This window comes from Psittacula echo (assembly GCF_963264785.1).
Source record: "Psittacula echo genome assembly, chromosome: 19".
In the NCBI taxonomy this organism is placed as follows: domain Eukaryota; kingdom Metazoa; phylum Chordata; class Aves; order Psittaciformes; family Psittacidae; genus Psittacula; species Psittacula echo.
Genome location: NC_137755.1, coordinates 6,494,546 through 6,638,724, shown reverse-complemented (window position 1 = coordinate 6,638,724; position 144,179 = coordinate 6,494,546).

The following is a 144,179-nucleotide window of genomic DNA, read 5'->3' as shown; positions in this document are numbered from 1 at the left end:
CACTGCCAGGGATGGAGCATTCACGACTTCCCTGGGCAACCTCTTCCAGTGCCTCACCACCCTTACAGTCAAGAACTTCTTCCTTATATCCAATCTAAACTTCCTCTGTTTATGTTTGAGCATGTTACCCCTTGTCCTATCACTACAGTCCCTAGTGAAGAGGCCCTCTCCAGCATATTAATAGGCCTCCTTTAGATACTGGAAGGCTGCTATGAGGTCTCCACGCAGCCTTCTCTTCTCCAGGCTGAACAGCCCCAACTTTCTCAGCCTGTCTTCATATGGGAGGTGCTCCAGTCCCCTGATCATCCTTGTGGCCCTCCTCTGGACTTGCTCCAACAGTTCCATGTCCTTTTGATGTTGAGGACACCAGAACTGCACACAATACCCCAAGCGACTGCACACAGCTGGCTCATGTTCATTTTCTCATCAAAAATCATTTTGTCTGTGTTCTTTATTTCCTAGTAGAACACTGCTGACATTTTTCCTTTGGCGTATAAAGTATTCTACGGATGACTGAAAATGGGAAGAGTATTGATACAGTTGGAAGTTCTCAGCTCTTTCTAGCTTAGTCCAGAGCCACTAAGAGTCCTTTCCCATTTGACCACTGCTTCCACTTGCAGTGCTTTTAAGTTGCCTTCAAACACAGATTGATCTTAATAACAACCAAGCATCCTGTGCTGAGAGCAGGGGAGCAATGATTCAAAGAGCAGATGACGGAGGTCTCATGGGGAGAAGCAAAGGACTGTGCCCAGCAGAGCATGGCCAGCAGCCACCTCCAGTGCCAGACACCAAGAGAGCTGCCTGAACGCACCCTCCCCAGGCCTGGGCTGCACTTTCCCCCCACTCCCTGCCCATGTCTCTGCCGCCTGGAGCTGTCCCTGCCAGGAGCTGCTGCTCTGGGCCCAGCTCTGCTCCCTCTCAGTGCTCCCAGAGCCCATCCCATGGGCTGTGTGCTCAGCTCTGCCCTGCACACCCCTCCCGGCAGCAGGGCTCTGCCCAGGAGCATCTCTGCCCGTGCAGGGTCTCAGGAGAAGCTCACACAAGTCCTGACAAGACTCTCGGTGCCTTCTCCAAAGCAGAGAAGGAAATTCCCGGCTCCCACTGCCCAACCTGCCCACCAAGAGTGGAAAACATCAGAGCTCAGAATCCTTCCTTTGAAGGCAAATGCTGCCTCAGTGTCTTTCAGAAGGACCCTCTGAACTCAGAGTCATGTGGAGCTCTGAGCAGCCCTGACTCACACAGCACCTTCTCCAGTGCACAAGAACGCTTTTCCTTTCCATTCCTTTCCTGCCAGGTGTTGTTCCTTCCCCCCGAGCTTCTCCCTCAGCACTGTGGGCAGCTCCCGGGCAGGCTGAGTGTGGGGGTTGGAATGCATCGAAACTGTCAGAGACCATGGGAAGGAGGAACTACAGCAGGCAATTAGGAGTGACCCGTCCCTGACTGGTACTTGGAAGATGTTGGAACTGGCAAGGAACAAGGACGTCGGAACTGGCAAGAGGATGTTGATAGACCTTTCGCCTCATGTAATTGCAAGGCAAACACAGATGTGCTTGGCAAATACCTCTGGGTCCGTGCCTTTCATCCTCATAGCTGAGTGCTGACCCTGGCAGGAGGCAGAGCTCCTGCCCCTGCACACAGCCCCTAGGCTGCAGCGACCCTGCTCGCAAGGACAGAGATGGGCACCCCTCGCTGCACACCCGCAGTCACAGCCTGCAGCCAGCCCCGGGACAAAGGCCTGCCTTACACTGGCCATCGCACAGTGCATAGTGAAGCCCTGCTCTGCAGAACATCATCCTCCTCCTTATCTACACAGAGAAACCAAGGGAGTCCCCCTGACAGATCCCATGGACTGTCCGAGGCAGCAGGCTCTGACTGGGAGGTAGAAGTTCTCCTGCCCTGACACCTTCTCAGCACCTCTGACACCAGCAGCTCCTGCACACAGAAGGCTCCTGCTTCGCCCCCAGCACCTCTGCAGGCAGAGCTCAGCTCCAAGCACAGGAACAAGCCCAGCGCCTCCTCCTCACCCAGCCCCTGCTCCTACAGCTGGGATGGCACCAGCACATCTCCTGACAGCTTCTCCTCCCTTTAGAGCACGCACCCACCATGTGTTTCAAGGCAACACTAAAACAGGATTGCAAAGTCAAAGAACATGTACCTGGATGCGCAGGGCAGCCACGGGAAATGCAGCCTCCCGAGGGAGGGGTCTCCTCTGCACTGGTTACTGCAGGGCTCTGGCTCCTTCAATACCCAACGCTCAGCGTGGGGGCCCCGTCACAATGGGTGTCTCCACAGCGACCGCCAGGCCTTTGTGATGGCTTCAGAGCATGCAACTCTGTCTGAGGACAGGTGAGCAGTCAACAGAGAGTTGATGGGTCAGGTTTAAAGGGAGAACAGCCATGGGAGACATTACTGTGGGCATCTGCTAGAGACCACCTGATCAAGAGGACTCTGTGGATGAAGCACTCTACAGACAGATAGGAAGAGCCTCACGCTCGCAGGCCCTTGTTCTCATGGGGGACTTCAACCACCCTGACATCTGTTGGAGCAATGGTACGGCCCAGCAGAAGCAATCCAGGAGGTTCCTCGATTGTGTGGAAGATAACTTCCTTCTGCAAGTAATAGAGGAGCCGACAAGGAGGGGTGCCATGCCAGACCTCATGCTCACCAACAGGGAAGGGCTCATTGGAAATGTGACACTCCAGAGCAGCCTTGGTTGCAGCCATCATGAGATGGTCGAATTTGAGATCCTCAGCAGAGTGAGAAGAGCGTGCAGCGAGCTCACTGCCCTGGACTTCAAGAGAGCAGACTTTGGCCTCTTCAGGAACCTGCTTAGTAAGGTTCCATGGGATATAGCCCTAGAGGGCAGGGGAGCCCAAGGTTGTTGGTTGCTATTCAAGGATCTCCTACTACAAGCTCAAGAGTATTGCATCGCAACTAGAAGGAAGTGCAGCAGGACGGCCAGGAGACCTGACTGGATGGATAAGGAGCTGCTGAGGAAACTCTGAAGGAAAAAAAAGGCTTATAAAAGGTGGAAGCAAGGACAGGCAGTCTGGGAAGAATACAGGGATGTTGTCTGAGAAGCTATGGACCAGGTTAGGAAAGCTAAGGCCCAGTTAGAATTAAACTTGGCTAGGGGTGTGAAAGATAACAGGAAGGGATTCTATAGTTACATTGCAAATGAAAGATAGGGTAGGGACAACGTAGGCCCCCTCCAGAAACTATCAAGAGAACTGGCTACCCTAGATTTGCAGACGGCTGAGGTTCTTAATGACTTCTTTGCCTCTGTCTTCACTGGCAAAGGCTCTGACCGCACCACCCAAGTCTTGGAATGCAGACACAGGGAACGTGAGAATAAAGACCCTAGGCCCACTGTAGGAGAGGATCTGGTTTGAGACCATCTTTAAAAACCTAAACGTACACAAGTCCATGGGACCTGGACATCCATCTGCGGGTCCTGAAGGAGCTGGCAAATGAAGTTGCTAAGACACTGGCCATCATATTTGAAAAATCATGGCACTCAGGTGAAGTTCCTGATGACTGGAGAAAGGGAAATATGACCCCATTTTTCAAGAAGGGGAAAATGGATGAGCCAGGGAATTACAGACCAGTCAGTCTCACCTTTCCTCAGTCCTCAGTCTCCTCTCAGCACCTGAGGTTCACGGACTCAATCCAAATACACCATGGGGCTCATGAAAACCTTAGGGATTTGTCAAGCCTTGCAGATTGCACAGCACATTTTAGGATTCCGAGTGCAGGAAGATTGCAAAGGGCAACGGATAAAAGTTATTTTGAATTTTTTTTCTTACTTTTCAGTTTAGAAATTTCTGTGACTTCGGGAATGCCTGGCACAGGGATCACTAGAACCTGCCAGCACCCCTCCTGCCTTCCGCAATGCCCAGTGGGCTTGCGTGGGCCTTGACTGTCCCCTTGTGCTGAGCTCCCAGTGACAGATTTACAGGAGGGTGAAAATTTCTGAAACCGTTCTAGCAGTGATTATATTTGAAAAGTTTGTAGTTTGCAAAGAAAGCCTTTGTACATATGTTAAAATTTTGTAACTTTGCTGTTCTGTATTTTAGGTACTGTTCCAGTAGGTGATTGTGTTTAGAAATCATAAATCAATAGAGAAGCTTCATACGCTGAATACTGCAGTTGTGTTAGTTTGTATCTTAGGTACTTTATAACTAAAGGCTACAATGGTGACTTTAGGAATAGAGACAAATATAACCTAACCCTAACCCTTACCCTAACCCTAACCCGTACCCTAACCCTAACCCTAACCCTAACCCTAACCCTAACCCTAACCCTTAACCTTAACCCTTAACCCTAACCCTAACCCTAACCCTAAAACACTAAAACCCTAACCCCCTAAAACCCTAAAACCCTAACCCCATAAAACCCTAACCCCATAAAACCCTAACCCTAACCCTAACCCCCTAAAACCCTAAAACCCTAACCCCATAAAACCCTAACCCCATAAAACCCTAACCCTAACCCTAACCCCCTAACCCCCTAACACCCTAACACCCTAACGCCCTAACGCCCTAACCCCCTAACGCCCTAACCCCCTAAAACCCTAACCCTAACCCTAACCCAGCAGAGAACCCTAACCAGCAGAGAAGCTGTGGCTGCCCCATCCTTCGCAGTGTTCAAGGCCAGGTTGGATGGGAGTCAGGTTTGCTCTGAAGCAGTGCTTTGTCCAGCTCTGATAATCACAAGGGATAGCAGATAAATTCCAACTTGATTGTAAAGTTCCCTATTTGTACTTCTGACTCGGATGAGTCTGGGCTGCACAAGAGAGGCTCGGCATGGCCTTAGAATTGTAGAATCATAGACTAGTTAGGGTTGAAAAGGACCTTAAGACCATCTAGTTCCAACCCCCCTGCTATGGGCAGGGCCACCTCACACTAAACCATGTCACCCAAGGCTCTATCCAAAATGACCTTGAACACTGCCAGGGATGGAGCATTCACAACTTCCCTGGGCAACCTCTTCCAGTGCCTCACCACCCTTACAGTCAAGAACTTCTTCCTTATATCCAATCTAAACTTCCTCTGTTTATGTTTGAGCATGTTACCCCTTGTCCTATCACTACAGTCCCTAGTGAAGAGGCCCTCTCCAGCATATTAATAGGCCTCCTTTAGATACTGGAAGGCTGCTATGAGGTCTCCACGCAGCCTTCTCTTCTCCAGGCTGAACAGCCCCAACTTTCTCAGCCTGTCTTCATATGGGAGGTGCTCCAGTCCCCTGATCATCCTTGTGGCCCTCCTCTGGACTTGCTCCAACAGTTCCATGTCCTTTTGATGTTGAGGACACCAGAACTGCACACAATACCCCAAGCGACTGCACACAGCTGGCTCATGTTCATTTTCTCATCAAAAATCATTTTGTCTGGGTTCTTTATTTCCTAGTATAACACTGCTGACATTTTTCCTTTGGCGTATAAAGTATTCTACGGATGACTGAAAATGGGAAGAGTATTGATACAGTTGGAAGTTCTCAGCTCTTTCTAGCTTAGTCCAGAGCCACTAAGAGTCCTTTCCCATTTGACCACTGCTTCCACTTGCAGTGCTTTTAAGTTGCCTTCAAACACAGATTGATCTTAATAACAACCAAGCATCCTGTGCTGAGAGCAGGGGAGCAATGATTCAAAGAGCAGATGACGGAGGTCTCATGGGGAGAAGCAAAGGACTGTGCCCAGCAGAGCATGGCCAGCAGGCACCTCCAGTGCCAGACACCAAGAGAGCTGCCTGAACGCACCCTCCCCAGGCCTGGGCTGCACTTTCCCCCCACTCCCTGCCCATGTCTCTGCCGCCTGGAGCTGTCCCTGCCAGGAGCTGCTGCTCTGGGCCCAGCTCTGCTCCCTCTCAGTGCTCCCAGAGCCCATCCCATGGGCTGTGTGCTCAGCTCTGCCCTGCACACCCCTCCTGGCAGCAGGGCTCTGCCCAGGAGCATCTCTGCCCGTGCAGGGTCTCAGGAGAAGCTCACACAAGTCCTGACAAGACTCTCGGTGCCTTCTCCAAAGCAGAGAAGGAAATTCCCGGCTCCCACTGCCCAACCTGCCCACCAAGAGTGGAAAACATCAGAGCTCAGAATCCTTCCTTTGAAGGCAAATGCTGCCTCAGTGTCTTTCAGAAGGACCCTCTGAACTCAGAGTCATGTGGAGCTCTGAGCAGCCCTGACTCACACAGCACCTTCTCCAGTGCACAAGAACGCTTTTCCTTTCCATTCCTTTCCTGCCAGGTGTTGTTCCTTCCCCCCGAGCTTCTCCCCCAGCACTGTGGGCAGCTCCCGGGCAGGCTGAGTGTGGGGGTTGGAATGCATCGAAACTGTCAGAGACCATGGGAAGGAGGAACTACAGCAGGCAATTAGGAGTGACCCGTCCCTGACTGGTACTTGGAAGATGTTGGAACTGGCAAGGAACAAGGACGTCGGAACTGGCAAGAGGATGTTGATAGACCTTTCGCCTAATGTAATTGCAAGGCAAACACAGATGTGCTTGGCAAATACCTCTGGGTCCGTGCCTTTCATCCTCATAGCTGAGTGCTGACCCTGGCAGGAGGCAGAGCTCCTGCCCCTGCACACAGCCCCTAGGCTGCAGCGACCCTGCTCGCAAGGACAGAGATGGGCACCCCTCGCTGCACACCCGCAGTCACAGCCTGCAGCCAGCCCCGGGACAAAGGCCTGCCTTACACTGGCCATCGCACAGTGCATAGTGAAGCCCTGCTCTGCAGAACATCATCCTCCTCCTTATCTACACAGAGAAACCAAGGGAGTCCCCCTGACAGATCCCATGGACTGTTCGAGGCAGCAGGCTCTGACTGGGAGGTAGAAGTTCTCCTGCCCTGACACCTTCTCAGCACCTCTGACACCAGCAGCTCCTGCACACAGAAGGCTCCTGCTTCGCCCCCAGCACCTCTGCAGGCAGAGCTCAGCTCCAAGCACAGGAACAAGCCCAGCGCCTCCTCCTCACCCAGCCCCTGCTCCTACAGCTGGGATGGCACCAGCACATCTCCTGACAGCTTCTCCTCCCTTTAGAGCACGCACCCACCATGTGTTTCAAGGCAACACTAAAACAGGATTGCAAAGTCAAAGAACATGTACCTGGATGCGCAGGGCAGCCACGGGAAATGCAGCCTCCCGAGGGAGGGGTCTCCTCTGCACTGGTTACTGCAGGGCTCTGGCTCCTTCAATACCCAACGCTCAGCGTGGGGGCCCCGTCACAATGGGTGTCTCCACAGCGACCGCCAGGCCTTTGTGATGGCTTCAGAGCATGCAACTCTGTCTGAGGACAGGTGAGCAGTCAACAGAGAGTTGATGGGTCAGGTTTAAAGGGAGAACAGCCATGGGAGACATTACTGTGGGCATCTGCTAGAGACCACCTGATCAAGAGGACTCTGTGGATGAAGCACTCTACAGACAGATAGGAAGAGCCTCACGCTCGCAGGCCCTTGTTCTCATGGGGGACTTCAACCACCCTGACATCTGTTGGAGCAATGGTACGGCCCAGCACAAGCAATCCAGGAGGTTCCTCGATTGTGTGGAAGATCACTTCCTTCTGCAAGTAATAGAGGAGCCGACAAGGAGGGGTGCCATGCCAGACCTCATGCTCACCAACAGGGAAGGGCTCATTGGAAATGTGACACTCCAGAGCAGCCTTGGTTGCAGCCATCATGAGATGGTCGAATTTGAGATCCTCAGCACAGTGAGAAGAGCGTGCAGCGAGCTCACTGCCCTGGACTTCAAGAGAGCAGACTTTGGCCTCTTCAGGAACCTGCTTAGTAAGGTTCCATGGGATATAGCCCTAGAGGGCAGGGGAGCCCAAGGTTGTTGGTTGCTATTCAAGGATCTCCTACTACAAGCTCAAGAGTATTGCATCGCAACTAGAAGGAAGTGCAGCAGGACGGCCAGGAGACCTGACTGGATGGATAAGGAGCTGCTGAGGAAACTCTGAAGGAAAAAAAAGGCTTATAAAAGGTGGAAGCAAGGACAGGCAGTCTGGGAAGAATACAGGGATGTTGTCTGAGAAGCTATGGACCAGGTTAGGAAAGCTAAGGCCCAGTTAGAATTAAACTTGGCTAGGGGTGTGAAAGATAACAGGAAGGGATTCTATAGTTACATTGCAAATGAAAGATAGGGTAGGGACAACGTAGGCCCCCTCCAGAAACTATCAAGAGAACTGGCTACCCTAGATTTGCAGACGGCTGAGGTTCTTAATGACTTCTTTGCCTCTGTCTTCACTGGCAAAGGCTCTGACCGCACCACCCAAGTCTTGGAATGCAGACACAGGGAACGTGAGAATAAAGACCCTAGGCCCACTGTAGGAGAGGATCTGGTTTGAGACCATCTTTAAAAACCTAAACGTACACAAGTCCATGGGACCTGGACATCCATCTGCGGGTCCTGAAGGAGCTGGCAAATGAAGTTGCTAAGACACTGGCCATCATATTTGAAAAATCATGGCACTCAGGTGAAGTTCCTGATGACTGGAGAAAGGGAAATATGACCCCATTTTTCAAGAAGGGGAAAATGGATGAGCCAGGGAATTACAGACCAGTCAGTCTCACCTTTCCTCAGTCCTCAGTCTCCTCTCAGCACCTGAGGTTCACGGACTCAATCCAAATACACCATGGGGCTCATGAAAACCTTAGGGATTTGTCAAGCCTTGCAGATTGCACAGCACATTTTAGGATTCCGAGTGCAGGACGATTGCAAAGGGCAACGGATAAAAGTTATTTTGAATTTTTTTTCTTACTTTTCAGTTTAGAAATTTCTGTGACTTCGGGAATGCCTGGCACAGGGATCACTAGAACCTGCCAGCACCCCTCCTGCCTTCCGCAATGCCCAGTGGGCTTGCGTGGGCCTTGACTGTCCCCTTGTGCTGAGCTCCCAGTGACAGATTTACAGGAGGGTGAAAATTTCTGAAACCGTTCTAGCAGTGATTATATTTGAAAAGTTTGTAGTTTGCAAAGAAAGCCTTTGTACATATGTTAAAATTTTGTAACTTTGCTGTTCTGTATTTTAGGTACTGTTCCAGTAGGTGATTGTGTTTAGAAATCATAAATCAATAGAGAAGCTTCATACGCTGAATACTGCAGATGTGTTAGTTTGTATCTTAGGTACTTTATAACTAAAGGCTACAATGGTGACTTTAGGAATAGAGACAAATATAACCTAACCCTAACCCTTACCCTAACCCTAACCCGTACCCTAACCCTAACCCTAACCCTAACCCTAACCCTAACCCTAACCCTAACCCTTAACCTTAACCCTTAACCCTAACCCTAACCCTAACCCTAAAACACTAAAACCCTAAAACCCTAAAACCCTAAAACCCTAACCCCATAAAACCCTAACCCCATAAAACCCTAACCCTAACCCTAACCCCCTAACACCCTAACACCCTAACACCCTAACGCCCTAACGCCCTAACCCCCTAACGCCCTAACCCCCTAAAACCCTAACCCTAACCCTAACCCAGCAGAGAACCCTAACCAGCAGAGAAGCTGTGGCTGCCCCATCCTTCGCAGTGTTCAAGGCCAGGTTGGATGGGAGTCAGGTTTGCTCTGAAGCAGTGCTTTGTCCAGCTCTGATAATCACAAGGGATAGCAGATAAATTCCAACTTGATTGTAAAGTTCCCTATTTGTACTTCTGACTCGGATGAGTCTGGGCTGCACAAGAGAGGCTCGGCATGGCCTTAGAATTGTAGAATCATAGACTAGTTAGGGTTGAAAAGGACCTTAAGACCATCTAGTTCCAACCCCTCTGCTATGGGCAGGGCCACCTCACACTAAACCATGTCACCCAAGGCTCTATCCAAAATGACCTTGAACACTGCCAGGGATGGAGCATTCACAACTTCCCTGGGCAACCTCTTCCAGTGCCTCACCACCCTTACAGTCAAGAACTTCTTCCTTATATCCAATCTAAACTTCCTCTGTTTATGTTTGAGCATGTTACCCCTTGTCCTATCACTACAGTCCCTAGTGAAGAGGCCCTCTCCAGCATATTAATAGGCCTCCTTTAGATACTGGAAGGCTGCTATGAGGTCTCCACGCAGCCTTCTCTTCTCCAGGCTGAACAGCCCCAACTTTCTCAGCCTGTCTTCATATGGGAGGTGCTCCAGTCCCCTGATCATCCTTGTGGCCCTCCTCTGGACTTGCTCCAACAGTTCCATGTCCTTTTGATGTTGAGGACACCAGAACTGCACACAATACCCCAAGCGACTGCACACAGCTGGCTCATGTTCATTTTCTCATCAAAAATCATTTTGTCTGGGTTCTTTATTTCCTAGTATAACACTGCTGACATTTTTCCTTTGGCGTATAAAGTATTCTACGGATGACTGAAAATGGGAAGAGTATTGATACAGTTGGAAGTTCTCAGCTCTTTCTAGCTTAGTCCAGAGCCACTAAGAGTCCTTTCCCATTTGACCACTGCTTCCACTTGCAGTGCTTTTAAGTTGCCTTCAAACACAGATTGATCTTAATAACAACCAAGCATCCTGTGCTGAGAGCAGGGGAGCAATGATTCAAAGAGCAGATGACGGAGGTCTCACGGGGAGAAGCAAAGGACTGTGCCCAGCAGAGCATGGCCAGCAGCCACCTCCAGTGCCAGACACCAAGAGAGCTGCCTGAACGCACCCTCCCCAGGCCTGGGCTGCACTTTCCCCCCACTCCCTGCCCATGTCTCTGCCGCCTGGAGCTGTCCCTGCCAGGAGCTGCTGCTCTGGGCCCAGCTCTGCTCCCTCTCAGTGCTCCCAGAGCCCATCCCATGGGCTGTGTGCTCAGCTCTGCCCTGCACACCCCTCCCGGCAGCAGGGCTCTGCCCAGGAGCATCTCTGCCTGTGCAGGGTCTCAGGAGAAGCTCACACAAGTCCTGACAAGACTCTCGGTGCCTTCTCCAAAGCAGAGAAGGAAATTCCCGGCTCCCACTGCCCAACCTGCCCACCAAGAGTGGAAAACATCAGAGCTCAGAATCCTTCCTTTGAAGGCAAATGCTGCCTCAGTGTCTTTCAGAAGGACCCTCTGAACTCAGAGTCATGTGGAGCTCTGAGCAGCCCTGACTCACACAGCACCTTCTCCAGTGCACAAGAACGCTTTTCCTTTCCATTCCTTTCCTGCCAGGTGTTGTTCCTTCCCCCCGAGCTTCTCCCCCAGCACTGTGGGCAGCTCCCGGGCAGGCTGAGTGTGGGGGTTGGAATGCATCGAAACTGTCAGAGACCATGGGAAGGAGGAACTACAGCAGGCAATTAGGAGTGACCCGTCCCTGACTGGTACTTGGAAGATGTTGGAACTGGCAAGGAACAAGGACGTCGGAACTGGCAAGAGGATGTTGATAGACCTTTCGCCTCATGTAATTGCAAGGCAAACACAGATGTGCTTGGCAAATACCTCTGGGTCCGTGCCTTTCATCCTCATAGCTGAGTGCTGACCCTGGCAGGAGGCAGAGCTCCTGCCCCTGCACACAGCCCCTAGGCTGCAGCGACCCTGCTCGCGAGGACAGAGATGGGCACCCCTCGCTGCACACCCGCAGTCACAGCCTGCAGCCAGCCCCGGGACAAAGGCCTGCCTTACACTGGCCATCGCACAGTGCATAGTGAAGCCCTGCTCTGCAGAACATCATCCTCCTCCTTATCTACACAGAGAAACCAAGGGAGTCCCCCTGACAGATCCCATGGACTGTCCGAGGCAGCAGGCTCTGACTGGGAGGTAGAAGTTCTCCTGCCCTGACACCTTCTCAGCACCTCTGACACCAGCAGCTCCTGCACACAGAAGGCTCCTGCTTCGCCCCCAGCACCTCTGCAGGCAGAGCTCAGCTCCAAGCACAGGAACAAGCCCAGCGCCTCCTCCTCACCCAGCCCCTGCTCCTACAGCTGGGATGGCACCAGCACATCTCCTGACAGCTTCTCCTCCCTTTAGAGCACGCACCCACCATGTGTTTCAAGGCAACACTAAAACAGGATTGCAAAGTCAAAGAACATGTACCTGGATGCGCAGGGCAGCCACGGGAAATGCAGCCTCCCGAGGGAGGGGTCTCCTCTGCACTGGTTACTGCAGGGCTCTGGCTCCTTCAATACCCAACGCTCAGCGTGGGGGCCCCGTCACAATGGGTGTCTCCACAGCGACCGCCAGGCCTTTGTGATGGCTTCAGAGCATGCAACTCTGTCTGAGGACAGGTGAGCAGTCAACAGAGAGTTGATGGGTCAGGTTTAAAGGGAGAACAGCCATGGGAGACATTACTGTGGGCATCTGCTAGAGACCACCTGATCAAGAGGACTCTGTGGATGAAGCACTCTACAGACAGATAGGAAGAGCCTCACGCTCGCAGGCCCTTGTTCTCATGGGGGACTTCAACCACCCTGACATCTGTTGGAGCAATGGTACGGCCCAGCACAAGCAATCCAGGAGGTTCCTCGATTGTGTGGAAGATCACTTCCTTCTGCAAGTAATAGAGGAGCCGACAAGGAGGGGTGCCATGCCAGACCTCATGCTCACCAACAGGGAAGGGCTCATTGGAAATGTGACACTCCAGAGCAGCCTTGGTTGCAGCCATCATGAGATGGTCGAATTTGAGATCCTCAGCACAGTGAGAAGAGCGTGCAGCGAGCTCACTGCCCTGGACTTCAAGAGAGCAGACTTTGGCCTCTTCAGGAACCTGCTTAGTAAGGTTCCATGGGATATAGCCCTAGAGGGCAGGGGAGCCCAAGGTTGTTGGTTGCTATTCAAGGATCTCCTACTACAAGCTCAAGAGTATTGCATCGCAACTAGAAGGAAGTGCAGCAGGACGGCCAGGAGACCTGACTGGATGGATAAGGAGCTGCTGAGGAAACTCTGAAGGAAAAAAAAGGCTTATAAAAGGTGGAAGCAAGGACAGGCAGTCTGGGAAGAATACAGGGATGTTGTCTGAGAAGCTATGGACCAGGTTAGGAAAGCTAAGGCCCAGTTAGAATTAAACTTGGCTAGGGGTGTGAAAGATAACAGGAAGGGATTCTATAGTTACATTGCAAATGAAAGATAGGGTAGGGACAACGTAGGCCCCCTCCAGAAACTATCAAGAGAACTGGCTACCCTAGATTTGCAGACGGCTGAGGTTCTTAATGACTTCTTTGCCTCTGTCTTCACTGGCAGAGGCTCTGACCGCACCACCCAAGTCTTGGAATGCAGACACAGGGAACGTGAGAATAAAGACCCTAGGCCCACTGTAGGAGAGGATCTGGTTTGAGACCATCTTTAAAAACCTAAACGTACACAAGTCCATGGGACCTGGACATCCATCTGCGGGTCCTGAAGGAGCTGGCAAATGAAGTTGCTAAGACACTGGCCATCATATTTGAAAAATCATGGCACTCAGGTGAAGTTCCTGATGACTGGAGAAAGGGAAATATGACCCCATTATTCAAGAAGGGGAAAATGGATGAGCCAGGGAATTACAGACCAGTCAGTCTCACCTTTCCTCAGTCCTCAGTCTCCTCTCAGCACCTGAGGTTCACGGACTCAATCCAAATACACCATGGGGCTCATGAAAACCTTTGGGATTTGTCAAGCCTTGCAGATTGCACAGCACATTTTAGGATTCCGAGTGCAGGAAGATTGCAAAGGGCAACGGATAAAAGTTATTTTGAATTTTTTTTTCTTACTTTTCAGTTTAGAAATTTCTGTGACTTCGGGAATGCCTGGCACAGGGATCACTAGAACCTGCCAGCACCCCTCCTGCCTTCCGCAATGCCCAGTGGGCTTGCGTGGGCCTTGACTGTCCCCTTGTGCTGAGCTCCCAGTGACAGATTTACAGGAGGGTGAAAATTTCTGAAACCGTTCTAGCAGTGATTATATTTGAAAAGTTTGTAGTTTGCAAAGAAAGCCTTTGTACATATGTTAAAATTTTGTAACTTTGCTGTTCTGTATTTTAGGTACTGTTCCAGTAGGTGATTGTGTTTAGAAATCATAAATCAATAGAGAAGCTTCATACGCTGAATACTGCAGTTGTGTTGGTTTGTATCTTAGGTACTTTATAACTAAACGCTACAATGGTGACTTTAGGAATAGAGGCAAATATAACCTAACCCTAACCCTAACCCTAACCCTAACCCTAACCCTAACCCTAACCCCTAACCCTAACCCTTAACCCTAACCCTAACCCTAACCCTAAACCTAACCCCTAACCCCTAAAACCCTAAAACCCTAAAACCCTAAAACCCTAACCCCATAAAACCCTAACCCCATAAAACCCTAACCCCCTAACCCCATAAAACCCTAACCCCATAAAACCCTAACCCTAACCCCCTAACGCCCTAACACCCTAACACCCTAACACCCTAACGCCCTAACGCCCTAACCCCCTAACGCCCTAACCCCCTAAAACCCTAACCCTAACCCTAACCCAGCAGAGAACCCTAACCAGCAGAGAAGCTGTGGCTGCCCCATCCTTCGCAGTGTTCAAGGCCAGGTTGGATGGGAGTCAGGTTTGCTCTGAAGCAGTGCTTTGTCCAGCTCTGATAATCACAAGGGATAGCAGATAAATTCCAACTTGATTGTAAAGTTCCCTATTTGTACTTCTGACTCGGATGAGTCTGGGCTGCACAAGAGAGGCTCGGCATGGCCTTAGAATTGTAGAATCATAGACTAGTTAGGGTTGAAAAGGACCTTAAGACCATCTAGTTCCAACCCCCCTGCTATGGGCAGGGCCACCTCACACTAAACCATGTCACCCAAGGCTCTATCCAAAATGACCTTGAACACTGCCAGGGATGGAGCATTCACGACTTCCCTGGGCAACCTCTTCCAGTGCCTCACCACCCTTACAGTCAAGAACTTCTTCCTTATATCCAATCTAAACTTCCTCTGTTTATGTTTGAGCATGTTACCCCTTGTCCTATCACTACAGTCCCTAGTGAAGAGGCCCTCTCCAGCATATTAATAGGCCTCCTTTAGATACTGGAAGGCTGCTATGAGGTCTCCACGCAGCCTTCTCTTCTCCAGGCTGAACAGCCCCAACTTTCTCAGCCTGTCTTCATATGGGAGGTGCTCCAGTCCCCTGATCATCCTTGTGGCCCTCCTCTGGACTTGCTCCAACAGTTCCATGTCCTTTTGATGTTGAGGACACCAGAACTGCACACAATACCCCAAGCGACTGCACACAGCTGGCTCATGTTCATTTTCTCATCAAAAATCATTTTGTCTGTGTTCTTTATTTCCTAGTAGAACACTGCTGACATTTTTCCTTTGGCGTATAAAGTATTCTACGGATGACTGAAAATGGGAAGAGTATTGATACAGTTGGAAGTTCTCAGCTCTTTCTAGCTTAGTCCAGAGCCACTAAGAGTCCTTTCCCATTTGACCACTGCTTCCACTTGCAGTGCTTTTAAGTTGCCTTCAACCACAGATTGATCTTAATAACAACCAAGCATCCTGTGCTGAGAGCAGGGGAGCAATGATTCAAAGAGCAGATGACGGAGGTCTCATGGGGAGAAGCAAAGGACTGTGCCCAGCAGAGCATGGCCAGCAGCCACCTCCAGTGCCAGACACCAAGAGAGCTGCCTGAACGCACCCTCCCCAGGCCTGGGCTGCACTTTCCCCCCACTCCCTGCCCATGTCTCTGCCGCCTGGAGCTGTCCCTGCCAGGAGCTGCTGCTCTGGGCCCAGCTCTGCTCCCTCTCAGTGCTCCCAGAGCCCATCCCATGGGCTGTGTGCTCAGCTCTGCCCTGCACACCCCTCCCGGCAGCAGGGCTCTGCCCAGGAGCATCTCTGCCTGTGCAGGGTCTCAGGAGAAGCTCACACAAGTCCTGACAAGACTCTCGGTGCCTTCTCCAAAGCAGAGAAGGAAATTCCCGGCTCCCACTGCCCAACCTGCCCACCAAGAGTGGAAAACATCAGAGCTCAGAATCCTTCCTTTGAAGGCAAATGCTGCCTCAGTGTCTTTCAGAAGGACCCTCTGAACTCAGAGTCATGTGGAGCTCTGAGCAGCCCTGACTCACACAGCACCTTCTCCAGTGCACAAGAACGCTTTTCCTTTCCTTTCCTTTCCTGCCAGGTGTTGTTCCTTCCCCCCGAGCTTCTCCCCCAGCACTGTGGGCAGCTCCCGGGCAGGCTGAGTGTGGGGGTTGGAATGCATCGAAACTGTCAGAGACCATGGGAAGGAGGAACTACAGCAGGCAATTAGGAGTGACCCGTCCCTGACTGGTACTTGGAAGATGTTGGAACTGGCAAGGAACAAGGACGTCGGAACTGGCAAGAGGATGTTGATAGACCTTTCGCCTCATGTAATTGCAAGGCAAACACAGATGTGCTTGGCAAATACCTCTGGGTCCGTGCCTTTCATCCTCATAGCTGAGTGCTGACCCTGGCAGGAGGCAGAGCTCCTGCCCCTGCACACAGCCCCTAGGCTGCAGCGACCCTGCTCGCGAGGACAGAGATGGGCACCCCTCGCTGCACACCCGCAGTCACAGCCTGCAGCCAGCCCCGGGACAAAGGCCTGCCTCACACTGGCCATCGCACAGTGCATAGTGAAGCCCTGCTCTGCAGAACATCATCCTCCTCCTTATCTACACAGAGAAACCAAGGGAGTCCCCCTGACAGATCCCATGGACTGTCCGAGGCAGCAGGCTCTGACTGGGAGGTAGAAGTTCTCCTGCCCTGACACCTTCTCAGCACCTCTGACACCAGCAGCTCCTGCACACAGAAGGCTCCTGCTTCGCCCCCAGCACCTCTGCAGGCAGAGCTCAGCTCCAAGCACAGGAACAAGCCCAGCGCCTCCTCCTCACCCAGCCCCTGCTCCTACAGCTGGGATGGCACCAGCACATCTCCTGACAGCTTCTCCTCCCTTTAGAGCACGCACCCACCATGTGTTTCAAGGCAACACTAAAACAGGATTGCAAAGTCAAAGAACATGTACCTGGATGCGCAGGGCAGCCACGGGAAATGCAGCCTCCCGAGGGAGGGGTCTCCTCTGCACTGGTTACTGCAGGGCTCTGGCTCCTTCAATACCCAACGCTCAGCGTGGGGGCCCCGTCACAATGGGTGTCTCCACAGCGACCGCCAGGCCTTTGTGATGGCTTCAGAGCATGCAACTCTGTCTGAGGACAGGTGAGCAGTCAACAGAGAGTTGATGGGTCAGGTTTAAAGGGAGAACAGCCATGGGAGACATTACTGTGGGCATCTGCTAGAGACCACCTGATCAAGAGGACTCTGTGGATGAAGCACTCTACAGACAGATAGGAAGAGCCTCACGCTCGCAGGCCCTTGTTCTCATGGGGGACTTCAACCACCCTGACATCTGTTGGAGCAATGGTACGGCCCAGCACAAGCAATCCAGGAGGTTCCTCGATTGTGTGGAAGATAACTTCCTTCTGCAAGTAATAGAGGAGCTGACAAGGAGGGGTGCCATGCCAGACCTCATGCTCACCAACAGGGAAGGGCTCATTGGAAATGTGACACTCCAGAGCAGCCTTGGTTGCAGCCATCATGAGATGGTCGAATTTGAGATCCTCAGCACAGTGAGAAGAGCGTGCAGCGAGCTCACTGCCCTGGACTTCAAGAGAGCAGACTTTGGCCTCTTCAGGAACCTGCTTAGTAAGGTTCCATGGGATATAGCCCTAGAGGGCAGGGGAGCCCAAGGTTGTTGGTTGCTATTCAAGGATCTCCTACTACAAGCTCAAGAGTATTGCATCGCAACTAGAAGGAAGTGCAGCAGGACGGCCAGGAGACCTGACTGGATGGATAAGGAGCTGCTGAGGAAACTCTGAAGGAAAAAAAAGGCTTATAAAAGGTGGAAGCAAGGACAGGCAGTCTGGGAAGAATACAGGGATGTTGTCTGAGAAGCTATGGACCAGGTTAGGAAAGCTAAGGCCCAGTTAGAATTAAACTTGGCTAGGGGTGTGAAAGATAACAGGAAGGGATTCTATAGTTACATTGCAAATGAAAGATAGGGTAGGGACAACGTAGGCCCCCTCCAGAAACTATCAAGAGAACTGGCTACCCTAGATTTGCAGACGGCTGAGGTTCTTAATGACTTCTTTGCCTCTGTCTTCACTGGCAGAGGCTCTGACCGCACCACCCAAGTCTTGGAATGCAGACACAGGGAACGTGAGAATAAAGACCCTAGGCCAACTGTAGGAGAGGATCTGGTTTGAGACCATCTTTAAAAACCTAAACGTACACAAGTCCATGGGACCTGGACATCCATCTGCGGGTCCTGAAGGAGCTGGCAAATGAAGTTGCTAAGACACTGGCCATCATATTTGAAAAATCATGGCACTCAGGTGAAGTTCCTGATGACTGGAGAAAGGGAAATATGACCCCATTTTTCAAGAAGGGGAAAATGGATGAGCCAGGGAATTACAGACCAGTCAGTCTCACCTTTCCTCAGTCCTCAGTCTCCTCTCAGCACCTGAGGTTCACGGACTCAATCCAAATACACCATGGGGCTCATGAAAACCTTTGGGATTTGTCAAGCCTTGCAGATTGCACAGCACATTTTGGGATTCCGAGTGCAGGAAGATTGCAAAGGGCAACGGATAAAAGTTATTTTGAATTTTTTTTTCTTACTTTTCAGTTTAGAAATTTCTGTGACTTCGGGAATGCCTGGCACAGGGATCACTAGAACCTGCCAGCACCCCTCCTGCCTTCCGCAATGCCCAGTGGGCTTGCGTGGGCCTTGACTGTCCCCTTGTGCTGAGCTCCCAGTGACAGATTTACAGGAGGGTGAAAATTTCTGAAACCGTTCTAGCAGTGATTATATTTGAAAAGTTTGTAGTTTGCAAAGAAAGCCTTTGTACATATGTTAAAATTTTGTAACTTTGCTGTTCTGTATTTTAGGTACTGTTCCAGTAGGTGATTGTGTTTAGAAATCATAAATCAATAGAGAAGCTTCATACGCTGAATACTGCAGTTGTGTTGGTTTGTATCTTAGGTACTTTATAACTAAACGCTACAATGGTGACTTTAGGAATAGAGGCAAATATAACCTAACCCTAACCCTAACCCTAAACCTAACCCTAACCCTAACCCCTAACCCTAACCCTTAACCCTAACCCTAACCCTAACCCTAAACCTAACCCCTAACCCCTAAAACCCTAAAACCCTAAAACCCTAAAACCCTAACCCCATAAAACCCTAACCCCATAAAACCCTAACCCCCTAACCCCATAAAACCCTAACCCCATAAAACCCTAACCCTAACCCCCTAACGCCCTAACACCCTAACACCCTAACACCCTAACGCCCTAACGCCCTAACCCCCTAACGCCCTAACCCCCTAAAACCCTAACCCTAACCCTAACCCAGCAGAGAACCCTAACCAGCAGAGAAGCTGTGGCTGCCCCATCCTTCGCAGTGTTCAAGGCCAGGTTGGATGGGAGTCAGGTTTGCTCTGAAGCAGAGCTTTGTCCAGCTCTGATAATCACAAGGGATAGCAGATAAATTCCAACTTGATTGTAAAGTTCCCTATTTGTACTTCTGACTCGGATGAGTCTGGGCTGCACAAGAGAGGCTCGGCATGGCCTTAGAATTGTAGAATCATAGACTAGTTAGGGTTGAAAAGGACCTTAAGACCATCTAGTTCCAACCCCCCTGCTATGGGCAGGGCCACCTCACACTAAACCATGTCACCCAAGGCTCTATCCAAAATGACCTTGAACACTGCCAGGGATGGAGCATTCACGACTTCCCTGGGCAACCTCTTCCAGTGCCTCACCACCCTTACAGTCAAGAACTTCTTCCTTATATCCAATCTAAACTTCCTCTGTTTATGTTTGAGCATGTTACCCCTTGTCCTATCACTACAGTCCCTAGTGAAGAGGCCCTCTCCAGCATATTAATAGGCCTCCTTTAGATACTGGAAGGCTGCTATGAGGTCTCCACGCAGCCTTCTCTTCTCCAGGCTGAACAGCCCCAACTTTCTCAGCCTGTCTTCATATGGGAGGTGCTCCAGTCCCCTGATCATCCTTGTGGCCCTCCTCTGGACTTGCTCCAACAGTTCCATGTCCTTTTGATGTTGAGGACACCAGAACTGCACACAATACCCCAAGCGACTGCACACAGCTGGCTCATGTTCATTTTCTCATCAAAAATCATTTTGTCTGGGTTCTTTATTTCCTAGTAGAACACTGCTGACATTTTTCCTTTGGCGTATAAAGTATTCTACGGATGACTGAAAATGGGAAGAGTATTGATACAGTTGGAAGTTCTCAGCTCTTTCTAGCTTAGTCCAGAGCCACTAAGAGTCCTTTCCCATTTGACCACTGCTTCCACTTGCAGTGCTTTTAAGTTGCCTTCAAACACAGATTGATCTTAATAACAACCAAGCATCCTGTGCTGAGAGCAGGGGAGCAATGATTCAAAGAGCAGATGACGGAGGTCTCATGGGGAGAAGCAAAGGACTGTGCCCAGCAGAGCATGGCCAGCAGGCACCTCCAGTGCCAGACACCAAGAGAGCTGCCTGAACGCACCCTCCCCAGGCCTGGGCTGCACTTTCCCCCCACTCCCTGCCCATGTCTCTGCCGCCTGGAGCTGTCCCTGCCAGGAGCTGCTGCTCTGGGCCCAGCTCTGCTCCCTCTCAGTGCTCCCAGAGCCCATCCCATGGGCTGTGTGCTCAGCTCTGCCCTGCACACCCCTCCCGGCAGCAGGGCTCTGCCCAGGAGCATCTCTGCCTGTGCAGGGTCTCAGGAGAAGCTCACACAAGTCCTGACAAGACTCTCGGTGCCTTCTCCAAAGCAGAGAAGGAAATTCCCGGCTCCCACTGCCCAACCTGCCCACCAAGAGTGGAAAACATCAGAGCTCAGAATCCTTCCTTTGAAGGCAAATGCTGCCTCAGTGTCTTTCAGAAGGACCCTCTGAACTCAGAGTCATGTGGAGCTCTGAGCAGCCCTGACTCACACAGCACCTTCTCCAGTGCACAAGAACGCTTTTCCTTTCCTTTCCTTTCCTGCCAGGTGTTGTTCCTTCCCCCCGAGCTTCTCCCCCAGCACTGTGGGCAGCTCCCGGGCAGGCTGAGTGTGGGGGTTGGAATGCATCGAAACTGTCAGAGACCATGGGAAGGAGGAACTACAGCAGGCAATTAGGAGTGACCCGTCCCTGACTGGTACTTGGAAGATGTTGGAACTGGCAAGGAACAAGGACGTCGGAACTGGCAAGAGGATGTTGATAGACCTTTCGCCTCATGTAATTGCAAGGCAAACACAGATGTGCTTGGCAAATACCTCTGGGTCCGTGCCTTTCATCCTCATAGCTGAGTGCTGACCCTGGCAGGAGGCAGAGCTCCTGCCCCTGCACACAGCCCCTAGGCTGCAGCGACCCTGCTCGCGAGGACAGAGATGGGCACCCCTCGCTGCACACCCGCAGTCACAGCCTGCAGCCAGCCCCGGGACAAAGGCCTGCCTCACACTGGCCATCGCACAGTGCATAGTGAAGCCCTGCTCTGCAGAACATCATCATCCTCCTTATCTACACAGAGAAACCAAGGGAGTCCCCCTGACAGATCCCATGGACTGTCCGAGGCAGCAGGCTCTGACTGGGAGGTAGAAGTTCTCCTGCCCTGACACCTTCTCAGCACCTCTGACACCAGCAGCTCCTGCACACAGAAGGCTCCTGCTTCGCCCCCAGCACCTCTGCAGGCAGAGCTCAGCTCCAAGCACAGGAACAAGCCCAGCGCCTCCTCCTCACCCAGCCCCTGCTCCTACAGCTGGGATGGCACCAGCACATCTCCTGACAGCTTCTCCTCCCTTTAGAGCACGCACCCACCATGTGTTTCAAGGCAACACTAAAACAGGATTGCAAAGTCAAAGAACATGTACCTGGATGCGCAGGGCAGCCACGGGAAATGCAGCCTCCCGAGGGAGGGGTCTCCTCTGCACTGGTTACTGCAGGGCTCTGGCTCCTTCAATACCCAACGCTCAGCGTGGGGGCCCCGTCACAATGGGTGTCTCCACAGCGACCGCCAGGCCTTTGTGATGGCTTCAGAGCATGCAACTCTGTCTGAGGACAGGTGAGCAGTCAACAGAGAGTTGATGGGTCAGGTTTAAAGGGAGAACAGCCATGGGAGACATTACTGTGGGCATCTGCTAGAGACCACCTGATCAAGAGGACTCTGTGGATGAAGCACTCTACAGACAGATAGGAAGAGCCTCACGCTCGCAGGCCCTTGTTCTCATGGGGGACTTCAACCACCCTGACATCTGTTGGAGCAATGGTACGGCCCAGCACAAGCAATCCAGGAGGTTCCTCGATTGTGTGGAAGATAACTTCCTTCTGCAAGTAATAGAGGAGCCGACAAGGAGGGGTGCCATGCCAGACCTCATGCTCACCAACAGGGAAGGGCTCATTGGAAATGTGACACTCCAGAGCAGCCTTGGTTGCAGCCATCATGAGATGGTCGAATTTGAGATCCTCAGCACAGTGAGAAGAGCGTGCAGCGAGCTCACTGCCCTGGACTTCAAGAGAGCAGACTTTGGCCTCTTCAGGAACCTGCTTAGTAAGGTTCCATGGGATATAGCCCTAGAGGGCAGGGGAGCCCAAGGTTGTTGGTTGCTATTCAAGGATCTCCTACTACAAGCTCAAGAGTATTGCATCGCAACTAGAAGGAAGTGCAGCAGGACGGCCAGGAGACCTGACTGGATGGATAAGGAGCTGCTGAGGAAACTCTGAAGGAAAAAAAAGGCTTATAAAAGGTGGAAGCAAGGACAGGCAGTCTGGGAAGAATACAGGGATGTTGTCTGAGAAGCTATGGACCAGGTTAGGAAAGCTAAGGCCCAGTTAGAATTAAACTTGGCTAGGGGTGTGAAAGATAACAGGAAGGGATTCTATAGTTACATTGCAAATGAAAGATAGGGTAGGGACAACGTAGGCCCCCTCCAGAAACTATCAAGAGAACTGGCTACCCTAGATTTGCAGACGGCTGAGGTTCTTAATGACTTCTTTGCCTCTGTCTTCACTGGCAGAGGCTCTGACCGCACCACCCAAGTCTTGGAATGCAGACACAGGGAACGTGAGAATAAAGACCCTAGGCCCACTGTAGGAGAGGATCTGGTTTGAGACCATCTTTAAAAACCTAAACGTACACAAGTCCATGGGACCTGGACATCCATCTGCGGGTCCTGAAGGAGCTGGCAAATGAAGTTGCTAAGACACTGGCCATCATATTTGAAAAATCATGGCACTCAGGTGAAGTTCCTGATGACTGGAGAAAGGGAAATATGACCCCATTTTTCAAGAAGGGGAAAATGGATGAGCCAGGGAATTACAGACCAGTCAGTCTCACCTTTCCTCAGTCCTCAGTCTCCTCTCAGCACCTGAGGTTCACGGACTCAATCCAAATACACCATGGGGCTCATGAAAACCTTTGGGATTTGTCAAGCCTTGCAGATTGCACAGCACATTTTGGGATTCCGAGTGCAGGAAGATTGCAAAGGGCAACGGATAAAAGTTATTTTGAATTTTTTTTTCTTACTTTTCAGTTTAGAAATTTCTGTGACTTCAGGAATGCCTGGCACAGGGATCACTAGAACCTGCCAGCACCCCTCCTGCCTTCCGCAATGCCCAGTGGGCTTGCGTGGGCCTTGACTGTCCCCTTGTGCTGAGCTCCCAGTGACAGATTTACAGGAGGGTGAAAATTTCTGAAACCGTTCTAGCAGTGATTAAATTTGAAAAGTTTGTAGTTTGCAAAGAAAGCCTTTGTACATATGTTAAAATTTTGTAACTTTGCTGTTCTGTATTTTAGGTACTGTTCCAGTAGGTGATTGTGTTTAGAAATCATAAATCAATAGAGAAGCTTCATACGCTGAATACTGCAGTTGTGTTGGTTTGTATCTTAGGTACTTTATAACTAAACGCTACAATGGTGACTTTAGGAATAGAGGCAAATATAACCTAACCCTAACCCTAACCCTAAACCTAACCCTAACCCTAACCCCTAACCCTAACCCTTAACCCTAACCCTAACCCTAACCCTAAACCTAACCCCTAACCCCTAAAACCCTAAAACCCTAAAACCCTAAAACCCTAACCCCATAAAACCCTAACCCCATAAAACCCTAACCCCCTAACCCCATAAAACCCTAACCCCATAAAACCCTAACCCTAACCCCCTAACGCCCTAACACCCTAACACCCTAACACCCTAACGCCCTAACGCCCTAACCCCCTAACGCCCTAACCCCCTAAAACCCTAACCCTAACCCTAACCCAGCAGAGAACCCTAACCAGCAGAGAAGCTGTGGCTGCCCCATCCTTCGCAGTGTTCAAGGCCAGGTTGGATGGGAGTCAGGTTTGCTCTGAAGCAGTGCTTTGTCCAGCTCTGATAATCACAAGGGATAGCAGATAAATTCCAACTTGATTGTAAAGTTCCCTATTTGTACTTCTGACTCGGATGAGTCTGGGCTGCACAAGAGAGGCTCGGCATGGCCTTAGAATTGTAGAATCATAGACTAGTTAGGGTTGAAAAGGACCTTAAGACCATCTAGTTCCAACCCCCCTGCTATGGGCAGGGCCACCTCACACTAAACCATGTCACCCAAGGCTCTATCCAAAATGACCTTGAACACTGCCAGGGATGGAGCATTCACGACTTCCCTGGGCAACCTCTTCCAGTGCCTCACCACCCTTACAGTCAAGAACTTCTTCCTTATATCCAATCTAAACTTCCTCTGTTTATGTTTGAGCATGTTACCCCTTGTCCTATCACTACAGTCCCTAGTGAAGAGGCCCTCTCCAGCATATTAATAGGCCTCCTTTAGATACTGGAAGGCTGCTATGAGGTCTCCACGCAGCCTTCTCTTCTCCAGGCTGAACAGCCCCAACTTTCTCAGCCTGTCTTCATATGGGAGGTGCTCCAGTCCCCTGATCATCCTTGTGGCCCTCCTCTGGACTTGCTCCAACAGTTCCATGTCCTTTTGATGTTGAGGACACCAGAACTGCACACAATACCCCAAGCGACTGCACACAGCTGGCTCATGTTCATTTTCTCATCAAAAATCATTTTGTCTGGGTTCTTTATTTCCTAGTAGAACACTGCTGACATTTTTCCTTTGGCGTATAAAGTATTCTACGGATGACTGAAAATGGGAAGAGTATTGATACAGTTGGAAGTTCTCAGCTCTTTCTAGCTTAGTCCAGAGCCACTAAGAGTCCTTTCCCATTTGACCACTGCTTCCACTTGCAGTGCTTTTAAGTTGCCTTCAAACACAGATTGATCTTAATAACAACCAAGCATCCTGTGCTGAGAGCAGGGGAGCAATGATTCAAAGAGCAGATGACGGAGGTCTCATGGGGAGAAGCAAAGGACTGTGCCCAGCAGAGCATGGCCAGCAGCCACCTCCAGTGCCAGACACCAAGAGAGCTGCCTGAACGCACCCTCCCCAGGCCTGGGCTGCACTTTCCCCCCACTCCCTGCCCATGTCTCTGCCGCCTGGAGCTGTCCCTGCCAGGAGCTGCTGCTCTGGGCCCAGCTCTGCTCCCTCTCAGTGCTCCCAGAGCCCATCCCATGGGCTGTGTGCTCAGCTCTGCCCTGCACACCCCTCCTGGCAGCAGGGCTCTGCCCAGGAGCATCTCTGCCTGTGCAGGGTCTCAGGAGAAGCTCACACAAGTCCTGACAAGACTCTCGGTGCCTTCTCCAAAGCAGAGAAGGAAATTCCCGGCTCCCACTGCCCAACCTGCCCACCAAGAGTGGAAAACATCAGAGCTCAGAATCCTTCCTTTGAAGGCAAATGCTGCCTCAGTGTCTTTCAGAAGGACCCTCTGAACTCAGAGTCATGTGGAGCTCTGAGCAGCCCTGACTCACACAGCACCTTCTCCAGTGCACAAGAACGCTTTTCCTTTCCTTTCCTTTCCTGCCAGGTGTTGTTCCTTCCCCCCGAGCTTCTCCCCCAGCACTGTGGGCAGCTCCCGGGCAGGCTGAGTGTGGGGGTTGGAATGCATCGAAACTGTCAGAGACCATGGGAAGGAGGAACTACAGCAGGCAATTAGGAGTGACCCGTCCCTGACTGGTACTTGGAAGATGTTGGAACTGGCAAGGAACAAGGACGTCGGAACTGGCAAGAGGATGTTGATAGACCTTTCGCCTCATGTAATTGCAAGGCAAACACAGATGTGCTTGGCAAATACCTCTGGGTCCGTGCCTTTCATCCTCATAGCTGAGTGCTGACCCTGGCAGGAGGCAGAGCTCCTGCCCCTGCACACAGCCCCTAGGCTGCAGCGACCCTGCTCGCGAGGACAGAGATGGGCACCCCTCGCTGCACACCCGCAGTCACAGCCTGCAGCCAGCCCCGGGACAAAGGCCTGCCTTACACTGGCCATCGCACAGTGCATAGTGAAGCCCTGCTCTGCAGAACATCATCCTCCTCCTTATCTACACAGAGAAACCAAGGGAGTCCCCCTGACAGATCCCATGGACTGTCCGAGGCAGCAGGCTCTGACTGGGAGGTAGAAGTTCTCCTGCCCTGACACCTTCTCAGCACCTCTGACACCAGCAGCTCCTGCACACAGAAGGCTCCTGCTTCGCCCCCAGCACCTCTGCAGGCAGAGCTCAGCTCCAAGCACAGGAACAAGCCCAGCGCCTCCTCCTCACCCAGCCCCTGCTCCTACAGCTGGGATGGCACCAGCACATCTCCTGACAGCTTCTCCTCCCTTTAGAGCACGCACCCACCATGTGTTTCAAGGCAACACTAAAACAGGATTGCAAAGTCAAAGAACATGTACCTGGATGCGCAGGGCAGCCACGGGAAATGCAGCCTCCCGAGGGAGGGGTCTCCTCTGCACTGGTTACTGCAGGGCTCTGGCTCCTTCAATACCCAACGCTCAGCGTGGGGGCCCCGTCACAATGGGTGTCTCCACAGCGACCGCCAGGCCTTTGTGATGGCTTCAGAGCATGCAACTCTGTCTGAGGACAGGTGAGCAGTCAACAGAGAGTTGATGGGTCAGGTTTAAAGGGAGAACAGCCATGGGAGACATTACTGTGGGCATCTGCTAGAGACCACCTGATCAAGAGGACTCTGTGGATGAAGCACTCTACAGACAGATAGGAAGAGCCTCACGCTCGCAGGCCCTTGTTCTCATGGGGGACTTCAACCACCCTGACATCTGTTGGAGCAATGGTACGGCCCAGCAGAAGCAATCCAGGAGGTTCCTCGATTGTGTGGAAGATAACTTCCTTCTGCAAGTAATAGAGGAGCCGACAAGGAGGGGTGCCATGCCAGACCTCATGCTCACCAACAGGGAAGGGCTCATTGGAAATGTGACGCTCCAGAGCAGCCTTGGTTGCAGCCATCATGAGATGGTCGAATTTGAGATCCTCAGCACAGTGAGAAGAGCGTGCAGCGAGCTCACTGCCCTGGACTTCAAGAGAGCAGACTTTGGCCTCTTCAGGAACCTGCTTAGTAAGGTTCCATGGGATATAGCCCTAGAGGGCAGGGGAGCCCAAGGTTGTTGGTTGCTATTCAAGGATCTCCTACTACAAGCTCAAGAGTATTGCATCGCAACTAGAAGGAAGTGCAGCAGGACGGCCAGGAGACCTGACTGGATGGATAAGGAGCTGCTGAGGAAACTCTGAAGGAAAAAAAAGGCTTATAAAAGGTGGAAGCAAGGACAGGCAGTCTGGGAAGAATACAGGGATGTTGTCTGAGAAGCTATGGACCAGGTTAGGAAAGCTAAGGCCCAGTTAGAATTAAACTTGGCTAGGGGTGTGAAAGATAACAGGAAGGGATTCTATAGTTACATTGCAAATGAAAGATAGGGTAGGGACAACGTAGGCCCCCTCCAGAAACTATCAAGAGAACTGGCTACCCTAGATTTGCAGACGGCTGAGGTTCTTAATGACTTCTTTGCCTCTGTCTTCACTGGCAGAGGCTCTGACCGCACCACCCAAGTCTTGGAATGCAGACACAGGGAACGTGAGAATAAAGACCCTAGGCCCACTGTAGGAGAGGATCTGGTTTGAGACCATCTTTAAAAACCTAAACGTACACAAGTCCATGGGACCTGGACATCCATCTGCGGGTCCTGAAGGAGCTGGCAAATGAAGTTGCTAAGACACTGGCCATCATATTTGAAAAATCATGGCACTCAGGTGAAGTTCCTGATGACTGGAGAAAGGGAAATATGACCCCATTTTTCAAGAAGGGGAAAATGGATGAGCCAGGGAATTACAGACCAGTCAGTCTCACCTTTCCTCAGTCCTCAGTCTCCTCTCAGCACCTGAGGTTCACGGACTCAATCCAAATACACCATGGGGCTCATGAAAACCTTTGGGATTTGTCAAGCCTTGCAGATTGCACAGCACATTTTAGGATTCCGAGTGCAGGAAGATTGCAAAGGGCAACGGATAAAAGTTATTTTGAATTTTTTTTTCTTACTTTTCAGTTTAGAAATTTCTGTGACTTCGGGAATGCCTGGCACAGGGATCACTAGAACCTGCCAGCACCCCTCCTGCCTTCCGCAATGCCCAGTGGGCTTGCGTGGGCCTTGACTGTCCCCTTGTGCTGAGCTCCCAGTGACAGATTTACAGGAGGGTGAAAATTTCTGAAACCGTTCTAGCAGTGATTATATTTGAAAAGTTTGTAGTTTGCAAAGAAAGCCTTTGTACATATGTTAAAATTTTGTAACTTTGCTGTTCTGTATTTTAGGTACTGTTCCAGTAGGTGATTGTGTTTAGAAATCATAAATCAATAGAGAAGCTTCATACGCTGAATACTGCAGTTGTGTTGGTTTGTATCTTAGGTACTTTATAACTAAACGCTACAATGGTGACTTTAGGAATAGAGGCAAATATAACCTAACCCTAACCCTAACCCTCACCCTAACCCTAACCCTAACCCCTAACCCTAACCCTTAACCCTAACCCTAACCCTAACCCTAAACCTAACCCCTAACCCCTAAAACCCTAAAACCCTAAAACCCTAACCCCATAAAACCCTAACCCCATAAAACCCTAACCCCCTAACCCCATAAAACCCTAACCCCATAAAACCCTAACCCTAACCCCCTAACGCCCTAACACCCTAACACCCTAACACCCTAACGCCCTAACGCCCTAACCCCCTAACGCCCTAACCCCCTAAAACCCTAACCCTAACCCTAACCCAGCAGAGAACCCTAACCAGCAGAGAAGCTGTGGCTGCCCCATCCTTCGCAGTGTTCAAGGCCAGGTTGGATGGGAGTCAGGTTTGCTCTGAAGCAGTGCTTTGTCCAGCTCTGATAATCACAAGGGATAGCAGATAAATTCCAACTTGATTGTAAAGTTCACTATTTGTACTTCTGACTCGGATGAGTCTGGGCTGCACAAGAGAGGCTCGGCATGGCCTTAGAATTGTAGAATCATAGACTAGTTAGGGTTGAAAAGGACCTTAAGACCATCTAGTTCCAACCCCCCTGCTATGGGCAGGGCCACCTCACACTAAACCATGTCACCCAAGGCTCTATCCAAAATGACCTTGAACACTGCCAGGGATGGAGCATTCACGACTTCCCTGGGCAACCTCTTCCAGTGCCTCACCACCCTTACAGTCAAGAACTTCTTCCTTATATCCAATCTAAACTTCCTCTGTTTATGTTTGAGCATGTTACCCCTTGTCCTATCACTACAGTCCCTAGTGAAGAGGCCCTCTCCAGCATATTAATAGGCCTCCTTTAGATACTGGAAGGCTGCTATGAGGTCTCCACGCAGCCTTCTCTTCTCCAGGCTGAACAGCCCCAACTTTCTCAGCCTGTCTTCATATGGGAGGTGCTCCAGTCCCCTGATCATCCTTGTGGCCCTCCTCTGGACTTGCTCCAACAGTTCCATGTCCTTTTGATGTTGAGGACACCAGAACTGCACACAATACCCCAAGCGACTGCACACAGCTGGCTCATGTTCATTTTCTCATCAAAAATCATTTTGTCTGTGTTCTTTATTTCCTAGTAGAACACTGCTGACATTTTTCCTTTGGCGTATAAAGTATTCTACGGATGACTGAAAATGGGAAGAGTATTGATACAGTTGGAAGTTCTCAGCTCTTTCTAGCTTAGTCCAGAGCCACTAAGAGTCCTTTCCCATTTGACCACTGCTTCCACTTGCAGTGCTTTTAAGTTGCCTTCAAACACAGATTGATCTTAATAACAACCAAGCATCCTGTGCTGAGAGCAGGGGAGCAATGATTCAAAGAGCAGATGACGGAGGTCTCATGGGGAGAAGCAAAGGACTGTGCCCAGCAGAGCATGGCCAGCAGGCACCTCCAGTGCCAGACACCAAGAGAGCTGCCTGAACGCACCCTCCCCAGGCCTGGGCTGCACTTTCCCCCCACTCCCTGCCCATGTCTCTGCCGCCTGGAGCTGTCCCTGCCAGGAGCTGCTGCTCTGGGCCCAGCTCTGCTCCCTCTCAGTGCTCCCAGAGCCCATCCCATGGGCTGTGTGCTCAGCTCTGCCCTGCACACCCCTCCCGGCAGCAGGGCTCTGCCCAGGAGCATCTCTGCCTGTGCAGGGTCTCAGGAGAAGCTCACACAAGTCCTGACAAGACTCTCGGTGCCTTCTCCAAAGCAGAGAAGGAAATTCCCGGCTCCCACTGCCCAACCTGCCCACCAAGAGTGGAAAACATCAGAGCTCAGAATCCTTCCTTTGAAGGCAAATGCTGCCTCAGTGTCTTTCAGAAGGACCCTCTGAACTCAGAGTCATGTGGAGCTCTGAGCAGCCCTGACTCACACAGCACCTTCTCCAGTGCACAAGAACGCTTTTCCTTTCCTTTCCTTTCCTGCCAGGTGTTGTTCCTTCCCCCCGAGCTTCTCCCCCAGCACTGTGGGCAGCTCCCGGGCAGGCTGAGTGTGGGGGTTGGAATGCATCGAAACTGTCAGAGACCATGGGAAGGAGGAACTACAGCAGGCAATTAGGAGTGACCCGTCCCTGACTGGTACTTGGAAGATGTTGGAACTGGCAAGGAACAAGGACGTCGGAACTGGCAAGAGGATGTTGATAGACCTTTCGCCTCATGTAATTGCAAGGCAAACACAGATGTGCTTGGCAAATACCTCTGGGTCCGTGCCTTTCATCCTCATAGCTGAGTGCTGACCCTGGCAGGAGGCAGAGCTCCTGCCCCTGCACACAGCCCCTAGGCTGCAGCGACCCTGCTCGCGAGGACAGAGATGGGCACCCCTCGCTGCACACCCGCAGTCACAGCCTGCAGCCAGCCCCGGGACAAAGGCCTGCCTTACACTGGCCATCGCACAGTGCATAGTGAAGCCCTGCTCTGCAGAACATCATCATCCTCCTTATCTACACAGAGAAACCAAGGGAGTCCCCCTGACAGATCCCATGGACTGTCCGAGGCAGCAGGCTCTGACTGGGAGGTAGAAGTTCTCCTGCCCTGACACCTTCTCAGCACCTCTGACACCAGCAGCTCCTGCACACAGAAGGCTCCTGCTTCGCCCCCAGCACCTCTGCAGGCAGAGCTCAGCTCCAAGCACAGGAACAAGCCCAGCGCCTCCTCCTCACCCAGCCCCTGCTCCTACAGCTGGGATGGCACCAGCACATCTCCTGACAGCTTCTCCTCCCTTTAGAGCACGCACCCACCATGTGTTTCAAGGCAACACTAAAACAGGATTGCAAAGTCAAAGAACATGTACCTGGATGCGCAGGGCAGCCACGGGAAATGCAGCCTCCCGAGGGAGGGGTCTCCTCTGCACTGGTTACTGCAGGGCTCTGGCTCCTTCAATACCCAACGCTCAGCGTGGGGGCCCCGTCACAATGGGTGTCTCCACAGCGACCGCCAGGCCTTTGTGATGGCTTCAGAGCATGCAACTCTGTCTGAGGACAGGTGAGCAGTCAACAGAGAGTTGATGGGTCAGGTTTAAAGGGAGAACAGCCATGGGAGACATTACTGTGGGCATCTGCTAGAGACCACCTGATCAAGAGGACTCTGTGGATGAAGCACTCTACAGACAGATAGGAAGAGCCTCACGCTCGCAGGCCCTTGTTCTCATGGGGGACTTCAACCACCCTGACATCTGTTGGAGCAATGGTACGGCCCAGCAGAAGCAATCCAGGAGGTTCCTCGATTGTGTGGAAGATAACTTCCTTCTGCAAGTAATAGAGGAGCCGACAAGGAGGGGTGCCATGCCAGACCTCATGCTCACCAACAGGGAAGGGCTCATTGGAAATGTGACACTCCAGAGCAGCCTTGGTTGCAGCCATCATGAGATGGTCGAATTTGAGATCCTCAGCACAGTGAGAAGAGCGTGCAGCGAGCTCACTGCCCTGGACTTCAAGAGAGCAGACTTTGGCCTCTTCAGGAACCTGCTTAGTAAGGTTCCATGGGATATAGCCCTAGAGGGCAGGGGAGCCCAAGGTTGTTGGTTGCTATTCAAGGATCTCCTACTACAAGCTCAAGAGTATTGCATCGCAACTAGAAGGAAGTGCAGCAGGACGGCCAGGAGACCTGACTGGATGGATAAGGAGCTGCTGAGGAAACTCTGAAGGAAAAAAAAGGCTTATAAAAGGTGGAAGCAAGGACAGGCAGTCTGGGAAGAATACAGGGATGTTGTCTGAGAAGCTATGGACCAGGTTAGGAAAGCTAAGGCCCAGTTAGAATTAAACTTGGCTAGGGGTGTGAAAGATAACAGGAAGGGATTCTATAGTTACATTGCAAATGAAAGATAGGGTAGGGACAACGTAGGCCCCCTCCAGAAACTATCAAGAGAACTGGCTACCCTAGATTTGCAGACGGCTGAGGTTCTTAATGACTTCTTTGCCTCTGTCTTCACTGGCAGAGGCTCTGACCGCACCACCCAAGTCTTGGAATGCAGACACAGGGAACGTGAGAATAAAGACCCTAGGCCCACTGTAGGAGAGGATCTGGTTTGAGCCCATCTTTAAAAACCTAAACGTACACAAGTCCATGGGACCTGGACATCCATCTGCGGGTCCTGAAGGAGCTGGCAAATGAAGTTGCTAAGACACTGGCCATCATATTTGAAAAATCATGGCACTCAGGTGAAGTTCCTGATGACTGGAGAAAGGGAAATATGACCCCATTTTTCAAGAAGGGGAAAATGGATGAGCCAGGGAATTACAGACCAGTCAGTCTCACCTTTCCTCAGTCCTCAGTCTCCTCTCAGCACCTGAGGTTCACGGACTCAATCCAAATACACCATGGGGCTCATGAAAACCTTTGGGATTTGTCAAGCCTTGCAGATTGCACAGCACATTTTAGGATTCCGAGTGCAGGAAGATTGCAAAGGGCAACGGATAAAAGTTATTTTGAATTTTTTTTTCTTACTTTTCAGTTTAGAAATTTCTGTGACTTCGGGAATGCCTGGCACAGGGATCACTAGAACCTGCCAGCACCCCTCCTGCCTTCCGCAATGCCCAGTGGGCTTGCGTGGGCCTTGACTGTCCCCTTGTGCTGAGCTCCCAGTGACAGATTTACAGGAGGGTGAAAATTTCTGAAACCGTTCTAGCAGTGATTATATTTGAAAAGTTTGTAGTTTGCAAAGAAAGCCTTTGTACATATGTTAAAATTTTGTCACTTTGCTGTTCTGTATTTTAGGTACTGTTCCAGTAGGTGATTGTGTTTAGAAATCATAAATCAATAGAGAAGCTTCATACGCTGAATACTGCAGTTGTGTTGGTTTGTATCTTAGGTACTTTATAACTAAACGCTACAATGGTGACTTTAGGAATAGAGGCAAATATAACCTAACCCTAACCCTAACCCTAACCCTAACCCTAACCCTAACCCCTAACCCTAACCCTTAACCCTAACCCTAACCCTAACCCTAAACCTAACCCCTAACCCCTAAAACCCTAAAACCCTAAAACCCTAAAACCCTAACCCCATAAAACCCTAACCCCATAAAACCCTAAAACCCTAACCCCATAAAACCCTAACCCCATAAAACCCTAACCCTAACCCCCTAACCCCCTAACACCCTAACACCCTAACACCCTAACGCCCTAACGCCCTAACCCCCTAACGCCCTAACCCCCTAAAACCCTAACCCTAACCCTAACCCAGCAGAGAACCCTAACCAGCAGAGAAGCTGTGGCTGCCCCATCCTTCGCAGTGTTCAAGGCCAGGTTGGATGGGAGTCAGGTTTGCTCTGAAGCAGTGCTTTGTCCAGCTCTGATAATCACAAGGGATAGCAGATAAATTCCAACTTGATTGTAAAGTTCCCTATTTGTACTTCTGACTCGGATGAGTCTGGGCTGCACAAGAGAGGCTCGGCATGGCCTTAGAATTGTAGAATCATAGACTAGTTAGGGTTGAAAAGGACCTTAAGACCATCTAGTTCCAACCCCCCTGCTATGGGCAGGGCCACCTCACACTAAACCATGTCACCCAAGGCTCTATCCAAAATGACCTTGAACACTGCCAGGGATGGAGCATTCACGACTTCCCTGGGCAACCTCTTCCAGTGCCTCACCACCCTTACAGTCAAGAACTTCTTCCTTATATCCAATCTAAACTTCCTCTGTTTATGTTTGAGCATGTTACCCCTTGTCCTATCACTACAGTCCCTAGTGAAGAGGCCCTCTCCAGCATATTAATAGGCCTCCTTTAGATACTGGAAGGCTGCTATGAGGTCTCCACGCAGCCTTCTCTTCTCCAGGCTGAACAGCCCCAACTTTCTCAGCCTGTCTTCATATGGGAGGTGCTCCAGTCCCCTGATCATCCTTGTGGCCCTCCTCTGGACTTGCTCCAACAGTTCCATGTCCTTTTGATGTTGAGGACACCAGAACTGCACACAATACCCCAAGCGACTGCACACAGCTGGCTCATGTTCATTTTCTCATCAAAAATCATTTTGTCTGTGTTCTTTATTTCCTAGTAGAACACTGCTGACATTTTTCCTTTGGCGTATAAAGTATTCTACGGATGACTGAAAATGGGAAGAGTATTGATACAGTTGGAAGTTCTCAGCTCTTTCTAGCTTAGTCCAGAGCCACTAAGAGTCCTTTCCCATTTGACCACTGCTTCCACTTGCAGTGCTTTTAAGTTGCCTTCAAACACAGATTGATCTTAATAACAACCAAGCATCCTGTGCTGAGAGCAGGGGAGCAATGATTCAAAGAGCAGATGACGGAGGTCTCATGGGGAGAAGCAAAGGACTGTGCCCAGCAGAGCATGGCCAGCAGGCACCTCCAGTGCCAGACACCAAGAGAGCTGCCTGAACGCACCCTCCCCAGGCCTGGGCTGCACTTTCCCCCCACTCCCTGCCCATGTCTCTGCCGCCTGGAGCTGTCCCTGCCAGGAGCTGCTGCTCTGGGCCCAGCTCTGCTCCCTCTCAGTGCTCCCAGAGCCCATCCCATGGGCTGTGTGCTCAGCTCTGCCCTGCACACCCCTCCCGGCAGCAGGGCTCTGCCCAGGAGCATCTCTGCCTGTGCAGGGTCTCAGGAGAAGCTCACACAAGTCCTGACAAGACTCTCGGTGCCTTCTCCAAAGCAGAGAAGGAAATTCCCGGCTCCCACTGCCCAACCTGCCCACCAAGAGTGGAAAACATCAGAGCTCAGAATCCTTCCTTTGAAGGCAAATGCTGCCTCAGTGTCTTTCAGAAGGACCCTCTGAACTCAGAGTCATGTGGAGCTCTGAGCAGCCCTGACTCACACAGCACCTTCTCCAGTGCACAAGAACGCTTTTCCTTTCCTTTCCTTTCCTGCCAGGTGTTGTTCCTTCCCCCCGAGCTTCTCCCCCAGCACTGTGGGCAGCTCCCGGGCAGGCTGAGTGTGGGGGTTGGAATGCATCGAAACTGTCAGAGACCATGGGAAGGAGGAACTACAGCAGGCAATTAGGAGTGACCCGTCCCTGACTGGTACTTGGAAGATGTTGGAACTGGCAAGGAACAAGGACGTCGGAACTGGCAAGAGGATGTTGATAGACCTTTCGCCTCATGTAATTGCAAGGCAAACACAGATGTGCTTGGCAAATACCTCTGGGTCCGTGCCTTTCATCCTCATAGCTGAGTGCTGACCCTGGCAGGAGGCAGAGCTCCTGCCCCTGCACACAGCCCCTAGGCTGCAGCGACCCTGCTCGCGAGGACAGAGATGGGCACCCCTCGCTGCACACCCGCAGTCACAGCCTGCAGCCAGCCCCGGGACAAAGGCCTGCCTTACACTGGCCATCGCACAGTGCATAGTGAAGCCCTGCTCTGCAGAACATCATCCTCCTCCTTATCTACACAGAGAAACCAAGGGAGTCCCCCTGACAGATCCCATGGACTGTCCGAGGCAGCAGGCTCTGACTGGGAGGTAGAAGTTCTCCTGCCCTGACACCTTCTCAGCACCTCTGACACCAGCAGCTCCTGCACACAGAAGGCTCCTGCTTCGCCCCCAGCACCTCTGCAGGCAGAGCTCAGCTCCAAGCACAGGAACAAGCCCAGCGCCTCCTCCTCACCCAGCCCCTGCTCCTACAGCTGGGATGGCACCAGCACATCTCCTGACAGCTTCTCCTCCCTTTAGAGCACGCACCCACCATGTGTTTCAAGGCAACACTAAAACAGGATTGCAAAGTCAAAGAACATGTACCTGGATGCGCAGGGCAGCCACGGGAAATGCAGCCTCCCGAGGGAGGGGTCTCCTCTGCACTGGTTACTGCAGGGCTCTGGCTCCTTCAATACCCAACGCTCAGCGTGGGGGCCCCGTCACAATGGGTGTCTCCACAGCGACCGCCAGGCCTTTGTGATGGCTTCAGAGCATGCAACTCTGTCTGAGGACAGGTGAGCAGTCAACAGAGAGTTGATGGGTCAGGTTTAAAGGGAGAACAGCCATGGGAGACATTACTGTGGGCATCTGCTAGAGACCACCTGATCAAGAGGACTCTGTGGATGAAGCACTCTACAGACAGATAGGAAGAGCCTCACGCTCGCAGGCCCTTGTTCTCATGGGGGACTTCAACCACCCTGACATCTGTTGGAGCAATGGTACGGCCCAGCAGAAGCAATCCAGGAGGTTCCTCGATTGTGTGGAAGATAACTTCCTTCTGCAAGTAATAGAGGAGCCGACAAGGAGGGGTGCCATGCCAGACCTCATGCTCACCAACAGGGAAGGGCTCATTGGAAATGTGACACTCCAGAGCAGCCTTGGTTGCAGCCATCATGAGATGGTCGAATTTGAGATCCTCAGCACAGTGAGAAGAGCGTGCAGCGAGCTCACTGCCCTGGACTTCAAGAGAGCAGACTTTGGCCTCTTCAGGAACCTGCTTAGTAAGGTTCCATGGGATATAGCCCTAGAGGGCAGGGGAGCCCAAGGTTGTTGGTTGCTATTCAAGGATCTCCTACTACAAGCTCAAGAGTATTGCATCGCAACTAGAAGGAAGTGCAGCAGGACGGCCAGGAGACCTGACTGGATGGATAAGGAGCTGCTGAGGAAACTCTGAAGGAAAAAAAAGGCTTATAAAAGGTGGAAGCAAGGACAGGCAGTCTGGGAAGAATACAGGGATGTTGTCTGAGAAGCTATGGACCAGGTTAGGAAAGCTAAGGCCCAGTTAGAATTAAACTTGGCTAGGGGTGTGAAAGATAACAGGAAGGGATTCTATAGTTACATTGCAAATGAAAGATAGGGTAGGGACAACGTAGGCCCCCTCCAGAAACTATCAAGAGAACTGGCTACCCTAGATTTGCAGACGGCTGAGGTTCTTAATGACTTCTTTGCCTCTGTCTTCACTGGCAGAGGCTCTGACCGCACCACCCAAGTCTTGGAATGCAGACACAGGGAACGTGAGAATAAAGACCCTAGGCCCACTGTAGGAGAGGATCTGGTTTGAGCCCATCTTTAAAAACCTAAACGTACACAAGTCCATGGGACCTGGACATCCATCTGCGGGTCCTGAAGGAGCTGGCAAATGAAGTTGCTAAGACACTGGCCATCATATTTGAAAAATCATGGCACTCAGGTGAAGTTCCTGATGACTGGAGAAAGGGAAATATGACCCCATTTTTCAAGAAGGGGAAAATGGATGAGCCAGGGAATTACAGACCAGTCAGTCTCACCTTTCCTCAGTCCTCAGTCTCCTCTCAGCACCTGAGGTTCACGGACTCAATCCAAATACACCATGGGGCTCATGAAAACCTTTGGGATTTGTCAAGCCTTGCAGATTGCACAGCACATTTTAGGATTCCGAGTGCAGGAAGATTGCAAAGGGCAACGGATAAAAGTTATTTTGAATTTTTTTTTCTTACTTTTCAGTTTAGAAATTTCTGTGACTTCGGGAATGCCTGGCACAGGGATCACTAGAACCTGCCAGCACCCCTCCTGCCTTCCGCAATGCCCAGTGGGCTTGCGTGGGCCTTGACTGTCCCCTTGTGCTGAGCTCCCAGTGACAGATTTACAGGAGGGTGAAAATTTCTGAAACCGTTCTAGCAGTGATTATATTTGAAAAGTTTGTAGTTTGCAAAGAAAGCCTTTGTACATATGTTAAAATTTTGTCACTTTGCTGTTCTGTATTTTAGGTACTGTTCCAGTAGGTGATTGTGTTTAGAAATCATAAATCAATAGAGAAGCTTCATACGCTGAATACTGCAGTTGTGTTGGTTTGTATCTTAGGTACTTTATAACTAAACGCTACAATGGTGACTTTAGGAATAGAGGCAAATATAACCTAACCCTAACCCTAACCCTAACCCTAACCCTAACCCTAACCCCTAACCCTAACCCTTAACCCTAACCCTACCCCTAACCCTAAACCTAACCCCTAACCCCTAAAACCCTAAAACCCTAAAACCCTAAAACCCTAACCCCATAAAACCCTAACCCCATAAAACCCTAACCCCCTAACCCCATAAAACCCTAACCCCATAAAACCCTAACCCTAACCCCCTAACGCCCTAACACCCTAACACCCTAACACCCTAACGCCCTAACGCCCTAACCCCCTAACGCCCTAACCCCCTAAAACCCTAACCCTAACCCTAACCCAGCAGAGAACCCTAACCAGCAGAGAAGCTGTGGCTGCCCCATCCTTCGCAGTGTTCAAGGCCAGGTTGGATGGGAGTCAGGTTTGCTCTGAAGCAGTGCTTTGTCCAGCTCTGATAATCACAAGGGATAGCAGATAAATTCCAACTTGATTGTAAAGTTCCCTATTTGTACTTCTGACTCGGATGAGTCTGGGCTGCACAAGAGAGGCTCGGCATGGCCTTAGAATTGTAGAATCATAGACTAGTTAGGGTTGAAAAGGACCTTAAGACCATCTAGTTCCAACCCCCCTGCTATGGGCAGGGCCACCTCACACTAAACCATGTCACCCAAGGCTCTATCCAAAATGACCTTGAACACTGCCAGGGATGGAGCATTCACGACTTCCCTGGGCAACCTCTTCCAGTGCCTCACCACCCTTACAGTCAAGAACTTCTTCCTTATATCCAATCTAAACTTCCTCTGTTTATGTTTGAGCATGTTACCCCTTGTCCTATCACTACAGTCCCTAGTGAAGAGGCCCTCTCCAGCATATTAATAGGCCTCCTTTAGATACTGGAAGGCTGCTATGAGGTCTCCACGCAGCCTTCTCTTCTCCAGGCTGAACAGCCCCAACTTTCTCAGCCTGTCTTCATATGGGAGGTGCTCCAGTCCCCTGATCATCCTTGTGGCCCTCCTCTGGACTTGCTCCAACAGTTCCATGTCCTTTTGATGTTGAGGACACCAGAACTGCACACAATACCCCAAGCGACTGCACACAGCTGGCTCATGTTCATTTTCTCATCAAAAATCATTTTGTCTGTGTTCTTTATTTCCTAGTATAACACTGCTAACATTTTTCCTTTGGCGTATAAAGTATTCTACGGATGACTGAAAATGGGAAGAGTATTGATACAGTTGGAAGTTCTCAGCTCTTTCTAGCTTAGTCCAGAGCCACTAAGAGTCCTTTCCCATTTGACCACTGCTTCCACTTGCAGTGCTTTTAAGTTGCCTTCAACCACAGATTGATCTTAATAACAACCAAGCATCCTGTGCTGAGAGCAGGGGAGCAATGATTCAAAGAGCAGATGACGGAGGTCTCATGGGGAGAAGCAAAGGACTGTGCCCAGCAGAGCATGGCCAGCAGCCACCTCCAGTGCCAGACACCAAGAGAGCTGCCTGAACGCACCCTCCCCAGGCCTGGGCTGCACTTTCCCCCCACTCCCTGCCCATGTCTCTGCCGCCTGGAGCTGTCCCTGCCAGGAGCTGCTGCTCTGGGCCCAGCTCTGCTCCCTCTCAGTGCTCCCAGAGCCCATCCCATGGGCTGTGTGCTCAGCTCTGCCCTGCACACCCCTCCCGGCAGCAGGGCTCTGCCCAGGAGCATCTCTGCCTGTGCAGGGTCTCAGGAGAAGCTCACACAAGTCCTGACAAGACTCTCGGTGCCTTCTCCAAAGCAGAGAAGGAAATTCCCAGCTCCCACTGCCCAACCTGCCCACCAAGAGTGGAAAACATCAGAGCTCAGAATCCTTCCTTTGAAGGCAAATGCTGCCTCAGTGTCTTTCAGAAGGACCCTCTGAACTCAGAGTCATGTGGAGCTCTGAGCAGCCCTGACTCACACAGCACCTTCTCCAGTGCACAAGAACGCTTTTCCTTTCCTTTCCTTTCCTTTCCTTTCCTTTCCTTTCCTTTCCTTTCCTTTCCTTTCCTTTCCTTTCCTTTCCTTTCCTTTCCTTTCCTTTCCTTTCCTTTCCTTTCCTTTCCTTTCCTTTCCTTTCCTTTCCTTTCCTTTCCTGCCAGGTGTTGTTCCTTCCCCCCGAGCTTCTCCCCCAGCACTGTGGGCAGCTCCCGGGCAGGCTGAGTGTGGGGGTTGGAATGCATCGAAACTGTCAGAGACCATGGGAAGGAGGAACTACAGCAGGCAATTAGGAGCGACCCGTCCCTGACTGGTACTTGGAAGATGTTGGAACTGGCAAGGAACAAGGACGTCGGAACTGGCAAGAGGATGTTGATAGACCTTTCGCCTCATGTAATTGCAAGGCAAACACAGATGTGCTTGGCAAATACCTCTGGGTCCGTGCCTTTCATCCTCATAGCTGAGTGCTGACCCTGGCAGGAGGCAGAGCTCCTGCCCCTGCACACAGCCCCTAGGCTGCAGCGACCCTGCTCGCGAGGACAGAGATGGGCACCCCTCGCTGCACACCCGCAGTCACAGCCTGCAGCCAGCCCCGGGACAAAGGCCTGCCTTACACTGGCCATCGCACAGTGCATAGTGAAGCCCTGCTCTGCAGAACATCATCCTCCTCCTTATCTACACAGAGAAACCAAGGGAGTCCCCCTGACAGATCCCATGGACTGTCCGAGGCAGCAGGCTCTGACTGGGAGGTAGAAGTTCTCCTGCCCTGACACCTTCTCAGCACCTCTGACACCAGCAGCTCCTGCACACAGAAGGCTCCTGCTTCGCCCCCAGCACCTCTGCAGGCAGAGCTCAGCTCCAAGCACAGGAACAAGCCCAGCGCCTCCTCCTCACCCAGCCCCTGCTCCTACAGCTGGGATGGCACCAGCACATCTCCTGACAGCTTCTCCTCCCTTTAGAGCACGCACCCACCATGTGTTTCAAGGCAACACTAAAACAGGATTGCAAAGTCAAAGAACATGTACCTGGATGCGCAGGGCAGCCACGGGAAATGCAGCCTCCCGAGGGAGGGGTCTCCTCTGCACTGGTTACTGCAGGGCTCTGGCTCCTTCAATACCCAACGCTCAGCGTGGGGGCCCCGTCACAATGGGTGTCTCCACAGCGACCGCCAGGCCTTTGTGATGGCTTCAGAGCATGCAACTCTGTCTGAGGACAGGTGAGCAGTCAACAGAGAGTTGATGGGTCAGGTTTAAAGGGAGAACAGCCATGGGAGACATTACTGTGGGCATCTGCTAGAGACCACCTGATCAAGAGGACTCTGTGGATGAAGCACTCTACAGACAGATAGGAAGAGCCTCACGCTCGCAGGCCCTTGTTCTCATGGGGGACTTCAACCACCCTGACATCTGTTGGAGCAATGGTACGGCCCAGCAGAAGCAATCCAGGAGGTTCCTCGATTGTGTGGAAGATAACTTCCTTCTGCAAGTAATAGAGGAGCCGACAAGGAGGGGTGCCATGCCAGACCTCATGCTCACCAACAGGGAAGGGCTCATTGGAAATGTGACACTCCAGAGCAGCCTTGGTTGCAGCCATCATGAGATGGTCGAATTTGAGATCCTCAGCACAGTGAGAAGAGCGTGCAGCGAGCTCACTGCCCTGGACTTCAAGAGAGCAGACTTTGGCCTCTTCAGGAACCTGCTTAGTAAGGTTCCATGGGATATAGCCCTAGAGGGCAGGGGAGCCCAAGGTTGTTGGTTGCTATTCAAGGATCTCCTACTACAAGCTCAAGAGTATTGCATCGCAACTAGAAGGAAGTGCAGCAGGACGGCCAGGAGACCTGACTGGATGGATAAGGAGCTGCTGAGGAAACTCTGAAGGAAAAAAAAGGCTTATAAAAGGTGGAAGCAAGGACAGGCAGTCTGGGAAGAATACAGGGATGTTGTCTGAGAAGCTATGGACCAGGTTAGGAAAGCTAAGGCCCAGTTAGAATTAAACTTGGCTAGGGGTGTGAAAGATAACAGGAAGGGATTCTATAGTTACATTGCAAATGAAAGATAGGGTAGGGACAACGTAGGCCCCCTCCAGAAACTATCAAGAGAACTGGCTACCCTAGATTTGCAGACGGCTGAGGTTCTTAATGACTTCTTTGCCTCTGTCTTCACTGGCAGAGGCTCTGACCGCACCACCCAAGTCTTGGAATGCAGACACAGGGAACGTGAGAATAAAGACCCTAGGCCCACTGTAGGAGAGGATCTGGTTTGAGCCCATCTTTAAAAACCTAAACGTACACAAGTCCATGGGACCTGGACATCCATCTGCGGGTCCTGAAGGAGCTGGCAAATGAAGTTGCTAAGACACTGGCCATCATATTTGAAAAATCATGGCACTCAGGTGAAGTTCCTGATGACTGGAGAAAGGGAAATATGACCCCATTTTTCAAGAAGGGGAAAATGGATGAGCCAGGGAATTACAGACCAGTCAGTCTCACCTTTCCTCAGTCCTCAGTCTCCTCTCAGCACCTGAGGTTCACGGACTCAATCTAAATACACCATGGGGCTCATGAAAACCTTTGGGATTTGTCAAGCCTTGCAGATTGCACAGCACATTTTAGGATTCCGAGTGCAGGAAGATTGCAAAGGGCAACGGATAAAAGTTATTTTGAATTTTTTTTTCTTACTTTTCAGTTTAGAAATTTCTGTGACTTCGGGAATGCCTGGCACAGGGATCACTAGAACCTGCCAGCACCCCTCCTGCCTTCCGCAATGCCCAGTGGGCTTGCGTGGGCCTTGACTGTCCCCTTGTGCTGAGCTCCCAGTGACAGATTTACAGGAGGGTGAAAATTTCTGAAACCGTTCTAGCAGTGATTATATTTGAAAAGTTTGTAGTTTGCAAAGAAAGCCTTTGTACATATGTTAAAATTTTGTAACTTTGCTGTTCTGTATTTTCGGTACTGTTCCAGTAGGTGATTGTGTTTAGAAATCATAAATCAATAGAGAAGCTTCATACGCTGAATACTGCAGTTGTGTTGGTTTGTATCTTAGGTACTTTATAACTAAACGCTACAATGGTGACTTTAGGAATAGAGGCAAATATAACCTAACCCTAACCCTAACCCTAACCCTAACCCTAACCCTAACCCCTAACCCTAACCCTTAACCCTAACCCTAACCCTAACCCTAAACCTAACCCCTAACCCCTAAAACCCTAAAACCCTAAAACCCTAAAACCCTAACCCCATAAAACCCTAACCCCATAAAACCCTAAAACCCTAACCCCATAAAACCCTAACCCCATAAAACCCTAACCCTAACCCCCTAACGCCCTAACCCCCTAACACCCTAACACCCTAACGCCCTAACGCCCTAACCCCCTAACGCCCTAACCCCCTAAAACCCTAACCCTAACCCTAACCCAGCAGAGAACCCTAACCAGCAGAGAAGCTGTGGCTGCCCCATCCTTCGCAGTGTTCAAGGCCAGGTTGGATGGGAGTCAGGTTTGCTCTGAAGCAGTGCTTTGTCCAGCTCTGATAATCACAAGGGATAGCAGATAAATTCCAACTTGATTGTAAAGTTCCCTATTTGTACTTCTGACTCGGATGAGTCTGGGCTGCACAAGAGAGGCTCGGCATGGCCTTAGAATTGTAGAATCATAGACTAGTTAGGGTTGAAAAGGACCTTAAGACCATCTAGTTCCAACCCCCCTGCTATGGGCAGGGCCACCTCACACTAAACCATGTCACCCAAGGCTCTATCCAAAATGACCTTGAACACTGCCAGGGATGGAGCATTCACGACTTCCCTGGGCAACCTCTTCCAGTGCCTCACCACCCTTACAGTCAAGAACTTCTTCCTTATATCCAATCTAAACTTCCTCTGTTTATGTTTGAGCATGTTACCCCTTGTCCTATCACTACAGTCCCTAGTGAAGAGGCCCTCTCCAGCATATTAATAGGCCTCCTTTAGATACTGGAAGGCTGCTATGAGGTCTCCACGCAGCCTTCTCTTCTCCAGGCTGAACAGCCCCAACTTTCTCAGCCTGTCTTCATATGGGAGGTGCTCCAGTCCCCTGATCATCCTTGTGGCCCTCCTCTGGACTTGCTCCAACAGTTCCATGTCCTTTTGATGTTGAGGACACCAGAACTGCACACAATACCCCAAGCGACTGCACACAGCTGGCTCATGTTCATTTTCTCATCAAAAATCATTTTGTCTGTGTTCTTTATTTCCTAGTAGAACACTGCTGACATTTTTCCTTTGGCGTATAAAGTATTCTACGGATGACTGAAAATGGGAAGAGTATTGATACAGTTGGAAGTTCTCAGCTCTTTCTAGCTTAGTCCAGAGCCACTAAGAGTCCTTTCCCATTTGACCACTGCTTCCACTTGCAGTGCTTTTAAGTTGCCTTCAAACACAGATTGATCTTAATAACAACCAAGCATCCTGTGCTGAGAGCAGGGGAGCAATGATTCAAAGAGCAGATGACGGAGGTCTCATGGGGAGAAGCAAAGGACTGTGCCCAGCAGAGCATGGCCAGCAGGCACCTCCAGTGCCAGACACCAAGAGAGCTGCCTGAACGCACCCTCCCCAGGCCTGGGCTGCACTTTCCCCCCACTCCCTGCCCATGTCTCTGCCGCCTGGAGCTGTCCCTGCCAGGAGCTGCTGCTCTGGGCCCAGCTCTGCTCCCTCTCAGTGCTCCCAGAGCCCATCCCATGGGCTGTGTGCTCAGCTCTGCCCTGCACACCCCTCCCGGCAGCAGGGCTCTGCCCAGGAGCATCTCTGCCCGTGCAGGGTCTCAGGAGAAGCTCACACAAGTCCTGACAAGACTCTCGGTGCCTTCTCCAAAGCAGAGAAGGAAATTCCCGGCTCCCACTGCCCAACCTGCCCACCAAGAGTGGAAAACATCAGAGCTCAGAATCCTTCCTTTGAAGGCAAATGCTGCCTCAGTGTCTTTCAGAAGGACCCTCTGAACTCAGAGTCATGTGGAGCTCTGAGCAGCCCTGACTCACACAGCACCTTCTCCAGTGCACAAGAACGCTTTTCCTTTCCTTTCCTTTCCTGCCAGGTGTTGTTCCTTCCCCCCGAGCTTCTCCCCCAGCACTGTGGGCAGCTCCCGGGCAGGCTGAGTGTGGGGGTTGGAATGCATCGAAACTGTCAGAGACCATGGGAAGGAGGAACTACAGCAGGCAATTAGGAGTGACCCGTCCCTGACTGGTACTTGGAAGATGTTGGAACTGGCAAGGAACAAGGACGTCGGAACTGGCAAGAGGATGTTGATAGACCTTTCGCCTCATGTAATTGCAAGGCAAACACAGATGTGCTTGGCAAATACCTCTGGGTCCGTGCCTTTCATCCTCATAGCTGAGTGCTGACCCTGGCAGGAGGCAGAGCTCCTGCCCCTGCACACAGCCCCTAGGCTGCAGCGACCCTGCTCGCGAGGACAGAGATGGGCACCCCTCGCTGCACACCCGCAGTCACAGCCTGCAGCCAGCCCCGGGACAAAGGCCTGCCTTACACTGGCCATCGCACAGTGCATAGTGAAGCCCTGCTCTGCAGAACATCATCCTCCTCCTTATCTACACAGAGAAACCAAGGGAGTCCCCCTGACAGATCCCATGGACTGTCCGAGGCAGCAGGCTCTGACTGGGAGGTAGAAGTTCTCCTGCCCTGACACCTTCTCAGCACCTCTGACACCAGCAGCTCCTGCACACAGAAGGCTCCTGCTTCGCCCCCAGCACCTCTGCAGGCAGAGCTCAGCTCCAAGCACAGGAACAAGCCCAGCGCCTCCTCCTCACCCAGCCCCTGCTCCTACAGCTGGGATGGCACCAGCACATCTCCTGACAGCTTCTCCTCCCTTTAGAGCACGCACCCACCATGTGTTTCAAGGCAACACTAAAACAGGATTGCAAAGTCAAAGAACATGTACCTGGATGCGCAGGGCAGCCACGGGAAATGCAGCCTCCCGAGGGAGGGGTCTCCTCTGCACTGGTTACTGCAGGGCTCTGGCTCCTTCAATACCCAACGCTCAGCGTGGGGGCCCCGTCACAATGGGTGTCTCCACAGCGACCGCCAGGGCTTTGTGATGGCTTCAGAGCATGCAACTCTGTCTGAGGACAGGTGAGCAGTCAACAGAGAGTTGATGGGTCAGGTTTAAAGGGAGAACAGCCATGGGAGACATTACTGTGGGCATCTGCTAGAGACCACCTGATCAAGAGGACTCTGTGGATGAAGCACTCTACAGACAGATAGGAAGAGCCTCACGCTCGCAGGCCCTTGTTCTCATGGGGGACTTCAACCACCCTGACATCTGTTGGAGCAATGGTACGGCCCAGCAGAAGCAATCCAGGAGGTTCCTCGATTGTGTGGAAGATCACTTCCTTCTGCAAGTAATAGAGGAGCCGACAAGGAGGGGTGCCATGCCAGACCTCATGCTCACCAACAGGGAAGGGCTCATTGGAAATGTGACACTCCAGAGCAGCCTTGGTTGCAGCCATCATGAGATGGTCGAATTTGAGATCCTCAGCACAGTGAGAAGAGCGTGCAGCGAGCTCACTGCCCTGGACTTCAAGAGAGCAGACTTTGGCCTCTTCAGGAACCTGCTTAGTAAGGTTCCATGGGATATAGCCCTAGAGGGCAGGGGAGCCCAAGGTTGTTGGTTGCTATTCAAGGATCTCCTACTACAAGCTCAAGAGTATTGCATCGCAACTAGAAGGAAGTGCAGCAGGACGGCCAGGAGACCTGACTGGATGGATAAGGAGCTGCTGAGGAAACTCTGAAGGAAAAAAAAGGCTTATAAAAGGTGGAAGCAAGGACAGGCAGTCTGGGAAGAATACAGGGATGTTGTCTGAGAAGCTATGGACCAGGTTAGGAAAGCTAAGGCCCAGTTAGAATTAAACTTGGCTAGGGGTGTGAAAGATAACAGGAAGGGATTCTATAGTTACATTGCAAATGAAAGATAGGGTAGGGACAACGTAGGCCCCCTCCAGAAACTATCAAGAGAACTGGCTACCCTAGATTTGCAGACGGCTGAGGTTCTTAATGACTTCTTTGCCTCTGTCTTCACTGGCAAAGGCTCTGACCGCACCACCCAAGTCTTGGAATGCAGACACGGGGAACGTGAGAATAAAGACCCTAGGCCCACTGTAGGAGAGGATCTGGTTTGAGCCCATCTTTAAAAACCTAAACGTACACAAGTCCATGGGACCTGGACATCCATCTGCGGGTCCTGAAGGAGCTAGCAAATGAAGTTGCTAAGACACTGGCCATCATATTTGAAAAATCATGGCACTCAGGTGAAGTTCCTGATGACTGGAGAAAGGGAAATATGACCCCATTTTTCAAGAAGGGGAAAATGGATGAGCCAGGGAATTACAGACCAGTCAGTCTCACCTTTCCTCAGTCCTCAGTCTCCTCTCAGCACCTGAGGTTCACGGACTCAATCCAAATACACCATGGGGCTCATGAAAACCTTTGGGATTTGTCAAGCCTTGCAGATTGCACAGCACATTTTAGGATTCCGAGTGCAGGAAGATTGCAAAGGGCAACGGATAAAAGTTATTTTGAATTTTTTTTTCTTACTTTTCAGTTTAGAAATTTCTGTGACTTCGGGAATGCCTGGCACAGGGATCACTAGAACCTGCCAGCACCCCTCCTGCCTTCTGCAATGCCCAGTGGGCTTGCGTGGGCCTTGACTGTCCCCTTGTGCTGAGCTCCCAGTGACAGATTTACAGGAGGGTGAAAATTTCTGAAACCGTTCTAGCAGTGATTATATTTGAAAAGATTGTAGTTTGCAAAGAAAGCCTTTGTACATATGTTAAAATTTTGTAACTTTGCTGTTCTGTATTTTAGGTACTGTTCCAGTAGGTGATTGTGTTTAGAAATCATAAATCAATAGAGAAGCTTCATACGCTGAATACTGCAGTTGTGTTGGTTTGTATCTTAGGTACTTTAAAACTAAAGGCTACAATGGTGACTTTAGGAATAGAGACAAATATAACCTAACACTAACCCTTACCCTAACCCTAACCCTAACCCCTAACCATAACCCTTAACCCTAACCCTAACCCTAACCCTAAAACACTAAAACCCTAAAACCCTAACCCCATAAAACCCTAACCCCATAAATCCCTAACCCTAACCCTAACCCCCTAACCCCCTAACACCCTAACACCCTAACACCCTAACGCCCTAACGCCCTAACCCCCTAACGCCCTAACCCCCTAAAACCCTAACCCTAACCCTAACCCAGCAGAGAACCCTAACCAGCAGAGAAGCTGTGGCTGCCCCATCCTTCGCAGTGTTCAAGGCCAGGTTGGATGGGAGTCAGGTTTGCTCTGAAGCAGTGCTTTGTCCAGCTCTGATAATCACAAGGGATAGCAGATAAATTCCAACTTGATTGTAAAGTTCCCTATTTGTACTTCTGACTCGGATGAGTCTGGGCTGCACAAGAGAGGCTCGGCATGGCCTTAGAATTGTAGAATCATAGACTAGTTAGGGTTGAAAAGGACCTTAAGACCATCTAGTTCCAACCCCCCTGCTATGGGCAGGGCCACCTCACACTAAACCATGTCACCCAAGGCTCTATCCAAAATGACCTTGAACACTGCCAGGGATGGAGCATTCACGACTTCCCTGGGCAACCTCTTCCAGTGCCTCACCACCCTTACAGTCAAGAACTTCTTCCTTATATCCAATCTAAACTTCCTCTGTTTATGTTTGAGCATGTTACCCCTTGTCCTATCACTACAGTCCCTAGTGAAGAGGCCCTCTCCAGCATATTAATAGGCCTCCTTTAGATACTGGAAGGCTGCTATGAGGTCTCCACGCAGCCTTCTCTTCTCCAGGCTGAACAGCCCCAACTTTCTCAGCCTGTCTTCATATGGGAGGTGCTCCAGTCCCCTGATCATCCTTGTGGCCCTCCTCTGGACTTGCTCCAACAGTTCCATGTCCTTTTGATGTTGAGGACACCAGAACTGCACACAATACCCCAAGCGACTGCACACAGCTGGCTCATGTTCATTTTCTCATCAAAAATCATTTTGTCTGTGTTCTTTATTTCCTAGTAGAACACTGCTGACATTTTTCCTTTGGCGTATAAAGTATTCTACGGATGACTGAAAATGGGAAGAGTATTGATACAGTTGGAAGTTCTCAGCTCTTTCTAGCTTAGTCCAGAGCCACTAAGAGTCCTTTCCCATTTGACCACTGCTTCCACTTGCAGTGCTTTTAAGTTGCCTTCAAACACAGATTGATCTTAATAACAACCAAGCATCCTGTGCTGAGAGCAGGGGAGCAATGATTCAAAGAGCAGATGACGGAGGTCTCATGGGGAGAAGCAAAGGACTGTGCCCAGCAGAGCATGGCCAGCAGCCACCTCCAGTGCCAGACACCAAGAGAGCTGCCTGAACGCACCCTCCCCAGGCCTTGGCTGCACTTTCCCCCCACTCCCTGCCCATGTCTCTGCCGCCTGGAGCTGTCCCTGCCAGGAGCTGCTGCTCTGGGCCCAGCTCTGCTCCCTCTCAGTGCTCCCAGAGCCCATCCCATGGGCTGTGTGCTCAGCTCTGCCCTGCACACCCCTCCCGGCAGCAGGGCTCTGCCCAGGAGCATCTCTGCCTGTGCAGGGTCTCAGGAGAAGCTCACACAAGTCCTGACAAGACTCTCGGTGCCTTCTCCAAAGCAGAGAAGGAAATTCCCAGCTCCCACTGCCCAACCTGCCCACCAAGAGTGGAAAACATCAGAGCTCAGAATCCTTCCTTTGAAGGCAAATGCTGCCTCAGTGTCTTTCAGAAGGACCCTCTGAACTCAGAGTCATGTGGAGCTCTGAGCAGCCCTGACTCACACAGCACCTTCTCCAGTGCACAAGAACGCTTTTCCTTTCCTTTCCTTTCCTTTCCTTTCCTTTCCTTTCCTTTCCTTTCCTTTCCTTTCCTTTCCTTTCCTTTCCTTTCCTTTCCTTTCCTTTCCTTTCCTTTCCTTTCCTTTCCTTTCCTTTCCTTTCCTGCCAGGTGTTGTTCCTTCCCCCCGAGCTTCTCCCCCAGCACTGTGGGCAGCTCCCGGGCAGGCTGAGTGTGGGGGTTGGAATGCATCGAAACTGTCAGAGACCATGGGAAGGAGGAACTACAGCAGGCAATTAGGAGCGACCCGTCCCTGACTGGTACTTGGAAGATGTTGGAACTGGCAAGGAACAAGGACGTCGGAACTGGCAAGAGGATGTTGATAGACCTTTCGCCTCATGTAATTGCAAGGCAAACACAGATGTGCTTGGCAAATACCTCTGGGTCCGTGCCTTTCATCCTCATAGCTGAGTGCTGACCCTGGCAGGAGGCAGAGCTCCTGCCCCTGCACACAGCCCCTAGGCTGCAGCGACCCTGCTCGCGAGGACAGAGATGGGCACCCCTCGCTGCACACCCGCAGTCACAGCCTGCAGCCAGCCCCGGGACAAAGGCCTGCCTTACACTGGCCATCGCACAGTGCATAGTGAAGCCCTGCTCTGCAGAACATCATCCTCCTCCTTATCTACACAGAGAAACCAAGGGAGTCCCCCTGACAGATCCCATGGACTGTCCGAGGCAGCAGGCTCTGACTGGGAGGTAGAAGTTCTCCTGCCCTGACACCTTCTCAGCACCTCTGACACCAGCAGCTCCTGCACACAGAAGGCTCCTGCTTCGCCCCCAGCACCTCTGCAGGCAGAGCTCAGCTCCAAGCACAGGAACAAGCCCAGCGCCTCCTCCTCACCCAGCCCCTGCTCCTACAGCTGGGATGGCACCAGCACATCTCCTGACAGCTTCTCCTCCCTTTAGAGCACGCACCCACCATGTGTTTCAAGGCAACACTAAAACAGGATTGCAAAGTCAAAGAACATGTACCTGGATGCGCAGGGCAGCCACGGGAAATGCAGCCTCCCGAGGGAGGGGTCTCCTCTGCACTGGTTACTGCAGGGCTCTGGCTCCTTCAATACCCAACGCTCAGCGTGGGGGCCCCGTCACAATGGGTGTCTCCACAGCGACCGCCAGGCCTTTGTGATGGCTTCAGAGCATGCAACTCTGTCTGAGGACAGGTGAGCAGTCAACAGAGAGTTGATGGGTCAGGTTTAAAGGGAGAACAGCCATGGGAGACATTACTGTGGGCATCTGCTAGAGACCACCTGATCAAGAGGACTCTGTGGATGAAGCACTCTACAGACAGATAGGAAGAGCCTCACGCTCGCAGGCCCTTGTTCTCATGGGGGACTTCAACCACCCTGACATCTGTTGGAGCAATGGTACGGCCCAGCAGAAGCAATCCAGGAGGTTCCTCGATTGTGTGGAAGATAACTTCCTTCTGCAAGTAATAGAGGAGCCGACAAGGAGGGGTGCCATGCCAGACCTCATGCTCACCAACAGGGAAGGGCTCATTGGAAATGTGACACTCCAGAGCAGCCTTGGTTGCAGCCATCATGAGATGGTCGAATTTGAGATCCTCAGCACAGTGAGAAGAGCGTGCAGCGAGCTCACTGCCCTGGACTTCAAGAGAGCAGACTTTGGCCTCTTCAGGAACCTGCTTAGTAAGGTTCCATGGGATATAGCCCTAGAGGGCAGGGGAGCCCAAGGTTGTTGGTTGCTATTCAAGGATCTCCTACTACAAGCTCAAGAGTATTGCATCGCAACTAGAAGGAAGTGCAGCAGGACGGCCAGGAGACCTGACTGGATGGATAAGGAGCTGCTGAGGAAACTCTGAAGGAAAAAAAAGGCTTATAAAAGGTGGAAGCAAGGACAGGCAGTCTGGGAAGAATACAGGGATGTTGTCTGAGAAGCTATGGACCAGGTTAGGAAAGCTAAGGCCCAGTTAGAATTAAACTTGGCTAGGGGTGTGAAAGATAACAGGAAGGGATTCTATAGTTACATTGCAAATGAAAGATAGGGTAGGGACAACGTAGGCCCCCTCCAGAAACTATCAAGAGAACTGGCTACCCTAGATTTGCAGACGGCTGAGGTTCTTAATGACTTCTTTGCCTCTGTCTTCACTGGCAAAGGCTCTGACCGCACCACCCAAGTCTTGGAATGCAGACACGGGGAACGTGAGAATAAAGACCCTAGGCCCACTGTAGGAGAGGATCTGGTTTGAGCCCATCTTTAAAAACCTAAACGTACACAAGTCCATGGGACCTGGACATCCATCTGCGGGTCCTGAAGGAGCTAGCAAATGAAGTTGCTAAGACACTGGCCATCATATTTGAAAAATCATGGCACTCAGGTGAAGTTCCTGATGACTGGAGAAAGGGAAATATGACCCCATTTTTCAAGAAGGTGAAAATGGATGAGCCAGGCAATTACAGACCAGTCAGTCTCACCTTTCCTCAGTCCTCAGTCTCCTCTCAGCACCTGAGGTTCACGGACTCAATCCAAATACACCATGGGGCTCATGAAAACCTTTGGGATTTGTCAAGCCTTGCAGATTGCACAGCACATTTTAGGATTCCGAGTGCAGGAAGATTGCAAAGGGCAACGGATAAAAGTTATTTTGAATTTTTTTTTCTTACTTTTCAGTTTAGAAATTTCTGTGACTTCGGGAATGCCTGGCACAGGGATCACTAGAACCTGCCAGCACCCCTCCTGCCTTCTGCAATGCCCAGTGGGCTTGCGTGGGCCTTGACTGTCCCCTTGTGCTGAGCTCCCAGTGACAGATTTACAGGAGGGTGAAAATTTCTGAAACCGTTCTAGCAGTGATTATATTTGAAAAGATTGTAGTTTGCAAAGAAAGCCTTTGTACATATGTTAAAATTTTGTAACTTTGCTGTTCTGTATTTTAGGTACTGTTCCAGTAGGTGATTGTGTTTAGAAATCATAAATCAATAGAGAAGCTTCATACGCTGAATACTGCAGTTGTGTTGGTTTGTATCTTAGGTACTTTAAAACTAAAGGCTACAATGGTGACTTTAGGAATAGAGACAAATATAACCTAACACTAACCCTTACCCTAACCCTAACCCTAACCCTAACCCTAACCCCTAACCATAACCCTTAACCCTAACCCTAACCCTAAAACACTAAAACCCTAAAACCCTAACCCCATAAAACCCTAACCCCATAAATCCCTAACCCTAACCCTAACCCCCTAACCCCCTAACACCCTAACACCCTAACACCCTAACGCCCTAACGCCCTAACCCCCTAACGCCCTAACCCCCTAAAACCCTAACCCTAACCCTAACCCAGCAGAGAACCCTAACCAGCAGAGAAGCTGTGGCTGCCCCATCCTTCGCAGTGTTCAAGGCCAGGTTGGATGGGAGTCAGGTTTGCTCTGAAGCAGTGCTTTGTCCAGCTCTGATAATCACAAGGGATAGCAGATAAATTCCAACTTGATTGTAAAGTTCCCTATTTGTACTTCTGACTCGGATGAGTCTGGGCTGCACAAGAGAGGCTCGGCATGGCCTTAGAATTGTAGAATCATAGACTAGTTAGGGTTGAAAAGGACCTTAAGACCATCTAGTTCCAACCCCCCTGCTATGGGCAGGGCCACCTCACACTAAACCATGTCACCCAAGGCTCTATCCAAAATGACCTTGAACACTGCCAGGGATGGAGCATTCACGACTTCCCTGGGCAACCTCTTCCAGTGCCTCACCACCCTTACAGTCAAGAACTTCTTCCTTATATCCAATCTAAACTTCCTCTGTTTATGTTTGAGCATGTTACCCCTTGTCCTATCACTACAGTCCCTAGTGAAGAGGCCCTCTCCAGCATATTAATAGGCCTCCTTTAGATACTGGAAGGCTGCTATGAGGTCTCCACGCAGCCTTCTCTTCTCCAGGCTGAACAGCCCCAACTTTCTCAGCCTGTCTTCATATGGGAGGTGCTCCAGTCCCCTGATCATCCTTGTGGCCCTCCTCTGGACTTGCTCCAACAGTTCCATGTCCTTTTGATGTTGAGGACACCAGAACTGCACACAATACCCCAAGCGACTGCACACAGCTGGCTCATGTTCATTTTCTCATCAAAAATCATTTTGTCTGTGTTCTTTATTTCCTAGTAGAACACTGCTGACATTTTTCCTTTGGCGTATAAAGTATTCTACGGATGACTGAAAATGGGAAGAGTATTGATACAGTTGGAAGTTCTCAGCTCTTTCTAGCTTAGTCCAGAGCCACTAAGAGTCCTTTCCCATTTGACCACTGCTTCCACTTGCAGTGCTTTTAAGTTGCCTTCAAACACAGATTGATCTTAATAACAACCAAGCATCCTGTGCTGAGAGCAGGGGAGCAATGATTCAAAGAGCAGATGACGGAGGTCTCATGGGGAGAAGCAAAGGACTGTGCCCAGCAGAGCATGGCCAGCAGCCACCTCCAGTGCCAGACACCAAGAGAGCTGCCTGAACGCACCCTCCTCAGGCCTGGGCTGCACTTTCCCCCCACTCCCTGCCCATGTCTCTGCCGCCTGGAGCTGTCCCTGCCAGGAGCTGCTGCTCTGGGCCCAGCTCTGCTCCCTCTCAGTGCTCCCAGAGCCCATCCCATGGGCTGTGTGCTCAGCTCTGCCCTGCACACCCCTCCCGGCAGCAGGGCTCTGCCCAGGAGCATCTCTGCCTGTGCAGGGTCTCAGGAGAAGCTCACACAAGTCCTGACAAGACTCTCGGTGCCTTCTCCAAAGCAGAGAAGGAAATTCCCAGCTCCCACTGCCCAACCTGCCCACCAAGAGTGGAAAACATCAGAGCTCAGAATCCTTCCTTTGAAGGCAAATGCTGCCTCAGTGTCTTTCAGAAGGACCCTCTGAACTCAGAGTCATGTGGAGCTCTGAGCAGCCCTGACTCACACAGCACCTTCTCCAGTGCACAAGAACGCTTTTCCTTTCCTTTCCTGCCAGGTGTTGTTCCTTCCCCCCGAGCTTCTCCCCCAGCACTGTGGGGAGCTCCCGGGCAGGCTGAGTGTGGGGGTTGGAATGCATCGAAACTGTCAGAGACCATGGGAAGGAGGAACTACAGCAGGCAATTAGGAGTGACCCGTCCCTGACTGGTACTTGGAAGATGTTGGAACTGGCAAGGAACAAGGACGTCGGAACTGGCAAGAGGATGTTGATAGACCTTTCGCCTCATGTAATTGCAAGGCAAACACAGATGTGCTTGGCCAATACCTCTAGGTCCGTGCCTTTCATCCTCATAGCTGAGTGCTGACCCTGGCAGGAGGCAGAGCTCCTGCCCCTGCACACAGCCCCTAGGCTGCAGCGACCCTGCTCGCAAGGACAGAGATGGGCACCCCTCGCTGCACACCCGCAGTCACAGCCTGCAGCCAGCCCCGGGACAAAGGCCTGCCTTACACTGGCCATCGCACAGTGCATAGTGAAGCCCTGCTCTGCAGAACATCATCATCCTCCTTATCTACACAGAGAAACCAAGGGAGTCCCCCTGACAGATCCCATGGACTGTCCGAGGCAGCAGGCTCTGACTGGGAGGTAGAAGTTCTCCTGCCCTGACACCTTCTCAGCACCTCTGACACCAGCAGCTCCTGCACACAGAAGGCTCCTGCTTCGCCCCCAGCACCTCTGCAGGCAGAGCTCAGCTCCAAGCACAGGAACAAGCCCAGCGCCTCCTCCTCACCCAGCCCCTGCTCCTACAGCTGGGATGGCACCAGCACATCTCCTGACAGCTTCTCCTCCCTTTAGAGCACGCACCCACCATGTGTTTCAAGGCAACACTAAAACAGGATTGCAAAGTCAAAGAACATGTACCTGGATGCGCAGGGCAGCCACGGGAAATGCAGCCTCCCGAGGGAGGGGTCTCCTCTGCACTGGTTCCTGCAGGGCTCTGGCTCCTTAAATACCCAACGCTCAGCGTGGGGGCCCCGTCACAATGGGTGTCTCCACAGCGACCGCCAGGCCTTTGTGATGGCTTCAGAGCATGCAACTCTGTCTGAGGACAGGTGAGCAGTCAACAGAGAGTTGATGGGTCAGGTTTAAAGGGAGAACAGCCATGGGAGACATTACTGTGGGCATCTGCTAGAGACCACCTGATCAAGAGGACTCTGTGGATGAAGCACTCTACAGACAGATAGGAAGAGCCTCACGCTCGCAGGCCCTTGTTCTCATGGGGGACTTCAACCACCCTGACATCTGTTGGAGCAATGGTACGGCCCAGCAGAAGCAATCCAGGAGGTTCCTCGATTGTGTGGAAGATCACTTCCTTCTGCAAGTAATAGAGGAGCCGACAAGGAGGGGTGCCATGCCAGACCTCATGCTCACCAACAGGGAAGGGCTCATTGGAAATGTGACACTCCAGAGCAGCCTTGGTTGCAGCCATCATGAGATGGTCGAATTTGAGATCCTCAGCACAGTGAGAAGAGCGTGCAGCGAGCTCACTGCCCTGGACTTCAAGAGAGCAGACTTTGGCCTCTTCAGGAACCTGCTTAGTAAGGTTCCATGGGATATAGCCCTAGAGGGCAGGGGAGCCCAAGGTTGTTGGTTGCTATTCAAGGATCTCCTACTACAAGCTCAAGAGTATTGCATCGCAACTAGAAGGAAGTGCAGCAGGACGGCCAGGAGACCTGACTGGATGGATAAGGAGCTGCTGAGGAAACTCTGAAGGAAAAAAAAGGCTTATAAAAGGTGGAAGCAAGGACAGGCAGTCTGGGAAGAATACAGGGATGTTGTCTGAGAAGCTATGGACCAGGTTAGGAAAGCTAAGGCCCAGTTAGAATTAAACTTGGCTAGGGGTGTGAAAGATAACAGGAAGGGATTCTATAGTTACATTGCAAATGAAAGATAGGGTAGGGACAACGTAGGCCCCCTCCAGAAACTATCAAGAGAACTGGCTACCCTAGATTTGCAGACGGCTGAGGTTCTTAATGACTTCTTTGCCTCTGTCTTCACTGGCAAAGGCTCTGACCGCACCACCCAAGTCTTGGAATGCAGACACAGGGAACGTGAGAATAAAGACCCTAGGCCCACTGTAGGAGAGGATCTGGTTTGAGACCATCTTTAAAAACCTAAACGTACACAAGTCCATGGGACCTGGACATCCATCTGCGGGTCCTGAAGGAGCTGGCAAATGAAGTTGCTAAGACACTGGCCATCATATTTGAAAAATCATGGCACTCAGGTGAAGTTCCTGATGACTGGAGAAAGGGAAATATGACCCCATTTTTCAAGAAGGGGAAAATGGATGAGCCAGGGAATTACAGACCAGTCAGTCTCACCTTTCCTCAGTCCTCAGTCTCCTCTCAGCACCTGAGGTTCACGGACTCAATCCAAATACACCATGGGGCTCATGAAAACCTTTGGGATTTGTCAAGCCTTGCAGATTGCACAGCACATTTTAGGATTCCGAGTGCAGGACGATTGCAAAGGGCAACGGATAAAAGTTATTTTGAATTTTTTTTCTTACTTTTCAGTTTAGAAATTTCTGTGACTTCGGGAATGCCTGGCACAGGGATCACTAGAACCTGCCAGCACCCCTCCTGCCTTCCGCAATGCCCAGTGGGCTTGCATGGGCCTTGACTGTCCCCTTGTGCTGAGCTCCCAGTGACAGATTTACAGGAGGGTGAAAATTTCTGAAACCGTTCTAGCAGTGATTATATTTGAAAAGTTTGTAGTTTGCAAAGAAAGCCTTTGTACATATGTTAAAATTTTGTCACTTTGCTGTTCTGTATTTTAGGTACTGTTCCAGTAGGTGATTGTGTTTAGAAATCATAAATCAATAGAGAAGCTTCATACGCTGAATACTGCAGTTGTGTTGGTTTGTATCTTAGGTACTTTATAACTAAAGGCTACAATGGTGACTTTAGGAATAGAGACAAATATAACCTAACCCTAACCCTTACCCTAACCCTAACCCTTACCCTAACCCTAACCCTAACCCTAACCCTAACCCTAACCCTTAACCCTAACCCTTAACCCTAACCCTAACCCTAACCCTTAAACACTAAAACCCTAAAACCCTAAAACCCTAAAACCCTAACTCCATAAAACCCTAACCCCATAAAACCCTAACCCTAACCCTAACCCCCTAACACACTAACACCCTAACACCCTAACGCCCTAACGCCCTAACACCCTAACGCCCTAACCCCCTAAAACCCTAACCCTAACCCTAACCCAGCAGAGAACCCTAACCAGCAGAGAAGCTGTGGCTGCCCCATCCTTCGCAGTGTTCAAGGCCAGGTTGGATGGGAGTCAGGTTTGCTCTGAAGCAGTGCTTTGTCCAGCTCTGATAATCACAAGGGATAGCAGATAAATTCCAACTTGATTGTAAAGTTCACTATTTGTACTTCTGACTCGGATGAGTCTGGGCTGCACAAGAGAGGCTCGGCATGGCCTTAGAATTGTAGAATCATAGACTAGTTAGGGTTGAAAAGGACCTTAAGACCATCTAGTTCCAACCCCCCTGCTATGGGCAGGGCCACCTCACACTAAACCATGTCACCCAAGGCTCTATCCAAAATGACCTTGAACACTGCCAGGGATGGAGCATTCACGACTTCCCTGGGCAACCTCTTCCAGTGCCTCACCACCCTTACAGTCAAGAACTTCTTCCTTATATCCAATCTAAACTTCCTCTGTTTATGTTTGAGCATGTTACCCCTTGTCCTATCACTACAGTCCCTAGTGAAGAGGCCCTCTCCAGCATATTAATAGGCCTCCTTTAGATACTGGAAGGCTGCTATGAGGTCTCCACGCAGCCTTCTCTTCTCCAGGCTGAACAGCCCCAACTTTCTCAGCCTGTCTTCATATGGGAGGTGCTCCAGTCCCCTGATCATCCTTGTGGCCCTCCTCTGGACTTGCTCCAACAGTTCCATGTCCTTTTGATGTTGAGGACACCAGAACTGCACACAATATCCCAAGCGACTGCACACAGCTGGCTCATGTTCATTTTCTCATCAAAAATCATTTTGTCTGTGTTCTTTATTTCCTAGTATAACACTGCTGACATTTTTCCTTTGGCGTATAAAGTATTCTACGGATGACTGAAAATGGGAAGAGTATTGATACAGTTGGAAGTTCTCAGCTCTTTCTAGCTTAGTCCAGAGCCACTAAGAGTCCTTTCCCATTTGACCACTGCTTCCACTTGCAGTGCTTTTAAGTTGCCTTCAAACACAGATTGATCTTAATAACAACCAAGCATCCTGTGCTGAGAGCAGGGGAGCAATGATTCAAAGAGCAGATGACGGAGGTCTCATGGGGAGAAGCAAAGGACTGTGCCCAGCAGAGCATGGCCAGCAGCCACCTCCAGTGCCAGACACCAAGAGAGCTGCCTGAACGCACCCTCCCCAGGCCTGGGCTGCACTTTCCCCCCACTCCCTGCCCATGTCTCTGCCGCCTGGAGCTGTCCCTGCCAGGAGCTGCTGCTCTGAGCCCAGCTCTGCTCCCTCTCAGTGCTCCCAGAGCCCATCCCATGGGCTGTGTGCTCAGCTCTGCCCTGCACACCCCTCCCGGCAGCAGGGCTCTGCCCAGGAGCATCTCTGCCTGTGCAGGGTCTCAGGAGAAGCTCACACAAGTCCTGACAAGACTCTCGGTGCCTTCTCCAAAGCAGAGAAGGAAATTCCCGGCTCCCACTGCCCAACCTGCCCACCAAGAGTGGAAAACATCAGAGCTCAGAATCCTTCCTTTGAAGGCAAATGCTGCCTCAGTGTCTTTCAGAAGGACCCTCTGAACTCAGAGTCATGTGGAGCTCTGAGCAGCCCTGACTCACACAGCACCTTCTCCAGTGCACAAGAACGCTTTTCCTTTCCATTCCTTTCCTGCCAGGTGTTGTTCCTTCCCCCCGAGCTTCTCCCCCAGCACTGTGGGCAGCTCCCGGGCAGGCTGAGTGTGGGGGTTGGAATGCATCGAAACTGTCAGAGACCATGGGAAGGAGGAACTAGAGCAGGCAATTAGGAGTGACCCGTCCCTGACTGGTACTTGGAAGATGTTGGAACTGGCAAGGAACAAGGACGTCGGAACTGGCAAGAGGATGTTGATAGACCTTTCGCCTAATGTAATTGCAAGGCAAACACAGATGTGCTTGGCCAATACCTCTGGGTCCGTGCCTTTCATCCTCATAGCTGAGTGCTGACCCTGGCAGGAGGCAGAGCTCCTGCCCCTGCACACAGCCCCTAGGCTGCAGCGACCCTGCTCGCAAGGACAGAGATGGGCACCCCTCGCTGCACACCCGCAGTCACAGCCTGCAGCCAGCCCCGGGACAAAGGCCTGCCTTACACTGGCCATCGCACAGTGCATAGTGAAGCCCTGCTCTGCAGAATATCATCCTCCTCCTTATCTACACAGAGAAACCAAGGGAGTCCCCCTGACAGATCCCATGGACTGTCCGAGGCAGCAGGCTCTGACTGGGAGGTAGAAGTTCTCCTGCCCTGACACCTTCTCAGCACCTCTGACACCAGCAGCTCCTGCACACAGAAGGCTCCTGCTTCGCCCCCAGCACCTCTGCAGGCAGAGCTCAGCTCCAAGCACAGGAACAAGCCCAGCGCCTCCTCCTCACCCAGCCCCTGCTCCTACAGCTGGGATGGCACCAGCACATCTCCTGACAGCTTCTCCTCCCTTTAGAGCACGCACCCACCATGTGTTTCAAGGCAACACTAAAACAGGATTGCAAAGTCAAAGAACATGTACCTGGATGCGCAGGGCAGCCACGGGAAATGCAGCCTCCCGAGGGAGGGGTCTCCTCTGCACTGGTTACTGCAGGGCTCTGGCTCCTTCAATACCCAACGCTCAGCGTGGGGGCCCCGTCACAATGGGTGTCTCCACAGCGACCGCCAGGCCTTTGTGATGGCTTCAGAGCATGCAACTCTGTCTGAGGACAGGTGAGCAGTCAACAGAGAGTTGATGGGTCAGGTTTAAAGGGAGAACAGCCATGGGAGACATTACTGTGGGCATCTGCTAGAGACCACCTGATCAAGAGGACTCTGTGGATGAAGCACTCTACAGACAGATAGGAAGAGCCTCACGCTCGCAGGCCCTTGTTCTCATGGGGGACTTCAACCACCCTGACATCTGTTGGAGCAATGGTACGGCCCAGCAGAAGCAATCCAGGAGGTTCCTCGATTGTGTGGAAGATCACTTCCTTCTGCAAGTAATAGAGGAGCCGACAAGGAGGGGTGCCATGCCAGACCTCATGCTCACCAACAGGGAAGGGCTCATTGGAAATGTGACACTCCAGAGCAGCCTTGGTTGCAGCCATCATGAGATGGTCGAATTTGAGATCCTCAGCACAGTGAGAAGAGCGTGCAGCGAGCTCACTGCCCTGGACTTCAAGAGAGCAGACTTTGGCCTCTTCAGGAACCTGCTTAGTAAGGTTCCATGGGATATAGCCCTAGAGGGCAGGGGAGCCCAAGGTTGTTGGTTGCTATTCAAGGATCTCCTACTACAAGCTCAAGAGTATTGCATCGCAACTAGAAGGAAGTGCAGCAGGACGGCCAGGAGACCTGACTGGATGGATAAGGAGCTGCTGAGGAAACTCTGAAGGAAAAAAAAGGCTTATAAAAGGTGGAAGCAAGGACAGGCAGTCTGGGAAGAATACAGGGATGTTGTCTGAGAAGCTATGGACCAGGTTAGGAAAGCTAAGGCCCAGTTAGAATTAAACTTGGCTAGGGGTGTGAAAGATAACAGGAAGGGATTCTATAGTTACATTGCAAATGAAAGATAGGGTAGGGACAACGTAGGCCCCCTCCAGAAACTATCAAGAGAACTGGCTACCCTAGATTTGCAGACGGCTGAGGTTCTTAATGACTTCTTTGCCTCTGTCTTCACTGGCAAAGGCTCTGACCGCACCACCCAAGTCTTGGAATGCAGACACAGGGAACGTGAGAATAAAGACCCTAGGCCCACTGTAGGAGAGGATCTGGTTTGAGACCATCTTTAAAAACCTAAACGTACACAAGTCCATGGGACCTGGACATCCATCTGCGGGTCCTGAAGGAGCTGGCAAATGAAGTTGCTAAGACACTGGCCATCATATTTGAAAAATCATGGCACTCAGGTGAAGTTCCTGATGACTGGAGAAAGGGAAATATGACCCCATTTTTCAAGAAGGGGAAAATGGATGAGCCAGGGAATTACAGACCAGTCAGTCTCACCTTTCCTCAGTCCTCAGTCTCCTCTCAGCACCTGAGGTTCACGGACTCAATCCAAATACACCATGGGGCTCATGAAAACCTTAGGGATTTGTCAAGCCTTGCAGATTGCACAGCACATTTTAGGATTCCGAGTGCAGGACGATTGCAAAGGGCAACGGATAAAAGTTATTTTGAATTTTTTTTCTTACTTTTCAGTTTAGAAATTTCTGTGACTTCGGGAATGCCTGGCACAGGGATCACTAGAACCTGCCAGCACCCCTCCTGCCTTCCGCAATGCCCAGTGGGCTTGCGTGGGCCTTGACTGTCCCCTTGTGCTGAGCTCCCAGTGACAGATTTACAGGAGGGTGAAAATTTCTGAAACCGTTCTAGCAGTGATTATATTTGAAAAGTTTGTAGTTTGCAAAGAAAGCCTTTGTACATATGTTAAAATTTTGTCACTTTGCTGTTCTGTATTTTAGGTACTGTTCCAGTAGGTGATTGTGTTTAGAAATCATAAATCAATAGAGAAGCTTCATACGCTGAATACTGCAGTTGTGTTGGATTGTATCTTAGGTACTTTATAACTAAAGGCTACAATGGTGACTTTAGGAATAGAGACAAATATAACCTAACCCTAACCCTAACCCTAACCCTAACCCTAACCCCTAACCCTAACCCTTAACCCTAACCCTAACCCTAACCCTAAAACACTAAAACCCTAAAACCCTAAAACCCTAACCCCATAAAACCCTAACCCCATAAAACCCTAACCCCCTAACCCCCTAACCCCCTAACACCCTAACACCCTAACGCCCTAACGCCCTAACCCCCTAACGCCCTAACCCCCTAAAACCCTAACCCTAACCCTAACCCAGCAGAGAACCCTAACCAGCAGAGAAGCTGTGGCTGCCCCATCCTTCGCAGTGTTCAAGGCCAGGTTGGATGGGAGTCAGGTTTGCTCTGAAGCAGTGCTTTGTCCAGCTCTGATAATCACAAGGGATAGCAGATAAATTCCAACTTGATTGTAAAGTTCCCTATTTGTACTTCTGACTCGGATGAGTCTGGGCTGCACAAGAGAGGCTCGGCATGGCCTTAGAATTGTAGAATCATAGACTAGTTAGGGTTGAAAAGGACCTTAAGACCATCTAGTTCCAACCCCCCTGCTATGGGCAGGGCCACCTCACACTAAACCATGTCACCCAAGGCTCTATCCAAAATGACCTTGAACACTGCCAGGGATGGAGCATTCACGACTTCCCTGGGCAACCTCTTCCAGTGCCTCACCACCCTTACAGTCAAGAACTTCTTCCTTATATCCAATCTAAACTTCCTCTGTTTATGTTTGAGCATGTTACCCCTTGTCCTATCACTACAGTCCCTAGTGAAGAGGCCCTCTCCAGCATATTAATAGGCCTCCTTTAGATACTGGAAGGCTGCTATGAGGTCTCCACGCAGCCTTCTCTTCTCCAGGCTGAACAGCCCCAGCTTTCTCAGCCTGTCTTCATATGGGAGGTGCTCCAGTCCCCTGATCATCCTTGTGGCCCTCCTCTGGACTTGCTCCAACAGTTCCATGTCCTTTTGATGTTGAGGACACCAGAACTGCACACAATACCCCAAGCGACTGCACACAGCTGGCTCATGTTCATTTTCTCATCAAAAATCATTTTGTCTGTGTTCTTTATTTCCTAGTAGAACACTGCTGACATTTTTCCTTTGGCGTATAAAGTATTCTACGGATGACTGAAAATGGGAAGAGTATTGATACAGTTGGAAGTTCTCAGCTCTTTCTAGCTTAGTCCAGAGCCACTAAGAGTCCTTTCCCATTTGACCACTGCTTCCACTTGCAGTGCTTTTAAGTTGCCTTCAAACACAGATTGATCTTTATAACAACCAAGCATCCTGTGCTGAGAGCAGGGGAGCAATGATTCAAAGAGCAGATGACGGAGGTCTCATGGGGAGAAGCAAAGGACTGTGCCCAGCAGAGCATGGCCAGCAGCCACCTCCAGTGCCAGACACCAAGAGAGCTGCCTGAACGCACCCTCCCCAGGCCTGGGCTGCACTTTCCCCCCACTCCCTGCCCATGTCTCTGCCGCCTGGAGCTGTCCCTGCCAGGAGCTGCTGCTCTGGGCCCAGCTCTGCTCCCTCTCAGTGCTCCCAGAGCCCATCCCATGGGCTGTGTGCTCAGCTCTGCCCTGCACACCCCTCCCGGCAGCAGGGCTCTGCCCAGGAGCATCTCTGCCTGTGCAGGGTCTCAGGAGAAGCTCACACAAGTCCTGACAAGACTCTCGGTGCCTTCTCCAAAGCAGAGAAGGAAATTCCCGGCTCCCACTGCCCAACCTGCCCACCAAGAGTGGAAAACATCAGAGCTCAGAATCCTTCCTTTGAAGGCAAATGCTGCCTCAGTGTCTTTCAGAAGGACCCTCTGAACTCAGAGTCATGTGGAGCTCTGAGCAGCCCTGACTCACACAGCACCTTCTCCAGTGCACAAGAACGCTTTTCCTTTCCTTTCCTTTCCTGCCAGGTGTTGTTCCTTCCCCCCGAGCTTCTCCCCCAGCACTGTGGGCAGCTCCCGGGCAGGCTGAGTGTGGGGGTTGGAATGCATCGAAACTGTCAGAGACCATGGGAAGGAGGAACTACAGCAGGCAATTAGGAGTGACCCGTCCCTGACTGGTACTTGGAAGATGTTGGAACTGGCAAGGAACAAGGACGTCGGAACTGGCAAGAGGATGTTGATAGACCTTTCGCCTCATGTAATTGCAAGGCAAACACAGATGTGCTTGGCAAATACCTCTGGGTCCGTGCCTTTCATCCTCATAGCTGAGTGCTGACCCTGGCAGGAGGCAGAGCTCCTGCCCCTGCACACAGCCCCTAGGCTGCAGCGACCCTGCTCGCGAGGACAGAGATGGGCACCCCTCGCTGCACACCCGCAGTCACAGCCTGCAGCCAGCCCCGGGACAAAGGCCTGCCTTACACTGGCCATCGCACAGTGCATAGTGAAGCCCTGCTCTGCAGAACATCATCCTCCTCCTTATCTACACAGAGAAACCAAGGGAGTCCCCCTGACAGATCCCATGGACTGTCCGAGGCAGCAGGCTCTGACTGGGAGGTAGAAGTTCTCCTGCCCTGACACCTTCTCAGCACCTCTGACACCAGCAGCTCCTGCACACAGAAGGCTCCTGCTTCGCCCCCAGCACCTCTGCAGGCAGAGCTCAGCTCCAAGCACAGGAACAAGCCCAGCGCCTCCTCCTCACCCAGCCCCTGCTCCTACAGCTGGGATGGCACCAGCACATCTCCTGACAGCTTCTCCTCCCTTTAGAGCACGCACCCACCATGTGTTTCAAGGCAACACTAAAACAGGATTGCAAAGTCAAAGAACATGTACCTGGATGCGCAGGGCAGCCACGGGAAATGCAGCCTCCCGAGGGAGGGGTCTCCTCTGCACTGGTTCCTGCAGGGCTCTGGCTCCTTAAATACCCAACGCTCAGCGTGGGGGCCCCGTCACAATGGGTGTCTCCACAGCGACCGCCAGGCCTTTGTGATGGCTTCAGAGCATGCAACTCTGTCTGAGGACAGGTGAGCAGTCAACAGAGAGTTGATGGGTCAGGTTTAAAGGGAGAACAGCCATGGGAGACATTACTGTGGGCATCTGCTAGAGACCACCTGATCAAGAGGACTCTGTGGATGAAGCACTCTACAGACAGATAGGAAGAGCCTCACGCTCGCAGGCCCTTGTTCTCATGGGGGACTTCAACCACCCTGACATCTGTTGGAGCAATGGTACGGCCCAGCAGAAGCAATCCAGGAGGTTCCTCGATTGTGTGGAAGATCACTTCCTTCTGCAAGTAATAGAGGAGCCGACAAGGAGGGGTGCCATGCCAGACCTCATGCTCACCAACAGGGAAGGGCTCATTGGAAATGTGACACTCCAGAGCAGCCTTGGTTGCAGCCATCATGAGATGGTCGAATTTGAGATCCTCAGCACAGTGAGAAGAGCGTGCAGCGAGCTCACTGCCCTGGACTTCAAGAGAGCAGACTTTGGCCTCTTCAGGAACCTGCTTAGTAAGGTTCCATGGGATATAGCCCTAGAGGGCAGGGGAGCCCAAGGTTGTTGGTTGCTATTCAAGGATCTCCTACTACAAGCTCAAGAGTATTGCATCGCAACTAGAAGGAAGTGCAGCAGGACGGCCAGGAGACCTGACTGGATGGATAAGGAGCTGCTGAGGAAACTCGGAAGGAAAAAAAAGGCTTATAAAAGGTGGAAGCAAGGACAGGCAGTCTGGGAAGAATACAGGGATGTTGTCTGAGAAGCTATGGACCAGGTTAGGAAAGCTAAGGCCCAGTTAGAATTAAACTTGGCTAGGGGTGTGAAAGATAACAGGAAGGGATTCTATAGTTACATTGCAAATGAAAGATAGGGTAGGGACAACGTAGGCCCCCTCCAGAAACTATCAAGAGAACTGGCTACCCTAGATTTGCAGACGGCTGAGGTTCTTAATGACTTCTTTGCCTCTGTCTTCACTGGCAAAGGCTCTGACCGCACCACCCAAGTCTTGGAATGCAGACACAGGGAACGTGAGAATAAAGACCCTAGGCCCACTGTAGGAGAGGATCTGGTTTGAGACCATCTTTAAAAACCTAAACGTACACAAGTCCATGGGACCTGGACATCCATCTGCGGGTCCTGAAGGAGCTGGCAAATGAAGTTGCTAAGACACTGGCCATCATATTTGAAAAATCATGGCACTCAGGTGAAGTTCCTGATGACTGGAGAAAGGGAAATATGACCCCATTTTTCAAGAAGGGGAAAATGGATGAGCCAGGGAATTACAGACCAGTCAGTCTCACCTTTCCTCAGTCCTCAGTCTCCTCTCAGCACCTGAGGTTCACGGACTCAATCCAAATACACCATGGGGCTCATGAAAACCTTTGGGATTTGTCAAGCCTTGCAGATTGCACAGCACATTTTAGGATTCCGAGTGCAGGAAGATTGCAAAGGGCAACGGATAAAAGTTATTTTGAATTTTTTTTTCTTACTTTTCAGTTTAGAAATTTCTGTGACTTCGGGAATGCCTGGCACAGGGATCACTAGAACCTGCCAGCACCCCTCCTGCCTTCCGCAATGCCCAGTGGGCTTGCGTGGGCCTTGACTGTCCCCTTGTGCTGAGCTCCCAGTGACAGATTTACAGGAGGGTGAAAATTTCTGAAACCGTTCTAGCAGTGATTATATTTGAAAAGTTTGTAGTTTGCAAAGAAAGCCTTTGAACATATGTTAAAATTTTGTAACTTTGCTGTTCTGTATTTTAGGTACTGTTCCAGTAGGTGATTGTGTTTAGAAATCATAAATCAATAGAGAAGCTTCATACGCTGAATACTGCAGTTGTGTTGGTTTGTATCTTAGGTACTTTATAACTAAACGCTACAATGGTGACTTTAGGAATAGAGGCAAATATAACCTAACCCTAACCCTAACCCTAACCCTAACCCTAACCCTAACCCCTAACCCTAACCCTTAACCCTAACCCTAACCCTAACCCTAAAACACTAAAACCCTAAAACCCTAAAACCCTAACCCCATAAAACCCTAACCCCATAAAACCCTAACCCCCTAACCCCCTAACACCCTAACACCCTAACGCCCTAACGCCCTAACCCCCTAACGCCCTAACCCCCTAAAACCCTAACCCTAACCCTAACCCAGCAGAGAACCCTAACCAGCAGAGAAGCTGTGGCTGCCCCATCCTTCGCAGTGTTCAAGGCCAGGTTGGATGGGAGTCAGGTTTGCTCTGAAGCAGTGCTTTGTCCAGCTCTGATAATCACAAGGGATAGCAGATAAATTCCAACTTGATTGTAAAGTTCCCTATTTGTACTTCTGACTCGGATGAGTCTGGGCTGCACAAGAGAGGCTCGGCATGGCCTTAGAATTGTAGAATCATAGACTAGTTAGGGTTGAAAAGGACCTTAAGACCATCTAGTTCCAACCCCCCTGCTATGGGCAGGGCCACCTCACACTAAACCATGTCACCCAAGGCTCTATCCAAAATGACCTTGAACACTGCCAGGGATGGAGCATTCACGACTTCCCTGGGCAACCTCTTCCAGTGCCTCACCACCCTTACAGTCAAGAACTTCTTCCTTATATCCAATCTAAACTTCCTCTGTTTATGTTTGAGCATGTTACCCCTTGTCCTATCACTACAGTCCCTAGTGAAGAGGCCCTCTCCAGCATATTAATAGGCCTCCTTTAGATACTGGAAGGCTGCTATGAGGTCTCCACGCAGCCTTCTCTTCTCCAGGCTGAACAGCCCCAACTTTCTCAGCCTGTCTTCATATGGGAGGTGCTCCAGTCCCCTGATCATCCTTGTGGCCCTCCTCTGGACTTGCTCCAACAGTTCCATGTCCTTTTGATGTTGAGGACACCAGAACTGCACACAATACCCCAAGCGACTGCACACAGCTGGCTCATGTTCATTTTCTCATCAAAAATCATTTTGTCTGGGTTCTTTATTTCCTAGTAGAACACTGCTGACATTTTTCCTTTGGCGTATAAAGTATTCTACGGATGACTGAAAATGGGAAGAGTATTGATACAGTTGGAAGTTCTCAGCTCTTTCTAGCTTAGTCCAGAGCCACTAAGAGTCCTTTCCCATTTGACCACTGCTTCCACTTGCAGTGCTTTTAAGTTGCCTTCAAACACAGATTGATCTTAATAACAACCAAGCATCCTGTGCTGAGAGCAGGGGAGCAATGATTCAAAGAGCAGATGACGGAGGTCTCATGGGGAGAAGCAAAGGACTGTGCCCAGCAGAGCATGGCCAGCAGCCACCTCCAGTGCCACACACCAAGAGAGCTGCCTGAACGCACCCTCCCCAGGCCTGGGCTGCACTTTCCCCCCACTCCCTGCCCATGTCTCTGCCGCCTGGAGCTGTCCCTGCCAGGAGCTGCTGCTCTGGGCCCAGCTCTGCTCCCTCTCAGTGCTCCCAGAGCCCATCCCATGGGCTGTGTGCTCAGCTCTGCCCTGCACACCCCTCCCGGCAGCAGGGCTCTGCCCAGGAGCATCTCTGCCTGTGCAGGGTCTCAGGAGAAGCTCACACAAGTCCTGACAAGACTCTCGGTGCCTTCTCCAAAGCAGAGAAGGAAATTCCCGGCTCCCACTGCCCAACCTGCCCACCAAGAGTGGAAAACATCAGAGCTCAGAATCCTTCCTTTGAAGGCAAATGCTGCCTCAGTGTCTTTCAGAAGGACCCTCTGAACTCAGAGTCATGTGGAGCTCTGAGCAGCCCTGACTCACACAGCACCTTCTCCAGTGCACAAGAACGCTTTTCCTTTCCTTTCCTTTCCTGCCAGGTGTTGTTCCTTCCCCCCGAGCTTCTCCCCCAGCACTGTGGGCAGCTCCCGGGCAGGCTGAGTGTGGGGGTTGGAATGCATCGAAACTGTCAGAGACCATGGGAAGGAGGAACTACAGCAGGCAATTAGGAGTGACCCGTCCCTGACTGGTACTTGGAAGATGTTGGAACTGGCAAGGAATAAGGACGTCGGAACTGGCAAGAGGATGTTGATAGACCTTTCGCCTCATGTAATTGCAAGGCAAACACAGATGTGCTTGGCAAATACCTCTGGGTCCGTGCCTTTCATCCTCATAGCTGAGTGCTGACCCTGGCAGGAGGCAGAGCTCCTGCCCCTGCACACAGCCCCTAGGCTGCAGCGACCCTGCTCGCGAGGACAGAGATGGGCACCCCTCGCTGCACACCCGCAGTCACAGCCTGCAGCCAGCCCCGGGACAAAGGCCTGCCTTACACTGGCCATCGCACAGTGCATAGTGAAGCCCTGCTCTGCAGAACATCATCCTCCTCCTTATCTACACAGAGAAACCAAGGGAGTCCCCCTGACAGATCCCATGGACTGTCCGAGGCAGCAGGCTCTGACTGGGAGGTAGAAGTTCTCCTGCCCTGACACCTTCTCAGCACCTCTGACACCAGCAGCTCCTGCACACAGAAGGCTCCTGCTTCGCCCCCAGCACCTCTGCAGGCAGAGCTCAGCTCCAAGCACAGGAACAAGCCCAGCACCTCCTCCTCACCCAGCCCCTGCTCCTACAGCTGGGATGGCACCAGCACATCTCCTGACAGCTTCTCCTCCCTTTAGAGCACGCACCCACCATGTGTTTCAAGGCAACACTAAAACAGGATTGCAAAGTCAAAGAACATGTACCTGGATGCGCAGGGCAGCCACGGGAAATGCAGCCTCCCGAGGGAGGGGTCTCCTCTGCACTGGTTACTGCAGGGCTCTGGCTCCTTCAATACCCAACGCTCAGCGTGGGGGCCCCGTCACAATGGGTGTCTCCACAGCGACCGCCAGGGCTTTGTGATGGCTTCAGAGCATGCAACTCTGTCTGAGGACAGGTGAGCAGTCAACAGAGAGTTGATGGGTCAGGTTTAAAGGGAGAACAGCCATGGGAGACATTACTGTGGGCATCTGCTAGAGACCACCTGATCAAGAGGACTCTGTGGATGAAGCACTCTACAGACAGATAGGAAGAGCCTCACGCTCGCAGGCCCTTGTTCTCATGGGGGACTTCAACCACCCTGACATCTGTTGGAGCAATGGTACGGCCCAGCAGAAGCAATCCAGGAGGTTCCTCGATTGTGTGGAAGATCACTTCCTTCTGCAAGTAATAGAGGAGCCGACAAGGAGGGGTGCCATGCCAGACCTCATGCTCACCAACAGGGAAGGGCTCATTGGAAATGTGACACTCCAGAGCAGCCTTGGTTGCAGCCATCATGAGATGGTCGAATTTGAGATCCTCAGCACAGTGAGAAGAGCGTGCAGCGAGCTCACTGCCCTGGACTTCAAGAGAGCAGACTTTGGCCTCTTCAGGAACCTGCTTAGTAAGGTTCCATGGGATATAGCCCTAGAGGGCAGGGGAGCCCAAGGTTGTTGGTTGCTATTCAAGGATCTCCTACTACAAGCTCAAGAGTATTGCATCGCAACTAGAAGGAAGTGCAGCAGGACGGCCAGGAGACCTGACTGGATGGATAAGGAGCTGCTGAGGAAACTCTGAAGGAAAAAAAAGGCTTATAAAAGGTGGAAGCAAGGACAGGCAGTCTGGGAAGAATACAGGGATGTTGTCTGAGAAGCTATGGACCAGGTTAGGAAAGCTAAGGCCCAGTTAGAATTAAACTTGGCTAGGGGTGTGAAAGATAACAGGAAGGGATTCTATAGTTACATTGCAAATGAAAGATAGGGTAGGGACAACGTAGGCCCCCTCCAGAAACTATCAAGAGAACTGGCTACCCTAGATTTGCAGACGGCTGAGGTTCTTAATGACTTCTTTGCCTCTGTCTTCACTGGCAAAGGCTCTGACCGCACCACCCAAGTCTTGGAATGCAGACACGGGGAACGTGAGAATAAAGACCCTAGGCCCACTGTAGGAGAGGATCTGGTTTGAGCCCATCTTTAAAAACCTAAACGTACACAAGTCCATGGGACCTGGACATCCATCTGCGGGTCCTGAAGGAGCTAGCAAATGAAGTTGCTAAGACACTGGCCATCATATTTGAAAAATCATGGCACTCAGGTGAAGTTCCTGATGACTGGAGAAAGGGAAATATGACCCCATTTTTCAAGAAGGGGAAAATGGATGAGCCAGGGAATTACAGACCAGTCAGTCTCACCTTTCCTCAGTCCTCAGTCTCCTCTCAGCACCTGAGGTTCACGGACTCAATCCAAATACACCATGGGGCTCATGAAAACCTTTGGGATTTGTCAAGCCTTGCAGATTGCACAGCACATTTTAGGATTCCGAGTGCAGGAAGATTGCAAAGGGCAACGGATAAAAGTTATTTTGAATTTTTTTTTCTTACTTTTCAGTTTAGAAATTTCTGTGACTTCGGGAATGCCTGGCACAGGGATCACTAGAACCTGCCAGCACCCCTCCTGCCTTCCGCAATGCCCAGTGGGCTTGCGTGGGCCTTGACTGTCCCCTTGTGCTGAGCTCCCAGTGACAGATTTACAGGAGGGTGAAAATTTCTGAAACCGTTCTAGCAGTGATTATATTTGAAAAGTTTGTAGTTTGCAAAGAAAGCCTTTGTACATATGTTAAAATTTTGTAACTTTGCTGTTCTGTATTTTAGGTACTGTTCCAGTAGGTGATTGTGTTTAGAAATCATAAATCAATAGAGAAGCTTCATACGCTGAATACTGCAGTTGTGTTGGTTTGTATCTTAGGTACTTTATAACTAAAGGCTACAATGGTGACTTTAGGAATAGAGGCAAATATAACCTAACCCTAACCCTAACCCTAAACCTAACCCTAACCCTAACCCCTAACCCTAACCCTTAACCCTAACCCTAACCCTAACCCTAAACCTAACCCCTAACCCCTAAAACCCTAAAACCCTAAAACCCTAAAACCCTAACCCCATAAAACCCTAACCCCATAAAACCCTAACCCCCTAACCCCATAAAACCCTAACCCCATAAAACCCTAACCCTAACCCCCTAACGCCCTAACACCCTAACACCCTAACACCCTAACGCCCTAACGCCCTAACCCCCTAACGCCCTAACCCCCTAAAACCCTAACCCTAACCCTAACCCAGCAGAGAACCCTAACCAGCAGAGAAGCTGTGGCTGCCCCATCCTTCGCAGTGTTCAAGGCCAGGTTGGATGGGAGTCAGGTTTGCTCTGAAGCAGAGCTTTGTCCAGCTCTGATAATCACAAGGGATAGCAGATAAATTCCAACTTGATTGTAAAGTTCCCTATTTGTACTTCTGACTCGGATGAGTCTGGGCTGCACAAGAGAGGCTCGGCATGGCCTTAGAATTGTAGAATCATAGACTAGTTAGGGTTGAAAAGGACCTTAAGACCATCTAGTTCCAACCCCCCTGCTATGGGCAGGGCCACCTCACACTAAACCATGTCACCCAAGGCTCTATCCAAAATGACCTTGAACACTGCCAGGGATGGAGCATTCACGACTTCCCTGGGCAACCTCTTCCAGTGCCTCACCACCCTTACAGTCAAGAACTTCTTCCTTATATCCAATCTAAACTTCCTCTGTTTATGTTTGAGCATGTTACCCCTTGTCCTATCACTACAGTCCCTAGTGAAGAGGCCCTCTCCAGCATATTAATAGGCCTCCTTTAGATACTGGAAGGCTGCTATGAGGTCTCCACGCAGCCTTCTCTTCTCCAGGCTGAACAGCCCCAACTTTCTCAGCCTGTCTTCATATGGGAGGTGCTCCAGTCCCCTGATCATCCTTGTGGCCCTCCTCTGGACTTGCTCCAACAGTTCCATGTCCTTTTGATGTTGAGGACACCAGAACTGCACACAATACCCCAAGCGACTGCACACAGCTGGCTCATGTTCATTTTCTCATCAAAAATCATTTTGTCTGTGTTCTTTATTTCCTAGTATAACACTGCTGACATTTTTCCTTTGGCGTATAAAGTATTCTACGGATGACTGAAAATGGGAAGAGTATTGATACAGTTGGAAGTTCTCAGCTCTTTCTAGCTTAGTCCAGAGCCACTAAGAGTCCTTTCCCATTTGACCACTGCTTCCACTTGCAGTGCTTTTAAGTTGCCTTCAAACACAGATTGATCTTAATAACAACCAAGCATCCTGTGCTGAGAGCAGGGGAGCAATGATTCAAAGAGCAGATGACGGAGGTCTCATGGGGAGAAGCAAAGGACTGTGCCCAGCAGAGCATGGCCAGCAGCCACCTCCAGTGCCACACACCAAGAGAGCTGCCTGAACGCACCCTCCCCAGGCCTGGGCTGCACTTTCCCCCCACTCCCTGCCCATGTCTCTGCCGCCTGGAGCTGTCCCTGCCAGGAGCTGCTGCTCTGGGCCCAGCTCTGCTCCCTCTCAGTGCTCCCAGAGCCCATCCCATGGGCTGTGTGCTCAGCTCTGCCCTGCACACCCCTCCCGGCAGCAGGGCTCTGCCCAGGAGCATCTCTGCCTGTGCAGGGTCTCAGGAGAAGCTCACACAAGTCCTGACAAGACTCTCGGTGCCTTCTCCAAAGCAGAGAAGGAAATTCCCGGCTCCCACTGCCCAACCTGCCCACCAAGAGTGGAAAACATCAGAGCTCAGAATCCTTCCTTTGAAGGCAAATGCTGCCTCAGTGTCTTTCAGAAGGACCCTCTGAACTCAGAGTCATGTGGAGCTCTGAGCAGCCCTGACTCACACAGCACCTTCTCCAGTGCACAAGAACGCTTTTCCTTTCCTTTCCTTTCCTTTCCTTTCCTTTCCTTTCCTTTCCTTTCCTTTCCTTTCCTTTCCTTTCCTTTCCTTTCCTTTCCTTTCCTTTCCTTTCCTTTCCTTTCCTTTCCTTTCCTTTCCTTTCCTTTCCTGCCAGGTGTTGTTCCTTCCCCCCGAGCTTCTCCCCCAGCACTGTGGGCAGCTCCCGGGCAGGCTGAGTGTGGGGGTTGGAATGCATCGAAACTGTCAGAGACCATGGGAAGGAGGAACTACAGCAGGCAATTAGGAGTGACCCGTCCCTGACTGGTACTTGGAAGATGTTGGAACTGGCAAGGAACAAGGACGTCGGAACTGGCAAGAGGATGTTGATAGACCTTTCGCCTCATGTAATTGCAAGGCAAACACAGATGTGCTTGGCCAATACCTCTGGGTCCGTGCCTTTCATCCTCATAGCTGAGTGCTGACCCTGGCAGGAGGCAGAGCTCCTGCCCCTGCACACAGCCCCTAGGCTGCAGCGACCCTGCTCGCGAGGACAGAGATGGGCACCCCTCGCTGCACACCCGCAGTCACAGCCTGCAGCCAGCCCCGGGACAAAGGCCTGCCTTACACTGGCCATCGCACAGTGCATAGTGAAGCCCTGCTCTGCAGAACATCATCCTCCTCCTTATCTACACAGAGAAACCAAGGGAGTCCCCCTGACAGATCCCATGGACTGTCCGAGGCAGCAGGCTCTGACTGGGAGGTAGAAGTTCTCCTGCCCTGACACCTTCTCAGCACCTCTGACACCAGCAGCTCCTGCACACAGAAGGCTCCTGCTTCGCCCCCAGCACCTCTGCAGGCAGAGCTCAGCTCCAAGCACAGGAACAAGCCCAGCGCCTCCTCCTCACCCAGCCCCTGCTCCTACAGCTGGGATGGCACCAGCACATCTCCTGACAGCTTCTCCTCCCTTTAGAGCACGCACCCACCATGTGTTTCAAGGCAACACTAAAACAGGATTGCAAAGTCAAAGAACATGTACCTGGATGCGCAGGGCAGCCACGGGAAATGCAGCCTCCCGAGGGAGGGGTCTCCTCTGCACTGGTTACTGCAGGGCTCTGGCTCCTTCAATACCCAACGCTCAGCGTGGGGGCCCCGTCACAATGGGTGTCTCCACAGCGACCGCCAGGCCTTTGTGATGGCTTCAGAGCATGCAACTCTGTCTGAGGACAGGTGAGCAGTCAACAGAGAGTTGATGGGTCAGGTTTAAAGGGAGAACAGCCATGGGAGACATTACTGTGGGCATCTGCTAGAGACCACCTGATCAAGAGGACTCTGTGGATGAAGCACTCTACAGACAGATAGGAAGAGCCTCACGCTCGCAGGCCCTTGTTCTCATGGGGGACTTCAACCACCCTGACATCTGTTGGAGCAATGATACGGCCCAGCACAAGCAATCCAGGAGGTTCCTCGATTGTGTGGAAGATCACTTCCTTCTGCAAGTAATAGAGGAGCCGACAAGGAGGGGTGCCATGCCAGACCTCATGCTCACCAACAGGGAAGGGCTCATTGGAAATGTGACACTCCAGAGCAGCCTTGGTTGCAGCCATCATGAGATGGTCGAATTTGAGATCCTCAGCACAGTGAGAAGAGCGTGCAGCGAGCTCACTGCCCTGGACTTCAAGAGAGCAGACTTTGGCCTCTTCAGGAACCTGCTTAGTAAGGTTCCATGGGATATAGCCCTAGAGGGCAGGGGAGCCCAAGGTTGTTGGTTGCTATTCAAGGATCTCCTACTACAAGCTCAAGAGTATTGCATCGCAACTAGAAGGAAGTGCAGCAGGACGGCCAGGAGACCTGACTGGATGGATAAGGAGCTGCTGAGGAAACTCTGAAGGAAAAAAAAGGCTTATAAAAGGTGGAAGCAAGGACAGGCAGTCTGGGAAGAATACAGGGATGTTGTCTGAGAAGCTATGGACCAGGTTAGGAAAGCTAAGGCCCAGTTAGAATTAAACTTGGCTAGGGGTGTGAAAGATAACAGGAAGGGATTCTATAGTTACATTGCAAATGAAAGATAGGGTAGGGACAACGTAGGCCCCCTCCAGAAACTATCAAGAGAACTGGCTACCCTAGATTTGCAGACGGCTGAGGTTCTTAATGACTTCTTTGCCTCTGTCTTCACTGGCAAAGGCTCTGACCGCACCACCCAAGTCTTGGAATGCAGACACAGGGAACGTGAGAATAAAGACCCTAGGCCCACTGTAGGAGAGGATCTGGTTTGAGACCATCTTTAAAAACCTAAACGTACACAAGTCCATGGGACCTGGACATCCATCTGCGGGTCCTGAAGGAGCTAGCAAATGAAGTTGCTAAGACACTGGCCATCATATTTGAAAAATCATGGCACTCAGGTGAAGTTCCTGATGACTGGAGAAAGGGAAATATGACCCCATTTTTCAAGAAGGGGAAAATGGATGAGCCAGGGAATTACAGACCAGTCAGTCTCACCTTTCCTCAGTCCTCAGTCTCCTCTCAGCACCTGAGGTTCACGGACTCAATCCAAATACACCATGGGGCTCATGAAAACCTTTGGGATTTGTCAAGCCTTGCAGATTGCACAGCACATTTTAGGATTCCGAGTGCAGGAAGATTGCAAAGGGCAACGGATAAAAGTTATTTTGAATTTTTTTTTCTTACTTTTCAGTTTAGAAATTTCTGTGACTTCGGGAATGCCTGGCACAGGGATCACTAGAACCTGCCAGCACCCCTCCTGCCTTCCGCAATGCCCAGTGGGCTTGCGTGGGCCTTGACTGTCCCCTTGTGCTGAGCTCCCAGTGACAGATTTACAGGAGGGTGAAAATTTCTGAAACCGTTCTAGCAGTGATTATATTTGAAAAGTTTGTAGTTTGCAAAGAAAGCCTTTGTACATATGTTAAAATTTTGTAACTTTGCTGTTCTGTATTTTAGGTACTGTTCCAGTAGGTGATTGTGCTTAGAAATCATAAATCAATAGAGAAGCTTCATACGCTGAATACTGCAGTTGTGTTGGTTTGTATCTTAGGTACTTTATAACTAAAGGCTACAATGGTGACTTTAGGAATAGAGACAAATATAACCTAACCCTAACCCTAACCCTAACCCTAACCCTAACCCTAACCCCTAACCCTAACCCTTAACCCTAACCCTAACCCTAACCCTAAAACACTAAAACCCTAAAACCCTAAAACCCTAACCCCATAAAACCCTAACCCCATAAAACCCTAACCCCCTAACCCCCTAACCCCCTAACACCCTAACACCCTAACGCCCTAACGCCCTAACCCCCTAACGCCCTAACCCCCTAAAACCCTAACCCTAACCCTAACCCAGCAGAGAACCCTAACCAGCAGAGAAGCTGTGGCTGCCCCATCCTTCGCAGTGTTCAAGGCCAGGTTGGATGGGAGTCAGGTTTGCTCTGAAGCAGTGCTTTGTCCAGCTCTGATAATCACAAGGGATAGCAGATAAATTCCAACTTGATTGTAAAGTTCCCTATTTGTACTTCTGACTCGGATGAGTCTGGGCTGCACAAGAGAGGCTCGGCATGGCCTTAGAATTGTAGAATCATAGACTAGTTAGGGTTGAAAAGGACCTTAAGACCATCTAGTTCCAACCCCCCTGCTATGGGCAGGGCCACCTCACACTAAACCATGTCACCCAAGGCTCTATCCAAAATGACCTTGAACACTGCCAGGGATGGAGCATTCACGACTTCCCTGGGCAACCTCTTCCAGTGCCTCACCACCCTTACAGTCAAGAACTTCTTCCTTATATCCAATCTAAACTTCCTCTGTTTATGTTTGAGCATGTTACCCCTTGTCCTATCACTACAGTCCCTAGTGAAGAGGCCCTCTCCAGCATATTAATAGGCCTCCTTTAGATACTGGAAGGCTGCTATGAGGTCTCCACGCAGCCTTCTCTTCTCCAGGCTGAACAGCCCCAACTTTCTCAGCCTGTCTTCATATGGGAGGTGCTCCAGTCCCCTGATCATCCTTGTGGCCCTCCTCTGGACTTGCTCCAACAGTTCCATGTCCTTTTGATGTTGAGGACACCAGAACTGCACACAATACCCCAAGCGACTGCACACAGCTGGCTCATGTTCATTTTCTCATCAAAAATCATTTTGTCTGTGTTCTTTATTTCCTAGTATAACACTGCTGACATTTTTCCTTTGGCGTATAAAGTATTCTACGGATGACTGAAAATGGGAAGAGTATTGATACAGTTGGAAGTTCTCAGCTCTTTCTAGCTTAGTCCAGAGCCACTAAGAGTCCTTTCCCATTTGACCACTGCTTCCACTTGCAGTGCTTTTAAGTTGCCTTCAACCACAGATTGATCTTAATAACAACCAAGCATCCTGTGCTGAGAGCAGGGGAGCAATGATTCAAAGAGCAGATGACGGAGGTCTCATGGGGAGAAGCAAAGGACTGTGCCCAGCAGAGCATGGCCAGCAGCCACCTCCAGTGCCAGACACCAAGAGAGCTGCCTGAACGCACCCTCCCCAGGCCTGGGCTGCACTTTCCCCCCACTCCCTGCCCATGTCTCTGCCGCCTGGAGCTGTCCCTGCCAGGAGCTGCTGCTCTGGGCCCAGCTCTGCTCCCTCTCAGTGCTCCCAGAGCCCATCCCATGGGCTGTGTGCTCAGCTCTGCCCTGCACACCCCTCCCGGCAGCAGGGCTCTGCCCAGGAGCATCTCTGCCTATGCAGGGTCTCAGGAGAAGCTCACACAAGTCCTGACAAGACTCTCGGTGCCTTCTCCAAAGCAGAGAAGGAAATTCCCGGCTCCCACTGCCCAACCTGCCCACCAAGAGTGGAAAACATCAGAGCTCAGGATCCTTCCTTTGAAGGCAAATGCTGCCTCAGTGTCTTTCAGAAGGACCCTCTGAACTCAGAGTCATGTGGAGCTCTGAGCAGCCCTGACTCACACAGCACCTTCTCCAGTGCACAAGAACGCTTTTCCTTTCCTTTCCTTTCCTTTCCTTTCCTGCCAGGTGTTGTTCCTTCCCCCCGAGCTTCTCCCCCAGCACTGTGGGCAGCTCCCGGGCAGGCTGAGTGTGGGGGTTGGAATGCATCGAAACTGTCAGAGACCATGGGAAGGAGGAACTACAGCAGGCAATTAGGAGTGACCCGTCCCTGACTGGTACTTGGAAGATGTTGGAACTGGCAAGGAACAAGGACGTCGGAACTGGCAAGAGGATGTTGATAGACCTTTCGCCTCATGTAATTGCAAGGCAAACACAGATGTGCTTGGCAAATACCTCTGGGTCCGTGCCTTTCATCCTCATAGCTGAGTGCTGACCCTGGCAGGAGGCAGAGCTCCTGCCCCTGCACACAGCCCCTAGGCTGCAGCGACCCTGCTCGCGAGGACAGAGATGGGCACCCCTCGCTGCACACCCGCAGTCACAGCCTGCAGCCAGCCCCGGGACAAAGGCCTGCCTTACACTGGCCATCGCACAGTGCATAGTGAAGCCCTGCTCTGCAGAACATCATCCTCCTCCTTATCTACACAGAGAAACCAAGGGAGTCCCCCTGACAGATCCCATGGACTGTCCGAGGCAGCAGGCTCTGACTGGGAGGTAGAAGTTCTCCTGCCCTGACACCTTCTCAGCACCTCTGACACCAGCAGCTCCTGCACACAGAAGGCTCCTGCTTCGCCCCCAGCACCTCTGCAGGCAGAGCTCAGCTCCAAGCACAGGAACAAGCCCAGCGCCTCCTCCTCACCCAGCCCCTGCTCCTACAGCTGGGATGGCACCAGCACATCTCCTGACAGCTTCTCCTCCCTTTAGAGCACGCACCCACCATGTGTTTCAAGGCAACACTAAAACAGGATTGCAAAGTCAAAGAACATGTACCTGGATGCGCAGGGCAGCCACGGGAAATGCAGCCTCCCGAGGGAGGGGTCTCCTCTGCACTGGTTACTGCAGGGCTCTGGCTCCTTCAATACCCAACGCTCAGCGTGGGGGCCCCGTCACAATGGGTGTCTCCACAGCGACCGCCAGGCCTTTGTGATGGCTTCAGAGCATGCAACTCTGTCTGAGGACAGGTGAGCAGTCAACAGAGAGTTGATGGGTCAGGTTTAAAGGGAGAACAGCCATGGGAGACATTACTGTGGGCATCTGCTAGAGACCACCTGATCAAGAGGACTCTGTGGATGAAGCACTCTACAGACAGATAGGAAGAGCCTCACGCTCGCAGGCCCTTGTTCTCATGGGGGACTTCAACCACCCTGACATCTGTTGGAGCAATGATACGGCCCAGCACAAGCAATCCAGGAGGTTCCTCGATTGTGTGGAAGATCACTTCCTTCTGCAAGTAATAGAGGAGCCGACAAGGAGGGGTGCCATGCCAGACCTCATGCTCACCAACAGGGAAGGGCTCATTGGAAATGTGACACTCCAGAGCAGCCTTGGTTGCAGCCATCATGAGATGGTCGAATTTGAGATCCTCAGCACAGTGAGAAGAGCGTGCAGCGAGCTCACTGCCCTGGACTTCAAGAGAGCAGACTTTGGCCTCTTCAGGAACCTGCTTAGTAAGGTTCCATGGGATATAGCCCTAGAGGGCAGGGGAGCCCAAGGTTGTTGGTTGCTATTCAAGGATCTCCTACTACAAGCTCAAGAGTATTGCATCGCAACTAGAAGGAAGTGCAGCAGGACGGCCAGGAGACCTGACTGGATGGATAAGGAGCTGCTGAGGAAACTCTGAAGGAAAAAAAAGGCTTATAAAAGGTGGAAGCAAGGACAGGCAGTCTGGGAAGAATACAGGGATGTTGTCTGAGAAGCTATGGACCAGGTTAGGAAAGCTAAGGCCCAGTTAGAATTAAACTTGGCTAGGGGTGTGAAAGATAACAGGAAGGGATTCTATAGTTACATTGCAAATGAAAGATAGGGTAGGGACAACGTAGGCCCCCTCCAGAAACTATCAAGAGAACTGGCTACCCTAGATTTGCAGACGGCTGAGGTTCTTAATGACTTCTTTGCCTCTGTCTTCACTGGCAAAGGCTCTGACCGCACCACCCAAGTCTTGGAATGCAGACACAGGGAACGTGAGAATAAAGACCCTAGGCCCACTGTAGGAGAGGATCTGGTTTGAGACCATCTTTAAAAACCTAAACGTACACAAGTCCATGGGACCTGGACATCCATCTGCGGGTCCTGAAGGAGCTAGCAAATGAAGTTGCTAAGACACTGGCCATCATATTTGAAAAATCATGGCACTCAGGTGAAGTTCCTGATGACTGGAGAAAGGGAAATATGACCCCATTTTTCAAGAAGGGGAAAATGGATGAGCCAGGGAATTACAGACCAGTCAGTCTCACCTTTCCTCAGTCCTCAGTCTCCTCTCAGCACCTGAGGTTCACGGACTCAATCCAAATACACCATGGGGCTCATGAAAACCTTTGGGATTTGTCAAGCCTTGCAGATTGCACAGCACATTTTAGGATTCCGAGTGCAGGAAGATTGCAAAGGGCAACGGATAAAAGTTATTTTGAATTTTTTTTTCTTACTTTTCAGTTTAGAAATTTCTGTGACTTCGGGAATGCCTGGCACAGGGATCACTAGAACCTGCCAGCACCCCTCCTGCCTTCCGCAATGCCCAGTGGGCTTGCGTGGGCCTTGACTGTCCCCTTGTGCTGAGCTCCCAGTGACAGATTTACAGGAGGGTGAAAATTTCTGAAACCGTTCTAGCAGTGATTATATTTGAAAAGATTGTAGTTTGCAAAGAAAGCCTTTGTACATATGTTAAAATTTTGTAACTTTGCTGTTCTGTATTTTAGGTACTGTTCCAGTAGGTGATTGTGCTTAGAAATCATTAATCAATAGAGAAGCTTCATACGCTGAATACTGCAGTTGTGTTGGTTTGTATCTTAGGTACTTTATAACTAAACGCTACAATGGTGACTTTAGGAATAGAGACAAATATAACCTAACCCTAACCCTAACCCTAACCCTAACCCTAACCCTAACCCCTAACCCTAACCCTTAACCCTAACCCTAACCCTAACCCTAAAACACTAAAACCCTAAAACCCTAAAACCCTAACCCCATAAAACCCTAACCCCATAAAACCCTAACCCCCTAACCCCCTAACACCCTAACACCCTAACACCCTAACGCCCTAACGCCCTAACCCCCTAACGCCCTAACCCCCTAAAACCCTAACCCTAACCCTAACCCAGCAGAGAACCCTAACCAGCAGAGAAGCTGTGGCTGCCCCATCCTTCGCAGTGTTCAAGGCCAGGTTGGATGGGAGTCAGGTTTGCTCTGAAGCAGTGCTTTGTCCAGCTCTGATAATCACAAGGGATAGCAGATAAATTCCAACTTGATTGTAAAGTTCCCTATTTGTACTTCTGACTCGGATGAGTCTGGGCTGCACAAGAGAGGCTCGGCATGGCCTTAGAATTGTAGAATCATAGACTAGTTAGGGTTGAAAAGGACCTTAAGACCATCTAGTTCCAACCCCCCTGCTATGGGCAGGGCCACCTCACACTAAACCATGTCACCCAAGGCTCTATCCAAAATGACCTTGAACACTGCCAGGGATGGAGCATTCACGACTTCCCTGGGCAACCTCTTCCAGTGCCTCACCACCCTTACAGTCAAGAACTTCTTCCTTATATCCAATCTAAACTTCCTCTGTTTATGTTTGAGCATGTTACCCCTTGTCCTATCACTACAGTCCCTAGTGAAGAGGCCCTCTCCAGCATATTAATAGGCCTCCTTTAGATACTGGAAGGCTGCTATGAGGTCTCCACGCAGCCTTCTCTTCTCCAGGCTGAACAGCCCCAACTTTCTCAGCCTGTCTTCATATGGGAGGTGCTCCAGTCCCCTGATCATCCTTGTGGCCCTCCTCTGGACTTGCTCCAACAGTTCCATGTCCTTTTGATGTTGAGGACACCAGAACTGCACACAATACCCCAAGCGACTGCACACAGCTGGCTCATGTTCATTTTCTCATCAAAAATCATTTTGTCTGTGTTCTTTATTTCCTAGTATAACACTGCTGACATTTTTCCTTTGGCGTATAAAGTATTCTACGGATGACTGAAAATGGGAAGAGTATTGATACAGTTGGAAGTTCTCAGCTCTTTCTAGCTTAGTCCAGAGCCACTAAGAGTCCTTTCCCATTTGACCACTGCTTCCACTTGCAGTGCTTTTAAGTTGCCTTCAAACACAGATTGATCTTAATAACAACCAAGCATCCTGTGCTGAGAGCAGGGGAGCAATGATTCAAAGAGCAGATGACGGAGGTCTCATGGGGAGAAGCAAAGGACTGTGCCCAGCAGAGCATGGCCAGCAGCCACCTCCAGTGCCAGACACCAAGAGAGCTGCCTGAACGCACCCTCCCCAGGCCTGGGCTGCACTTTCCCCCCACTCCCTGCCCATGTCTCTGCCGCCTGGAGCTGTCCCTGCCAGGAGCTGCTGCTCTGGGCCCAGCTCTGCTCCCTCTCAGTGCTCCCAGATCCCATCCCATGGGCTGTGTGCTCAGCTCTGCCCTGCACACCCCTCCCGGCAGCAGGGCTCTGCCCAGGAGCATCTCTGCCCGTGCAGGGTCTCAGGAGAAGCTCACACAAGTCCTGACAAGACTCTCGGTACCTTCTCCAAAGCAGAGAAGGAAATTCCCGGCTCCCACTGCCCAACCTGCCCACCAAGAGTGGAAAACATCAGAGCTCAGAATCCTTCCTTTGAAGGCAAATGCTGCCTCAGTGTCTTTCAGAAGGACCCTCTGAACTCAGAGTCATGTGGAGCTCTGAGCAGCCCTGACTCACACAGCACCTTCTCCAGTGCACAAGAACGCTTTTCCTTTCCTTTCCTTTCCTTTCCTTTCCTTTCCTTTCCTTTCCTTTCCTTTCCTTTCCTTTCCTTTCCTTTCCTTTCCTTTCCTTTCCTTTCCTTTCCTTTCCTGCCAGGTGTTGTTCCTTCCCCCCGAGCTTCTCCCCCAGCACTGTGGGCAGCTCCCGGGCAGGCTGAGTGTGGGGGTTGGAATGCATCGAAACTGTCAGAGACCATGGGAAGGAGGAACTACAGCAGGCAATTAGGAGTGACCCGTCCCTGACTGGTACTTGGAAGATGTTGGAACTGGCAAGGAACAAGGACGTCGGAACTGGCAAGAGGATGTTGATAGACCTTTCGCCTCATGTAATTGCAAGGCAAACACAGATGTGCTTGGCAAATACCTCTGGGTCCGTGCCTTTCATCCTCATAGCTGAGTGCTGACCCTGGCAGGAGGCAGAGCTCCTGCCCCTGCACACAGCCCCTAGGCTGCAGCGACCCTGCTCGCGAGGACAGAGATGGGCACCCCTCGCTGCACACCCGCAGTCACAGCCTGCAGCCAGCCCCGGGACAAAGGCCTGCCTTACACTGGCCATCGCACAGTGCATAGTGAAGCCCTGCTCTGCAGAACATCATCCTCCTCCTTATCTACACAGAGAAACCAAGGGAGTCCCCCTGACAGATCCCATGGACTGTCCGAGGCAGCAGGCTCTGACTGGGAGGTAGAAGTTCTCCTGCCCTGACACCTTCTCAGCACCTCTGACACCAGCAGCTCCTGCACACAGAAGGCTCCTGCTTCGCCCCCAGCACCTCTGCAGGCAGAGCTCAGCTCCAAGCACAGGAACAAGCCCAGCGCCTCCTCCTCACCCAGCCCCTGCTCCTACAGCTGGGATGGCACCAGCACATCTCCTGACAGCTTCTCCTCCCTTTAGAGCACGCACCCACCATGTGTTTCAAGGCAACACTAAAACAGGATTGCAAAGTCAAAGAACATGTACCTGGATGCGCAGGGCAGCCACGGGAAATGCAGCCTCCCGAGGGAGGGGTCTCCTCTGCACTGGTTACTGCAGGGCTCTGGCTCCTTCAATACCCAACGCTCAGCGTGGGGGCCCCGTCACAATGGGTGTCTCCACAGCGACCGCCAGGCCTTTGTGATGGCTTCAGAGCATGCAACTCTGTCTGAGGACAGGTGAGCAGTCAACAGAGAGTTGATGGGTCAGGTTTAAAGGGAGAACAGCCATGGGAGACATTACTGTGGGCATCTGCTAGAGACCACCTGATCAAGAGGACTCTGTGGATGAAGCACTCTACAGACAGATAGGAAGAGCCTCACGCTCGCAGGCCCTTGTTCTCATGGGGGACTTCAACCACCCTGACATCTGTTGGAGCAATGGTACGGCCCAGCACAAGCAATCCAGGAGGTTCCTCGATTGTGTGTGTCGTGGTTTAAGCCCAGGCCGTAAATCAGAACCACGCAGTCCACTTCCCCCCACACCTTTCTTCCCTCCGCTTCTGGAGCGACAGGGAGGAGAATCAAAAGAATGCAACTCCCACGGGTTGAGATAAGAACAGTTTAATAACTAAGGTATAACACAAATCACTGCTGCTACCACTAATAGTAATAATGATAAAGGAAATAACAAGATAGAGAATACAACCGCTCACCAACCGGTACCTCACCCCCACCCTGCCATGATCCAGCCCTTCCGGGAACTCTCAGTTCTACTTCCTGGGCATGACGTGCTATGGTCTGGAATACCTCTTTGGTTAGTTTGGGTCAGGTGTCCTGTCCCTGCTTCCTCCCAGCTTCTCCTCCTCCCTGGCAGAGCATGAGACTCATAAGTCCTTGGTCAGTCTAAACATCGCTGTTATCAGCTCTGTTCCCAGGCGGAAAATCAAAACACAGCACTGCACCAGTAGAAAAAATGACTGCTACTGCTAAACCAGGACAGTGTGGAAGATAACTTCCTTCTGCAAGTAATAGAGGAGCCGACAAGGAGGGGTGCCATGCCAGACCTCATGCTCACCAACAGGGAAGGGCTCATTGGAAATGTGACACTCCAGAGCAGCCTTGGTTGCAGCCATCATGAGATGGTCGAATTTGAGATCCTCAGCACAGTGAGAAGAGCGTGCAGCGAGCTCACTGCCCTGGACTTCAAGAGAGCAGACTTTGGCCTCTTCAGGAACCTGCTTAGTAAGGTTCCATGGGATATAGCCCTAGAGGGCAGGGGAGCCCAAGGTTGTTGGTTGCTATTCAAGGATCTCCTACTACAAGCTCAAGAGTATTGCATCGCAACTAGAAGGAAGTGCAGCAGGACGGCCAGGAGACCTGACTGGATGGATAAGGAGCTGCTGAGGAAACTCTGAAGGAAAAAAAAGGCTTATAAAAGGTGGAAGCAAGGACAGGCAGTCTGGGAAGAATACAGGGATGTTGTCTGAGAAGCTATGGACCAGGTTAGGAAAGCTAAGGCCCAGTTAGAATTAAACTTGGCTAGGGGTGTGAAAGATAACAGGAAGGGATTCTATAGTTACATTGCAAATGAAAGATAGGGTAGGGACAACGTAGGCCCCCTCCAGAAACTATCAAGAGAACTGGCTACCCTAGATTTGCAGACGGCTGAGGTTCTTAATGACTTCTTTGCCTCTGTCTTCACTGGCAAAGGCTCTGACCGCACCACCCAAGTCTTGGAATGCAGACACAGGGAACGTGAGAATAAAGACCCTAGGCCCACTGTAGGAGAGGATCTGGTTTGAGACCATCTTTAAAAACCTAAACGTACACAAGTCCATGGGACCTGGACATCCATCTGCGGGTCCTGAAGGAGCTGGCAAATGAAGTTGCTAAGACACTGGCCATCATATTTGAAAAATCATGGCACTCAGGTGAAGTTCCTGATGACTGGAGAAAGGGAAATATGACCCCATTTTTCAAGAAGGGGAAAATGGATGAGCCAGGGAATTACAGACCAGTCAGTCTCACCTTTCCTCAGTCCTCAGTCTCCTCTCAGCACCTGAGGTTCACGGACTCAATCCAAATACACCATGGGGCTCATGAAAACCTTTGGGATTTGTCAAGCCTTGCAGATTGCACAGCACATTTTAGGATTCCGAGTGCAGGAAGATTGCAAAGGGCAACGGATAAAAGTTATTTTGAATTTTTTTTTCTTACTTTTCAGTTTAGAAATTTCTGTGACTTCGGGAATGCCTGGCACAGGGATCACTAGAACCTGCCAGCACCCCTCCTGCCTTCCGCAATGCCCAGTGGGCTTGCGTGGGCCTTGACTGTCCCCTTGTGCTGAGCTCCCAGTGACAGATTTACAGGAGGGTGAAAATTTCTGAAACCGTTCTAGCAGTGATTATATTTGAAAAGTTTGTAGTTTGCAAAGAAAGCCTTTGTACATATGTTAAAATTTTGTAACTTTGCTGTTCTGTATTTTAGGTACTGTTCCAGTAGGTGATTGTGTTTAGAAATCATAAATCAATAGAGAAGCTTCATACGCCGAATACTGCAGTTGTGTTGGTTTGTATCTTAGGTACTTTATAACTAAACGCTACAATGGTGACTTTAGGAATAGAGGCAAATATAACCTAACCCTAACCCTAAACCTAACCCTAACCCTAACCCTAACATTAACCCTAACCCCTAACCCTAACCCTTAACCCTAACCCTTACCCTAAGCCTAACCCTAACCCTAACCCCTAACCCCTAAAACCCTAAAACCCTAAAACCCTAAAACCCTAACCCCATAAAACCCTAACCCCATAAAACCCTAACCCCATAAAACCCTAACCCCCTAACCCCATAAAACCCTAACCTCCTAACCCCATAAAACCCTAACCCCATAAAACCCTAACCCTAACCCTAACCCCCTAACACCCTAACACCCTAACACCCTAACGCCCTAACGCCCTAACCCCCTAACGCCCTAACCCCCTAAAACCCTAACCCTAACCCTAACCCAGCAGAGAACCCTAACCAGCAGAGAAGCTGTGGCTGCCCCATCCTTCGCAGTGTTCAAGGCCAGGTTGGATGGGAGTCAGGTTTGCTCTGAAGCAGTGCTTTGTCCAGCTCTGATAATCACAAGGGATAGCAGATAAATTCCAACTTGATTGTAAAGTTCCCTATTTGTACTTCTGACTCGGATGAGTCTGGGCTGCACAAGAGAGGCTCGGCATGGCCTTAGAATTGTAGAATCATAGACTAGTTAGGGTTGAAAAGGACCTTAAGACCATCTAGTTCCAACCCCCCTGCTATGGGCAGGGCCACCTCACACTAAACCATGTCACCCAAGGCTCTATCCAAAATGACCTTGAACACTGCCAGGGATGGAGCATTCACGACTTCCCTGGGCAACCTCTTCCAGTGCCTCACCACCCTTACAGTCAAGAACTTCTTCCTTATATCCAATCTAAACTTCCTCTGTTTATGTTTGAGCATGTTACCCCTTGTCCTATCACTACAGTCCCTAGTGAAGAGGCCCTCTCCAGCATATTAATAGGCCTCCTTTAGATACTGGAAGGCTGCTATGAGGTCTCCACGCAGCCTTCTCTTCTCCAGGCTGAACAGCCCCAACTTTCTCAGCCTGTCTTCATATGGGAGGTGCTCCAGTCCCCTGATCATCCTTGTGGCCCTCCTCTGGACTTGCTCCAACAGTTCCATGTCCTTTTGATGTTGAGGACACCAGAACTGCACACAATACCCCAAGCGACTGCACACAGCTGGCTCATGTTCATTTTCTCATCAAAAATCATTTTGTCTGTGTTCTTTATTTCCTAGTAGAACACTGCTGACATTTTTCCTTTGGTGTATAAAGTATTCTACGGATGACTGAAAATGGGAAGAGTATTGATACAGTTGGAAGTTCTCAGCTCTTTCTAGCTTAGTCCAGAGCCACTAAGAGTCCTTTCCCATTTGACCACTGCTTCCACTTGCAGTGCTTTTAAGTTGCCTTCAAACACAGATTGATCTTAATAACAACCAAGCATCCTGTGCTGAGAGCAGGGGAGCAATGATTCAAAGAGCAGATGACGGAGGTCTCATGGGGAGAAGCAAAGGACTGTGCCCAGCAGAGCATGGCCAGCAGCCACCTCCAGTGCCAAACACCAAGAGAGCTGCCTGAACGCACCCTCCCCAGGCCTGGGCTGCACTTTCCCCCCACTCCCTGCCCATGTCTCTGCCGCCTGGAGCTGTCCCTGCCAGGAGCTGCTGCTCTGGGCCCAGCTCTGCTCCCTCTCAGTGCTCCCAGAGCCCATCCCATGGGCTGTGTGCTCAGCTCTGCCCTGCACACCCCTCCCGGCAGCAGGGCTCTGCCCAGGAGCATCTCTGCCTGTGCAGGGTCTCAGGAGAAGCTCACACAAGTCCTGACAAGACTCTCGGTGCCTTCTCCAAAGCAGAGAAGGAAATTCCCAGCTCCCACTGCCCAACCTGCCCACCAAGAGTGGAAAACATCAGAGCTCAGAATCCTTCCTTTGAAGGCAAATGCTGCCTCAGTGTCTTTCAGAAGGACCCTCTGAACTCAGAGTCATGTGGAGCTCTGAGCAGCCCTGACTCACACAGCACCTTCTCCAGTGCACAAGAACGCTTTTCCTTTCCTTTCCTTTCCTGCCAGGTGTTGTTCCTTCCCCCCGAGCTTCTCTCCCAGCACTGTGGGGAGCTCCCGGGCAGGCTGAGTGTGGGGGTTGGAATGCATCGAAACTGTCAGAGACCATGGGAAGGAGGAACTACAGCAGGCAATTAGGAGCGACCCGTCCCTGACTGGTACTTGGAAGATGTTGGAACTGGCAAGGAACAAGGACGTCGGAACTGGCAAGAGGATGTTGATAGACCTTTCGCCTCATGTAATTGCAAGGCAAACACAGATGTGCTTGGCAAATACCTCTGGGTCCGTGCCTTTCATCCTCATAGCTGAGTGCTGACCCTGGCAGGAGGCAGAGCTCCTGCCCCTGCACACAGCCCCTAGGCTGCAGCGACCCTGCTCGCAAGGACAGAGATGGGCACCCCTCGCTGCACACCCACAGTCACAGCCTGCAGCCAGCCCCGGGACAAAGGCCTGCCTTACACTGGCCATCACACAGTGCATAGTGAAGCCCTGCTCTGCAGAACATCATCATCCTCCTTATCTACACAGAGAAACCAAGGGAGTCCCCCTGACAGATCCCATGGACTGTCCGAGGCAGCAGGCTCTGACTGGGAGGTAGAAGTTCTCCTGCCCTGACACCTTCTCAGCACCTCTGACACCAGCAGCTCCTGCACACAGAAGGCTCCTGCTTCGCCCCCAGCACCTCTGCAGGCAGAGCTCAGCTCCAAGCACAGGAACAAGCCCAGCGCCTCCTCCTCACCCATCCCCTGCTCCTACAGCTGGGATGGCACCAGCACATCTCCTGACAGCTTCTCCTCCCTTTAGAGCACGCACCCACCATGTGTTTCAAGGCAACACTAAAACAGGATTGCAAAGTCAAAGAACATGTACCTGGATGCGCAGGGCAGCCACGGGAAATGCAGCCTCCCGAGGGAGGGGTCTCCTCTGCACTGGTTACTGCAGGGCTCTGGCTCCTTCAATACCCAACGCTCAGCGTGGGGGCCCCGTCACAATGGGTGTCTCCACAGCGACCGCCAGGCCTTTGTGATGGCTTCAGAGCATGCAACTCTGTCTGAGGACAGGTGAGCAGTCAACAGAGAGTTGATGGGTCAGGTTTAAAGGGAGAACAGCCATGGGAGACATTACTGTGGGCATCTGCTAGAGACCACCTGATCAAGAGGACTCTGTGGATGAAGCACTCTACAGACAGATAGGAAGAGCCTCACGCTCGCAGGCCCTTGTTCTCATGGGGGACTTCAACCACCCTGACATCTGTTGGAGCAATGGTACGGCCCAGCAGAAGCAATCCAGGAGGTTCCTCGATTGTGTGGAAGATAACTTCCTTCTGCAAGTAATAGAGGAGCCGACAAGGAGGGGTGCCATGCCAGACCTCATGCTCACCAACAGGGAAGGGCTCATTGGAAATGTGACACTCCAGAGCAGCCTTGGTTGCAGCCATCATGAGATGGTCGAATTTGAGATCCTCAGCACAGTGAGAAGAGCGTGCAGCGAGCTCACTGCCCTGGACTTCAAGAGAGCAGACTTTGGCCTCTTCAGGAACCTGCTTAGTAAGGTTCCATGGGATATAGCCCTAGAGGGCAGGGGAGCCCAAGGTTGTTGGTTGCTATTCAAGGATCTCCTACTACAAGCTCAAGAGTATTGCATCGCAACTAGAAGGAAGTGCAGCAGGACGGCCAGGAGACCTGACTGGATGGATAAGGAGCTGCTGAGGAAACTCTGAAGGAAAAAAAAGGCTTATAAAAGGTGGAAGCAAGGACAGGCAGTCTGGGAAGAATACAGGGATGTTGTCTGAGAAGCTATGGACCAGGTTAGGAAAGCTAAGGCCCAGTTAGAATTAAACTTGGCTAGGGGTGTGAAAGATAACAGGAAGGGATTCTATAGTTACATTGCAAATGAAAGATAGGGTAGGGACAACGTAGGCCCCCTCCAGAAACTATCAAGAGAACTGGCTACCCTAGATTTGCAGACGGCTGAGGTTCTTAATGACTTCTTTGCCTCTGTCTTCACTGGCAAAGGCTCTGACCGCACCACCCAAGTCTTGGAATGCAGACACAGGGAACGTGAGAATAAAGACCCTAGGCCCACTGTAGGAGAGGATCTGGTTTGAGACCATCTTTAAAAACCTAAACGTACACAAGTCCATGGGACCTGGACATCCATCTGCGGGTCCTGAAGGAGCTGGCAAATGAAGTTGCTAAGACACTGGCCATCCTATTTGAAAAATCATGGCACTCAGGTGAAGTTCCTGATGACTGGAGAAAGGGAAATATGACCCCATTTTTCAAGAAGGGGAAAATGGATGAGCCAGGGAATTACAGACCAGTCAGTCTCACCTTTCCTCAGTCCTCAGTCTCCTCTCAGCACCTGAGGTTCACGGACTCAATCCAAATACACCATGGGGCTCATGAAAACCTTTGGGATTTGTCAAGCCTTGCAGATTGCACAGCACATTTTAGGATTCCGAGTGCAGGAAGATTGCAAAGGGCAACGGATAAAAGTTATTTTGAATTTTTTTTTCTTACTTTTCAGTTTAGAAATTTCTGTGACTTCGGGAATGCCTGGCACAGGGATCACTAGAACCTGCCAGCACCCCTCCTGCCTTCCGCAATGCCCAGTGGGCTTGCGTGGGCCTTGACTGTCCCCTTGTGCTGAGCTCCCAGTGACAGATTTACAGGAGGGTGAAAATTTCTGAAACCGTTCTAGCAGTGATTATATTTGAAAAGTTTGTAGTTTGCAAAGAAAGCCTTTGTACATATGTTAAAATTTTGTAACTTTGCTGTTCTGTATTTTAGGTACTGTTCCAGTAGGTGATTGTGTTTAGAAATCATAAATCAATAGAGAAGCTTCATACGCTGAATACTGCAGTTGTGTTGGTTTGTATCTTAGGTACTTTATAACTAAACGCTACAATGGTGACTTTAGGAATAGAGACAAATATAACCTAACCCAAACCCTTACCCTAACCCTAACCCTAACCCTAACCCTAACCCTAACCCTAACCCCTAACCCTAACCCTTAACCCTAACCCTAACCCTAACCCTAAAACACTAAAACCCTAAAACCCTAAAACCCTAAAACCCTAACCCCATAAAACCCTAACCCCATAAAACCCTAAAACCCTAACCCTAACCCCCTAACACCCTAACACCCTAACACCCTAACGCCCTAACGCCCTAACCCCCTAACCCCCTAACCCCCTAAAACCCTAACCCTAACCCTAACCCAGCAGAGAACCCTAACCAGCAGAGAAGCTGTGGCTGCCCCATCCTTCGCAGTGTTCAAGGCCAGGTTGGATGGGAGTCAGGTTTGCTCTGAAGCAGTGCTTTGTCCAGCTCTGATAATCACAAGGGATAGCAGATAAATTCCAACTTGATTGTAAAGTTCCCTATTTGTACTTCTGACTCGGATGAGTCTGGGCTGCACAAGAGAGGCTCGGCATGGCCTTAGAATTGTAGAATCATAGACTAGTTAGGGTTGAAAAGGACCTTAAGACCATCTAGTTCCAACCCCCCTGCTATGGGCAGGGCCACCTCACACTAAACCATGTCACCCAAGGCTCTATCCAAAATGACCTTGAACACTGCCAGGGATGGAGCATTCACGACTTCCCTGGGCAACCTCTTCCAGTGCCTCACCACCCTTACAGTCAAGAACTTCTTCCTTATATCCAATCTAAACTTCCTCTGTTTATGTTTGAGCATGTTACCCCTTGTCCTATCACTACAGTCCCTAGTGAAGAGGCCCTCTCCAGCATATTAATAGGCCTCCTTTAGATACTGGAAGGCTGCTATGAGGTCTCCACGCAGCCTTCTCTTCTCCAGGCTGAACAGCCCCAACTTTCTCAGCCTGTCTTCATATGGGAGGTGCTCCAGTCCCCTGATCATCCTTGTGGCCCTCCTCTGGACTTGCTCCAACAGTTCCATGTCCTTTTGATGTTGAGGACACCAGAACTGCACACAATACCCCAAGCGACTGCACACAGCTGGCTCATGTTCATTTTCTCATCAAAAATCATTTTGTCTGTGTTCTTTATTTCCTAGTATAACACTGCTGACATTTTTCCTTTGGCGTATAAAGTATTCTACGGATGACTGAAAATGGGAAGAGTATTGATACAGTTGGAAGTTCTCAGCTCTTTCTAGCTTAGTCCAGAGCCACTAAGAGTCCTTTCCCATTTGACCACTGCTTCCACTTGCAGTGCTTTTAAGTTGCCTTCAACCACAGATTGATCTTAATAACAACCAAGCATCCTGTGCTGAGAGCAGGGGAGCAATGATTCAAAGAGCAGATGACGGAGGTCTCATGGGGAGAAGCAAAGGACTGTGCCCAGCAGAGCATGGCCAGCAGCCACCTCCAGTGCCACACACCAAGAGAGCTGCCTGAACGCACCCTCCCCAGGCCTGGGCTGCACTTTCCCCCCACTCCCTGCCCATGTCTCTGCCGCCTGGAGCTGTCCCTGCCAGGAGCTGCTGCTCTGGGCCCAGCTCTGCTCCCTCTCAGTGCTCCCAGAGCCCATCCCATGGGCTGTGTGCTCAGCTCTGCCCTGCACACCCCTCCCGGCAGCAGGGCTCTGCCCAGGAGCATCTCTGCCTGTGCAGGGTCTCAGGAGAAGCTCACACAAGTCCTGACAAGACTCTCGGTGCCTTCTCCAAAGCAGAGAAGGAAATTCCCGGCTCCCACTGCCCAACCTGCCCACCAAGAGTGGAAAACATCAGAGCTCAGAATCCTTCCTTTGAAGGCAAATGCTGCCTCAGTGTCTTTCAGAAGGACCCTCTGAACTCAGAGTCATGTGGAGCTCTGAGCAGCCCTGACTCACACAGCACCTTCTCCAGTGCACAAGAACGCTTTTCCTTTCCTTTCCTTTCCTGCCAGGTGTTGTTCCTTCCCCCCGAGCTTCTCCCCCAGCACTGTGGGGAGCTCCCGGGCAGGCTGAGTGTGGGGGTTGGAATGCATCGAAACTGTCAGAGACCATGGGAAGGAGGAACTACAGCAGGCAATTAGGAGTGACCCGTCCCTGACTGGTACTTGGAAGATGTTGGAACTGGCAAGGAACAAGGACGTCGGAACTGGCAAGAGGATGTTGAAAGACCTTTCGCCTCATGTAATTGCAAGGCAAACACAGATGTGCTTGGCAAATACCTCTGGGTCCGTGCCTTTCATCCTCATAGCTGAGTGCTGACCCTGGCAGGAGGCAGAGCTCCTGCCCCTGCACACAGCCCCTAGGCTGCAGCGACCCTGCTCGCAAGGACAGAGATGGGCACCCCTCGCTGCACACCCGCAGTCACAGCCTGCAGCCAGCCCCGGGACAAAGGCCTGCCTTACACTGGCCATCGCACAGTGCATAGTGAAGCCCTGCTCTGCAGAACATCATCATCCTCCTTATCTACACAGAGAAACCAAGGGAGTCCCCCTGACAGATCCCATGGACTGTCCGAGGCAGCAGGCTCTGACTGGGAGGTAGAAGTTCTCCTGCCCTGACACCTTCTCAGCACCTCTGACACCAGCAGCTCCTGCACACAGAAGGCTCCTGCTTCGCCCCCAGCACCTCTGCAGGCAGAGCTCAGCTCCAAGCACAGGAACAAGCCCAGCGCCTCCTCCTCACCCAGCCCCTGCTCCTACAGCTGGGATGGCACCAGCACATCTCCTGACAGCTTCTCCTCCCTTTAGAGCACGCACCCACCATGTGTTTCAAGGCAACACTAAAACAGGATTGCAAAGTCAAAGAACATGTACCTGGATGTGCAGGGCAGCCACGGGAAATGCAGCCTCCCGAGGGAGGGGTCTCCTCTGCACTGGTTACTGCAAGGCTCTGGCTCCTTCAATACCCAACGCTCAGCGTGGGGGCCCCGTCACAATGGGTGTCTCCACAGCGACCGCCAGGCCTTTGTGATGGCTTCAGAGCATGCAACTCTGTCTGAGGACAGGTGAGCAGTCAACAGAGAGTTGATGGGTCAGGTTTAAAGGGAGAACAGCCATGGGAGACATTACTGTGGGCATCTGCTAGAGACCACCTGATCAAGAGGACTCTGTGGATGAAGCACTCTACAGACAGATAGGAAGAGCCTCACGCTCGCAGGCCCTTGTTCTCATGGGGGACTTCAACCACCCTGACATCTGTTGGAGCAATGGTACGGCCCAGCACAAGCAATCCAGGAGGTTCCTCGATTGTGTGGAAGATAACTTCCTTCTGCAAGTAATAGAGGAGCCGACAAGGAGGGGTGCCATGCCAGACCTCATGCTCACCAACAGGGAAGGGCTCATTGGAAATGTGACACTCCAGAGCAGCCTTGGTTGCAGCCATCATGAGATGGTCGAATTTGAGATCCTCAGCACAGTGAGAAGAGCGTGCAGCGAGCTCACTGCCCTGGACTTCAAGAGAGCAGACTTTGGCCTCTTCAAGAACCTGCTTAGTAAGGTTCCATGGGATATAGCCCTAGAGGGCAGGGGAGCCCAAGGTTGTTGGTTGATATTCAAGGATCTCCTACTACAAGCTCAAGAGTATTGCATCGCAACTAGAAGGAAGTGCAGCAGGACGGCCAGGAGACCTGACTGGATGGATAAGGAGCTGCTGAGGAAACTCTGAAGGAAAAAAAAGGCTTATAAAAGGTGGAAGCAAGGACAGGCAGTCTGAGAAGAATACAGGGATGTTGTCTGAGAAGCTATGGACCAGGTTAGGAAAGCTAAGGCCCAGTTAGAATTAAACTTGGCTAGGGGTGTGAAAGATAACAGGAAGGGATTCTATAGTTACATTGCAAATGAAAGATAGGGTAGGGACAACGTAGGCCCCCTCCAGAAACTATCAAGAGAACTGGCTACCCTAGATTTGCAGACGGCTGAGGTTCTTAATGACTTCTTTGCCTCTGTCTTCACTGGCAAAGGCTCTGACCGCACCACCCAAGTCTTGGAATGCAGACACAGGGAACGTGAGAATAAAGACCCTAGGCCCACTGTAGGAGAGGATCTGGTTTGAGACCATCTTTAAAAACCTAAACGTACACAAGTCCATGGGACCTGGACATCCATCTGCGGGTCCTGAAGGAGCTGGCAAATGAAGTTGCTAAGACACTGGCCATCCTATTTGAAAAATCATGGCACTCAGGTGAAGTTCCTGATGACTGGAGAAAGGGAAATATGACCCCATTTTTCAAGAAGGGGAAAATGGATGAGCCAGGGAATTACAGACCAGTCAGTCTCACCTTTCCTCAGTCCTCAGTCTCCTCTCAGCACCTGAGGTTCACGGACTCAATCCAAATACACCATGGGGCTCATGAAAACCTTTGGGATTTGTCAAGCCTTGCAGATTGCACAGCACATTTTAGGATTCCGAGTGCAGGAAGATTGCAAAGGGCAACGGATAAAAGTTATTTTGAATTTTTTTTTCTTACTTTTCAGTTTAGAAATTTCTGTGACTTCAGGAATGCCTGGCACAGGGATCACTAGAACCTGCCAGCACCCCTCCTGCCTTCCGCAATGCCCAGTGGGCTTGCGTGGGCCTTGACTGTCCCCTTGTGCTGAGCTCCCAGTGACAGATTTACAGGAGGGTGAAAATTTCTGAAACCGTTCTAGCAGTGATTATATTTGAAAAGTTTGTAGTTTGCAAAGAAAGCCTTTGTACATATGTTAAAATTTTGTAACTTTGCTGTTCTGTATTTTAGGTACTGTTCCAGTAGGTGATTGTGTTTAGAAATCATAAATCAATAGAGAAGCTTCATACGCTGAATACTGCAGTTGTGTTGGTTTGTATCTTAGGTACTTTATAACTAAAGGCTACAATGGTGACTTTAGGAATAGAGACAAATATAACCTAACACTAACCCTAAACCTAACCCTAACCCTAACCCTAACCCTAACCCTAACCCCTAACCCTAACCCCTAAAACCCTAAAACCCTAAAACCCTAAAACCCTAACCCCATAAAACCCTAACCCTAACCCTAACCCCCTAACACCCTAACACCCTAACACCCTAACGCCCTAACGCCCTAACCCCCTAACGCCCTAACCCCCTAAAACCCTAACCCTAACCCTAACCCAGCAGAGAACCCTAACCAGCAGAGAAGCTGTGGCTGCCCCATCCTTCGCAGTGTTCAAGGCCAGGTTGGATGGGAGTCAGGTTTGCTCTGAAGCAGTGCTTTGTCCAGCTCTGATAATCACAAGGGATAGCAGATAAATTCCAACTTGATTGTAAAGTTCACTATTTGTACTTCTGACTCGGATGAGTCTGGGCTGCACAAGAGAGGCTCGGCATGGCCTTAGAATTGTAGAATCATAGACTAGTTAGGGTTGAAAAGGACCTTAAGACCATCTAGTTCCAACCCCCCTGCTATGGGCAGGGCCACCTCACACTAAACCATGTCACCCAAGGCTCTATCCAAAATGACCTTGAACACTGCCAGGGATGGAGCATTCACGACTTCCCTGGGCAACCTCTTCCAGTGCCTCACCACCCTTACAGTCAAGAACTTCTTCCTTATATCCAATCTAAACTTCCTCTGTTTATGTTTGAGCATGTTACCCCTTGTCCTATCACTACAGTCCCTAGTGAAGAGGCCCTCTCCAGCATATTAATAGGCCTCCTTTAGATACTGGAAGGCTGCTATGAGGTCTCCACGCAGCCTTCTCTTCTCCAGGCTGAACAGCCCCAACTTTCTCAGCCTGTCTTCATATGGGAGGTGCTCCAGTCCCCTGATCATCCTTGTGGCCCTCCTCTGGACTTGCTCCAACAGTTCCATGTCCTTTTGATGTTGAGGACACCAGAACTGCACACAATACCCCAAGCGACTGCACACAGCTGGCTCATGTTCATTTTCTCATCAAAAATCATTTTGTCTGTGTTCTTTATTTCCTAGTATAACACTGCTGACATTTTTCCTTTGGCGTATAAAGTATTCTACGGATGACTGAAAATGGGAAGAGTATTGATACAGTTGGAAGTTCTCAGCTCTTTCTAGCTTAGTCCAGAGCCACTAAGAGTCCTTTCCCATTTGACCACTGCTTCCACTTGCAGTGCTTTTAAGTTGCCTTCAAACACAGATTGATCTTAATAACAACCAAGCATCCTGTGCTGAGAGCAGGGGAGCAATGATTCAAAGAGCAGATGACGGAGGTCTCATGGGGAGAAGCAAAGGACTGTGCCCAGCAGAGCATGGCCAGCAGCCACCTCCAGTGCCAGACACCAAGAGAGCTGCCTGAACGCACCCTCCCCAGGCCTGGGCTGCACTTTCCCCCCACTCCCTGCCCATGTCTCTGCCGCCTGGAGCTGTCCCTGCCAGGAGCTGCTGCTCTGGGCCCAGCTCTGCTCCCTCTCAGTGCTCCCAGAGCCCATCCCATGGGCTGTGTGCTCAGCTCTGCCCTGCACACCCCTCCCGGCAGCAGGGCTCTGCCCAGGAGCATCTCTGCCTGTGCAGGGTCTCAGGAGAAGCTCACACAAGTCCTGACAAGACTCTCGGTGCCTTCTCCAAAGCAGAGAAGGAAATTCCCAGCTCCCACTGCCCAACCTGCCCACCAAGAGTGGAAAACATCAGAGCTCAGAATCCTTCCTTTGAAGGCAAATGCTGCCTCAGTGTCTTTCAGAAGGACCCTCTGAACTCAGACTCATGTGGAGCTCTGAGCAGCCCTGACTCACACAGCACCTTCTCCAGTGCACAAGAACGCTTTTCCTTTCCTTTCCTTTCCTTTCCTTTCCTTTCCTTTCCTTTCCTTTCCTTTCCTTTCCTTTCCTTTCCTTTCCTTTCCTTTCCTTTCCTTTCCTTTCCTGCCAGGTGTTGTTCCTTCCCCCCGAGCTTCTCTCCCAGCACTGTGGGGAGCTCCCGGGCAGGCTGAGTGTGGGGGTTGGAATGCATCGAAACTGTCAGAGACCATGGGAAGGAGGAACTACAGCAGGCAATGAGGAGTGACCCGTCCCTGACTGGTACTTGGAAGATGTTGGAACTGGCAAGGAACAAGGACGTCGGAACTGGCAAGAGGATGTTGATAGACCTTTCGCCTCATGTAACTGCAAGGCAAACACAGATGTGCTTGGCAAATACCTCTGGGTCCGTGCCTTTCATCCTCATAGCTGAGTGCTGACCCTGGCAGGAGGCAGAGCTCCTGCCCCTGCACACAGCCCCTAGGCTGCAGCGACCCTGCTCGCAAGGACAGAGATGGGCACCCCTCGCTGCACACCCGCAGTCACAGCCTGCAGCCAGCCCCGGGACAAAGGCCTGCCTTACACTGGCCATCGCACAGTGCATAGTGAAGCCCTGCTCTGCAGAACATCATCATCCTCCTTATCTACACAGAGAAACCAATGGAGTCCCCCTGACAGATCCCATGGACTGTCCGAGGCAGCAGGCTCTGACTGGGAGGTAGAAGTTCTCCTGCCCTGACACCTTCTCAGCACCTCTGACACCAGCAGCTCCTGCACACAGAAGGCTCCTGCTTCGCCCCCAGCACCTCTGCAGGCAGAGCTCAGCTCCAAGCACAGGAACAAGCCCAGCGCCTCCTCCTCACCCATCCCCTGCTCCTACAGCTGGGATGGCACCAGCACATCTCCTGACAGCTTCTCCTCCCTTTAGAGCACGCACCCACCATGTGTTTCAAGGCAACACTAAAACAGGATTGCAAAGTCAAAGAACACGTACCTGGATGCGCAGGGCAGCCACGGGAAATGCAGCCTCCCGAGGGAGGGGTCTCCTCTGCACTGGTTCCTGCAGGGCTCTGGCTCCTTAAATACCCAACGCTCAGCGTGGGGGCCCCGTCACAATGGGTGTCTCCACAGCGACCGCCAGGCCTTTGTGATGGCTTCAGAGCATGCAACTCTGTCTGAGGACAGGTGAGCAGTCAACAGAGAGTTGATGGGTCAGGTTTAAAGGGAGAACAGCCATGGGAGACATTACTGTGGGCATCTGCTAGAGACCACCTGATCAAGAGGACTCTGTGGATGAAGCACTCTACAGACAGATAGGAAGAGCCTCACGCTCGCAGGCCCTTGTTCTCATGGGGGACTTCAACCACCCTGACATCTGTTGGAGCAATGGTACGGCCCAGCACAAGCAATCCAGGAGGTTCCTCGATTGTGTGGAAGATAACTTCCTTCTGCAAGTAATAGAGGAGCCGACAAGGAGGGGTGCCATGCCAGACCTCATGCTCACCAACAGGGAAGGGCTCATTGGAAATGTGACACTCCAGAGCAGCCTTGGTTGCAGCCATCATGAGATGGTCGAATTTGAGATCCTCAGCACAGTGAGAAGAGCGTGCAGCGAGCTCACTGCCCTGGACTTCAAGAGAGCAGACTTTGGCCTCTTCAGGAACCTGCTTAGTAAGGTTCCATGGGATATAGCCCTAGAGGGCAGGGGAGCCCAAGGTTGTTGGTTGCTATTCAAGGATCTCCTACTACAAGCTCAAGAGTATTGCATCGCAACTAGAAGGAAGTGCAGCAGGACGGCCAGGAGACCTGACTGGATGGATAAGGAGCTGCTGAGGAAACTCTGAAGGAAAAAAAAGGCTTATAAAAGGTGGAAGCAAGGACAGGCAGTCTGGGAAGAATACAGGGATGTTGTCTGAGAAGCTATGGACCAGGTTAGGAAAGCTAAGGCCCAGTTAGAATTAAACTTGGCTAGGGGTGTGAAAGATAACAGGAAGGGATTCTATAGTTACATTGCAAATGAAAGATAGGGTAGGGACAACGTAGGCCCCCTCCAGAAACTATCAAGAGAACTGGCTACCCTAGATTTGCAGACGGCTGAGGTTCTTAATGACTTCTTTGCCTCTGTCTTCACTGGCAGAGGCTCTGACCGCACCACCCAAGTCTTGGAATGCAGACACAGGGAACGTGAGAATAAAGACCCTAGGCCCACTGTAGGAGAGGATCTGGTTTGAGCCCATCTTTAAAAACCTAAACGTACACAAGTCCATGGGACCTGGACATCCATCTGCGGGTCCTGAAGGAGCTGGCAAATGAAGTTGCTAAGACACTGGCCATCCTATTTGAAAAATCATGGCACTCAGGTGAAGTTCCTGATGACTGGAGAAAGGGAAATATGACCCCATTTTTCAAGAAGGGGAAAATGGATGAGCCAGGGAATTACAGACCAGTCAGTCTCACCTTTCCTCAGTCCTCAGTCTCCTCTCAGCACCTGAGGTTCACGGACTCAATCCAAATACACCATGGGGCTCATGAAAACCTTTGGGATTTGTCAAGCCTTGCAGATTGCACAGCACATTTTAGGATTCCGAGTGCAGGAAGATTGCAAAGGGCAACGGATAAAAGTTATTTTGGATTTTTTTTTCTTACTTTTCAGTTTAGAAATTTCTGTGACTTCGGGAATGCCTGGCACAGGGATCACTAGAACCTGCCAGCACCCCTCCTGCCTTCCGCAATGCCCAGTGGGCTTGCGTGGGCCTTGACTGTCCCCTTGTGCTGAGGTCCCAGTGACAGATTTTCAGGAGGGTGAAAATTTCTGAAACCGTTCTAGCAGTGATTATATTTGAAAAGTTTGTAGTTTGCAAAGAAAGCCTTTGTACATATGTTAAAATTTTGTAACTTTGCTGTTCTGTATTTTAGGTACTGTTCCAGTAGGTGATTGTGTTTAGAAATCATAAATCAATAGAGAAGCTTCATACGCTGAATACTGCAGTTGTGTTGGTTTGTATCTTAGGTACTTTATAACTAAAGGCTACAATGGTGACTTTAGGAATAGAGACAAATATAACCTAAACCTAACCCTAACCCTAACCCTAACCCTAACCCTAACCCTAACCCCTAACCCTAACCCTTAACCCTAACCCTAACCCTAACCCTAACCCTAACCCCTAACCCCTAAAACCCTAAAACCCTAAAACCCTAACCCCATAAAACCCTAACCCCATAAAAACATAACCCCCTAACCCCATAAAACCCTAACCCCATAAAACCCTAACCCTAACCCTAACCCCCTAACGCCCTAACACCCTAACACCCTAACGCCCTAACCCCCTAACGCCCTAACCCCCTAAAACCCTAACCCTAACCCTAACCCAGCAGAGAACCCTAACCAGCAGAGAAGCTGTGGCTGCCCCATCCTTTGCAGTGTTCAAGGCCAGGTTGGATGGGAGTCAGGTTTGCTCTGAAGCAGTGCTTTGTCCAGCTCTGATAATCACAAGGGATAGCAGATAAATTCCAACTTGATTGTAAAGTTCACTATTTGTACTTCTGACTCGGATGAGTCTGGGCTGCACAAGAGAGGCTCGGCATGGCCTTAGAATTGTAGAATCATAGACTAGTTAGGGTTGAAAAGGACCTTAAGACCATCTAGTTCCAACCCCCCTGCTATGGGCAGGGCCACCTCACACTAAACCATGTCACCCAAGGCTCTATCCAAAATGACCTTGAACACTGCCAGGGATGGAGCATTCACGACTTCCCTGGGCAACCTCTTCCAGTGCCTCACCACCCTTACAGTCAAGAACTTCTTCCTTATATCCAATCTAAACTTCCTCTGTTTATGTTTGAGCATGTTACCCCTTGTCCTATCACTACAGTCCCTAGTGAAGAGGCCCTCTCCAGCATATTAATAGGCCTCCTTTAGATACTGGAAGGCTGCTATGAGGTCTCCACGCAGCCTTCTCTTCTCCAGGCTGAACAGCCCCAACTTTCTCAGCCTGTCTTCATATGGGAGGTGCTCCAGTCCCCTGATCATCCTTGTGGCCCTCCTCTGGACTTGCTCCAACAGTTCCATGTCCTTTTGATGTTGAGGACACCAGAACTGCACACAATACCCCAAGCGACTGCACACAGCTGGCTCATGTTCATTTTCTCATCAAAAATCATTTTGTCTGTGTTCTTTATTTCCTAGTAGAACACTGCTGACATTTTTCCTTTGGCGTATAAAGTATTCTACGGATGACTGAAAATGGGAAGAGTATTGATACAGTTGGAAGTTCTCAGCTCTTTCTAGCTTAGTCCAGAGCCACTAAGAGTCCTTTCCCATTTGACCACTGCTTCCACTTGCAGTGCTTTTAAGTTGCCTTCAAACACAGATTGATCTTAATAACAACCAAGCATCCTGTGCTGAGAGCAGGGGAGCAATGATTCAAAGAGCAGATGACGGAGGTCTCATGGGCAGAAGCAAAGGACTGTGCCCAGCAGAGCATGGCCAGCAGCCACCTCCAGTGCCAGACACCAAGAGAGCTGCCTGAACGCACCCTCCCCAGGCCTGGGCTGCACTTTCCCCCCACTCCCTGCCCATGTCTCTGCCGCCTGGAGCTGTCCCTGCCAGGAGCTGCTGCTCTGGGCCCAGCTCTGCTCCCTCTCAGTGCTCCCAGAGCCCATCCCATGGGCTGTGTGCTCAGCTCTGCCCTGCACACCCCTCCCGGCAGCAGGGCTCTGCCCAGGAGCATCTCTGCCTGTGCAGGGTCTCAGGAGAAGCTCACACAAGTCCTGACAAGACTCTCGGTGCCTTCTCCAAAGCAGAGAAGGAAATTCCCAGCTCCCACTGCCCAACCTGCCCACCAAGAGTGGAAAACATCAGAGCTCAGAATCCTTCCTTTGAAGGCAAATGCTGCCTCAGTGTCTTTCAGAAGGACCCTCTGAACTCAGAGTCATGTGGAGCTCTGAGCAGCCCTGACTCACACAGCACCTTCTCCAGTGCACAAGAACGCTTTTCCTTTCCTTTCCTTTCCTTTCCTTTCCTGCCAGGTGTTGTTCCTTCCCCCCGAGCTTCTCCCCCAGCACTGTGGGCAGCTCCCGGGCAGGCTGAGTGTGGGGGTTGGAATGCATCGAAACTGTCAGAGACCATGGGAAGGAGGAACTACAGCAGGCAATTAGGAGTGACCCGTCCCTGACTGGTACTTGGAAGATGTTGGAACTGGCAAGGAACAAGGACGTCGGAACTGGCAAGAGGATGTTGATAGACCTTTCGCCTCATGTAATTGCAAGGCAAACACAGATGTGCTTGGCAAATACCTCTGGGTCCGTGCCTTTCATCCTCATAGCTGAGTGCTGACCCTGGCAGGAGGCAGAGCTCCTGCCCCTGCGCACAGCCCCTAGGCTGCAGCGACCCTGCTCGCAAGGACAGAGATGGGCACCCCTCGCTGCACACCCGCAGTCACAGCCTGCAGCCAGCCCCGGGACAAAGGCCTGCCTTACACTGGCCATCGCACAGTGCATAGTGAAGCCCTGCTCTGCAGAACATCATCCTCCTCCTTATCTACACAGAGAAACCAAGGGAGTCCCCCTGACAGATCCCATGGACTGTCCGAGGCAGCAGGCTCTGACTGGGAGGTAGAAGTTCTCCTGCCCTGACACCTTCTCAGCACCTCTGACACCAGCAGCTCCTGCACACAGAAGGCTCCTGCTTCGCCCCCAGCACCTCTGCAGGCAGAGCTCAGCTCCAAGCACAGGAACAAGCCCAGCGCCTCCTCCTCACCCATCCCCTGCTCCTACAGCTGGGATGGCACCAGCACATCTCCTGACAGCTTCTCCTCCCTTTAGAGCACGCACCCACCATGTGTTTCAAGGCAACACTAAAACAGGATTGCAAAGTCAAAGAACATGTACCTGGATGCGCAGGGCAGCCACGGGAAATGCAGCCTCCCGAGGGAGGGGTCTCCTCTGCACTGGTTACTGCAGGGCTCTGGCTCCTTCAATACCCAACGCTCAGCGTGGGGGCCCCGTCACAATGGGTGTCTCCACAGCGACCGCCAGGCCTTTGTGATGGCTTCAGAGCATGCAACTCTGTCTGAGGACAGGTGAGCAGTCAACAGAGAGTTGATGGGTCAGGTTTAAAGGGAGAACAGCCATGGGAGACATTACTGTGGGCATCTGCTAGAGACCACCTGATCAAGAGGACTCTGTGGATGAAGCACTCTACAGACAGATAGGAAGAGCCTCACGCTCGCAGGCCCTTGTTCTCATGGGGGACTTCAACCACCCTGACATCTGTTGGAGCAATGGTACGGCTCAGCACAAGCAATCCAGGAGGTTCCTCGATTGTGTGGAAGATAACTTCCTTCTGCAAGTAATAGAGGAGCCGACAAGGAGGGGTGCCATGCCAGACCTCATGCTCACCAACAGGGAAGGGCTCATTGGAAATGTGACACTCCAGAGCAGCCTTGGTTGCAGCCATCATGAGATGGTCAAATCTGAGATCCTCAGCACAGTGAGAAGAGCGTGCAGCGAGCTCACTGCCCTGGACTTCAAGAGAGCAGACTTTGGCCTCTTCAGGAACCTGCTTAGTAAGGTTCCATGGGATATAGCCCTAGAGGGCAGGGGAGCCCAAGGTTGTTGGTTGATATTCAAGGATCTCCTACTACAAGCTCAAGAGTATTGCATCGCAACTAGAAGGAAGTGCAGCAGGACGGCCAGGAGACCTGACTGGATGGATAAGGAGCTGCTGAGGAAACTCGGAAGGAAAAAAAAGGCTTATAAAAGGTGGAAGCAAGGACAGGCAGTCTGGGAAGAATACAGGGATGTTGTCTGAGAAGCTATGGACCAGGTTAGGAAAGCTAAGGCCCAGTTAGAATTAAACTTGGCTAGGGGTGTGAAAGATAACAGGAAGGGATTCTATAGTTACATTGCAAATGAAAGATAGGGTAGGGACAACGTAGGCCCCCTCCAGAAACTATCAAGAGAACTGGCTACCCTAGATTTGCAGACGGCTGAGGTTCTTAATGACTTCTTTGCCTCTGTCTTCACTGGCAAAGGCTCTGACCGCACCACCCAAGTCTTGGAATGCAGACACAGGGAACGTGAGAATAAAGACCCTAGGCCCACTGTAGGAGAGGATCTGGTTTGAGACCATCTTTAAAAACCTAAACGTACACAAGTCCATGGGACCTGGACATCCATCTGCGGGTCCTGAAGGAGCTGGCAAATGAAGTTGCTAAGACACTGGCCATCCTATTTGAAAAATCATGGCACTCAGGTGAAGTTCCTGATGACTGGAGAAAGGGAAATATGACCCCATTTTTCAAGAAGGGGAAAATGGATGAGCCAGGGAATTACAGACCAGTCAGTCTCACCTTTCCTCAGTCCTCAGTCTCCTCTCAGCACCTGAGGTTCACGGACTCAATCCAAATACACCATGGGGCTCATGAAAACCTTTGGGATTTGTCAAGCCTTGCAGATTGCACAGCACATTTTAGGATTCCGAGTGCAGGAAGATTGCAAAGGGCAACGGATAAAAGTTATTTTGAATTTTTTTTTCTTACTTTTCAGTTTAGAAATTTCTGTGACTTCGGGAATGCCTGGCACAGGGATCACTAGAACCTGCCAGCACCCCTCCTGCCTTCCGCAATGCCCAGTGGGCTTGCGTGGGCCTTGACTGTCCCCTTGTGCTGAGCTCCCAGTGACAGATTTACAGGAGGGTGAAAATTTCTGAAACCGTTCTAGCAGTGATTATATTTGAAAAGTTTGTAGTTTGCAAAGAAAGCCTATGTACATATGTTAAAATTTTGTAACTTTGCTGTTCTGTATTTTAGGTAATGTTCCAGTAGGTGATTGTGTTTAGAAATCATAAATCAATAGAGAAGCTTCATACGCTGAATACTGCAGTTGTGTTGGTTTGTATCTTAGGTACTTTATAACTAAAGGCTACAATGGTGACTTTAGGAATAGAGACAAATATAACCTAACCCTAACCCTAACCCTAACCCTAACCCTAACCCCTAACCCTAACCCTTAACCCTAACCCTAACCCTAACCCTAACCCCTAAAACCCTAAAACCCTAAAACCCTAAAACCCTAACCCCATAAAACCCTAACCCCATAAAAACATAACCCCCTAACCCCATAAAACCCTAACCCCATAAAACCCTAACCCTAACCCTAACCCCTTAACCCCCTAACACCCTAACACCCTAACCCCCTAACACCCTAACCCCCTAACCCCCTAACCCCCTAAAACCCTAACCCTAACCCTAACCCAGCAGAGAACCCTAACCAGCAGAGAAGCTGTGTCTGCCCCATCCTTCGCAGTGTTCAAGGCCAGGTTGGATGGGAGTCAGGTTTGCTCTGAAGCAGTGCTTTGTCCAGCTCTGATAATCACAAGGGATAGCAGATAAATTCCAACTTGATTGTAAAGTTCCCTATTTGTACTTCTGACTCGGATGAGTCTGGGCTGCACGAGAGAGGCTCGGCATGGCCTTAGAATTGTAGAATCATAGACTAGTTAGGGTTGAAAAGGACCTTAAGACCATCTAGTTCCAACCCCCCTGCTATGGGCAGGGCCACCTCACACTAAACCATGTCACCCAAGGCTCTATCCAAAATGACCTTGAACACTGCCAGGGATGGAGCATTCACGACTTCCCTGGGCAACCTCTTCCAGTGCCTCACCACCCTTACAGTCAAGAACTTCTTCCTTATATCCAATCTAAACTTCCTCTGTTTATGTTTGAGCATGTTACCCCTTGTCCTATCACTACAGTCCCTAGTGAAGAGGCCCTCTCCAGCATATTAATAGGCCTCCTTTAGATACTGGAAGGCTGCTATGAGGTCTCCACGCAGCCTTCTCTTCTCCAGGCTGAACAGCCCCAACTTTCTCAGCCTGTCTTCATATGGGAGGTGCTCCAGCCCCCTGATCATCCTTGTGGCCCTCCTCTGGACTTGCTCCAACAGTTCCATGTCCTTTTGATGTTGAGGACACCAGAACTGCACACAATACCCCAAGCGACTGCACACAGCTGGCTCATGTTCATTTTCTCATCAAAAATCATTTTGTCTGTGTTCTTTATTTCCTAGTATAACACTGCTGACATTTTTCCTTTGGCGTATAAAGTATTCTACGGATGACTGAAAATGGGAAGAGTATTGATACAGTTGGAAGTTCTCAGCTCTTTCTAGCTTAGTCCAGAGCCACTAAGAGTCCTTTCCCATTTGACCACTGCTTCCACTTGCAGTGCTTTTAAGTTGCCTTCAACCACAGATTGATCTTAATAACAACCAAGCATCCTGTGCTGAGAGCAGGGGAGCAATGATTCAAAGAGCAGATGACGGAGGTCTCATGGGGAGAAGCAAAGGACTGTGCCCAGCAGAGCATGGCCAGCAGCCACCTCCAGTGCCAGACACCAAGAGAGCTGCCTGAACGCACCCTCCCCAGGCCTGGGCTGCACTTTCCCCCCACTCCCTGCCCATGTCTCTGCTGCCTGGAGCTGTCCCTGCCAGGAGCTGCTGCTCTGGGCCCAGCTCTGCTCCCTCTCAGTGCTCCCAGAGCCCATCCCATGGGCTGTGTGCTCAGCTCTGCCCTGCACACCCCTCCCGGCAGCAGGGCTCTGCCCAGGAGCATCTCTGCCTGTGCAGGGTCTCAGGAGAAGCTCACACAAGTCCTGACAAGACTCTCGGTGCCTTCTCCAAAGCAGAGAAGGAAATTCCCAGCTCCCACTGCCCAACCTGCCCACCAAGAGTGGAAAACATCAGAGCTCAGAATCCTTCCTTTGAAGGCAAATGCTGCCTCAGTGTCTTTCAGAAGGACCCTCTGAACTCAGAGTCATGTGGAGCTCTGAGCAGCCCTGACTCACACAGCACCTTCTCCAGTGCACAAGAACGCTTTTCCTTTCCTTTCCTTTCCTTTCCTGCCAGGTGTTGTTCCTTCCCCCCGAGCTTCTCCCCCAGCACTGTGGGCAGCTCCCGGGCAGGCTGAGTGTGGGGGTTGGAATGCATCGAAACTGTCAGAGACCATGGGAAGGAGGAACTACAGCAGGCAATTAGGAGTGACCCGTCCCTGACTGGTACTTGGAAGATGTTGGAACTGGCAAGGAACAAGGACGTCGGAACTGGCAAGAGGATGTTGATAGACCTTTCGCCTCATGTAATTGCAAGGCAAACACAGATGTGCTTGGCAAATACCTCTGGGTCCGTGCCTTTCATCCTCATAGCTGAGTGCTGACCCTGGCAGGAGGCAGAGCTCCTGCCCCTGCACACAGCCCCTAGGCTGCAGCGACCCTGCTCGCAAGGACAGAGATGGGCACCCCTCGCTGCACACCCGCAGTCACAGCCTGCAGCCAGCCCCGGGACAAAGGCCTGCCTTACACTGGCCATCGCACAGTGCATAGTGAAGCCCTGCTCTGCAGAACATCATCATCCTCCTTATCTACACAGAGAAACCAAGGGAGTCCCCCTGACAGATCCCATGGACTGTCCGAGGCAGCAGGCTCTGACTGGGAGGTAGAAGTTCTCCTGCCCTGACACCTTCTCAGCACCTCTGACACCAGCAGCTCCTGCACACAGAAGGCTCCTGCTTCGCCCCCAGCACCTCTGCAGGCAGAGCTCAGCTCCAAGCACAGGAACAAGCCCAGCGCCTCCTCCTCACCCATCCCCTGCTCCTACAGCTGGGATGGCACCAGCACATCTCCTGACAGCTTCTCCTCCCTTTAGAGCACGCACCCACCATGTGTTTCAAGGCAACACTAAAACAGGATTGCAAAGTCAAAGAACAGGTACCTGGATGCGCAGGGCAGCCACGGGAAATGCAGCCTCCCGAGGGAGGGGTCTCCTCTGCACTGGTTACTGCAGGGCTCTGGCTCCTTCAATACCCAACGCTCAGCGTGGGGGCCCCGTCACAATGGGTGTCTCCACAGCGACCGCCAGGCCTTTGTGATGGCTTCAGAGCATGCAACTCTGTCTGAGGACAGGTGAGCAGTCAACAGAGAGTTGATGGGTCAGGTTTAAAGGGAGAACAGCCATGGGAGACATTACTGTGGGCATCTGCTAGAGACCACCTGATCAAGAGGACTCTGTGGATGAAGCACTCTACAGACAGATAGGAAGAGCCTCACGCTCGCAGGCCCTTGTTCTCATGGGGGACTTCAACCACCCTGACATCTGTTGGAGCAATGGTACGGCTCAGCACAAGCAATCCAGGAGGTTCCTCGATTGTGTGGAAGATAACTTCCTTCTGCAAGTAATAGAGGAGCCGACAAGGAGGGGTGCCATGCCAGACCTCATGCTCACCAACAGGGAAGGGCTCATTGGAAATGTGACACTCCAGAGCAGCCTTGGTTGCAGCCATCATGAGATGGTCAAATCTGAGATCCTCAGCACAGTGAGAAGAGCGTGCAGCGAGCTCACTGCCCTGGACTTCAAGAGAGCAGACTTTGGCCTCTTCAGGAACCTGCTTAGTAAGGTTCCATGGGATATAGCCCTAGAGGGCAGGGGAGCCCAAGGTTGTTGGTTGCTATTCAAGGATCTCCTACTACAAGCTCAAGAGTATTGCATCGCAACTAGAAGGAAGTGCAGCAGGACGGCCAGGAGACCTGACTGGATGGATAAGGAGCTGCTGAGGAAACTCTGAAGGAAAAAAAAGGCTTATAAAAGGTGGAAGCAAGGACAGGCAGTCTGGGAAGAATACAGGGATGTTGTCTGAGAAGCTATGGACCAGGTTAGGAAAGCTAAGGCCCAGTTAGAATTAAACTTGGCTAGGGGTGTGAAAGATAACAGGAAGGGATTCTATAGTTACATTGCAAATGAAAGATAGGGTAGGGACAACGTAGGCCCCCTCCAGAAACTATCAAGAGAACTGGCTACCCTAGATTTGCAGACGGCTGAGGTTCTTAATGACTTCTTTGCCTCTGTCTTCACTGGCAAAGGCTCTGACCGCACCACCCAAGTCTTGGAATGCAGACACAGGGAACGTGAGAATAAAGACCCTAGGCCCACTGTAGGAGAGGATCTGGTTTGAGCCCATCTTTAAAAACCTAAACGTACACAAGTCCATGGGACCTGGACATCCATCTGCGGGTCCTGAAGGAGCTGGCAAATGAAGTTGCTAAGACACTGGCCATCATATTTGAAAAATCATGGCACTCAGGTGAAGTTCCTGATGACTGGAGAAAGGGAAATATGACCCCATTTTTCAAGAAGGGGAAAATGGATGAGCCAGGGAATTACAGACCAGTCAGTCTCACCTTTCCTCAGTCCTCAGTCTCCTCTCAGCACCTGAGGTTCACGGACTCAATCCAAGTACACCATGGGGCTCATGAAAACCTTTGGGATTTGTCAAGCCTTGCAGATTGCACAGCACATTTTAGGATTCCGAGTGCAGGAAGATTGCAAAGGGCAACGGATAAAAGTTATTTTGAATTTTTTTTTCTTACTTTTCAGTTTAGAAATTTCTATGACTTCGGGAATGCCTGGCACAGGGATCACTAGAACCTGCCATCACCCCTCCTGCCTTCCGCAATGCCCAGTGGGCTTGCGTGGGCCTTGACTGTCCCCTTGTGCTGAGCTCCCAGTGACAGATTTACAGGAGGGTGAAAATTTCTGAAACCGTTCTAGCAGTGATTATATTTGAAAAGTTTGTAGTTTGCAAAGAAAGCCTTTGTACATATGTTAAAATTTTGTAACTTTGCTGTTCTGTATTTTAGGTACTGTTATAGTAGGTGATTGTGTTTAGAAATCATAAATCAATAGAGAAGCTTCATACGCTGAATACTGCAGTTGTGTTGGTTTGTATCTTAGGTACTTTATAACTAAAGGCTACAATGGTGACTTTAGGAATAGAGACAAATATAACCTAACCCTAACCCTAACCCTAACCCTAACCCTAACCCCTAACCCTAACCCTAACCCTAACCCTAACCCTAACCCTAACCCCTAACCCCTAAAACCCTAAAACCCTAACCCCATAAAACCCTAACCCCATAAAACCCTAACCCCATAAAAACATAAAACCCTAACCCCATAAAACCCTAACCCCATAAAACCCTAACCCTAACCCTAACCCCCTAACACCCTAACACCCTAACACCCTAACGCCCTAACGCCCTAACCCCCTAACGCCCTAACCCCCTAAAACCCTAACCCTAACTCTAACCCAGCAGAGAACCCTAACCAGCAGAGAAGCTGTGGCTGCCCCATCCTTTGCAGTGTTCAAGGCCAGGTTGGATGGGAGTCAGGTTTGCTCTGAAGCAGTGCTTTGTCCAGCTCTGATAATCACAAGGGATAGCAGATAAATTCCAACTTGATTGTAAAGTTCACTATTTGTACTTCTGACTCGGATGAGTCTGGGCTGCACAAGAGAGGCTCGGCATGGCCTTAGAATTGTAGAATCATAGACTAGTTAGGGTTGAAAAGGACCTTAAGACCATCTAGTTCCAACCCCCCTGCTATGGGCAGGGCCACCTCACACTAAACCATGTCACCCAAGGCTCTATCCAAAATGACCTTGAACACTGCCAGGGATGGAGCATTCACGACTTCCCTGGGCAACCTCTTCCAGTGCCTCACCACCCTTACAGTCAAGAACTTCTTCCTTATATCCAATCTAAACTTCCTCTGTTTATGTTTGAGCATGTTACCCCTTGTCCTATCACTACAGTCCCTAGTGAAGAGGCCCTCTCCAGCATATTAATAGGCCTCCTTTAGATACTGGAAGGCTGCTATGAGGTCTCCACGCAGCCTTCTCTTCTCCAGGCTGAACAGCCCCAACTTTCTCAGCCTGTCTTCATATGGGAGGTGCTCCAGTCCCCTGATCATCCTTGTGGCCCTCCTCTGGACTTGCTCCAACAGTTCCATGTCCTTTTGATGTTGAGGACACCAGAACTGCACACAATACCCCAAGCGACTGCACACAGCTGGCTCATGTTCATTTTCTCATCAAAAATCATTTTGTCTGTGTTCTTTATTTCCTAGTATAACACTGCTGACATTTTTCCTTTGGCGTATAAAGTATTCTACGGATGACTGAAAATGGGAAGAGTATTGATACAGTTGGAAGTTCTCAGCTCTTTCTAGCTTAGTCCAGAGCCACTAAGAGTCCTTTCCCATTTGACCACTGCTTCCACTTGCAGTGCTTTTAAGTTGCCTTCAACCACAGATTGATCTTAATAACAACCAAGCATCCTGTGCTGAGAGCAGGGGAGCAATGATTCAAAGAGCAGATGACGGAGGTCTCATGGGGAGAAGCAAAGGACTGTGCCCAGCAGAGCATGGCCAGCAGCCACCTCCAGTGCCAGACACCAAGAGAGCTGCCTGAACGCACCCTCCCCAGGCCTGGGCTGCACTTTCCCCCCACTCCCTGCCCATGTCTGCCGCCTGGAGCTGTCCCTGCCAGGAGCTGCTGCTCTGGGCCCAGCTCTGCTCCCTCTCAGTGCTCCCAGAGCCCATCCCATGGGCTGTGTGCTCAGCTCTGCCCTGCACACCCCTCCCGGCAGCAGGGCTCTGCCCAGGAGCATCTCTGCCTGTGCAGGGTCTCAGGAGAAGCTCACACAAGTCCTGACAAGACTCTCGGTGCCTTCTCCAAAGCAGAGAAGGAAATTCCCAGCTCCCACTGCCCAACCTGCCCACCAAGAGTGGAAAACATCAGAGCTCAGAATCCTTCCTTTGAAGGCAAATGCTGCCTCAGTGTCTTTCAGAAGGACCCTCTGAACTCAGAGTCATGTGGAGCTCTGAGCAGCCCTGACTCACACAGCACCTTCTCCAGTGCACAAGAACGCTTTTCCTTTCCTTTCCTTTCCTTTCCTTTCCTGCCAGGTGTTGTTCCTTCCCCCCGAGCTTCTCCCCCAGCACTGTGGGCAGCTCCCGGGCAGGCTGAGTGTGGGGGTTGGAATGCATCGAAACTGTCAGAGACCATGGGAAGGAGGAACTACAGCAGGCAATTAGGAGTGACCCGTCCCTGACTGGTACTTGGAAGATGTTGGAACTGGCAAGGAACAAGGACGTCGGAACTGGCAAGAGGATGTTGATAGACCTTTCGCCTCATGTAATTGCAAGGCAAACACAGATGTGCTTGGCAAATACCTCTGGGTCCGTGCCTTTCATCCTCATAGCTGAGTGCTGACCCTGGCAGGAGGCAGAGCTCCTGCCCCTGCACACAGCCCCTAGGCTGCAGCGACCCTGCTCGCAAGGACAGAGATGGGCACCCCTCGCTGCACACCCGCAGTCACAGCCTGCAGCCAGCCCCGGGACAAAGGCCTGCCTTACACTGGCCATCACACAGTGCATAGTGAAGCCCTGCTCTGCAGAACATCATCATCCTCCTTATCTACACAGAGAAACCAAGGGAGTCCCCCTGACAGATCCCATGGACTGTCCGAGGCAGCAGGCTCTGACTGGGAGGTAGAAGTTCTCCTGCCCTGACACCTTCTCAGCACCTCTGACACCAGCAGCTCCTGCACACAGAAGGCTCCTGCTTCGCCCCCAGCACCTCTGCAGGCAGAGCTCAGCTCCAAGCACAGGAACAAGCCCAGCGCCTCCTCCTCACCCATCCCCTGCTCCTACAGCTGGGATGGCACCAGCACATCTCCTGACAGCTTCTCCTCCCTTTAGAGCACGCACCCACCATGTGTTTCAAGGCAACACTAAAACAGGATTGCAAAGTCAAAGAACATGTACCTGGATGCGCAGGGCAGCCACGGGAAATGCAGCCTCCCGAGGGAGGGGTCTCCTCTGCACTGGTTACTGCAGGGCTCTGGCTCCTTCAATACCCAACGCTCAGCGTGGGGGCCCCGTCACAATGGGTGTCTCCACAGCGACCGCCAGGCCTTTGTGATGGCTTCAGAGCATGCAACTCTGTCTGAGGACAGGTGAGCAGTCAACAGAGAGTTGATGGGTCAGGTTTAAAGGGAGAACAGCCATGGGAGACATTACTGTGGGCATCTGCTAGAGACCACCTGATCAAGAGGACTCTGTGGATGAAGCACTCTACAGACAGATAGGAAGAGCCTCACGCTCGCAGGCCCTTGTTCTCATGGGGGACTTCAACCACCCTGACATCTGTTGGAGCAATGGTACGGCCCAGCACAAGCAATCCAGGAGGTTCCTCGATTGTGTGGAAGATAACTTCCTTCTGCAAGTAATAGAGGAGCCGACAAGGAGGGGTGCCATGCCAGACCTCATGCTCACCAACAGGGAAGGGCTCATTGGAAATGTGACACTCCAGAGCAGCCTTGGTTGCAGCCATCATGAGATGGTCGAATTTGAGATCCTCAGCACAGTGAGAAGAGCGTGCAGCGAGCTCACTGCCCTGGACTTCAAGAGAGCAGACTTTGGCCTCTTCAGGAACCTGCTTAGTAAGGTTCCATGGGATATAGCCCTAGAGGGCAGGGGAGCCCAAGGTTGTTGGTTGCTATTCAAGGATCTCCTACTACAAGCTCAAGAGTATTGCATCGCAACTAGAAGGAAGTGCAGCAGGACGGCCAGGAGACCTGACTGGATGGATAAGGAGCTGCTGAGGAAACTCGGAAGGAAAAAAAAGGCTTATAAAAGGTGGAAGCAAGGACAGGCAGTCTGGGAAGAATACAGGGATGTTGTCTGAGAAGCTATGGACCAGGTTAGGAAAGCTAAGGCCCAGTTAGAATTAAACTTGGCTAGGGGTGTGAAAGATAACAGGAAGGGATTCTATAGTTACATTGCAAATGAAAGATAGGGTAGGGACAACGTAGGCCCCCTCCAGAAACTATCAAGAGAACTGGCTACCCTAGATTTGCAGACGGCTGAGGTTCTTAATGACTTCTTTGCCTCTGTCTTCACTGGCAAAGGCTCTGACCGCACCACCCAAGTCTTGGAATGCAGACACAGGGAACGTGAGAATAAAGACCCTAGGCCCACTGTAGGAGAGGATCTGGTTTGAGCCCATCTTTAAAAACCTAAACGTACACAAGTCCATGGGACCTGGACATCCATCTGCGGGTCCTGAAGGAGCTGGCAAATGAAGTTGCTAAGACACTGGCCATCCTATTTGAAAAATCATGGCACTCAGGTGAAGTTCCTGATGACTGGAGAAAGGGAAATATGACCCCATTTTTCAAGAAGGGGAAAATGGATGAGCCAGGGAATTACAGACCAGTCAGTCTCACCTTTCCTCAGTCCTCAGTCTCCTCTCAGCACCTGAGGTTCACGGACTCAATCCAAATACACCATGGGGCTCATGAAAACCTTTGGGATTTGTCAAGCCTTGCAGATTGCACAGCACATTTTAGGATTCCGAGTGCAGGAAGATTGCAAAGGGCAACGGATAAAAGTTATTTTGAATTTTTTTTTCTTACTTTTCAGTTTAGAAATTTCTATGACTTCGGGAATGCCTGGCACAGGGATCACTAGAACCTGCCATCACCCCTCCTGCCTTCCGCAATGCCCAGTGGGCTTGCGTGGGCCTTGACTGTCCCCTTGTGCTGAGCTCCCAGTGACAGATTTACAGGAGGGTGAAAATTTCTGAAACCGTTCTAGCAGTGATTATATTTGAAAAGTTTGTAGTTTGCAAAGAAAGCCTTTGTACATATGTTAAAATTTTGTCACTTTGCTGTTCTGTATTTTAGGTACTGTTCCAGTAGGTGATTGTGTTTAGAAATCATAAATCAATAGAGAAGCTTCATACGCTGAATACTGCAGTTGTGTTGGTTTGTATCTTAGGTACTTTATAACTAAACGCTACAATGGTGACTTTAGGAATAGAGACAAATATAACCTAACCCTAACCCTAACCCTAACCCTAACCCTAACCCTAACCCTAACCCCTAACCCTAACCCTTAACCCTAACCCTAACCCTAACCCTAACCCTAACCCTAACCCCTAACCCCTAAAACCCTAAAACCCTAACCCCATAAAACCCTAACCCCATAAAACCCTAACCCCATAAAAACATAACCCCCTAACCCCATAAAACCCTAACCCCATAAAACCCTAACCCTAACCCTAACCCCCTAACACCCTAACACCCTAACACCCTAACGCCCTAACGCCCTAACCCCCTAACGCCCTAACCCCCTAAAACCCTAACCCTAACCCTAACCCAGCAGAGAACCCTAACCAGCAGAGAAGCTGTGGCTGCCCCATCCTTTGCAGTGTTCAAGGCCAGGTTGGATGGGAGTCAGGTTTGCTCTGAAGCAGTGCTTTGTCCAGCTCTGATAATCACAAGGGATAGCAGATAAATTCCAACTTGATTGTAAAGTTCACTATTTGTACTTCTGACTCGGATGAGTCTGGGCTGCACAAGAGAGGCTCGGCATGGCCTTAGAATTGTAGAATCATAGACTAGTTAGGGTTGAAAAGGACCTTAAGACCATCTAGTTCCAACCCCCCTGCTATGGGCAGGGCCACCTCACACTAAACCATGTCACCCAAGGCTCTATCCAAAATGACCTTGAACACTGCCAGGGATGGAGCATTCACGACTTCCCTGGGCAACCTCTTCCAGTGCCTCACCACCCTTACAGTCAAGAACTTCTTCCTTATATCCAATCTAAACTTCCTCTGTTTATGTTTGAGCATGTTACCCCTTGTCCTATCACTACAGTCCCTAGTGAAGAGGCCCTCTCCAGCATATTAATAGGCCTCCTTTAGATACTGGAAGGCTGCTATGAGGTCTCCACGCAGCCTTCTCTTCTCCAGGCTGAACAGCCCCAACTTTCTCAGCCTGTCTTCATATGGGAGGTGCTCCAGTCCCCTGATCATCCTTGTGGCCCTCCTCTGGACTTGCTCCAACAGTTCCATGTCCTTTTGATGTTGAGGACACCAGAACTGCACACAATACCCCAAGCGACTGCACACAGCTGGCTCATGTTCATTTTCTCATCAAAAATCATTTTGTCTGTGTTCTTTATTTCCTAGTATAACACTGCTGACATTTTTCCTTTGGCGTATAAAGTATTCTACGGATGACTGAAAATGGGAAGAGTATTGATACAGTTGGAAGTTCTCAGCTCTTTCTAGCTTAGTCCAGAGCCACTAAGAGTCCTTTCCCATTTGACCACTGCTTCCACTTGCAGTGCTTTTAAGTTGCCTTCAACCACAGATTGATCTTAATAACAACCAAGCATCCTGTGCTGAGAGCAGGGGAGCAATGATTCAAAGAGCAGATGACGGAGGTCTCATGGGGAGAAGCAAAGGACTGTGCCCAGCAGAGCATGGCCAGCAGCCACCTCCAGTGCCAGACACCAAGAGAGCTGCCTGAACGCACCCTCCCCAGGCCTGGGCTGCACTTTCCCCCCACTCCCTGCCCATGTCTGCCGCCTGGAGCTGTCCCTGCCAGGAGCTGCTGCTCTGGGCCCAGCTCTGCTCCCTCTCAGTGCTCCCAGAGCCCATCCCATGGGCTGTGTGCTCAGCTCTGCCCTGCACACCCCTCCCGGCAGCAGGGCTCTGCCCAGGAGCATCTCTGCCCGTGCAGGGTCTCAGGAGAAGCTCACACAAGTCCTGACAAGACTCTCGGTGCCTTCTCCAAAGCAGAGAAGGAAATTCCCAGCTCCCACTGCCCAACCTGCCCACCAAGAGTGGAAAACATCAGAGCTCAGAATCCTTCCTTTGAAGGCAAATGCTGCCTCAGTGTCTTTCAGAAGGACCCTCTGAACTCAGAGTCATGTGGAGCTCTGAGCAGCCCTGACTCACACAGCACCTTCTCCAGTGCACAAGAACGCTTTTCCTTTCCTTTCCTTTCCTGCCAGGTGTTGTTCCTTCCCCCCGAGCTTCTCCCCCAGCACTGTGGGCAGCTCCCGGGCAGGCTGAGTGTGGGGGTTGGAATGCATCGAAACTGTCAGAGACCATGGGAAGGAGGAACTACAGCAGGCAATTAGGAGTGACCCGTCCCTGACTGGTACTTGGAAGATGTTGGAACTGGCAAGGAACAAGGACGTCGGAACTGGCAAGAGGATGTTGATAGACCTTTCGCCTCATGTAATTGCAAGGCAAACACAGATGTGCTTGGCAAATACCTCTGGGTCCGTGCCTTTCATCCTCATAGCTGAGTGCTGACCCTGGCAGGAGGCAGAGCTCCTGCCCCTGCACACAGCCCCTAGGCTGCAGCGACCCTGCTCGCAAGGACAGAGATGGGCACCCCTCGCTGCACACCCGCAGTCACAGCCTGCAGCCAGCCCCGGGACAAAGGCCTGCCTTACACTGGCCATCGCACAGTGCATAGTGAAGCCCTGCTCTGCAGAACATCATCCTCCTCCTTATCTACACAGAGAAACCAAGGGAGTCCCCCTGACAGATCCCATGGACTGTCCGAGGCAGCAGGCTCTGACTGGGAGGTAGAAGTTCTCCTGCCCTGACACCTTCTCAGCACCTCTGACACCAGCAGCTCCTGCACACAGAAGGCTCCTGCTTCGCCCCCAGCACCTCTGCAGGCAGAGCTCAGCTCCAAGCACAGGAACAAGCCCAGCGCCTCCTCCTCACCCAGCCCCTGCTCCTACAGCTGGGATGGCACCAGCACATCTCCTGACAGCTTCTCCTCCCTTTAGAGCACGCACCCACCATGTGTTTCAAGGCAACACTAAAACAGGATTGCAAAGTCAAAGAACATGTACCTGGATGCGCAGGGCAGCCACGGGAAATGCAGCCTCCCGAGGGAGGGGTCTCCTCTGCACTGGTTACTGCAGGGCTCTGGCTCCTTCAATACCCAACGCTCAGCGTGGGGGCCCCGTCACAATGGGTGTCTCCACAGCGACCGCCAGGCCTTTGTGATGGCTTCAGAGCATGCAACTCTGTCTGAGGACAGGTGAGCAGTCAACAGAGAGTTGATGGGTCAGGTTTAAAGGGAGAACAGCCATGGGAGACATTACTGTGGGCATCTGCTAGAGACCACCTGATCAAGAGGACTCTGTGGATGAAGCACTCTACAGACAGATAGGAAGAGCCTCACGCTCGCAGGCCCTTGTTCTCATGGGGGACTTCAACCACCCTGACATCTGTTGGAGCAATGGTACGGCCCAGCAGAAGCAATCCAGGAGGTTCCTCGATTGTGTGGAAGATAACTTCCTTCTGCAAGTAATAGAGGAGCCGACAAGGAGGGGTGCCATGCCAGACCTCATGCTCACCAACAGGGAAGGGCTCATTGGAAATGTGACACTCCAGAGCAGCCTTGGTTGCAGCCATCATGAGATGGTCGAATTTGAGATCCTCAGCACAGTGAGAAGAGCGTGCAGCGAGCTCACTGCCCTGGACTTCAAGAGAGCAGACTTTGGCCTCTTCAGGAACCTGCTTAGTAAGGTTCCATGGGATATAGCCCTAGAGGGCAGGGGAGCCCAAGGTTGTTGGTTGCTATTCAAGGATCTCCTACTACAAGCTCAAGAGTATTGCATCGCAACTAGAAGGAAGTGCAGCAGGACGGCCAGGAGACCTGACTGGATGGATAAGGAGCTGCTGAGGAAACTCTGAAGGAAAAAAAAGGCTTATAAAAGGTGGAAGCAAGGACAGGCAGTCTGGGAAGAATACAGGGATGTTGTCTGAGAAGCTATGGACCAGGTTAGGAAAGCTAAGGCCCAGTTAGAATTAAACTTGGCTAGGGGTGTGAAAGATAACAGGAAGGGATTCTATAGTTACATTGCAAATGAAAGATAGGGTAGGGACAACGTAGGCCCCCTCCAGAAGCTATCAAGAGAACTGGCTACCCTAGATTTGCAGACGGCTGAGGTTCTTAATGACTTCTTTGCCTCTGTCTTCACTGGCAAAGGCTCTGACCGCACCACCCAAGTCTTGGAATGCAGACACAGGGAACGTGAGAATAAAGACCCTAGGCCCACTGTAGGAGAGGATCTGGTTTGAGACCATCTTTAAAAACCTAAACGTACACAAGTCCATGGGACCTGGACATCCATCTGCGGGTCCTGAAGGAGCTGGCAAATGAAGTTGCTAAGACACTGGCCATCATATTTGAAAAATCATGGCACTCAGGTGAAGTTCCTGATGACTGGAGAAAGGGAAATATGACCCCATTTTTCAAGAAGGGGAAAATGGATGAGCCAGGGAATTACAGACCAGTCAGTCTCACCTTTCCTCAGTCCTCAGTCTCCTCTCAGCACCTGAGGTTCACGGACTCAATCCAAATACACCATGGGGCTCATGAAAACCTTTGGGATTTGTCAAGCCTTGCAGATTGCACAGCACAATTTAGGATTCCGAGTGCAGGAAGATTGCAAAGGGCAACGGATAAAAGTTATTTTGAATTTTTTTTTCTTACTTTTCAGTTTAGAAATTTCTGTGACTTCGGGAATGCCTGGCACAGGGATCACTAGAACCTGCCAGCACCCCTCCTGCCTTCCGCAATGCCCAGTGGGCTTGTGTGGGCCTTGACTGTCCCCTTGTGCTGAGCTCCCAGTGACAGATTTACAGGAGGGTGAAAATTTCTGAAACCGTTCTAGCAGTGATTATATTTGAAAAGTTTGTAGTTTGCAAAGAAAGCCTTTGTACATATGTTAAAATTTTGTAACTTTGCTGTTCTGTATTTTAGGTACTGTTCCAGTAGGTGATTGTGTTTAGAAATCATAAATCAATAGAGAAGCTTCATACGCTGAATACTGCAGTTGTGTTGGTTTGTATCTTAGGTACTTTATAACTAAACGCTACAATGGTGACTTTAGGAATAGAGACAAATATAACCTAACCCTAACCCTAAACCTAACCCTAACCCTAACCCTAACCCTAACCCTAACCCTAACCCTAACCCTAACCCTAACCCTTACCCTAACCCCTAACCCTAACCCTTAACCCTAACCCTAACCCTAACCCTAACCCTAACCCCTAACCCCTAAAACCCTAAAACCCTAAAACCCTAACCCCATAAAACCCTAACCCCATAAAACCCTAACCCCCTAACCCCATAAAACCCTAACCCCATAAAACCCTAACCCTAACACCCTAACACCCTAACACCCTAACACCCTAACACCCTAACGCCCTAACCCCCTAACGCCCTAACCCCCTAAAACCCTAACCCTAACCCTAACCCAGCAGAGAACCCTAACCAGCAGAGAAGCTGTGGCTGCCCCATCCTTCGCAGTGTTCAAGGCCAGGTTGGATGGGAGTCAGGTTTGCTCTGAAGCAGTGCTTTGTCCAGCTCTGATAATCACAAGGGATAGCAGATAAATTCCAACTTGATTGTAAAGTTCACTATTTGTACTTCTGACTCGGATGAGTCTGGGCTGCACAAGAGAGGCTCGGCATGGCCTTAGAATTGTAGAATCATAGACTAGTTAGGGTTGAAAAGGACCTTAAGACCATCTAGTTCCAACCCCCCTGCTATGGGCAGGGCCACCTCACACTAAACCATGTCACCCAAGGCTCTATCCAAAATGACCTTGAACACTGCCAGGGATGGAGCATTCACGACTTCCCTGGGCAACCTCTTCCAGTGCCTCACCACCCTTACAGTCAAGAACTTCTTCCTTATATCCAATCTAAACTTCCTCTGTTTATGTTTGAGCATGTTACCCCTTGTCCTATCACTACAGTCCCTAGTGAAGAGGCCCTCTCCAGCATATTAATAGGCCTCCTTTAGATACTGGAAGGCTGCTATGAGGTCTCCACGCAGCCTTCTCTTCTCCAGGCTGAACAGCCCCAACTTTCTCAGCCTGTCTTCATATGGGAGGTGCTCCAGTCCCCTGATCATCCTTGTGGCCCTCCTCTGGACTTGCTCCAACAGTTCCATGTCCTTTTGATGTTGAGGACACCAGAACTGCACACAATACCCCAAGCGACTGCACACAGCTGGCTCATGTTCATTTTCTCATCAAAAATCATTTTGTCTGTGTTCTTTATTTCCTAGTATAACACTGCTGACATTTTTCCTTTGGCGTATAAAGTATTCTACGGATGACTGAAAATGGGAAGAGTATTGATACAGTTGGAAGTTCTCAGCTCTTTCTAGCTTAGTCCAGAGCCACTAAGAGTCCTTTCCCATTTGACCACTGCTTCCACTTGCAGTGCTTTTAAGTTGCCTTCAAACACAGATTGATCTTAATAACAACCAAGCATCCTGTGCTGAGAGCAGGGGAGCAATGATTCAAAGAGCAGATGACGGAGGTCTCATGGGGAGAAGCAAAGGACTGTGCCCAGCAGAGCATGGCCAGCAGCCACCTCCAGTGCCAGACACCAAGAGAGCTGCCTGAACGCACCCTCCCCAGGCCTGGGCTGCACTTTCCCCCCACTCCCTGCCCATGTCTCTGCCGCCTGGAGCTGTCCCTGCCAGGAGCTGCTGCTCTGGGCCCAGCTCTGCTCCCTCTCAGTGCTCCCAGAGCCCATCCCATGGGCTGTGTGCTCAGCTCTGCCCTGCACACCCCTCCCGGCAGCAGGGCTCTGCCCAGGAGCATCTCTGCCCGTGCAGGGTCTCAGGAGAAGCTCACACAAGTCCTGACAAGACTCTCGGTGCCTTCTCCAAAGCAGAGAAGGAAATTCCCGGCTCCCACTGCCCAACCTGCCCACCAAGAGTGGAAAACATCAGAGCTCAGAATCCTTCCTTTGAAGGCAAATGCTGCCTCAGTGTCTTTCAGAAGGACCCTCTGAACTCAGAGTCATGTGGAGCTCTGAGCAGCCCTGACTCACACAGCACCTTCTCCAGTGCACAAGAACGCTTTTCCTTTCCTTTCCTTTCCTTTCCTGCCAGGTGTTGTTCCTTCCCCCCGAGCTTCTCCCCCAGCACTGTGGGGAGCTCCCGGGCAGGCTGAGTGTGGGGGTTGGAATGCATCGAAACTGTCAGAGACCATGGGAAGGAGGAACTACAGCAGGCAATTAGGAGTGACCCGTCCCTGACTGGTACTTGGAAGATGTTGGAACTGGCAAGGAACAAGGACGTCGGAACTGGCAAGAGGATGTTGAAAGACCTTTCGCCTCATGTAATTGCAAGGCAAACACAGATGTGCTTGGCAAATACCTCTGGGTCCGTGCCTTTCATCCTCATAGCTGAGTGCTGACCCTGGCAGGAGGCAGAGCTCCTGCCCCTGCACACAGCCCCTAGGCTGCAGCGACCCTGCTCGCAAGGACAGAGATGGGCACCCCTCGCTGCACACCCGCAGTCACAGCCTGCAGCCAGCCCCGGGACAAAGGCCTGCCTTACACTGGCCATCACACAGTGCATAGTGAAGCCCTGCTCTGCAGAACATCATCCTCCTCCTTATCTACACAGAGAAACCAAGGGAGTCCCCCTGACAGATCCCATGGACTGTCCGAGGCAGCAGGCTCTGACTGGGAGGTAGAAGTTCTCCTGCCCTGACACCTTCTCAGCACCTCTGACACCAGCAGCTCCTGCACACAGAAGGCTCCTGCTTCGCCCCCAGCACCTCTGCAGGCAGAGCTCAGCTCCAAGCACAGGAACAAGCCCAGCGCCTCCTCCTCACCCAGCCCCTGCTCCTACAGCTGGGATGGCACCAGCACATCTCCTGACAGCTTCTCCTCCCTTTAGAGCACGCACCCACCATGTGTTTCAAGGCAACACTAAAACAGGATTGCAAAGTCAAAGAACATGTACCTGGATGCGCAGGGCAGCCACGGGAAATGCAGCCTCCCGAGGGAGGGGTCTCCTCTGCACTGGTTACTGCAGGGCTCTGGCTCCTTCAATACCCAACGCTCAGCGTGGGGGCCCCGTCACAATGGGTGTCTCCACAGCGACCGCCAGGCCTTTGTGATGGCTTCAGAGCATGCAACTCTGTCTGAGGACAGGTGAGCAGTCAACAGAGAGTTGATGGGTCAGGTTTAAAGGGAGAACAGCCATGGGAGACATTACTGTGGGCATCTGCTAGAGACCACCTGATCAAGAGGACTCTGTGGATGAAGCACTCTACAGACAGATAGGAAGAGCCTCACGCTCGCAGGCCCTTGTTCTCATGGGGGACTTCAACCACCCTGACATCTGTTGGAGCAATGGTACGGCCCAGCAGAAGCAATCCAGGAGGTTCCTCGATTGTGTGGAAGATAACTTCCTTCTGCAAGTAATAGAGGAGCCGACAAGGAGGGGTGCCATGCCAGACCTCATGCTCACCAACAGGGAAGGGCTCATTGGAAATGTGACACTCCAGAGCAGCCTTGGTTGCAGCCATCATGAGATGGTCGAATTTGAGATCCTCAGCACAGTGAGAAGAGCGTGCAGCGAGCTCACTGCCCTGGACTTCAAGAGAGCAGACTTTGGCCTCTTCAGGAACCTGCTTAGTAAGGTTCCATGGGATATAGCCCTAGAGGGCAGGGGAGCCCAAGGTTGTTGGTTGATATTCAAGGATCTCCTACTACAAGCTCAAGAGTATTGCATCGCAACTAGAAGGAAGTGCAGCAGGACGGCCAGGAGACCTGACTGGATGGATAAGGAGCTGCTGAGGAAACTCGGAAGGAAAAAAAAGGCTTATAAAAGGTGGAAGCAAGGACAGGCAGTCTGGGAAGAATACAGGGATGTTGTCTGAGAAGCTATGGACCAGGTTAGGAAAGCTAAGGCCCAGTTAGAATTAAACTTGGCTAGGGGTGTGAAAGATAACAGGAAGGGATTCTATAGTTACATTGCAAATGAAAGATAGGGTAGGGACAACGTAGGCCCCCTCCAGAAGCTATCAAGAGAACTGGCTACCCTAGATTTGCAGACGGCTGAGGTTCTTAATGACTTCTTTGCCTCTGTCTTCACTGGCAAAGGCTCTGACCGCACCACCCAAGTCTTGGAATGCAGACACAGGGAACGTGAGAATAAAGACCCTAGGCCCACTGTAGGAGAGGATCTGGTTTGAGACCATCTTTAAAAACCTAAACGTACACAAGTCCATGGGACCTGGACATCCATCTGCGGGTCCTGAAGGAGCTGGCAAATGAAGTTGCTAAGACACTGGCCATCATATTTGAAAAATCATGGCACTCAGGTGAAGTTCCTGATGACTGGAGAAAGGGAAATATGACCCCATTTTTCAAGAAGGGGAAAATGGATGAGCCAGGGAATTACAGACCAGTCAGTCTCACCTTTCCTCAGTCCTCAGTCTCCTCTCAGCACCTGAGGTTCACGGACTCAATCCAAATACACCATGGGGCTCATGAAAACCTTTGGGATTTGTCAAGCCTTGCAGATTGCACAGCACAATTTAGGATTCCGAGTGCAGGAAGATTGCAAAGGGCAACGGATAAAAGTTATTTTGAATTTTTTTTTCTTACTTTTCAGTTTAGAAATTTCTGTGACTTCGGGAATGCCTGGCACAGGGATCACTAGAACCTGCCAGCACCCCTCCTGCCTTCCGCAATGCCCAGTGGGCTTGTGTGGGCCTTGACTGTCCCCTTGTGCTGAGCTCCCAGTGACAGATTTACAGGAGGGTGAAAATTTCTGAAACCGTTCTAGCAGTGATTATATTTGAAAAGTTTGTAGTTTGCAAAGAAAGCCTTTGTACATATGTTAAAATTTTGTAACTTTGCTGTTCTGTATTTTAGGTACTGTTCCAGTAGGTGATTGTGTTTAGAAATCATAAATCAATAGAGAAGCTTCATACGCTGAATACTGCAGTTGTGTTGGTTTGTATCTTAGGTACTTTATAACTAAACGCTACAATGGTGACTTTAGGAATAGAGACAAATATAACCTAACCCTAACCCTAAACCTAACCCTAACCCTAACCCTAACCCTAACCCTAACCCTAACCCTAACCCTAACCCTAACCCTTACCCTAACCCCTAACCCTAACCCTTAACCCTAACCCTAACCCTAACCCTAACCCTAACCCCTAACCCCTAAAACCCTAAAACCCTAAAACCCTAACCCCATAAAACCCTAACCCCATAAAACCCTAACCCCCTAACCCCATAAAACCCTAACCCCATAAAACCCTAACCCTAACACCCTAACACCCTAACACCCTAACACCCTAACACCCTAACGCCCTAACCCCCTAACGCCCTAACCCCCTAAAACCCTAACCCTAACCCTAACCCAGCAGAGAACCCTAACCAGCAGAGAAGCTGTGGCTGCCCCATCCTTCGCAGTGTTCAAGGCCAGGTTGGATGGGAGTCAGGTTTGCTCTGAAGCAGTGCTTTGTCCAGCTCTGATAATCACAAGGGATAGCAGATAAATTCCAACTTGATTGTAAAGTTCACTATTTGTACTTCTGACTCGGATGAGTCTGGGCTGCACAAGAGAGGCTCGGCATGGCCTTAGAATTGTAGAATCATAGACTAGTTAGGGTTGAAAAGGACCTTAAGACCATCTAGTTCCAACCCCCCTGCTATGGGCAGGGCCACCTCACACTAAACCATGTCACCCAAGGCTCTATCCAAAATGACCTTGAACACTGCCAGGGATGGAGCATTCACGACTTCCCTGGGCAACCTCTTCCAGTGCCTCACCACCCTTACAGTCAAGAACTTCTTCCTTATATCCAATCTAAACTTCCTCTGTTTATGTTTGAGCATGTTACCCCTTGTCCTATCACTACAGTCCCTAGTGAAGAGGCCCTCTCCAGCATATTAATAGGCCTCCTTTAGATACTGGAAGGCTGCTATGAGGTCTCCACGCAGCCTTCTCTTCTCCAGGCTGAACAGCCCCAACTTTCTCAGCCTGTCTTCATATGGGAGGTGCTCCAGTCCCCTGATCATCCTTGTGGCCCTCCTCTGGACTTGCTCCAACAGTTCCATGTCCTTTTGATGTTGAGGACACCAGAACTGCACACAATACCCCAAGCGACTGCACACAGCTGGCTCATGTTCATTTTCTCATCAAAAATCATTTTGTCTGTGTTCTTTATTTCCTAGTATAACACTGCTGACATTTTTCCTTTGGCGTATAAAGTATTCTACGGATGACTGAAAATGGGAAGAGTATTGATACAGTTGGAAGTTCTCAGCTCTTTCTAGCTTAGTCCAGAGCCACTAAGAGTCCTTTCCCATTTGACCACTGCTTCCACTTGCAGTGCTTTTAAGTTGCCTTCAAACACAGATTGATCTTAATAACAACCAAGCATCCTGTGCTGAGAGCAGGGGAGCAATGATTCAAAGAGCAGATGACGGAGGTCTCATGGGGAGAAGCAAAGGACTGTGCCCAGCAGAGCATGGCCAGCAGCCACCTCCAGTGCCAGACACCAAGAGAGCTGCCTGAACGCACCCTCCCCAGGCCTGGGCTGCACTTTCCCCCCACTCCCTGCCCATGTCTCTGCCGCCTGGAGCTGTCCCTGCCAGGAGCTGCTGCTCTGGGCCCAGCTCTGCTCCCTCTCAGTGCTCCCAGAGCCCATCCCATGGGCTGTGTGCTCAGCTCTGCCCTGCACACCCCTCCCGGCAGCAGGGCTCTGCCCAGGAGCATCTCTGCCCGTGCAGGGTCTCAGGAGAAGCTCACACAAGTCCTGACAAGACTCTCGGTGCCTTCTCCAAAGCAGAGAAGGAAATTCCCGGCTCCCACTGCCCAACCTGCCCACCAAGAGTGGAAAACATCAGAGCTCAGAATCCTTCCTTTGAAGGCAAATGCTGCCTCAGTGTCTTTCAGAAGGACCCTCTGAACTCAGAGTCATGTGGAGCTCTGAGCAGCCCTGACTCACACAGCACCTTCTCCAGTGCACAAGAACGCTTTTCCTTTCCTTTCCTTTCCTTTCCTGCCAGGTGTTGTTCCTTCCCCCCGAGCTTCTCCCCCAGCACTGTGGGGAGCTCCCGGGCAGGCTGAGTGTGGGGGTTGGAATGCATCGAAACTGTCAGAGACCATGGGAAGGAGGAACTACAGCAGGCAATTAGGAGTGACCCGTCCCTGACTGGTACTTGGAAGATGTTGGAACTGGCAAGGAACAAGGACGTCGGAACTGGCAAGAGGATGTTGAAAGACCTTTCGCCTCATGTAATTGCAAGGCAAACACAGATGTGCTTGGCAAATACCTCTGGGTCCGTGCCTTTCATCCTCATAGCTGAGTGCTGACCCTGGCAGGAGGCAGAGCTCCTGCCCCTGCACACAGCCCCTAGGCTGCAGCGACCCTGCTCGCAAGGACAGAGATGGGCACCCCTCGCTGCACACCCGCAGTCACAGCCTGCAGCCAGCCCCGGGACAAAGGCCTGCCTTACACTGGCCATCACACAGTGCATAGTGAAGCCCTGCTCTGCAGAACATCATCCTCCTCCTTATCTACACAGAGAAACCAAGGGAGTCCCCCTGACAGATCCCATGGACTGTCCGAGGCAGCAGGCTCTGACTGGGAGGTAGAAGTTCTCCTGCCCTGACACCTTCTCAGCACCTCTGACACCAGCAGCTCCTGCACACAGAAGGCTCCTGCTTCGCCCCCAGCACCTCTGCAGGCAGAGCTCAGCTCCAAGCACAGGAACAAGCCCAGCGCCTCCTCCTCACCCAGCCCCTGCTCCTACAGCTGGGATGGCACCAGCACATCTCCTGACAGCTTCTCCTCCCTTTAGAGCACGCACCCACCATGTGTTTCAAGGCAACACTAAAACAGGATTGCAAAGTCAAAGAACATGTACCTGGATGCGCAGGGCAGCCACGGGAAATGCAGCCTCCCGAGGGAGGGGTCTCCTCTGCACTGGTTACTGCAGGGCTCTGGCTCCTTCAATACCCAACGCTCAGCGTGGGGGCCCCGTCACAATGGGTGTCTCCACAGCGACCGCCAGGCCTTTGTGATGGCTTCAGAGCATGCAACTCTGTCTGAGGACAGGTGAGCAGTCAACAGAGAGTTGATGGGTCAGGTTTAAAGGGAGAACAGCCATGGGAGACATTACTGTGGGCATCTGCTAGAGACCACCTGATCAAGAGGACTCTGTGGATGAAGCACTCTACAGACAGATAGGAAGAGCCTCACGCTTGCAGGCCCTTGTTCTCATGGGGGACTTCAACCACCCTGACATCTGTTGGAGCAATGGTACGGCTCAGCACAAGCAATCCAGGAGGTTCCTCGATTGTGTGGAAGATAACTTCCTTCTGCAAGTAATAGAGGAGCCGACAAGGAGGGGTGCCATGCCAGACCTCATGCTCACCAACAGGGAAGGGCTCATTGGAAATGTGACACTCCAGAGCAGCCTTGGTTGCAGCCATCATGAGATGGTCGAATTTGAGATCCTCAGCACAGTGAGAAGAGCGTGCAGCGAGCTCACTGCCCTGGACTTCAAGAGAGCAGACTTTGGCCTCTTCAGGAACCTGCTTAGTAAGGTTCCATGGGATATAGCCCTAGAGGGCAGGGGAGCCCAAGGTTGTTGGTTGATATTCAAGGATCTCCTACTACAAGCTCAAGAGTATTGCATCGCAACTAGAAGGAAGTGCAGCAGGACGGCCAGGAGACCTGACTGGATGGATAAGGAGCTGCTGAGGAAACTCGGAAGGAAAAAAAAGGCTTATAAAAGGTGGAAGCAAGGACAGGCAGTCTGGGAAGAATACAGGGATGTTGTCTGAGAAGCTATGGACCAGGTTAGGAAAGCTAAGGCCCAGTTAGAATTAAACTTGGCTAGGGGTGTGAAAGATAACAGGAAGGGATTCTATAGTTACATTGCAAATGAAAGATAGGGTAGGGACAACGTAGGCCCCCTCCAGAAACTATCAAGAGAACTGGCTACCCTAGATTTGCAGACGGCTGAGGTTCTTAATGACTTCTTTGCCTCTGTCTTCACTGGCAAAGGCTCTGACCGCACCACCCAAGTCTTGGAATGCAGACACAGGGAACGTGAGAATAAAGACCCTAGGCCCACTGTAGGAGAGGATCTGGTTTGAGACCATCTTTAAAAACCTAAACGTACACAAGTCCATGGGACCTGGACATCCATCTGCGGGTCCTGAAGGAGCTGGCAAATGAAGTTGCTAAGACACTGGCCATCCTATTTGAAAAATCATGGCACTCAGGTGAAGTTCCTGATGACTGGAGAAAGGGAAATATGACCCCATTTTTCAAGAAGGGGAAAATGGATGAGCCAGGGAATTACAGACCAGTCAGTCTCACCTTTCCTCAGTCCTCAGTCTCCTCTCAGCACCTGAGGTTCACGGACTCAATCCAAATACACCATGGGGCTCATGAAAACCTTTGGGATTTGCCAAGCCTTGCAGATTGCACAGCACATTTTAGGATTCCGAGTGCAGGAAGATTGCAAAGGGCAACGGATAAAAGTTATTTTGAATTTTTTTTTCTTACTTTTCAGTTTAGAAATTTCTGTGACTTCGGGAATGCCTGGCACAGGGATCACTAGAACCTGCCAGCACCCCTCCTGCCTTCCGCAATGCCCAGTGGGCTTGCGTGGGCCTTGACTGTCCCCTTGTGCTGAGCTCCCAGTGACAGATTTACAGGAGGGTGAAAATTTCTGAAACCGTTCTAGCAGTGATTATATTTGAAAAGTTTGTAGTTTGCAAAGAAAGCCTTTGTACATATGTTAAAATTTTGTAACTTTGCTGTTCTGTATTTTAGGTACTGTTCCAGTAGGTGATTGTGTTTAGAAATCATAAATCAATAGAGAAGCTTCATACGCTGAATACTGCAGTTGTGTTGGTTTGCATCTTAGGTACTTTATAACTAAACGTTACAATGGTGACTTTAGGAATAGAGGCAAATATAACCTAACCCTAACCCTAACTCTAACCCTAACCCTAACCCTAACCCTAACCCCTAACCCTAACCCTTAACCCTAACCCTACCCCTAACCCTAAAACACTAAAACCCTAAAACCCTAAAACCCTAACCCCATAAAACCCTAACCCCATAAAACCCTAACCCTAACCCTAACCCCCTAACACCCTAACACCCTAACACCCTAACGCCCTAACGCCCTAACCCCCTAACGCCCTAACCCCCTAAAACCCTAACCCTAACCCTAACCCAGCAGAGAACCCTAACCAGCAGAGAAGCTGTGGCTGTCCCATCCTTCGCAGTGTTCAAGGCCAGGTTGGATGGGAGTCAGGTTTGCTCTGAAGCAGTGCTTTGTCCAGCTCTCATAATCACAAGGGATAGCAGATAAATTCCAACTTGATTGTAAAGTTCCCTATTTGTACTTCTGACTCGGATGAGTCTGGGCTGCACAAGAGAGGCTCGGCATGGCCTTAGAATTGTAGAATCATAGACTAGTTAGGGTTGAAAAGGACCTTAAGACCATCTAGTTCCAACCCCCCTGCTATGGGCAGGGCCACCTCACACTAAACCATGTCACCCAAGGCTCTATCCAAAATGACCTTGAACACTGCCAGGGATGGAGCATTCACGACTTCCCTGGGCAACCTCTTCCAGTGCCTCACCACCCTTACAGTCAAGAACTTCTTCCTTATATCCAATCTAAACTTCCTCTGTTTATGTTTGAGCATGTTACCCCTTGTCCTATCACTACAGTCCCTAGTGAAGAGGCCCTCTCCAGCATATTAATAGGCCTCCTTTAGATACTGGAAGGCTGCTATGAGGTCTCCACGCAGCCTTCTCTTCTCCAGGCTGAACAGCCCCAACTTTCTCAGCCTGTCTTCATATGGGAGGTGCTCCAGTCCCCTGATCATCCTTGTGGCCCTCCTCTGGACTTGCTCCAACAGTTCCATGTCCTTTTGATGTTGAGGACACCAGAACTGCACACAATACCCCAAGCGACTGCACACAGCTGGCTCATGTTCATTTTCTCATCAAAAATCATTTTGTCTGTGTTCTTTATTTCCTAGTATAACACTGCTGACATTTTTCCTTTGGCGTATAAAGTATTCTACGGATGACTGAAAATGGGAAGAGTATTGATACAGTTGGAAGTTCTCAGCTCTTTCTAGCTTAGTCCAGAGCCACTAAGAGTCCTTTCCCATTTGACCACTGCTTCCACTTGCAGTGCTTTTAAGTTGCCTTCAAACACAGATTGATCTTAATAACAACCAAGCATCCTGTGCTGAGAGCAGGGGAGCAATGATTCAAAGAGCAGATGACGGAGGTCTCATGGGGAGAAGCAAAGGACTGTGCCCAGCAGAGCATGGCCAGCAGCCACCTCCAGTGCCAGACACCAAGAGAGCTGCCTGAACGCACCCTCCCCAGGCCTGGGCTGCACTTTCCCCCCACTCCCTGCCCATGTCTCTGCCGCCTGGAGCTGTCCCTGCCAGGAGCTGCTGCTCTGGGCCCAGCTCTGCTCCCTCTCAGTGCTCCCAGAGCCCATCCCATGGGCTGTGTGCTCAGCTCTGCCCTGCACACCCCTCCCGGCAGCAGGGCTCTGCCCAGGAGCATCTCTGCCTGTGCAGGGTCTCAGGAGAAGCTCACACAAGTCCTGACAAGACTCTCGGTGCCTTCTCCAAAGCAGAGAAGGAAATTCCCAGCTCCCACTGCCCAACCTGCCCACCAAGAGTGGAAAACATCAGAGCTCAGAATCCTTCCTTTGAAGGCAAATGCTGCCTCAGTGTCTTTCAGAAGGACCCTCTGAACTCAGAGTCATGTGGAGCTCTGAGCAGCCCTGACTCACACAGCACCTTCTCCAGTGCACAAGAACGCTTTTCCTTTCCTTTCCTTTCCTGCCAGGTGTTGTTCCTTCCCCCCGAGCTTCTCCCCCAGCACTGTGGGCAGCTCCCGGGCAGGCTGAGTGTGGGGGTTGGAATGCATCGAAACTGTCAGAGACCATGGGAAGGAGGAACTACAGCAGGCAATTAGGAGTGACCCGTCCCTGACTGGTACTTGGAAGATGTTGGAACTGGCAAGGAACAAGGACGTCGGAACTGGCAAGAGGATGTTGAAAGACCTTTCGCCTCATGTAATTGCAAGGCAAACACAGATGTGCTTGGCAAATACCTCTGGGTCCGTGCCTTTCATCCTCATAGCTGAGTGCTGACCCTGGCAGGAGGCAGAGCTCCTGCCCCTGCACACAGCCCCTAGGCTGCAGCGACCCTGCTCGCAAGGACAGAGATGGGCACCCCTCGCTGCACACCCGCAGTCACAGCCTGCAGCCAGCCCCGGGACAAAGGCCTGCCTTACACTGGCCATCGCACAGTGCATAGTGAAGCCCTGCTCTGCAGAACATCATCATCCTCCTTATCTACACAGAGAAACCAAGGGAGTCCCCCTGACAGATCCCATGGACTGTCCGAGGCAGCAGGCTCTGACTGGGAGGTAGAAGTTCTCCTGCCCTGACACCTTCTCAGCACCTCTGACACCAGCAGCTCCTGCACACAGAAGGCTCCTGCTTCGCCCCCAGCACCTCTGCAGGCAGAGCTCAGCTCCAAGCACAGGAACAAGCCCAGCGCCTCCTCCTCACCCAGCCCCTGCTCCTACAGCTGGGATGGCACCAGCACATCTCCTGACAGCTTCTCCTCCCTTTAGAGCACGCACCCACCATGTGTTTCAAGGCAACACTAAAACAGGATTGCAAAGTCAAAGAACATGTACCTGGATGCGCAGGGCAGCCACGGGAAATGCAGCCTCCCGAGGGAGGGGTCTCCTCTGCACTGGTTACTGCAGGGCTCTGGCTCCTTCAATACCCAACGCTCAGCGTGGGGGCCCCGTCACAATGGGTGTCTCCACAGCGACCGCCAGGCCTTTGTGATGGCTTCAGAGCATGCAACTCTGTCTGAGGACAGGTGAGCAGTCAACAGAGAGTTGATGGGTCAGGTTTAAAGGGAGAACAGCCATGGGAGACATTACTGTGGGCATCTGCTAGAGACCACCTGATCAAGAGGACTCTGTGGATGAAGCACTCTACAGACAGATAGGAAGAGCCTCACGCTCGCAGGCCCTTGTTCTCATGGGGGACTTCAACCACCCTGACATCTGTTGGAGCAATGGTACGGCCCAGCAGAAGCAATCCAGGAGGTTCCTCGATTGTGTGGAAGATAACTTCCTTCTGCAAGTAATAGAGGAGCCGACAAGGAGGGGTGCCATGCCAGACCTCATGCTCACCAACAGGGAAGGGCTCATTGGAAATGTGACACTCCAGAGCAGCCTTGGTTGCAGCCATCATGAGATGGTCGAATTTGAGATCCTCAGCACAGTGAGAAGAGCGTGCAGCGAGCTCACTGCCCTGGACTTCAAGAGAGCAGACTTTGGCCTCTTCAGGAACCTGCTTAGTAAGGTTCCATGGGATATAGCCCTAGAGGGCAGGGGAGCCCAAGGTTGTTGGTTGCTATTCAAGGATCTCCTACTACAAGCTCAAGAGTATTGCATCGCAACTAGAAGGAAGTGCAGCAGGACGGCCAGGAGACCTGACTGGATGGATAAGGAGCTGCTGAGGAAACTCTGAAGGAAAAAAAAGGCTTATAAAAGGTGGAAGCAAGGACAGGCAGTCTGGGAAGAATACAGGGATGTTGTCTGAGAAGCTATGGACCAGGTTAGGAAAGCTAAGGCCCAGTTAGAATTAAACTTGGCTAGGGGTGTGAAAGATAACAGGAAGGGATTCTATAGTTACATTGCAAATGAAAGATAGGGTAGGGACAACGTAGGCCCCCTCCAGAAACTATCAAGAGAACTGGCTACCCTAGATTTGCAGACGGCTGAGGTTCTTAATGACTTCTTTGCCTCTGTCTTCACTGGCAAAGGCTCTGACCGCACCACCCAAGTCTTGGAATGCAGACACAGGGAACGTGAGAATAAAGACCCTAGGCCCACTGTAGGAGAGGATCTGGTTTGAGACCATCTTTAAAAACCTAAACGTACACAAGTCCATGGGACCTGGACATCCATCTGCGGGTCCTGAAGGAGCTGGCAAATGAAGTTGCTAAGACACTGGCCATCATATTTGAAAAATCATGGCACTCAGGTGAAGTTCCTGATGACTGGAGAAAGGGAAATATGACCCCATTTTTCAAGAAGGGGAAAATGGATGAGCCAGGGAATTACAGACCAGTCAGTCTCACCTTTCCTCAGTCCTCAGTCTCCTCTCAGCACCTGAGGTTCACGGACTCAATCCAAATACACCATGGGGCTCATGAAAAACTTTGGGATTTGCCAAGCCTTGCAGATTGCACAGCACATTTTAGGATTCCGAGTGCAGGAAGATTGCAAAGGGCAACGGATAAAAGTTATTTTGAATTTTTTTTTCTTACTTTTCAGTTTAGAAATTTCTGTGACTTCGGGAATGCCTGGCACAGGGATCACTAGAACCTGCCAGCACCCCTCCTGCCTTCCGCAATGCCCAGTGGGCTTGCGTGGGCCTTGACTGTCCCCTTGTGCTGAGCTCCCAGTGACAGATTTACAGGAGGGTGAAAATTTCTGAAACCGTTCTAGCAGTGATTATATTTGAAAAGTTTGTAGTTTGCAAAGAAAGCCTATGTACATATGTTAAAATTTTGTAACTTTGCTGTTCTGTATTTTAGGTACTGTTCCAGTAGGTGATTGTGTTTAGAAATCATAAATCAATAGAGAAGCTTCATACGCTGAATACTGCAGTTGTGTTGGTTTGTATCTTAGGTACTTTATAACTAAACGCTACAATGGTGACTTTAGGAATAGAGACAAATATAACCTAACCCTAACCCTAACTCTAACCCTAACCCTAACCCTAACCCTAACCCCTAACCCTAACCCTTAACCCTAACCCTACCCCTAACCCTAAAACACTAAAACCCTAAAACCCTAAAACCCTAACCCCATAAAACCCTAACCCCATAAAACCCTAACCCTAACCCTAACCCCCTAACACCCTAACACCCTAACACCCTAACGCCCTAACGCCCTAACCCCCTAACGCCCTAACCCCCTAAAACCCTAACCCTAACCCTAACCCAGCAGAGAACCCTAACCAGCAGAGAAGCTGTGGCTGTCCCATCCTTCGCAGTGTTCAAGGCCAGGTTGGATGGGAGTCAGGTTTGCTCTGAAGCAGTGCTTTGTCCAGCTCTCATAATCACAAGGGATAGCAGATAAATTCCAACTTGATTGTAAAGTTCACTATTTGTACTTCTGACTCGGATGAGTCTGGGCTGCACAAGAGAGGCTCGGCATGGCCTTAGAATTGTAGAATCATAGACTAGTTAGGGTTGAAAAGGACCTTAAGACCATCTAGTTCCAACCCCCCTGCTATGGGCAGGGCCACCTCACACTAAACCATGTCACCCAAGGCTCTATCCAAAATGACCTTGAACACTGCCAGGGATGGAGCATTCACGACTTCCCTGGGCAACCTCTTCCAGTGCCTCACCACCCTTACAGTCAAGAACTTCTTCCTTATATCCAATCTAAACTTCCTCTGTTTATGTTTGAGCATGTTACCCCTTGTCCTATCACTACAGTCCCTAGTGAAGAGGCCCTCTCCAGCATATTAATAGGCCTCCTTTAGATACTGGAAGGCTGCTATGAGGTCTCCACGCAGCCTTCTCTTCTCCAGGCTGAACAGCCCCAACTTTCTCAGCCTGTCTTCATATGGGAGGTGCTCCAGTCCCCTGATCATCCTTGTGGCCCTCCTCTGGACTTGCTCCAACAGTTCCATGTCCTTTTGATGTTGAGGACACCAGAACTGCACACAATACCCCAAGCGACTGCACACAGCTGGCTCATGTTCATTTTCTCATCAAAAATCATTTTGTCTGTGTTCTTTATTTCCTAGTATAACACTGCTGACATTTTTCCTTTGGCGTATAAAGTATTCTACGGATGACTGAAAATGGGAAGAGTATTGATACAGTTGGAAGTTCTCAGCTCTTTCTAGCTTAGTCCAGAGCCACTAAGAGTCCTTTCCCATTTGACCACTGCTTCCACTTGCAGTGCTTTTAAGTTGCCTTCAACCACAGATTGATCTTAATAACAACCAAGCATCCTGTGCTGAGAGCAGGGGAGCAATGATTCAAAGAGCAGATGACGGAGGTCTCATGGGGAGAAGCAAAGGACTGTGCCCAGCAGAGCATGGCCAGCAGCCACCTCCAGTGCCAGACACCAAGAGAGCTGCCTGAACGCACCCTCCCCAGGCCTGGGCTGCACTTTCCCCCCACTCCCTGCCCATGTCTCTGCCGCCTGGAGCTGTCCCTGCCAGGAGCTGCTGCTCTGGGCCCAGCTCTGCTCCCTCTCAGTGCTCCCAGAGCCCATCCCATGGGCTGTGTGCTCAGCTCTGCCCTGCACACCCCTCCCGGCAGCAGGGCTCTGCCCAGGAGCATCTCTGCCTGTGCAGGGTCTCAGGAGAAGCTCACACAAGTCCTGACAAGACTCTCGGTGCCTTCTCCAAAGCAGAGAAGGAAATTCCCAGCTCCCACTGCCCAACCTGCCCACCAAGAGTGGAAAACATCAGAGCTCAGAATCCTTCCTTTGAAGGCAAATGCTGCCTCAGTGTCTTTCAGAAGGACCCTCTGAACTCAGAGTCATGTGGAGCTCTGAGCAGCCCTGACTCACACAGCACCTTCTCCAGTGCACAAGAACGCTTTTCCTTTCCTTTCCTTTCCTGCCAGGTGTTGTTCCTTCCCCCCGAGCTTCTCTCCCAGCACTGTGGGGAGCTCCCGGGCAGGCTGAGTGTGGGGGTTGGAATGCATCGAAACTGTCAGAGACCATGGGAAGGAGGAACTACAGCAGGCAATTAGGAGTGACCCGTCCCTGACTGGTACTTGGAAGATGTTGGAACTGGCAAGGAACAAGGACGTCGGAACTGGCAAGAGGATGTTGATAGACCTTTCGCCTCATGTAATTGCAAGGCAAACACAGATGTGCTTGGCAAATACCTCTGGGTCCGTGCCTTTCATCCTCATAGCTGAGTGCTGACCCTGGCAGGAGGCAGAGCTCCTGCCCCTGCGCACAGCCCCTAGGCTGCAGCGACCCTGCTCGCAAGGACAGAGATGGGCACCCCTCGCTGCACACCCGCAGTCACAGCCTGCAGCCAGCCCCGGGACAAAGGCCTGCCTTACACTGGCCATCGCACAGTGCATAGTGAAGCCCTGCTCTGCAGAACATCATCCTCCTCCTTATCTACACAGAGAAACCAAGGGAGTCCCCCTGACAGATCCCATGGACTGTCCGAGGCAGCAGGCTCTGACTGGGAGGTAGAAGTTCTCCTGCCCTGACACCTTCTCAGCACCTCTGACACCAGCAGCTCCTGCACACAGAAGGCTCCTGCTTCGCCCCCAGCACCTCTGCAGGCAGAGCTCAGCTCCAAGCACAGGAACAAGCCCAGCGCCTCCTCCTCACCCAGCCCCTGCTCCTACAGCTGGGATGGCACCAGCACATCTCCTGACAGCTTCTCCTCCCTTTAGAGCACGCACCCACCATGTGTTTCAAGGCAACACTAAAACAGGATTGCAAAGTCAAAGAACACGTACCTGGATGCGCAGGGCAGCCACGGGAAATGCAGCCTCCCGAGGGAGGGGTCTCCTCTGCACTGGTTTCTGCAGGGCTCTGGCTCCTTAAATACCCAACGCTCAGCGTGGGGGCCCCGTCACAATGGGTGTCTCCACAGCGACCGCCAGGCCTTTGTGATGGCTTCAGAGCATGCAACTCTGTCTGAGGACAGGTGAGCAGTCAACAGAGAGTTGATGGGTCAGGTTTAAAGGGAGAACAGCCATGGGAGACATTACTGTGGGCATCTGCTAGAGACCACCTGATCAAGAGGACTCTGTGGATGAAGCACTCTACAGACAGATAGGAAGAGCCTCACGCTTGCAGGCCCTTGTTCTCATGGGGGACTTCAACCACCCTGACATCTGTTGGAGCAATGGTACGGCCCAGCAGAAGCAATCCAGGAGGTTCCTCGATTGTGTGGAAGATAACTTCCTTCTGCAAGTAATAGAGGAGCCGACAAGGAGGGGTGCCATGCCAGACCTCATGCTCACCAACAGGGAAGGGCTCATTGGAAATGTGACACTCCAGAGCAGCCTTGGTTGCAGCCATCATGAGATGGTCGAATTTGAGATCCTCAGCACAGTGAGAAGAGCGTGCAGCGAGCTCACTGCCCTGGACTTCAAGAGAGCAGACTTTGGCCTCTTCAGGAACCTGCTTAGTAAGGTTCCATGGGATATAGCCCTAGAGGGCAGGGGAGCCCAAGGTTGTTGGTTGATATTCAAGGATCTCCTACTACAAGCTCAAGAGTATTGCATCGCAACTAGAAGGAAGTGCAGCAGGACGGCCAGGAGACCTGACTGGATGGATAAGGAGCTGCTGAGGAAACTCTGAAGGAAAAAAAAGGCTTATAAAAGGTGGAAGCAAGGACAGGCAGTCTGGGAAGAATACAGGGATGTTGTCTGAGAAGCTATGGACCAGGTTAGGAAAGCTAAGGCCCAGTTAGAATTAAACTTGGCTAGGGGTGTGAAAGATAACAGGAAGGGATTCTATAGTTACATTGCAAATGAAAGATAGGGTAGGGACAACGTAGGCCCCCTCCAGAAACTATCAAGAGAACTGGCTACCCTAGATTTGCAGACGGCTGAGGTTCTTAATGACTTCTTTGCCTCTGTCTTCACTGGCAAAGGCTCTGACCGCACCACCCAAGTCTTGGAATGCAGACACAGGGAACGTGAGAATAAAGACCCTAGGCCCACTGTAGGAGAGGATCTGGTTTGAGACCATCTTAAAAAACCTAAACGTACACAAGTCCATGGGACCTGGACATCCATCTGCGGGTCCTGAAGGAGCTGGCAAATGAAGTTGCTAAGACACTGGCCATCATATTTGAAAAATCATGGCACTCAGGTGAAGTTCCTGATGACTGGAGAAAGGGAAATATGACCCCATTTTTCAAGAAGGGGAAAATGGATGAGCCAGGGAATTACAGACCAGTCAGTCTCACCTTTCCTCAGTCCTCAGTCTCCTCTCAGCACCTGAGGTTCATGGACTCAATCCAAGTACACCATGGGGCTCATGAAAACCTTTGGGATTTGTCAAGCCTTGCAGATTGCACAGCACATTTTAGGATTCCGAGTGCAGGAAGATTGCAAAGGGCAACGGATAAAAGTTATTTTGAATTTTTTTTTCTTACTTTTCAGTTTAGAAATTTCTGTGACTTCTGGAATGCCTGGCACAGGGATCACTAGAACCTGCCAGCACCCTTCCAGCCTTCCGCAATGCCCAGTGGGCTTGCGTGGGCCTTGACTGTCCCCTTGTGCTGAGCTCCCAGTGACAGATTTACAGGAGGGTGAAAATTTCTGAAACCGTTCTAGCAGTGATTATATTTGAAAAGTTTGTAGTTTGCAAAGAAAGCCTTTGTACATATGTTAAAATTTTGTAACTTTGCTGTTCAGTATTTTAGGTACTGTTCCAGTAGGTGATTGTGTTTAGAAATCATAAATCAATAGAGAAGCTTCATACGCTGAATACTGCAGTTGTGTTGGTTTGTATCTTAGGTACTTTATAACTAAACGCTACATTGGTAACTTTAGGAATAGAGACAAATATAACCTAACCCTAACTCTAACCCTAACCCTAACCCTAACCCCTAACCCTAACCCCTAACCCTAACCCTAACCCTAACCCTATTCCTAACCCCTAACCCATAACCCCTAAAACCCTAAAACCCTAAAACCCTAAAACCCTAACCCCATAAAACCCTAACCCTAACACTAACCCTAACCGTAACCCTAACCCTAACCCTAACCCCAACACTAACCCTAACCCTAACCCTAACCCTAACCATAACCCTAACCCTAACCCTTAACCCTTAACCCTAACCCTAACCCCTAACCCCTAACCCTAACCCCTAACCCTAACCCTAACCCTAACCCTAAACCCTAACCTGACCTTTGACCTTCGACCTTTGACCTTTGACCCTGCGCAGCAAAAAAAAAACTTGGAAAATTTTTTTCCCTCTCTTTTTTTTTTTTCCCAGCTCCCACTGCCCAACCTGCCCACCAAGAGTGGAAAACATTAGAGCTCAGAACCCTTCCTTTGAAGGCAAATGCTGCCTCAGTGTCTTTCAGCAGGAACCTCTGCAAACATGCTCAGAGTGATGTGGAGCTCTGAGCAGCCCTGACCCACACAGCACCCTCTCCAGTGCACATGAACACTTTTGCTTCCCTGCCAGGGGTTGTTCCTTTCCCCCAGCGCCGTGGGGAGCTCCCGGACAGGCTGAGTGCTGACCCTGGCAGGCAGCAGAGTCCCTGCCCCTGCACACAGCCCCTGGGCTGCAGGCACCCTGTTCACAAGGACAGCGCTGGGCACCCCTGCCTGCACACCCACATTCACAGCCTGCAGCCAGCCCCGGGACAAGGGACCTGCCTTGTCCTGTCCCTCGCATGGTGCAGAGAGAAGCCCTGCTCTGCAGCACATCCTCCTCCTTATCTACACAGAGAAACCAAGAGAGTCCTCCTGACAGATCCCATGGCCTGTCCAAGGCAGCAGCTTGAGCAGATCCCTCCAGGAACTGCGGCCGCATTGCCCTGCACCCAGAGCCTTACTATGCACAGGGCTGGGAAGGTTTCTCCTGCAGGGAGCTCTCAGCATCCTCCCCTGCCAAGTGCCTTTAAGCTCTCTGAGGCTCACAGGTCTCCCCTGGGTGCCTGCAGGCAGTGCCCCAGCCCTGCTCCTGGCCAGAGCTGTCTCTCTGCAGCACTGCCCGCTTGCCAGCATCTGTCTGCATCCCAGGAGCCATGCCCAGCTCAGCAGCAGAGGCCCAGCCCAAGGTGGCTCTGCCTCTGTCCCGCTGGGCTCCCTCCAGGGCTCCCTGGGGCTCCAGGGGAACCCCATGGGAAACAGCCTGAAGCAAGCACTGATGTTCCCTCCCTCAGCTGGCAGACACACTGCCTGCCTGCAGTGTCATTGCTCTGCTGAGAGATGGAGTTTGGTGTAAATAAAGTTTCTCACAATTACAGAATCATAAATTTCAAAAAGACCCTTAAGGTCGCCTCTAACCACTAACCAAACACTGTCAAGTCCACCCATCTCAACAGGTGCCACATCTCCACGTCTTTTAAAGACCGCCAGGGATGGTGACAGAACCACTTCTGTGGGCAGCCTGTTTCTTGTCCCATCATTTGGACAGCCAGGACAGGACAGGCTGAGATCTCCTTTAGCCTTGCTGATGGAATGGATTCACCATAGTTAGTTGAGGCATCTCCTCCTGAGACTGTAGGCCTGGGGTTGAAAGGGAACTCAGCTCCCTCCCATGCACACCATAAACCTATAGGAGGTGGGATTCCTCCTGCCTCTGGTCAGGTCTTTATTTAAAAGGTACCTACATGACAGCTCTTTGTCTCAGCATTACAATCGATGGGGGCCAAGAGTGAGGTGTCTGCATGCAAATCTCTGGGACATTTGGCATTACAGGGTTGGTCAATGTTACATACAGGTAATAGAGATAGGTCGAAGATACGTGCAGGCTGAGAGAGACAAGACAATATCGTTGAGAATATTCTTGTAGCACTCACAGGCATCAGCCATCAGTTTCTATTAGCGAAGCAAGGTCTGTCCTTTCTGACACCCCTTAGCTGCAGGCATTGAGGGAACACAAAGTACATCACTGCAGTGTCTTTACTCACTCCCTTGATGATTTAACTGAGGAACAACCCAAGCATTTTAACTTTGTGGTTGGGTACATGTGGCCTTCAGAGACAGCATCCTCCATGCACAGCCATGGGTCATAGCAAATCTCAGTCAAACAGGAATTCAAGGGCACCAGGATGAGCTGCAGCTACTTCAGGAACAGTTAAAGAAGGAACAAGATAACACAGGACCACCACTAAATAAAGTGAGAGTACACAGAGGTAGATCTCAGATAGCCTATC